This window comes from Clupea harengus, chromosome 25, assembly GCF_900700415.2.
Source record: "Clupea harengus chromosome 25, Ch_v2.0.2, whole genome shotgun sequence".
In the NCBI taxonomy this organism is placed as follows: domain Eukaryota; kingdom Metazoa; phylum Chordata; class Actinopteri; order Clupeiformes; family Clupeidae; genus Clupea; species Clupea harengus.
In genome coordinates, this window is record NC_045176.1 from 6,846,388 (window position 1) to 6,969,668 (window position 123,281).

General features: G+C 40.2%; 10 protein-coding genes across 20 annotated transcripts in view; 5 read left to right on the forward strand and 5 right to left on the reverse strand.

Moving 5' to 3' along the window:
- The window catches only part of amph (amphiphysin), a 30,430-nt gene extending 23,204 nt beyond the window's left edge, over window positions 1–7,226 (forward strand). For 7 of the 10 annotated variants that reach the window (XM_031563039.2, XM_031563040.2, XM_031563042.2 and 4 more), the window contains 9 exons: window positions 411–608; window positions 1,069–1,122; window positions 1,928–1,978; window positions 2,497–2,550; window positions 2,973–3,014; window positions 5,074–5,247; window positions 5,604–5,771; window positions 6,539–6,640; window positions 7,040–7,226. In XM_031563039.2, coding sequence (XP_031418899.1) covers window positions 411–608; window positions 1,069–1,122; window positions 1,928–1,978; window positions 2,497–2,550; window positions 2,973–3,014; window positions 5,074–5,247; window positions 5,604–5,771; window positions 6,539–6,640; window positions 7,040–7,144 — 948 coding nt within the window. In that variant the 3' untranslated portion in view covers window positions 7,145–7,226. The remainder of the gene's footprint in view (window positions 1–410; window positions 609–1,068; window positions 1,123–1,927; window positions 1,979–2,496; window positions 2,551–2,972; window positions 3,015–5,073; window positions 5,248–5,603; window positions 5,772–6,538; window positions 6,641–7,039) is intronic. The other 3 variants (XM_031563044.2, XM_031563045.2, XM_031563046.2) reach the window with 3 other exon arrangements.
- A 13,837-nt stretch (window positions 7,227–21,063) lies between these two features.
- Window positions 21,064–42,276, forward strand: LOC105907512. Its single transcript, XM_031562789.2, has 8 exons — window positions 21,064–21,088; window positions 22,223–22,375; window positions 26,224–26,469; window positions 32,227–32,547; window positions 38,968–39,000; window positions 40,644–40,826; window positions 41,118–41,222; window positions 41,412–42,276. Exons 1-8 carry the CDS (start codon window positions 21,064–21,066, stop codon window positions 41,561–41,563), a joined length of 1,218 nt encoding a protein of 405 aa, XP_031418649.1. The 3' UTR covers window positions 41,564–42,276.
- A 1,531-nt stretch (window positions 42,277–43,807) lies between these two features.
- Window positions 43,808–52,653, reverse strand: stard3nl (STARD3 N-terminal like). The gene is made up of 9 exons (XM_031563129.2): window positions 52,515–52,653; window positions 50,244–50,546; window positions 49,750–49,827; window positions 49,511–49,588; window positions 49,110–49,163; window positions 48,795–48,912; window positions 46,895–46,996; window positions 45,797–45,858; window positions 43,808–45,004 (listed from the first exon to the last, which is right to left on the reverse strand). The coding sequence occupies exons 2-8, from the start codon at window positions 50,445–50,447 to the stop codon at window positions 45,800–45,802; spliced, it is 693 nt and encodes a 230-aa protein (XP_031418989.1). The 5' UTR covers window positions 50,448–50,546; window positions 52,515–52,653; the 3' UTR covers window positions 43,808–45,004; window positions 45,797–45,799.
- A 749-nt stretch (window positions 52,654–53,402) lies between these two features.
- epdr1 (ependymin related 1) lies at window positions 53,403–55,202 on the reverse strand. The gene is given in 4 exon segments (XM_012835875.3): window positions 53,403–53,980; window positions 54,138–54,285; window positions 54,287–54,347; window positions 54,792–55,202. Coding segments are annotated over 4 exon segments (645 nt in total). The 5' UTR covers window positions 55,037–55,202; the 3' UTR covers window positions 53,403–53,789.
- A 450-nt stretch (window positions 55,203–55,652) lies between these two features.
- nol7 (nucleolar protein 7) lies at window positions 55,653–57,661 on the forward strand. Its single transcript, XM_031563077.2, has 8 exons — window positions 55,653–55,884; window positions 55,976–56,036; window positions 56,213–56,268; window positions 56,357–56,391; window positions 56,546–56,606; window positions 56,698–56,819; window positions 57,125–57,202; window positions 57,370–57,661. The coding sequence occupies exons 1-8, from the start codon at window positions 55,706–55,708 to the stop codon at window positions 57,441–57,443; spliced, it is 666 nt and encodes a 221-aa protein (XP_031418937.1). The 5' UTR covers window positions 55,653–55,705; the 3' UTR covers window positions 57,444–57,661.
- A 573-nt stretch (window positions 57,662–58,234) lies between these two features.
- On the reverse strand, window positions 58,235–68,469 carry ranbp9 (RAN binding protein 9). Of its 2 annotated transcripts, none has more exons than XM_031563076.2 (14): window positions 67,773–68,469; window positions 66,137–66,248; window positions 65,962–66,014; window positions 65,400–65,567; window positions 65,182–65,204; window positions 63,452–63,645; window positions 63,126–63,238; window positions 62,742–62,850; window positions 62,466–62,620; window positions 61,945–62,128; window positions 61,409–61,527; window positions 60,332–60,483; window positions 59,721–59,832; window positions 58,235–59,506 (listed from the first exon to the last, which is right to left on the reverse strand). In XM_031563076.2, the coding sequence occupies exons 1-14, from the start codon at window positions 67,987–67,989 to the stop codon at window positions 59,376–59,378; spliced, it is 1,842 nt and encodes a 613-aa protein (XP_031418936.1). In that variant the 5' UTR covers window positions 67,990–68,469; the 3' UTR covers window positions 58,235–59,375. The 2 variants fall into 2 exon arrangements, with proteins under 2 accessions (XP_031418936.1, XP_012691338.2); XM_012835884.3 differs by having other exon boundaries at window positions 63,452–63,636; window positions 67,773–68,468.
- Window positions 68,470–69,163: 694 nt separating this feature from the next.
- LOC116219604 (E3 ubiquitin-protein ligase RNF182-like) lies at window positions 69,164–70,898 on the reverse strand. The gene has a single exon (XM_031563156.1). It carries the CDS (start codon window positions 70,635–70,637, stop codon window positions 69,885–69,887), a length of 753 nt encoding a protein of 250 aa, XP_031419016.1. The 5' UTR covers window positions 70,638–70,898; the 3' UTR covers window positions 69,164–69,884.
- A 936-nt stretch (window positions 70,899–71,834) lies between these two features.
- On the forward strand, window positions 71,835–74,219 carry LOC116219600 (reticulophagy regulator 1-like). Its single transcript, XM_031563133.2, has 3 exons — window positions 71,835–72,212; window positions 73,113–73,219; window positions 73,798–74,219. The coding sequence occupies exons 1-3, from the start codon at window positions 72,070–72,072 to the stop codon at window positions 73,830–73,832; spliced, it is 285 nt and encodes a 94-aa protein (XP_031418993.1). The 5' UTR covers window positions 71,835–72,069; the 3' UTR covers window positions 73,833–74,219.
- A 7,188-nt stretch (window positions 74,220–81,407) lies between these two features.
- On the forward strand, window positions 81,408–85,132 carry LOC116219645. Its single transcript, XM_031563305.1, has 3 exons — window positions 81,408–82,042; window positions 83,098–83,159; window positions 83,942–85,132. Exons 1-3 carry the CDS (start codon window positions 81,959–81,961, stop codon window positions 84,453–84,455), a joined length of 660 nt encoding a protein of 219 aa, XP_031419165.1. The 5' UTR covers window positions 81,408–81,958; the 3' UTR covers window positions 84,456–85,132.
- A 1,764-nt stretch (window positions 85,133–86,896) lies between these two features.
- On the reverse strand, window positions 86,897–103,260 carry LOC105897472. Its single transcript, XM_031562790.2, has 9 exons — window positions 103,254–103,260; window positions 102,801–102,948; window positions 99,180–99,326; window positions 95,019–95,083; window positions 92,600–92,931; window positions 89,530–89,587; window positions 88,100–88,420; window positions 87,704–87,808; window positions 86,897–87,514 (listed from the first exon to the last, which is right to left on the reverse strand). The coding sequence occupies exons 1-9, from the start codon at window positions 103,258–103,260 to the stop codon at window positions 87,363–87,365; spliced, it is 1,335 nt and encodes a 444-aa protein (XP_031418650.1). The 3' UTR covers window positions 86,897–87,362.
- Between the last annotated feature and the right edge of the window lie 20,021 nt (window positions 103,261–123,281).

Sequence of the window (123,281 nt, forward strand, 5' to 3'; positions counted from 1 at the left end):
GACGCTCTGTGCGTCAGTAACTGTGTGTGGTGGGGAGGTACTGACGCTCTGTGCGTCAGTAACTGTGTGTGGTGGGGAGGTACTGACGCTCTGTGTGTCTATAACTGTGTGTGGTGGGGAGGTACTGACGCTCTGTGTGTCTATAACTGTGTGTGGTGGGGAGGTACTGACGCTCTGTGTGTCTATAACTGTGTGTGGTGGGGAGGTACTGACGCTATGTGTGTCAGTAACTGTGTGTGGTGGGGAGGTACTGACGCTATGTGTGTCAGTAACTGTGTGTGGTGGGGAGGTACTGACGCTATGTGTGTCAGTAACTGTGTGTGGTGGGGAGGTACTGACGCTATGTGTGTCAGTAACTGTTTGTGGTGGGGAGGTACTGACGCTCTGCCCCTGCCTCTGCTTGTGGAAAGCCGGAGGGTGTGGAGGGTGCTGCGGCTCCAGCAGCCGCGGAGGCCCCTGAGGCCCCTGAGGCCCCTGAGGCAGCGGCAGCGGCCGTGGGGCAGGTGACTGAGGGGGCCGAGGGCCAGGTCACGACCCCGCCTGCCCCCGCCGAGGCAGCCGAGGCCTCCGAGACCACGGCCGCGAGCCCCCCAGGAGAGAAAGCCCCAGTAAGTGAAAACACTGGAGCTTATGCGCATGAACTTCAGTACTGACACTCAGTCAGTGCTATCATCATCATCATCCCCAACACTGTCATCATATTTGTCAGTGTCGTTATCTTCATCTCCGTCGTCATCTTCTTCTTCACCGTCACCTTCATCATCATCATTTTTTTTAATGTTATTGGCTTTGCTATGTTTTTTTATTTTCATGTTCGCATTTATCTTCAGTGCTTCAACCATCATCATCATCATCATCATCATCTTCCTCATCGCCACCATCATCATCATGTCATCATGTGATTTACCATTGTTTCCGTTCATTTCATGTTTTTTCAGCATCATGTTCTTTCATTCATTTCTATGTTATTTTCACTCATTTCCGCCATGTTCACCCTTATCACTGTTAGCACACCCGCTAGCCGCTAACTTTGTTTTCCTGTGCGCTGTGTGCTGTGTGCTGGTTCAGACGCCTGCAGAGTCACCAGTGTCCGCTGACAATGTGGAGGGGGCCCAGAGTGAGGTATGTGCTCTGCTTTCCCCATTTCAATCTGCTGCGCAGTGGGCCTAGAGGGGAAGAGATGGGGCTCTGCTACTGATGAAGGTTGTGTGATGGCTTTGTACATTGAGTCATGTGGTTCTCCACTCTGTGTGGTGACTCTCTAAGCTAGTTGCCATTAAAGAAAACGGCAGAACTTTTTTATTTCATTCGTTCCGATATTAGCTGTTTGTTTATCATCTGTGTTATTATTTTTCATAACTGGTTATACTTCTTTTGATGAAGGTCATGATATTTTTTCCGTTAATTTGCAGTGTTATGTGTCTTTAAGCAGGTGAACTTTCTATCTCTGTTTTAATTTTAACACAAGGACTTCAGTTTACAGGGTGTTTTTTCTTCTCCATTTATTTTTTTTTAAATAGTTTTTGTTATTCACTTTTTAATCAGTACTTGTTTTTGTAATTGCCACTGTTGATGGACTGTTTCAGTGAGGTACTCATAATGTGTAATCATACAGCAATTGAGTATGGTCTTATTATTCTGTAGAACTGTACACAGATGTAACCTTTTCCATATGAACTGTAATTTGTTTTCCCCAGTTATGTCTGATGTATAGAGATGTATACAACCACTTGTAGTATGTTTTACAACAGGAGGATTGGGTATATGGAACAAACAGAAAGGTTAGCTGTATAGCGAAAGTGGATTCATAGTTGATTCTAGCTGAGTCAAGAAGTGACAACAACTACCTTTACTACTTCCTCTCACACTCCACTTAAATGTGAACAAACAGAACATAAAGATAAATAATTTCTGTTTGTACGTGTAGATACCTAAAGGTGATGAGTGTGAGAAAGAACAACCCACCCAGAAGGCTCCGGTAACTATGACTTATGTCCAAGCTTGGAATCAGAGATGCTTTTATGTGCATGAGCTCACGTATGAGCTTGGTCTTAATCTGGTGTTTTGGTGGTATTATATACACCTCTGTAAATGTGATAGCAAGGTTGATTTGTTTGCTCAACCCAGAAGCATTGACAGATCAAACTGATGAACCAGATGATCAAATGTGGGTTACAAAGGTTCAGCTTCCTCTAAGAGCTAAACTGATCCTGAAGTGTGAGGGACAAATGAAATGTAAAGCAAATGAAAGAATGTCAGAAGAGCAACAAATGACCTCTAGAAACATGCCCTCTAAAACATGCCCTCTAAAACATGGTGTACCCCACAGTGGCCATGAGTGACACATCTGGTTCCAGAGCAATGCCCAGCTCAGTCTGTGTCACCAGCCCAGGCAGGCTCTGCTACTGGGTCATTCCAATGGGCCGGACTGTTTGTGTGCAGGTGTACTGTATGACTGTTAGACTGTGTCAACAACACGCTCTCCTCCACATGTAGGAATCTGCTCCAGTACCAGAGGCAGCAAAAGAGTCCCCCACTGCGGAGACTCCGGTAACTATGCCTATCCCATAATTCCAGATCCCGTGGTGCTCCATCACAGTGATCTGGGCTTTTATCTGATCAGTACTGGCAGGGTTAACACCATAATGAATATTTGTGTGTTCCTTTTGCCTCTCAACCAGTACTAGGCGTGGGCACATTTTTCTATACAATCCTGGTTGTACTGTTCCATAGTGTTGTACTTTTAAGTGATAAGGATCATTTATGCCTCTTCAATGTCCAGTGCATGGACTTTTATTACTTGTTTGTCTGTTCGTTTACTTATTTTCTTTGTATGTCTTTGAAGAATCCCAATGTTTATTCATCCGTTCTTCCTCAGCGTGTCTAAGGAATGGCTCCTGTGGTGACTGTGTGTATGTATAATCTTCTGGGGGACAAGCCCTCATGTGTAATGTTCATGTTTCTTTGCATAGGCCTCTGCTGAGGACAAGGGGTCTCCCATTGAAGAGGCTCCGGTAACTACCTCACGCTGACTATTCAAATCAACTCAAAGTCAAACCTCATCCTCACTGTGCTGATGTAACCCAAACCCAAACCCAGACCCAGACCTCAGCTCGGTGGTGTTCTCCAGACAATGCTGGAGCACGATCAGCCTAAGCGGTGGTGTCTGTATACTGTCTCAAGATGAAACAACTGCCTTTTTAAGACATGGAACATTTGCTATTTTACCTTCTGGGCCTTGATTGGATTGCTGTAAAATTCTCAAACGTCTAGTCAATTTTTTAATTTATTTTTTAAAAGTAATGAACATTCTCCCAGCAGTATGGTTTCATCAAAGACAGTATACATCAGTTCCATTTATTCAACGAAAATATTATTTGGTCTTCAAACATGAATTATGTTTTTTTTTCATGTGTATGGTTGAGGTTGCTAATGATTACCATATTTACCATATAATAGGCTCGCATGATAAACCAACACAGAAAACACTCTTTTAAAGTAGAGTATGCTTTAAAAAAACATGGAGGCGTTACTTCACTATGCCTTCTGTTTTCTGTGTTAATCCACTTCATGTAAGGTCACGGACAAAGTATTAGACCTACATTGTTCATCATTCTCTCAAAAAACAGTAAACGTTTTACCCTGAGTGAGTTTCAGAAAGCCCGTGTCCAGTTGCAATGGCATGATGACACAGAATGGCAGGTGCTCTCAGCTGTACATATATTGTCAACTGAGTGTGTATGTCCATGTGCTTTAAAACACGGGGCACAAAAGGCAGACTGTCTCTGTAATTGATCAGATTATGGGGGCAGTGACCACCTCCGACTTTGCTCACCATCAATTAGCGGAGCTCTGATTAGGCCACACCACTGATGACTGTGATTACAGCCCTTCCGAGCTAACGACCTTCTGTGGTTACCATGGACACGGGCGCTCCGTGCCATAATGAGTGGTTTGTGATGTTCTGGAGAAGAAAAAAGCAGAAAGATCAGATGAGTTTGAGAGCACAGAGGCCTTGAAAAGAAGCCTTTTCAGTGAGTTAATGAGGGCGATATGAATCAGGTTTTGGAGAGTGTAGAGTCAATTGATTTCATAAGTGACTTGGTGCTGAAATGCCTGTTGTAGCTTCTAGCTTGTTTGAAGACTTACATACAGAATACAAAAAAGGAATGAAAAAGTCGTTTGAAACACAGATGGTGAGAGCTGTAAAATCCTTGTAGTTGGTGATATATAACGGGTGACAAAATGAATACAGTAAAATTGTAAACATCCATTTTAATCATCAATATATCTGACATAATAAGTTATAAGGGTTTGGTGTTTCCACCATTAATCAAGCTTGTAAGTACCAGTATGCTCTCTGTAGATATTCTGGCTGAATATGAAATACCACAGCTTTGTCCTCAAACATAGAGAAAGAAAAGCCATAAAGTTTTCCTCCAGTTTTATTTTTCATTAATGTTTGTGTTTAATACTACTACTACTACTTTTTTATTTATTTTTTATTTTACAACCAGTCACCAAGACTGGACACAAACACATGTACACACTGATATCACGCCAATCACCTTCACTGTAACTAGGCGATATCTTTACATCAGTGATGGTTGTCTTGGCTCTCAAGGTATTATGTAAAAGTATTCAACAGTATGGTAGTGCAAGCAGCTGTGAAGCCTGTCCCCTGCAATGCAACGCCTCCACCCTTCTCCCTACTCTGGTCAGCTGTCCTTCATCAGACAAACAGCAAACTGGCCATTGTCACCCCACCATCCTAGCTATGGTGAACTCAGGTTTACCTCCTGGGGGGCGCGTAAAAAACTGACCATTTTCACCCCTACTCATGGCCATCAGTTTTACCCCAGACTCAATGAAACGGATCTGCCCAGATCCTCATTGTGCTCCACTGCAAAGACTCCCCCTTGTGGTGATTTAAATGTGGTGCTCCAGTCCCCCCCCCCCCCGCCTCCTCCTCCTCATTTGGCATATTGTACGGAAAATACTGAATTGTCGTCATTAATGTTAGCATTAGCGCTAACGGCTGCGTTGGCTCACACGTTTGGACACATGTCTCAGGCTGAGGTGGCCAAGCCTGAGGGTGAGAGCAGCGGCACGGAGGCGCAGGCACAGGCAGAGCCAGGCCAGGAGGCGGGTACAGTAGAGGCCAAGGCCGAGGCCGAGGCAGAGGAGGCAGCCAGTGCTGCTGGGGCCAAACCAGTGGAGTGGGCTGCAGACAGTGTGTCTGAGGAGGTATCCAACAAACCACCATTACAGTTCCTCACATCAACACTAACCACTAACACAATCCACCATTCGGGAAAGCATTTTTTTTTTTTTTTTTTTTTTTGTGTTGAATTGAATTATCAATTGTCAAATGATTTGGTGTTGGTTGAATTCTACATTACCGGGAGCTGTGTCTTTCTGTTATTGTTGGCCCCCCTATTGTTTACGCACAAAACGGTTTATCAGAAAAAAAATGTGTTTGTTTGTTTGTTTGTTTGTTGATAAAATGGGCATGAACGGATATATTCTCTTTGACTGATCACATATCAGCAGGTGTGTATAAAGTGTGCTGAGTGCTAAAGCTGCTCTTTTGTGTCTCCCAGGAGAAGATGCCTATTCCCTCTGTGGTGATTGAGCCCGCTTCCAGCAACGAGGGAGATGACGACCGCGATGTGGACATCCTGTCTCCCGCCACCAGTGATAACGGGGTGGCCCCCATACCTGACCTCTCCTCGGGGCTGCCTGGGATGCCTCCTGGCTTCCTCTATAAGGTCACACAGTTTCTGACAATTACACACACAACACATACACACACACAGACACACACACACACACACACACACACACACACACACACACACACACACACACACACACACACACTTCTGCACACATTTGATTCATTTATTTGGAATGAACAATACTGATTACAACACCACAGCATCCAAATATTAATAAAGAGCCTATTATGTCTCAACACAAGCACACGAGTTCTTCTTATTAAGTCCAGCAATTTGCAATCCTCTAACACAGAGTCTATGAACATGTCCAAGGCTACCATAAATGAGTACAACTAGTTTTGTACTATAACCACCTACTGTCAGAGCATGAATTAATGGCTGGTATTTTAACATTTTTTCAGAGGGCCATATACACAAAGCAACAACCCACTTCCAGAATCACAATGGTTTTTAAAAGATCATCAACAACGACAATGTCAGGAGTATTTGGAGAGTCTCTAAGAACACTTTCTAAGGAGTTATCATTCAAATGTGTGAACCAGTCCAGTTGTATTTTTTTGTTTGTGTGTATTGCGCTTTGTCCATATGCTTTGCATAATTCATTCGCTGTAGTGTCAACAATGCAATCGTGACGGGCAATGTATAGTCCTTTAAATGCGGGGCATCCGTTCATTATGTGCGCTGTTGATTCCAATTGTTTATCGTTATACAACAAGCAGAATGGTTCATGGCGTTTTGGAAACCATTAACAAAAGGAATGTGCACAAATGAATGTGTGTGTGCACTCCCTTGTGCAGGTGGAGGCCATGCATGACTTTGATGCAGAAAACACAGATGAGCTCAACCTAAAGATGGGAGACCTGGTCTTTGTGATTCCCACCAAACAGACGGCGGATCAGGTACGAAATCTTCATCCTTTTCGCTGTCCTATTCATCCTCATCACCAACAGGCATACAAAAGAGACAAAGAAACTACACTACCCACTACACATCTCCAGAGACTAATACAGGAAGGAAACGGCAATATTGTTTCTTAACTGTAGAGAGCACCAGTGAGCCACCGTATGAGAGAAACACCAAGCTGTGGTGTCTGCCATTTAGAATTAGTTTGAATGTGGTCTGTATAGCAGAGGGTGTACCCAAAAGCACTTGTCTACAGAGCAAATGACTAGCCTCCATATTTTTGTGTCCATATCTATTGTGTCTTTGCGAGGTCAGGAGCAAAGGAGCAGGACTATGATTTGGTCACTGTTCACCCTTGACCCTTGACCCTGTGGTCTTTCTCTCACCTTCTCCAGGAGGCCGGTTGGCTCACGGGCATCCGAGAGGCTGACTGGCTTCAGCAGGGGGCCTCAGCTAAATCAGGACTGTTCCCTGATAACTTTACCACGCGCGTGGAGTAACAGCCCTCGCCCCGCTACTCACACACTCACTCACACACACACACACACACACACACACACACACTTACACAAACACACACACACACACTCACACACACACACACTCACACACACACAAACACACACAAACACACACACACACACACACACACACACACACACACTCACACACACACATCTACACATGAGGCCTCACTTGACCTGGGAGTTCCAGATGGGCCTGCCCACTCCCACCTCTACGGCCCGCCAGAGGAGACAACAGCAAACTAAACTCTCCAATCAGAGAGGAAAAAAATAACAAATCATATGTAAACCAACATAAACAAATGAGCCCTTGTGGATACACTCAGTAAACCTACTCAAGAGCTTAATGACAATAAACGATTTATAACAGAGCATGATGCGATAGTTATGGTCTTAACCTTCCTCTTGAAAATCAAGACCTTTCTGTTTTTGTTTGTTTACCTGTAAACAGCAGCAAATTGATGTGTGCTTTGTTGGAACTGTGGTGACCTCCACATGTAACCCCTATCTGTTTAAAGGAAAACTGAAGTGATTTTCCCTCTAACAAACAAAAAAATGACCTTATCTTCTCTGCACCAAGTGTATTGTATTGATTTTGTCGCGCTGCAGCGAATTTTATCAGACTTTGTAGTGATATGATCTATTTAACTGTTCTAAGTGTTACACAAGACAAATGTTTTCTTTCAGACATTTCAGTCATAAATGTTTCCATGCATCATCGTTTGTGTTCTCTGTAGTTTCAAGGCTGGATGTGTACGGCTGTGGTGATGATGTGTGGCGTATTATTGACATTGTCCCTTGACAAGACTTGCTGTGCTCTTGCCAAATTAATTGAAGTTCTAATTATTAATATGGATATTTGTTGATTTACCAGCATGAAAAAGTGATCTTTGAGGGGAAAAAAATCAGAAAAACCTGGACTTGGCAAATGCAGCTTTGCAAACATAAGATGTAGCTCCCCTGAGTCCTTGTGTGTCTTAAACCTTATATCCAGGATAACGTATATATAACAAGTCTTTTCAGTGGCGACGAGACAATATCCACCTGTGAATGGAATTTTATGTTCTGATGAATTGTATTTACTGAACTTTATATTTTTTAATCTGAATATCACTGGATTGTTTTTTTGGGGGGGAAAACAACATATGCAATATCTGTGGCAGGTTGAATGGGCAACCATGGCAACCATGGTCTGACTGTTTAGTTTAGCGAAGACTAAGCCACTCCTGTGCTCGTACAGTTAGCTCTCACTATAGAACATTTTCTGTGATGTACATATCTGTGTTAATTTATCTATAAGGTGAATAAAGAATAGTAAATATCGCTATATGGCATATGTGATGTATTTCAGTCACTTCCTTTTGTGTGTGTGTGTGTGTGTGCGTGTGTGTGTTTTGACAAACTGCCATGTGAGGCAGGAATACTCAGAAATGGTTAAGGGCCTTGCTCATGATGTGTGTTTCTTATTGTGCAGCAGAGTCACCACCAAAACCCGATGTAGGTCTGCACCCTGAGCCTCTGCAGTGATTGCATTAGCACCCTAGTTCATACAGGAAGGAGAACTGAAGAATCTGAACCATGAACCTAAGAATCAGGCTTTCCTGCTTCGGTCCTGGCTTCTTGTGTCTACACGTAGACAGTCCACAGCACCCCAATCCACTCCCAAATGCCTTGTATGGCAGCCCCTTTTCCTGGCAGGCTGATGGGAGGAAGCACTATATACTGTACCATCAGACCATAAATAATAGGTTGACTTGCTTATTTCTGTCAGATTCACAAGCAGAACCTTTTATTAACTAAACATACCGCATAGCGGTGCATAATATGGCCACCATATAAAGTGAGAGAATGAGCAGGAAGTAAGTGAAACAAAGAAATAAAAAATCACATATTTATGTAAATGTGTAATTTAACCCTGTAAAGACAGACACAACCAGTGTTAGCCAGAAAGTTTTACTTTTCCTTTATTTGAACTTTTGACAAAAAAAAGTAATTTACATATATGTATATTTTTTTGTATCATATTTGATACATCAAGCCTTTATTGCAGTTTATGCATCACAACCATTTTCATTTTAAAAACAAATACTGTTCATTGCTCAAGACAACAGATTTTTCAGGTAAGTATTGATCATGAGGATACAGACGTCTCAAAACAGCGATGTCATGAAGCAACTATGATACAACAGTTATAGGGTTAAGTAAAACAAACATCCCATACGTTGAACAAACAGAAGAGGGTGCATTTCTTTTTTACCATTTGTATAAATCCTTGTCTTTTATTTTTGGCACACATCTCTGTTTTTCTCTCTCTCTCTCTCTCTCTCTCTCTCTCACCCCCCCTCCCCCCCCCCCCCCCCCCCCCCCCCCCCCCCCCACACACACACACACAACCACACGCACCCACAGATCATGCACTATCTCACTGCCCATGGTTGCTTGCTTCTAGCTCCGAACTTAACTCTGACTCTAGAAAGAAGTCACTAAAAAGAGCAATGAACTTTAATGGGTTTATCAATTTTCTCTTCTACATAGGTAGGCATGCAATATAAAAAAACTTTAAGGTTACATGTTAATGAATGTAGATTCAATGTACCGGCATTTCTAAACACTGACCTTAGATTTCTTTCTTTTCAGTGGTGGGAGCCGTGGAACTGGATCAGGAGATCAGTGTAACTGTACCACTGGGGACACCGGCCTCAATTCACTGCACATATGGAACAGGGTGTGAGGACTACATCCACTGGTACCAGAAAAAGGAGGGAGAGAGCTTCAAAAGAATCCTGTACATAGAAATAAGTGATGGAACCAGGACAAATGATCCTGATTATAAGGATCATAAGAATTTCGAAACAGAAAAAAAAGGAAAAGAATTTAATTTAAAAATCCCTAATGTAAAGTCCTTCCATAGAGCAGTGTACTACTGTGCCTGTTGGGATTCAGCCTCACACAGTAAGAATTAGTGTAAACCGCCTGCACAAAAACTACAGCAGCAGGATGTGATGATATAAAGCCACATTTCCACCAGAGAGAAAACAAAAAGATTCACATATTATATGTAACCTGAAAAGAACAGAATATTGCCACGTTTTGTGTCCAGATTTGGTGAAGACTATATTTATATCACCATCCACTTCAGTGACCCCGATGTTGAGAATTCATTACAGTATTCTGCATCACAGACAAACATGATCCACACTCTCTTCTCTCTGTGTATTCAGGAGCATTGCAATACTTTCCACAAAAAATAAGACTTGTTCGTTTCTGAAATGTGTCTAAATGAGATCAGTGTTCTACCCATGTCAGTCCAGCTTTAAATATCTCAGGCAGCAAACATTATAAAACATTTATACCCAAATGGACTAAACATAAACATTTATAACAGAAAACTTTAAATCATCTAAAAACATTTCTAATCTAGTTTGCCTGCATGGTATAAAAAGGATAAGATTGTTTTGATTTGAGAGGCCAAATACACACCAGAACCCTTTTAGTGGATCATATTGGATGTTTTTGCAGGATGGCATATTAATAATAAATAATAATAATTCATTGAATTCATAACGCACTCTATATTCACATGAATCTCATATTACCTTTGCATCTGTCCACTTTAGACCCCAAATCAGTGCCTGCTAGTCACAAGAAAATGGTCACCTCATGTAGTTTAACTGAATACCAAAATGAGTTACAGGAATTTCAGCTCAACATTAATACACTTCTAATAACGTAATGTGTCCATTCTCATGCTGGGATAATCCTGGCAGTATGAACTACTGTGAACATCCTAATAGAATATCAACAAGTGTCCGTGTATTAAATGGTAAGGAATACAGAATTTACTGACATTACTGTCTGCTTCATTAAGAGAACCGAGCAAAGACAAATGGAAAGACATTTACCTCATGAATCCCTCAGATGAATTCTTGTCATTTTGTAATGTGTTATTGTTGCTCCTAGCACAGGAAGACTGACTAAGAATGTCCTCTTGCACCACCCTGATAGGCTGACAGCACATTTGAACTCCTCCTCCTGCTCTATATCATACCTGTAGAGCTAATATATCACCAACGGCTTTAACATATCTGGTGTTCTTAAGTCTATGCATTTGGAACACTGAGGAGAATCATGGGTCCCCCCCTTTTATGCATATTTTTCATTCTTATCACAGGTGAGATGGAATCTGACAAATGGAATGGAATCTGTTGTTTGGAAAATATCTCCCCATGCGCATACGCTTTTAAGAAATACAGCTTATGTTAGAGCCAAGTATTGAGTAAAGTGTGTGGTCAATATGTGAGTATGGAGTCTATGTGACCTAAGATGAGGAACTGCTGGAATTTTAGTTTAGTTGTGAAATTCATTGTTCTTTGATTGTAAAAGCAATACAAATTAAAATATCTTTGAGTTGAAATGCACAGGTATTTCTAAACACTGACCTTAGATTTCTTTCTTTTCAGTGGCGGGGGCCGTGGAACTGGATCAGGAGATCAGTGTAACTGTACCACTGGGGACAACGGCCTCAATTCACTGCACATATGGAACAGGGTGTTACGGCTACATCCACTGGTACCAGAAAAAGGAGGGCGAGAGCTTCAAAAGAATCCTGTACATAGATATGGATAATGGAGCCCAGACAAAAGATACTGATTATAAGGATAGCAAGGATTTCCAAGCTGAAAAAAAGGAAAATAAATATGATTTCAAAATTACTGAGGTAAAGTCCTTCCATAGAGCAGTGTACTACTGTGCCTGCTGGAATTACTATTCACACAGTAAGAATAAGTGTGAACCGCCTGCACAAAAACTACAGCAGCAGGATGTGCTGATATAAAACCACATTTCCACCTGAGGGGAAACCAAAAGATTCACATATTATATTCGACTTCCAAAGAACAGAATATTGCCACGTTTTGTGTCCAGAATGGTGAGGAATATATTTATATGCCATCCACTTCAGTGGTGTTGAGAATCCATTACAGTATTCTGCATCATAGACAAACATGATCTACACTCTCTCTTCTCTCTGTGTATTCAGGTGCATCGCAATACTTTCCACAAAAATATGAGACTATAAGACTTACCCATGTCAGTCCAGCTTGAAATATCTCAGGCAGCAAACACCAAAAAGCATTTATGCCCAAATGGACTTAACATTTATATGAGAAAACGAGAAAACATGACATGATCTAAAAAAGATTTTTAATCGAGTTTGCCTGCGTGGTATAAAAAAGGACAAGATTGTCCTGATTTGAGAGGCACAATACACAACAGAACCCCTTTAGTGGATCATGTTCGATGTTTTTGCAGGATGGCATATTACCTTTGCACCTGTCCTTACACAAGCAAAGCTTTAATAACACAGGGCCTTGTGGCTCAGCATCTAGCCCACTTCAAACCCCAAATCAGTGCCTGCTGGTGCCTACATGGTCACCTCATGTAGTTTGACTGAATACCAAAATGAGTTACAGGAATTTCAGCTCAACATTAATACACTTCTAATAACACAATATGTCCATTCTCATGCTGGGATGATCCTGGCAGTATGAACTACTGTGAACATCCTAATAGAATATCAACAAGTGTCTGTGTATTAATGGTAAGGATTATAGACATTACTGACATTACTGTCTGCTTCATTAAGAGAACCGAGCAAAGAAAAATGGAAAGACATTTACCTCATCATTCCCTCAGATGAATTCTTGTCATTTTGTAATGTGTTATTGTTGCTCCTAGCACAGGAAGACTGACTAAGAATGTCCTCTTGCACCACCCTGATAGGCTGACAGCACATTTGAACTCCTCCTCCTGCTCTATATCATACCTGTAGAGCTAATATATCACCAACGGCTTTAACATATCTGGTGTTCTTAAGTCTATGCATTTGGAACACTGAGGAGAATCATGGTCCCCCTTTTATGCATATTTTTCATTCTTATCACAGGTGAGATGGAATCTGACAAATGGAATGGAATCTGTTGTTTGGAAAATATCTCCCCATGCGCATACGCTTTTAAGAAATACAACTTATGTAGGGGCCAAGTACTGAGTAAAGTGTGTGGTCAATATGTCAGTATGGAGTCTATGTGACCTAAGATGTGGAACTACAAGAGTTTAAGTTTAGTTGTGAAATTCATAAAAAGCAATACAGATTAAAACATCTTTTAGTTGAAACGCACAGGTATTTCTAAACACTGACCTTAGATTTCTTTCTTTTCAGTGGTGGGAGCCGTGGAACTGGATCAGGACATCAGTGTAACTGTACCACTGGGGACACCGGCCTCAATTCACTGCACAGATGGAACAGGGTGTTACGACTACATCCACTGGTACCAGAAAAAGGAGGGAGAGAGCTTCAAAAGAATCCTGTACATACAAATAAGTGATGGAACCAGGACAAATGATCCTGATTATAAGGATCATAAGAATTTCGAAACAGAAAAAAAAGGAAAAGAATTTAATTTAAAAATCCCTAATGTAAAGTCCTTCCATAGAGCAGTGTACTACTGTGCCTGCTGGTCCTCCCACAGTGAAATAACGGTGAACATCTGTGCAAAACCCTGATAAGTTGACACGAAATTTTTAATATTAAAACTGTAACTCCTCCTCCAAAACAACCCTGCCCAAAGAGTTACAGCTTCCACACATCTGAAGAGCTATAGTCTCTGGATGGGTCCACTCCATGCGTCTTTATTTCGTCCTATCTACAGAGGTGAGCTAATGTATATTCCAAACGTACAGTTGCTGACTATTTGAATGCACTATTGGAACCTTATTTCAGAGAATAACTGTGTTGAACCAGTATTTCAGTATGACACTCACTGACCAATGACAAACTAAATGAGTCAGTCAAGTGTTGCATTTCACTGGCGGAAGGTTAAAGGCAAACACAGTGCAAAGGCTTTTCTGAAGTTAAACGAAGTGAAGCTGACCTTTGATAAATTGACCTTGATAAGATTTCTGTCTTTTCAGGGGTGACTGAAACATCACTGTGACCGCAACACTGAGGACTCTGGGCACACTGGGTTTCAGTCCAGGAGTGGATTTCATTGTTGGAAAGATGTAAAGAAAAAGAAAAATCAATCCAGAGATTTTTCAGTATGAACATACATACGTTTTATCAACACACCGACTTTAGATTTCTTTCTTTTCAGTGGTAGGGGCTGTGAAACTCCAGCAGGCGACCAGTATGACTGCATCACTGGTGCCACAGACTACACATGTACACTACATTCACTGGTACCAGACAACACATTCACTGGTACAAGATAGTATGAGGATATTAGGGAATCTTACATATTAGTATAAGGATGGAAACAATGATGGAATAAAAAAATTAAGGAGCTAAAATGATGGATGGAAATAACATGATGAAGCAAGAAATACTGAAAAAAAAACAGTTTTTTTTTATGTAATTAATGAATTGACATAGGTCTAACCATGTCTACTAACATCAAAATAAAGAAGTTTGATGTTGCAAATGTTTTCTCAAACCACCAAAATATGAACAAATTCCCCCATATCCACCAATACCTAGTAATAGTGTGTGCTATGTGTGCTGGTGACGGAGAGAAGGACCTCCATTCCCATGCACTATGATAGGGATTGTACTACATCCATCCACTTAATACTAAATAGATTGTCCTCTCATTCAGCACTACAACACTGTTCTTGCTGCAATAGACAGTTTGACAGCAAGACTTACAGTTTACAAATGGTGCCAAAGCAGGTGGGCAGGATGTGTTAATATGAAACCATAACTCCTCCGCACAAATAAGGCGCCACATCTTTCTTCACTTTCATGTCTTCGTCTTTGTGTTCCAGACAAGGACATGAAAGCAAAGCCATGGGTCCACAACTTGCACTTGTCACTGTTCTCTTACACACAGGTATGAGAAATGATGCATGTAGACATTTTTCTGAACTGAAACAGATAGACATTTTTAACACACACTAATCTCTAATCATTCGTTTCTCTCTTTCGTTTAGTGCAAGGGATTGTGCTGCTCCATCCGAGGATCTATGTGGTTGAATCTTTTGGAAAACAAGCTTCAATTGACTGCACGTACAAAACAGGGTGCTGGGGTTACATCCAGTGGTACCAGAAAAGGGAGGGAGCCGGCATTAAGAGAATCTGGGACCGGAAAAAAGCAAATGATCCCGACCATGAGTTCCAGTCAGAGAAAAATGGAAACTCTTTCACTTTAAAAATCCCTCATATTTCATCCAATCATTCAGCGGTACTACTGTGCCTGCTGGACCTCCCACAGTCAGAGTTACAGAGAAGATATTTTGCAAAAACCCTGGTGTTTGGCAAGGAAATCGTCTTGTTATCATATAGAGGGCGCCAGAGCTTAATGAGAGACAAGAAGACGCTTCAAGCTAGAACTTCGTTTTACTGCTTATTCAACCTGCAAACAAGAATGGCTTCGTTCGGTGTGAACCAAATTTGTATCATATTTCATCGTCAGGATGTGGGCAACCACCTTGAAAAGAACTTAACAGCAACTCAAAGCAAGTCATCAGGATTCATTCAATTTTCAAAACAGTTTTGTAAATAGTGCAATCAAAAGTGAGCATTGTCCCAATGAGCTTTCCAGAGACTGGAGTCTGAAGCCTGAATAAGCGTGTGTTGACAACAACAGTCTTTACATGGGGGGTGTGTGGGTGTCTGGCTGACACCTTGAGCAAAAGCCACCTCTAAAAGCAAGGTCCCCTCTGCATAAGGCTGACACAACAGAAGTAGAATTAAAGGAAAAGAAGAAATTCTCACACTGCTGGTTTACAATCAACAACAACAGTGTTTACCAGCACTGGCACAGAATGGCAGGGAATGGCACACATGTTTCTAGTTACAGTTTACAATTTAAGTATGTTACATTAGGTGAAGCAGCGTAGTATGTCTTCCCAGCCAAACAGGTCATCCACCACAACATCAAGATCAATACTGACTCTTTATCTCTTGCTCCATCCAAAACAGCAAGAAACCTCGGGGTCATTATTGATGACCAACTGACCTTCACGGCCCACATCGCCTCTGTCTCCAGGTCGTGCCGCTTTGCGCTATACAACATCCGCAAAATCAGGCCGTACCTGACCCAGTATGCCACCCAGCTGCTGGTGCAAACCTTGGTGAGCTCCCGCCTTGACTACTGCAACGCCCTCCTAACGGGCCTGCCGGCTTGCGTGGTGAAACCACTACAGATGATCCAGAACGCGGCGGCGCGTCTGGTTTTCAACCAACCGAAAAGGGCACACGTCACCCCGCTACTCATCGAGCTCCACTGGCTGCCAGTAGCTGCTCGCATTAAGTTCAAGTCACTTATGCTTGCCTACAGAGTGCTTACTGGTTCTGCTCCCACCTACCTAAATGCTCTTGTAAGGGCAAATGTTACACCCAGGACGCTGCGCTCGTCTAGTGAGCGTCGTTTGGCACTGCCGTCCGTGCAAGCACGGCAATCCAGACTATTTTCATTTGTAGTTCCACGTTGGTGGAACGAACTGCCTAGTACTACCAGAGCAGGGGCGTCCCTCTCTACCTTCAAGAAGCTTTTGAAGACCCAACTCTTCAGAGAGCACCTCCCCTCCTAACTGGCACCTTGACTAGCGCTTAACTTGCACTTCAGCAGTTACATTCCTGCACTTCTTTTTTCCTCTTTTCCAGGTTGTTGTTTTTCTAATTCTCATGTAAAGTAGTATTTATTGTTACACCATGCTTTTTTATTGCTCTTAGCTTGACTGTTCTCTCCCTTGTACGTCGCTTTGGACAAAAGCGTCTGCTAAATGACTAAATGTAAATGTAATGTAAAGTATGACAATAGCAAGGAGTCAACAAGTGGCAAGTTCAATAGTTTGAGTGCTTCAGATCAATTGCACAGACCTGTGGTTGTGAGAAGAGAGAACGTCAGCCTGAAATACGGGAGGACTTCCTCAGCCTGGGCCTGTAGCTGCATCATTGCAGAATGGTGTTTGTTGTCCAGCACATCATTATGAGAGCAGGTCTGAACTGCATCTATGGAATTACAACAGGCAAGCAGCATAAAAAAGTAACAGTTAAACAGTCCACTAAAGTTTCCACTAAATAATATCCAGTGAATACTTCTGATACCTCTGCACTCTTTTCTTTCACGGTAGGATTTGCTGAACAGGTTTAAGGAAACAGGTTTAAGGAAAACCTTCTCCATAATGTATTCAGTTCTTCTACCTAATCATTGCATGATTCAGGCAGTGTATGTCACTCTCTTGTGATGTATACAGCTGGGGTGGGCGGAACAATCATACCTCCCCTCATTTTCGTGTTCAACAGAAGCACAGATCTTTCCCCCAACTACCACCACCTCCAGCACACAGGAGAGTTAATTTGAAAAAGATGTCCGAGCTCTGGGTCATCTGGGTTCTGGTCTTTTTTGGTACCTTTTCACATTAAACATAGCATTGCACTCCTTGTCACTCTTGCATGTTCGTCTCAATAACAGTAGTCATTTTTGTGCTCCATTTTTATCAGGCTTCACATCAGGACAAGTGACGCATCCAAAGATCTGGACTTTGGTTAGAGCTGGAAGAACTGCACGGATAGACTGTGTGGTTGATGGCTCTTTCTCTCTAAGCTCTACCGCCTTGCACTGGTATAAATGGAAAGATGGTGAAGCTCCCACACGACTCCTTACTTTCCCCGCTGGCAGCAACAGTGCTCAGAAAGAGGAAGGCATGGCAGGCACAAAAATCACTGCGGACAAAAAGGGGCAAAAGTCAACTCTAACCATCTCTGCTTCAAGCGCCGCTGACAGAGCCAACTACTGCTGTGCGGTGTGGAGTGATGACACAGTGCTGAGTTTCAAAGGAAGCTCAGACAAAATCTGCCACTGTAGCATAATGTGGTGACATAAGGTGCGCGCTGCACTGGGGGGCTTAGAAAACCAATGTTTCGTTTTACCTCAAAACACCTTGGGAATTAAAGGCACAGTCCACGATGTTGTCTAAATTGATGAGCTTGATGAGTTCAACAGCCACCCCTCCTTTGCATTGTTATGTTGACTGACTGGAATATACAATGGCTGGGTTCAAACCACTTTGTTTGTTTCCCATTGACAGAGACGGGACTGTGCATGAACACCAGTTCTTTTGAGTGCACAGAGAACGGAGAGTAAGAGGACCATTAGGAGCCATTTGATGAATTTGCCAAAATAGTGTATTAAATGATCACAGACTGTACCTTTAATGCAATGCCTCAGCACTCTGATGATTGAGTGATTCAAATTATCATAAAGAGAATTCAATGTAAGCACGATTGTCTCGATTCTCAATTTATTCAATAACTATATTCAGTGAATATAAGGTTGGCCCCACCTTTGTTTTTTTTTTTACAAAACATTTCAAATTTTACACATTTCACATACTGGATATCCCTAAATGTCCCAAAAAGATTAAGTTAGTTTTATACATTTATTATTACATAAAAAATATTTGAAATTATTTTTCGGACAGGGAGTTTTTCCTTGCCCCTGTCGCCATTGTGCTGGGGTGTCAGGCCCTGGGCTATGTAAAGCATTTTATTGTTTTGGCACTATATAAATAAAATTGAATTGAATTATTTCATTATAGGTGCCAAAGTTATTGCCTTTGTTTTTTCGTCATATTTTTCTACATAGATAGATAGATAGATAGATAGATAGATAGATGGATGGATACTTTATTAATCCCGAAGGAAATTTAGGAGTGCCTGTGGTGTTTTTCATTACATTTGATTTCATTACAACCAAATTAAAAATATTTTGAAATGTGACACGGCTACTTTTGGTGGCATATGAGTATGGGCCATATTTTGATACATTTTGGCTAAAATTGCTTCCGATACGGTGGCTTTGTGTCTCAAAAGGGCAAATTTATAAAAATTTGATCAGGATTCACATGCGAGCAAGTCATCAAGCAGAAACCAGGGGCTGTGACAAGAAGAAAGAGAACTGGCTCATATAGACTGTGAGGTGGATAAGAATTATCGTTCTTTGGAATTCCATAGCTCTCTTCTCTTGTGTATGAAGGAGCATCACAGTCCTTTAAAAAAAGATATAAGACGTGTTCATTTGTGAAATGTGTCTAAATGAAATCAGATTTCTACCCATATCAGTCCAGCTTTAATATCTAAGGCAGCAAACACTATAAAGCATTTATGCCCAAATGGACTAAACGTTTATATGAGAAACTTTAAATCATCTAAAATGTTTAATCTAGTTTGCCTGCATGGTATAAAAAAGGAGAAGATTGTTCTGATTTGAGAGGCCCAATACACAACAGAACCCTTTTAGTGGATCATGTTGGATGTTTTTGCAGGATGGCATATTACCTTTGCACCTGTCCTTACACAAGCAAAGCTTTAATAACACAGGGCCTTGTGGCTCAGCATTTAGCCCACTTCAGATCCCAAATCAGTGCCTGCTGGTGCCTACATGGTCACCTATGTGGTTTAACTGAATACCAAAATGAGTTAGAGAGGAATTTCAGTCAACATTTAAAACACTTCTAACCCCCCCATAAATGTGTCCATTCTCATGCTGGGATGATCCTGCAGTATGAACTACTGTAAACATCCTAATAGAATATCAACAAGTTGCCGTGTGTTAATAGAAATATAGACATTACTGACATTACTGTCTGCTTAATTAAGAGAACCGAGCAAGAACAAATGGAAAGACATTACCTCATCAAATCCCTCAGATGAAATCTTGTCATTTTGCAATGTTATCATTGTTGCTCCTAGCACAGGAAGACTGACCAAGAATGTCCTCTGCACCACCCTGATAGGCTGACGGCACATTTGAACTCCTCCTCCTGCTCTATATCATACCTGTAGAGCTAATATATCACCAACGGCTTTAACATATCTGGTGTTCTTAAGTCTATGCATTTGGAACACTGAGGAGAATCATGGGTCCCCCCCTTTTATGCATATTTTTCATTCTTATCACAGGTGAGATGGAATCTGACAAATGGAATGTAATCTGTTGTTTGGAAAATATCTCCCCATGCGCATACGCTTTTAAAAAATACAGCTTATGTTAGAGCCAAGTATTGAGTAAAGTGTGTGGTCAATATGTGAGTATAGAGTCTATGTGACCTAAGATGTGGAACTGCAAGAGTTTAAGTTTAGTTGTGAAATTCATTGATCACTGATTCTAAAAGCAATACAGATTAAAACATCTTTAAACTGAAACGCACAGGTATTTTTAAACACTGACCTTAGATTTCTTTCTTTTCAGTGGTGGGAGCCGTGGAACTGGATCAGAAGATCAGTGTAACTGTTCCACTGGGGACACCGGCCTCAATTCACTGCACATATGGAACAGGGTGTTACAACTACATCCACTGGTACCAGAAAAAGGAGGAAGAGAGCTTCAAAAGAATCCTGTACATAAAAATAAGTGATGGAACCAGGACAAATGATCCTGATTATAAGGATCATAAGAATTTCGAAACAGAAAAAAAAGGAAATGAACTTTATTTAAAAATCCCTAATGTAAAGTCCTTCCCATAGAGCAGTGTACTACTGTGCCTGCTGGGATTCACACAGTAAGTATTAGTGTAAACCGCCTGCACAAAACTACAGCAGCAGGATGTGCTGATATAAAAGCCACATTTCCACCAGAGGGGAAACCCAAAAGATTCACATATTATATGCGACTTCCAAAGAACCAGAATATTGCCACGTTTTGTGTCCAGAATGGTGAGGAATATATTTATATACCATCCAACTTCAGTTATGTTGAGAATCCATTGGCAGTATTCTGCAATCATAGACAAACATGATCCACACTCTCTCTTCTCTCTGTGTATTCAGGGGCATCGCAATACTTCTCACCACAAAAAAAATAAGACTTGTTCGTTTCTGAAATGTTGTCTAAATGAAACTCAATGAGCTCTACCCATGTCAGTCCAGCTTTAAATATCTCAGGCAGCAAACACCATAAATCATTTATGCCCAAATGGACTTAACATTTATATGAGAAAACTTTAAATCATCTAAAAAAAATCGAATCTAGTTTGCCTGCATGGTATAAAAAAAAGATACGATTGTTCTGATTTGAGAGGCACAATACACAACAGAACCCCTTTAGTGGATCATGTTGGATGTTTTTGCAGGATGGCATATTACCTTTGCACCTGTCCTTACACAAGCAAAGCTTTAATAACACAGGGCCTTGTGGCTCAGCATCTAGCCCACTTCAGACCCCAAATCAGTGCCTGCTGGTGCCTACATGGTCACCTCATGTAGTTTAACTGAATACCAAAATGAGTTACAGGAATTTCAGCTCAACATTAAAACAATTCTAACCACATAATGTGTCCATTCTCATGCTGGGATGATCCTGGCAGTATGAACTACTGTGAACATCCTAATAGAATACAAACAAGTGTCCGTGTATTAATAGTAAGAAATATAGACATTACTGACATTACTGTCTGCTTCATTAAGAGAACCGAGCAAAGAAAAATGGAAAGACATTTACCTCATCAATCCCTCAGATGAAATCATCTTGCAATGTATTATTGTTGCTCCTAGCACAGGAAGACTGACTAAGAATGTCCTCTTGCACCACCCTGATAGGCTGACAGCACATTTGAACTCCTCCTCCTGCTCTATATCATACCTGTAGAGCTAATTTATCACCAACGGCTTTAACATATCTGGTGTTCTTAAGTCTATGCATTTGGAACACTGAGGAGAATCATGGGTCCCCCCCTTTTATGCATATTTTTCATTCTTATCACAGGTGAGATGGAATCTGACAAATGGAATGTAATCCGTTGTTTGGAAAATATCTCCCCATGCGCATATGCTTTTAAGAAACACAGCTGATGTTAGAGCCAAGTATTGAGTAAAGTGTGTGGTCAATATGTCAGTATGGAGTCTATGTGACCTAAGATGTGGAACTGCAAGAGTTTAAGTTTAGTTGTGCAATTCATTGATCACTGATTCTAAAAGTAATACAGATTAAAACATCTTTAAGTTGAAATGCACAGGTATTTTTAAACACTGACCTTAGATTTCCTTCTTTTCAGTGGTGGAAGCCGTGGAACTGGATCAGGAGATCAGTGTAACTGTACCACTGGGGACACCGGCCTCAATTCACTGCACAGATGGAACAGGGTGTTTCGACTACATCCACTGGTACCAGAAAAAGGAGGGAGAGAGCTTCAAAAGAATCCTGTACATAGATATAAGTGATGGAACCAGGACAAATGATCCTGATTATAAGGATCATAAGAATTTCGAAACAGAAAAAAAAGGAAAAGAATTTAATTTAAAAATCCCTAAAGTAAAGTCCTTCCATGCAGCAGTGTACTACTGTGCCTGCTGGCCCTCCCACAGTGAAAATAACGGTGAACATCCTGTGCAAAAACCCTGATAAGTTGACAGGAAATTTTAATATTAAAACTGTAACTCCTCCTCCACTCCATGCGTCTGAAAAGCTATAGTCTCCGGATGGGTCCACTCCGTGCGTCTTTATTGTGTCCTATCTACAGAGTTGAGCTAATGTATATTCCAAACTGTACAGTTGCTGACTATTTGAATGCACTATTTATACCGTATTTCAGAGAATAACTGTGTTGAACCAGTATTTCAGTATGCCACTCACTGAACAATGACAAACTAAATGAGTCAGTCAAGTGTTGCATTTCACTGGCGGAAGGTTAAAGGCAAACACAGTGCAAAGGCTTTTCTGAAGTTAAACGAAGTGAAGCTGACCTTTGATAAATTGACCTTGATAAGATTTCTGTCTTTTCAGGGGTGACTGAAACATCACTGTGACCGCAACACTGAGGACTCTGGGCACTCTGGGTTTCAGTCCAGGAGTGGATTTCATTGTTGGAAAGATGTAAAGAAAATAGAAAAATCAACACACCGACTTTCGGATTTCTGATATTTCTTTCTTTTCAGTGGTGGGGGCTACAGCAGACTACACATGTGTACTACATTCACTGGTACCAGACTACACATGTATACTACATTCACTGGTACCAGACTACACATGTGTACTACATTCACTGGTACCAGACTACACATGTGTACTACATTCACTGGTACCAGACTACACATGTGTACTACATTCACTGGTACCAGACTACACATGTATACTACATTCACTGGTACCAGACTACACATTTATACTACATTCAATTAATATAAGGATGGAAACAATGATGGAATAAAAAAACGAAGGAGCTAAAATGATGGATGGAAATAACATGATGGAGCAAGAAATACTGAAAAAACAGGTTTTTAAAAATCTAATTCATGAATTCACATAGGTCTAACCATGTCCATTAACATAAAAATAAAGACGTTTTATGTTGCAAATTGTTAGGTGAAAATTCACCCTAGTTACCTCAGGACTCCGGAGCTGCATATAAGTATATTTATTAGACAAACAACAATTGCAATCGGGCTCACTCACAGCACAAGGCTGAAAGTGAAGCAATGATAAACACATCGCACAAGGTTTATATAGACAGAAGTTGAGCGTTCAGCAGGGAAAACCACGTGGTGGATTTCTCACGTCCGAGGCAAGGATGGAAGTTTTGCAAGGTCGGAAGAAGCACAGTTCGTCCCTTCTTATCACTTCTGGTCTAAACATGCTCTTGTACATATGCAGACTAAGTGGCACCTAATAATCTTAGTTACACACACGCACACAGAAACACAGAAAAGCCATGTTCCTGCTTACATAAGTACATGATTTATATAAGGTAATTAATAATACAAGGCACTTGATTATTATATTCTTAAGTCATTAACAGTGTTTGGAAATGATCTCCATCACAAATGTTTTTTCAAACCACTAAAATGTGAACAAATTCCCCCATATCCACCAATACCTAGTAATAGTGTGTGCTATGTGTGCTGGTGACGGGGAGAAGGACCTCCATTCCCATGCACTATGATAGGGATTGTACTACATCCATCCACTTAATACTAAATAAATTGTCCTCTCATTCAGCACTACAGCACTGTTCTTGCTGCGAAAGACAGTTTGAATACAAGGCTTACAGTTTACAAATCGTGCCAAAGCAGGTGGGCAGGATGTGTTAATATAAAACCATAACTCCTCCGCACAAATAAGGCGCCACATATTTCTTCACTTTCATGTCTTCGTCTTTGTGTTCCAGACAAGGACATGAAAGCAAAGCCATGGGTCCACAACTTGCACTTGTCACTGTTCTCTTACAAACAGGTATGAGAAATGATGCATGTAGACATTTTTCTGAACTGAAACAGATAGACATTTTTAACACACACTAATCTCTAATCATTCGTTTCTCTCTTTCGTTTAGTGCAAGGGATTGTGCTGCTCCATCCGAGGATCTATGTGGTTGAATCTTTTGGAAAAAAAGCTTCAATTGACTGCACGTACAAAACAGGGTGCTGGGGTTACATCCAGTGGTACCAGAAAAGGGCGGGAGCTGGCATTAAGAGAATCTGGGACCGGAAAAAAGCAAATGATCCCGACCATGAGTTCCAGTCAGAGAAAAATGGAAACACTTTCACTTTAAAAATCCCTCATATTTCATCCAATCATTCAGCGGTGTACTACTGTGCCTGCTGGACCTCCCACAGTCAAAGTTACAGAGAAAATCTTTTGCAAAAACCCTGGTGTCTGGCGAGGAAATCGTCTTGTTATCATATAGAGGGCGCCAGAGCTTAATGAGAGACAAGAAGACGCTTCAAGCTAGAACTTCGTTTTACTGCTTATTCAACCTGCAAACAAGAATGGCTTCATTCGGTGTGAACCAAATTTGTATCATATTTCATCATAAGGATGTGGGCAACCACCTTGAAAAGAACTTAACAGCAACTCAAAGCAAGTCATCCGGATTCATTCAGTTTTGTAAATATTGCAATCAAAAGTGAGCATTGTCCCAATGAGCTTTCCAGAGACTGGAGTCTGAAGCCTGAATAGGCGTGTGTTGACAACAACAGTCTTTACATGGGGGGTGTGTGGGTGTCTGGCTGACACCTTGAGAAAAAGCCACCTCTTAAAGCAAGGTCCCCTCTGCATAAGGCTGACACAACAGAAGTAGAATTAAAGGAAAAGAAGAAATTCTCACACTGCTGGTTTACAATCAACAATGTTTACCAGCACTGGCACAGAATGGCAGGGAATGGCACATAATGCCACATGTTTCTAGCTACAGTTTACAGTTTAAGTATGTTACATTAGGTGAAGCAGCGTAGTATGACAATAGCAAGAAGTCAACAAGTGGCAAGTTCAATAGTTTGAGTGCTTCAGATCAATTGCACAGACCTGTGGTTGTGAGAAGAGAGAACGTCAGCCTGAAATACGGGAGGACTTCCTCAGCCTGGGCCTGTAGCTGCATCATTGCAGAATGGTGTTTGTTGTCCAGCACATCATTATGAGAGCAGGTCAGAACTGCATCAATGGAATTACAACAGGCAAGCAGCATAAAAAAGTAACAGTTAAACAGTCCACTAAAGTTTCCACTAAATAATATCCAGTGAATACTTCTGATACCTCTGCACTCTTTTCTTTCACGGTAGGATTTGCTGAACAGGTTTAAGGAAACAGGTTTAAGGAAAACCTTCTCCATAATGTATTCAGTTCTTCTACCTAATCATTGCATGATTCAGGCAGTGTATGTCACTCTCTTGTGATGTATACAGCTGGGGTGGGCGGAACAATCATACCTCCCCTCATTTTTGTGTTCAACAGAAGCACAGATCGTTCCCCCAACTACCACCACCTCCAGCACACAGGAGAGTTCATTTGAAAAAGATGTCCGAGCTCTGGGTCATCTTGGTTCTGGTCTTTTTTGGTACCTTTTCACATTAAACATAATATTGCGCTCCTTGTCATTCTTGCATGTTCATCTCAATAACAGTAGTCATTTTTGTGCTCCATTTTTATCAGGCTTCACATCAGGACAAGTGACGCATCCAAAGATCTGGACTTTGGCTAGAACTGGAAGAACTGCACGGATAGACTGTGTGGTTGATGCCTCTGATGGCTCTTTCTCTCTAAGCTCTACCGCCTTGCACTGGTATAAATGGAAAGATGGTGAAGCTCCCACACGACTCCTTCATTTCCCCGCTGGCAGCAACAGTGCTCAGAAAGAGGAAGGCATGGCAGGCACAAAAATCACTGCGGACAAAAAGGGACAAAAGTCAACTCTAACCATCTCCGCTTCAAGCGCCGCTGACAGAGCCAACTACTGCTGTGCGGTGTGGAGGAGTGATGACACAGACACAGTGCTGAGTTTCAAAGGAAGCTCAGACAAAATCTGCCACTGTAGCATAATGTGGTGACATAGGGTGTGCACTGGGGGGCTTAGAAAACCAACAATTTGTTTTACCTCAAAACACCTTGGGAATTAAAGGCACAGTCCATGATGTTGTCTAAAGTGATGAGCTTGATGAGTTCAACAGCCACCCCTCCATTCCATATTTATGTTGACTGACTGGAATATACAATAATATACAATCACAGACTGGACCTTTAATCTAATGCTTTAGCACTCTGATGATTGAGTGGTTCAAATTATTATAAAGAGAATTAAATGTAAGCATGATTGTCTCGATTCTCAATTAATTCAATAACTATATTCAGTGAATATAAGGTTGGCACCACCTTTGTTTGTTTCCAAAACATTTCAAATTTCACACATTTCACATACTGGATATCCCTAAATGTGCTGAAAAGATTAGGTTAGTTGTATGCATTTTTTTATTACATAAAAATATTTGAAAATCTTTTTCGGGCAGATGATGAACATGATTCAAGTACCATGGACAGAGAACACAAATGCCGGTCAGAATCACGCAAATGTTTACCTGGAATAGGCCAGCAGTTTATCTTACACATGCATAAAAGAAATATTGTCGAGAAACAATGCCAGCCGAATTCTATAATGAGTATTGGGGTTTTCTAAAATGTCACTGTACGTTTGTCAAACCACACCCGGGTGAGCTTGGCTGTTTCATTAGAGGTAACAGCTAAATGACACGTGAAAACTTCTTCTTCTTTGGTATGCCTCAGTTAAGTTGGAGATTTTAGTCTACTCTGTTGACTGTGCATCCGAGAACGACACCAAAACAGTTTGCAGTCTTCTTGTTCTCGGTAAACATTATTCAGTATTCAGATCTTATCATTCTGACACTCATTTCATTAATCATGTTACTTCTTTTCCTTTTTTCAATCAGGATTCACATGCGAGCAAGTCATCAAGCAGAAACCAGTGGCTGTGGCAAGAAGAAAGAGAACTGGCTCATATAGACTGTGAGGTGGATAAGAATGATCGTACTTTGGAATTACATAGCTCTCTTCTCTTGTGTATGAAGGAGCATCACAGTCTTTTTAAAAAAAGATATAAGACGTGTTCATTTGTGAAATGTGTCTAAATTAAATCAGATTTCTACCCATATCAGTCCAGCTTTAAATATCTGAGGCAGCAAACACTATAAAGCATTTATGCCCAAATGGACTAAACGTTTATATGAGAAACTTTAAATCATCTAAAAAAAATTCTAATCTAGTTTGCCTGCATGGTATAAAACAGAATAAGATTGTTGGCACAATACACAACAGAACAAAGCTTTAATAACACAGGGCCTTGTGGCTCAGCATCCAGCCCACTTCAGACCCCAAATCAGTGCCTGCTGGTGCCTACATGGTCACCTCATGTAGTTTGACTGAATACCAAAATGAGTAACAGGAATTTCAGCTCACTTCTAATAACATAATGTGTCCATTCTCATGCTGGGATGATCATGGCAGTATGAACTACTGTGAACATCCTAAGAATATCAACAAGTGTCCGTGTATTAAATGGTAAGGAATACAGACCTTACTGACATTACTGTCTGCTTCATTAAGAGAACCGAGCAAAGACAAATGGAAAGACATTTACCGCATGAATCCCTCAGATGAAATCTTGTCATTTTCCAATGTATTAGTGTTGCTCCTAGCACAGGAAGACTGACTAAGAATGTCCTCTTGCACCACCCTGATAGGCTGACAGCACATTTGAACTCCTCCTCCTGCTCTATATCATACCTGTAGAGCTAATATATCACCAACGGCTTTAACATATCTGGTGTTCTTAAGTCTATGCATTTGGAACACTGAGGAGAATCATGGGTCCCCCCCTTTTATGCATATTTTTCATTCTTATCACAGGTGAGATGGAATCTGACAAATGGAATGTAATCTGTTGTTTGGAAAATATCTCCCCATTCGCATACGCTTTTAAGAAATACAGCTCATGTTAGAGCCAAGTATTGAGTAAAGTGTGTGATCAATATGTCAGTATGGAGTCTATGTGACCTAAGATGTGGAACTGCAAGAGTTTAAGTTTATTTGTGAAATTCATTGATCACTGATTCTAAAAGCAATACAGATTAATACATCTTTAAGTTGAAACGCACAGGTATTTTTAAACACTGACCTTAGATTTCTTTCTTTTCAGTGGTGGGAGCCGTGGAACTGGATCAGGAGATCAGTGTAACTGTACCACTGGGGACACGGGCCTCAATACACTGCACATATGGAACAGGGTGTTACAACTACATCCACTGGTACCAGAAAAAGAGGAAGAGAGCTTCAAAAGAATCCTGTACATACTAATAAGTGATGGAACCAGGACAAATGATCCTGATTATAAGGATCATAAGAATTTCGAAATAGAAAAAAAAGGAAAAGAATTTAATTTAAAAATCCCTAATGTAAAGTCCTTCCATAGAGCAGTGTACTATTGTGCCTTGCTGGGATTCAGCCTCACACAGTAAGTATTACTGTAAACCGCCTGCACAAAACTACAGCAGCAGGATGTGCTGATATAAAGCCCACAGAAAACAAAAAGATTCACATATTATATGTAACCTGAAAAGAACAGAATATTGCCATGTTTTGTGTCCAGAATGGTGAAGAATATATTTATATACCATCCACTTCAGTGACCCTGATGTTGAGAATCCATTACAGTATTCTGCATCATAGACAAATATGATCCACACTCTCTCTTCTCTCTGTGTATTCAGGAGCATCACAATACTTTCCAAAAAAAATAAGACCTGTTCGTTTCTGAAATGTGTCTAAATGAAACTCAATGAGTTCTATCCATGTCAGTCCAGCTTTAAATATCTCAGGCAGCAAACACCATGAAGAATGTATGCCCAAATGGACGTAACATTTATATGAGAAAACATGACATCATCTAAAAAAATGTTTAATCTAGTTTGCCTGCATGGTATAAAAAAGGATATGATTGTTCTGATTTGAGAGGCACAATACACAACAGAACTCTTTAGTGGCTCATGTTGGATGTTTTTGAAGGATGGCATATTACCTTTGCACCTGTCCTTACACAAGCAAAGCTTTAATAACACAGGGCCTTGTGGCTCAGCATCCAGCCCACTTCAGACCCCAAATCAGTGCCTGCTGGTGCCTACATGGTCACCTCATGTAGTTTGACTGAATACCAAAATGAGTTACAGGAATTTCAGCTCAACATTAAAACACTTCTAACCACATAATGTGTCCATTCTCATGCTGGGATGATCCTGGCAGTATGAACTACTGTGAACATCCTAATAGAATATCAACAAGTGTCCGTGTATGAATGGTAAGGATTATAGACATTACTGACATTACTGTCTGCTTCATTAAGAGAACCGAGCAAAGACAAATGGAAAGACATTTACCTCATGATTCCCTCAGATGAATTCTTGTCATTTTGTAATGTGTTATTGTTGCTCCTAGCACAGGAAGACTGACTAAGAATGTCCTCTTGCACCACCCTGATAGGCTGACAGCACATTTGAACTCCTCCTCCTGCTCTATATCATACCTGTAGAGCTAATATATCACCAACGGCTTTAACATATCTGGTGTTCTTAAGTCTATGCATTTGGAACACTGAGGAGAATCATGGGTCCCCCCCTTTTATGCATATTTTTCATTCTTATCACAGGTGAGATGGAATCTGACAAATGGAATGTAATCTGTTGTTTGGAAAATATCTCCCCATGCGCATACGCTTTTAAGAAATACAGCTTATGTTAGAGCCAAGTATTGAGTAAAGTGTGTGGTCAATATGTCAGTATGGAGTCTATGTGACCTAAGATGTGGAGTTTAAGTTTAGTTGTGAAATTCATTGATCACTGATTCTAAAAGCAATACAGATTAAAACATCTTTAAGTTGAAATGCACAGGTATTTTAAACACTGACCTTAGATTTGTTTCTTTTCAGTGGCGGGAGCCGTGGAACTGGATCAGAAGATCAGTGTAACTGTAGCACTGGGGACACCGGCCTCAATACACTGCACATATGGAACAGGGTGCCGGGACTACATCCACTGGTACCAGAAAAAGGAGGAAGAGAGCTTCAAAAGAATCCTGTACATAAAAATAAGTGATGGAACCAGGACAAATGATCCTGATTATAAGGATCATAAGAATTTCGAAACAGAAAAAAAAGGAAATGAATTTAATTTAAAAATCCCTAATGTAAAGTCCTTCCATAGAGCAGTGTACTACTGTGCCTGCTGGGATTCACACAGTAAGAATTAGTGTAAACCGCCTGCACAAAAACTATAGCAGCAGGATGTGCTGATATAAAGCCACATTTCCACCTGAGAGAAAACTAAAAGATTCACATATTATATATAACCTGAAAAGAACAGAATATTGCCACGTTTCATGTCCAGAATGGTGAGGAATATATTTACATACCATCCACTTCAGTGACCCCGATGTTGAGAATTCATTACAGTATTCTGCATCATAGACAAATATGATCCACACTCTCTTCTCTCTGTGTATTCAGGGGCATCGCAATACTTTCCACAAAAAAATAAGACTTGTTCGTTTCGGAAATGTGTCTAAATGAAACTAAATTAGTTCTACCCATGTCAGTCCAGCTTTAAATATCTCAGGCAGCAAACACCAAAAAGCATTTATGCCCAAATGGACTTAACATTTATATGAGAAAACGAGAAAACATGACATGATCTAAAAAAAATGTTTAATCGAGTTTGCCTGCGTGGTATAAAAAAGGACAAGATTGTCCTGATTTGAGAGGCACAATACACAACAGAACCCCTTTAGTGGATCATGTTCGATGTTTTTGCGGGATGGCATATTACCTTTGCACCTGTCCTTACACAAGCAAAGCTTTAATAACACAGGGCCTTGTGGCTCAGCATCCAGCCCACTTCAGACCCCAAATCAGTGCCTGCTGGTGCCTACATGGTCACCTCATGTAGTTTGACTGAATACCAAAATGAGTTACAGGAATTTCAGCTCAATATTAAAACAATTCTAACCACATAATGTGTCCATTCTCATGCTGGGATGAACCTGGCAGTATGAACTACTGTGAACATCCTAATAGAATATCAACAAGTGTCCGTGTATTAATAGTAAGGATTATAGACATTACTGACATTACTGTCTGCTTCATTAAGAGAACCGAGCAAAGACAAATGGAAAGACATTTACCTCATGATTCCCTCAGATGAATTCTTGTAATTTTGTAATGTGTTATTGTTGCTCCTAGCACAGGAAGACTGACTAAGAATGTCCTCTTGCACCACCCTGATAGGCTGACAGCACATTTGAACTCCTCCTCCTGCTCTATATCATACCTGTAGAGCTAATATATCACCAACGGCTTTAACATATCTGGTGTTCTTAAGTCTATGCATTTGGAACACTGAGGAGAATCATGGGTCCCCCCCTTTTATGCATATTTTTCATTCTTATCACAGGTGAGATGGAATCTGACAAATGGAATGTAATCTGTTGTTTGGAAAATATCTCCCCATTCACATACGCTTTTAAGAAATACAGCTTATGTTAGAGCCAAGTATTGAGTAAAGTGTGTGATCAATATGTCAGTATGGAGTCTATGTGACATAAAATGAGGAGGTTTAATTTAGTTTTGTAATTCGTTGTTCACCGATTCTAAAAGTAATACAGATTAAAACATCTTTAAGTTGAAATGCACAGGTATTTCTAAACACTGACCTTAGATTTCTTTCTTTTCAGTGGTGGGAGCCGTGGAACTGGATCAGGAGATCAGTGTAACTGTACCACTGGGGACACCGGCCTCAATTCACTGCACATATGGAACAGGGTGCTGGAGCTACATCCACTGGTACCAGAAAAAGGAGGGAGAGAGCTTCAAAATAATCCTGTACATAGAAATAAGTGATGGAACCAGGACAAATGATCCTGATTATAAGGATCATAAGAATTTCGAAACAGAAAAAAAAGGAAATGAATATAATTTAAAAATCCCTAATGTAAAGTCCTTCCATGCAGCAGTGTACTACTGTGCCTGCTGGCCCTCCCACAGTGAAAATAACGGTGAACATCCTGTGCAAAAACCCTGATAAGTTGACACGAAATTTTAATATTAAAACTGTAACTCCTCCTCCAAAACAACCCTGCCCAAAGAGTTACAGTTTCCACACATCTGAAGAGCTATAGTCTCTGGATGGGTCCACTCCATGCATCTGAAGAGCTATAGTCTCTGGATGGGTCCATTCCATGCGTCTGAAAGAGCTATAGTCTCCGGATTGGTCCACTCCATGCTTCTTTATTTCGACCTATCTACAGAGGTGAGCTAATGTATATTCCAAACTGTACAGTTGCTGACTATTTGAATGCACTGTTTAAACTGTATTTCAGAGAATAACTGTGTTGAACCAGAATTTCACACCAGACTTTAGATTTCTTTCTTTTCAGTGGTAGGGGCTGTGAAACTCCAGCAGGCAACCAGTATGACTGCATCACTGGTGCCACAGACTACACATGTACACTACATTCACTGGTACCAGAATACACATGTACACTGCATCACTGGTGCCACAGGCTACACATGTACACTACATTCACTGGTACCAGACTACACATGTACACTACATTCACTGGTACCAGACTACACATGTGTACTACATTCACTGGTACCAGAATACACATGTACACTACATTCACTGGTACCAGACTACACATGTACACTACATTCACTGGTACCAGACTACACATGTGTACTACATTCACTGGTACCAGAATACACATGTACACTACATTCACTGGTACCAGACTACACATGTACACTACATTCACTGGTACCAGACTACACATGTACACTACATTCACTGGTGCCACAGACTACACATGTACACTACATTCACTGGTACCAGACTACACATGTACACTACATTCACTGGTACCAGACTACACATGTGTACTACATTCACTGGTACCAGACTACACATGTACACTACATTCACTGGTACCAGACTACACATGTATACTACATTCACTGGTACCAGACTACACATTTGTAGTACATTCACTGGTACCAGACTACACATGTACACTAGATAGATAGATAGATAGATAGATAGATAGATAGATAGATAGATGGATACTTTATTAATCCCGAAGGAAATTTAGGTACACTGGTACCAGACTACACATGTGTACTACATTCACTGGTACCAGACAACACATTCACTGGTACAAGATAATATAAGGATATTAGGGAATCTTACATATTAGTATAAGGATGGAAACAAGGAGCTAAAATGATGGATGGAAATAACATGATGAAGCAAGAAATACTGAAAAAAAACAGTTTTTTTTTATGTAATTAATGAATTGACATAGGTCTAACCATGTCTACTCACATCAAAATAAAGAAGTTTGATGTTGCAAATGTTTTCTCAAACCACCAAAATATGAACAAATTCCCCCATATCCACCAATACCTAGTAATAGTGTGTGCTATGTGTGCTGGTGACGGAGAGAAGGACCTCCATTCCCATGCACTATGATAGGGATTGTACTACATCCATCCACTTAATACTAAATAAATTGTCCTCTCATTCAGCACTACAACACTGTTCTTGCTGCGAAAGACAGTTTGAATACAAGGCTTACAGTTAACAAATCGTGCCAAAGCAGGTGGGCAGGATGTGTTAATATGAAACCATAACTCCTCCGCACAAATAAGGCGCCACATATTTCTTCACTTTCATGTCTTCGTCTTTGTGTTCCAGACAAGGACATGAAAGCAAAGCCATGGGTCCACAACTTGCACTTGTCACTGTTCTCTTACAAACAGGTATGAGAAATGATGCATGTAGACATTTTTCTGAACTGAAACAGATAGACATTTTTAACACACACTAATCCCTAATCATTCGTTTCTCTCTTTCGTTTAGTGCAAGGGATTGTGCTGCTCCATCCGAGGATCTATGTGGTTGAATCTTTTGGAAAACAAGCTTCAATTGACTGCACGTACAAAACAGGGTGCTGGGGTTACATCCAGTGGTACCAGAAAAGGGCGGGAGCTGGCATTAAGAGAATCTGGGACCGGAAAAAAGCAAATGATCCCGACCATGAGTTCCAGTCAGAGAAAAATGGAAACACTTTCACTTTAAAAATCCCTCATATTTCATCCAATCATTCAGCGGTACTACTGTGCCTGCTGGACCTCCCACAGTCAGAGTTACAGAGAAGATATTTTGCAAAAACCCTGGTGTTTGGCAAGGAAATCGTCTTGTTATCATATAGAGGGCGCCAGAGCTTAATGAGAGACAAGAAGACGCTTCAAGCTAGAACTTCGTTTTACTGCTTATTCAACCTGCAAACAAGAATGGCTTAATTCGGTGTGAACCAAATTTTTTATCATATTTCATCGTCAGGATGTGGGCAACCACCTTGAAAAGAACTTAACAGCAACTCAAAGCAAGTCATCAGGATTCATTCAATTTTCAAAACAGTTTTGTAAATAGTGCAATCAAAAGTGAGCATTGTCCCAATGAGCTTTCCAGAGACTGGAGTCTGAAGCCTGAATAAGCGTGTGTTGACAACAACAGTCTTTACATGGGGGGTGTGTGGATGTCCCGCTGACACCTTGAGCAAAAGCCACCTCTTAAAGCAAGGTCCCCTCTGCATAAGGCTGACACAACAGAAGTAGAATTAAAGGAAAAGAAGAAATTCTCACACTGCTGGTTTACAATCGACACTGTTTACCAGCACTGGCACAGAATGGCAGGGAATGGCACACATGTTTCTAGTTACAGTTTACAGTTTAAGTATGTTACATTAGGTGAAGCAGCGTAGTATGACAATAGCAAGGAGTCAACAAGTGGCAAGTTCAATAGTTTGAGTGCTTCAGATCAATTGCACAGACCTGTGGTTGTGAGAAGAGAGAACGTCAGCCTGAAATACGGGAGGACTTCCTCAGCCTGGGCCTGTAGCTGCATCATTGCAGAATGGTGTTTGTTGTCCAGCACATCATTATGAGAGCAGGTCAGAACTGCATCAATGGAATTACAACAGGCAAGCAGCATAAAAAAGTAACAGTTAAACAGTCCACTAAAGTTTCCACTAAATAATATCCAGTGAATACTTCTGATACCTCTGCACTCTTTTATTTCACGGTAGGATTTGCTGAACAGGTTTAAGGAAAACCTTCTCCAAAATGTATTCAGTTCTTCTACCTGTCAAAATCTTTTTGACCATTGCATGATTCAGGCAGTGTATGTCATTCTCTTGTGATGTATACAGCTGGGGTGGGCGGAACAATCATACCTCCCCTCATTTTTGTGTTCAACAGAAGCACAGATCGTTCCCCCAACTACCACCACCTCCAACTCACAGGAGAGTTCATTTGAAAAAGATGTCAGAGCTCTGGGTCATCTGGGTTCTGGTCTTTTTTGGTACCTTTTCACATTAAAACATAATATTGCGCTCCTTGTCATTCTTGCATGTTCGTCTCAATAACAGTAGTCATTTTTGTGCTCCATTTTGATCAGGCTTCACATCAGGACAAGTGACGCATCCAAAGATCTGGACTTTGGCTAGAACTGGAAGAACTGCACGGATAGACTGTGTGGTTGATGCCTCTGATGGCTCTTTCTCTCTAAGCTCTACCGCCTTGCACTGGTATAAATGGAAAGATGGTGAAGCTCCCACACGACTCCTTCATTTCCCCGCTGACAGCAACAGTGCTCAGAAAGAGGACAGCGCGGCAGGTCCAAAAATCACTGCGGACAAAAAGGGGCAAAAGTCAACTCTAACCATCTCCGCTTCAAGCGCCGCTGACAGAGCCAACTACTGCTGTGCGGTGTGGAGTGATGACACAGACACAGTGCTGAGTTTCAAAGGAAGCTCAGACAAAATCTGCCACTGTAGCATAATGTGGTGACATAAGGTGCGCTGCACTGGGGGGATTAGAAAACCAACGTTTTGTTTTACCTCAAAACACCTTGGGAATTAAAGGCACAGTTCACGATGTTGTCTAAATTGATGAGCTTGATGAGTTCAACAGCCACCCCTCCTTTCTATTGTTATGTTGGCTGACTGGAATATACAATGGCTGGGTTCAAACCACTTTGTTTGTTTCCTATTGACAGAGACGGGACTGTGCATGAACACCAGTTCTTTTGAGTGCACAGAGAACGGAGAGTAAGAGGACCATTAGGAGCCATTTGATGAATTTGCCAAAAAAGTGTATTAAATGATCACAGACTGTACCTTTAATGCAATGCCTCAGCACTCTGATGATTGAGTGATTCAAATTATCATAAAGAGAATTCAATGTAAGCACGATTGTCTCGATTCTCAATTTATTCAATAACTATATTCAGTGAATATAAGGTTGGCCCCACCTTTGTTTTTTTCCAAAACATTTCAAATTTCACACATTTCACATACTGGATATTCCTAAATGTGCTGAAAAGATTAAGTTAGTTGTATACATTTTTGCTTGCCCATGTCCTCATTGTGCTTGCCCTAAGGGGGTTTCAGGCTCTGGGCTATGTAAAGCACTTTGAGACCATTTTATTGTTTTGGCACTATATAAATAAAATTGAATTGAATTGAATTATTTCGTTATAGGTGCCAAAGTTACTAATTTATTTTGTTGTTGTTGTCATACATGGAGTGCCTGTGGCGTTTTTCATTACATTTGATGGTGATGGTCAAAAACAACAACCAAATAAAAAATATTTTGAAATGTGACACGGACAATATGGCCACTGTTAGTGGCATATGAGTATGGGCCATATTTTGATCCATTTTGGCTGAAATTGCTTCCGATGCGGTGGGTTTGTGTAAGGGAAAATGTATACAAAATCAGCAAACGTTGCATTGTTTTGAAAATGTATATTTTGTATATGGTTGAATGGTTCCATGACAGTTTGTAAGTGTCAGGTGAATATACCTTTTAAGCCTGGATGTTGAATGTTTTTTCAGTATTAAAATACTGATCCTAAAACAGTCAAAGTTGAAGTGGAGGGAACAGCACAAGAGAATGAAACGCAGACGTTGCAAAACATGATTCAGTACCATGGACAGAGAACACAAATGCCGTCAGAATCACGCAAAATGTTTACCTGGAATAGGCCAGCAGTTTATCTACACATGCATAAAGAAATATTGTCGAGAAACAATGCCAGCCTAAATCTATAATGAGTATAGGGTTTTCTAAAATGTCACTGGACGTTTGACAAACCACACCCGGGTGAGCTTGGCTGTTTCATTAGAGGTACAGCTAAATGGCACGTGAACTTCTTCTTCTTTGGTATGACTCAGTTGAGTTGGAGATTTTAGTCTACTCTGTTGACTGTGCATCCGAGAACGACGCCAAAACAGTTTGCAAGTCTTCTTGTTCGGTAAACATTATCAGTATTCAGATCTTATTCATTCTCACAACTCCTTTTCACTAATCATGTTACTTATTTTCCTTTTTTTAATCAGGATTCACATGCGAGCAAGTCATCAAGCAGAAACCAGTGGCTGTGGCAAGAAGAAAGAGAACTGGCTCATATAGACTGTGAGGTGGATAAGAATGATCGTACTTTGGAATTCCATAGCTCCACTGATATATGGGAAAAGGTGGGAACGGGAACAGCAAAAACGAAGTGTTTTCGATACAATTTGGCGTGTCTAATAGTTGACAGAAATCAACTGTAACCATTGCAAATAGATGCTGACAACCAGGTAAACTGCTATCGTGCGGTCTGAAGTGCGGAGACACACTCTGAAAGGAAAACCTTCGTAAAATCTGCAGATGCAATATAAGTAAAGGTTTGGAACGGAAACTGCTTTGCATTATGGCACTTCCCTGATGTTGTCTATAGTTTCACCCTCACAGTATGCTGAGGAACATGCCTCTCTGCAGCTGATGAACGCACTTTTGCCTTTGCATGGGACCCACAGTCTTGGTACAGATCTCCCAAAGCTACTGCTGTAATACACAGTAGAATCCATTTGAATCGGGTTAATGAGCAATTATCATTGTCCAGTGCAGCAAAATTACTTACATAGAAACAGTGCAAAACACCTCGAATGAGATAAGTAACTCCGGCAATTATATTCATTGGTACCAAAAGAAAGATGGAGAGCCTTTCACAAGGGTACTGTACATAGACGATAAACGACTTTCAACTGATAGAGGACTTTCAACTTTCAACTGATAGAGGACTTTCAGCCATCCACAGAGAAGTGACGTTTCAGCAGAGAAAGACATGGACTTCAATTTGAGGATTTATTCAGTGAATAAAAAACCAAGCCCAGGTTTAAAGAGCCAAGATACTCCAGAGCTGGTTGTTCCATAATATAGAGAGAAATCGCCAACGTAAATAATTGTGAAAGCCACTTCGTAACATACGACAAGAGGAGAAATGTTTTACTCAGTGCAATAGTAATGATGCAAACACGCCTCTCCAGTTATTGTGCTTAAGTTATTCAGTGTGGGAGCGATAAAAGTGTTTGGATCAGGCACCCGGCTCTATGTTACAGGTATGAAACATAAAAGTTGTGTTAATAGATAAAGTAGTCTGGACAACGTTTAGTTAGGCATTGTTAAAATTGGCTGTGGCTATATGTTTTTAAATGGGGGGAATAATGATGGTAATGGCCAAAAGTGCACTTTACTTAGTATCACACAGATTGTTTGTCTTGAGTTTGTAGCAGCTAGCCTCTCATTTGTATCATATTAAAACACACTATTGGTTGAACAAATGGCGAATAGCCACAAAACAACATTTCAGGTTTTGGCAACAACAACGATATTTAATTTGGGAAAACAATCAAATACTGAATATGCTATAAAGATGACTGAGTTATTGTGGTTGAGTGCGTTCACTGTGGGGAACGTAAAAGTCTTTGGATCAGGCACAAGACTTTATGTGTCAGGTGAGGAAACATATAGAAATCACATTGACCAAATGATACCAGGACAAATGTGACAGGAGCTTTTTATTTGTTTTATTTGAAAATTTGATCATGGATAAATATTCAAGAGACACAAGATAGTTAACCCAATGGACAGCGGTATTTGTATTTCATTTAATGACTGTGTACCTCTGGGTATATTAAACGTTTTGGGCCAGGAACCAGACTGTTTGTCACTGGTAAGATCTCAAACATGCCATTTCAGTTATTTTAACAGGTAACCAGGTATAGTCTAAATGTGCACATGTAAAAACAATTCTTCACATAATGTGAATCAGTTTTTTGATGAAGAAACTTTGGAGTTATGAAGGAAATGTTAAGAACTGGTCAGTGATGGAAAAAAAAGTATTATATAAAAATGTACAGTATACAGACAAATATACATATACATGTGAGTGTGGTAGAAGGATAAATGTTTTCATTTTAACTGTTTTTTTAGGTTGTTTATGCTGTGACACTGACTTCCTTAATATTAGTGTTAAAGTACTAAGTGACCATAAACTATTAATCCGACTACCATTTGTAGTACCCTGATATACGGTACCACAAATTAGGTCTTAAAACAAATCCAAGAAATTGGAATATATTCATGACTAGTTAGAATGATGGATGGATGATTAAAATAAGGAGTACTTTAATGCAGAGCACTATTTGTCTTGGACTCAATGACTGTGTGCTTCTGATTGGATTAAACGTTTTGGGACAGGTACCAGGTTATTTGTCAATGGTAAGAAGTCAGGCAATTTTCTACTAAGTTTGATATGGACCAATGCTGCCATGTTGTTCAGTGTAACCAAATTCTTTCCATAACAAATTCTGGGATAACAGATGAGAAAACACTAGCGCTAAAATCTTTAAAGTGTACAATTTTGATATGTGTGTGCTTGTATTTGTGTATTGTTATGTGTTCATATTGCAGTTCTCTTTACTGTCTGAACTTCAGGTACGGAAGAATACAATTAACCAGCAATTCTGTCCCTGATGTACTGTTTTCGTTTTAGATCATTTATTTGTATGTGTACTGCACTTTGCTTCCCAAAAATGAGCTGCTGTTTGTCTTACATCCTCAGATGATGCTGTGCGTCAACCTACGGTGAGCGTCTACTCCAGCACCAAATCTCAAAAAGAGAACACCTTTCTGTTGCCATGCCAGTAATATGTTCCCAGACTTGGTCAGATTCCACTGGAAAGTGTTCAAAGCTGGAAAGTGGGAAACGTGGTGAAGAATGACCGCGAGGTGCTGGAGACCAGCTTCTCAGACAAGACAAACACCAGCATCATGATTATTGACAAGCAGAAGGCCGGTGGCAACCGATACGCCTGCTCCTACACACACGAAGCCCTCAGGGAAGGAAAAGAGAGCAAGCCTCTGGAGATAGAGGGAAAGAAAGGTACCACTCTACTGTTCACTACTCTGGCCAGCATAGGAATTAATGTTATAGTTCTGCTGTTTGAAATCTTTATCAAACCTGCTGTTTCTAAATAGGATGAGTTCGAGAAAATGACATAAAAACAAACCTGCTTTTCACCTGGCTTGTCTCTATGTTTTATTCAACATTTAACATTTAATTGTATACTATTTAATTGTGTACTATTGAATTATACTGTATATTGCATTTTAATTGTATATCATTCGTATTATTGTAATGTATGTTAAATGAATTCACATACTGTGAACTCAGGAGGACAAACTGAGCCGGTGACAAAACCTCAAGCAAAAACCTCCAATGTCACAGTCTGCTCAACACCCAACGACACAGCTATCTCCACGTTACACCAACTAGATGGTAACTACTGGAAACTACTTTTATAACTTTTATAACAATTCACAACTGAAGATATACATTTATTAAATAAACATTCATAAAAATGTACTGCCATTAATATTCCCATTAGAAAATGAGAAAATAGAATGTGATCCTGTCATGATGTGTTTATTTAAGTGTTTGAAATGGCAATTTTTTCTGCTCTGACAGAGTACTTTGGAGCCGCACGCAGTCTGTATCTGGCAACATGGGTGTACACCCTTATGATTTTTAAAAGCACGGTGTACTTCTGCGCCATCTCCTACTTCATATGCACAAAGAACATGAGAAGCAAGCGCTCCCTCAACCGTAGAGCTCCCTGATACAGCGTGCTGGAGCTGAGTGATGTGCTTATTCTACATGCCATTCTTTGTGACGCTTGTGCCAGGTCAAACTTGGGCGCCGATCTTTATCTGATTCTCCCTTTTCAGCAAATACTATTTTCAAAATGTCTCAATACATATCAGTATCTATGCACATTATTTCCTCTTTATTTTCCACCTATGTTGTTTTTTTTTTGTTATGCTTGATTACTTTGTTATGTTTTAAGATGCACATAGCATGATTTTGTCCTGCTGTATTTTATTACTGTCTTATCTATAACTTAACATATACTGTGTATTTTCCATGGCAACTTCTATTTCAATTTCCCAATGATAGTTTTTTAGAAACAAATTATTCTTGTGCTATGTACTTTTATTACCATAGCAAATAATGATTAGGCAATATAAGATTACATTAAACTGGTTTACAAATTATACAAATTATTTAATCACCTGGGTATAACTAGTATGTAATTGTAATGTTAATTATAAAATGCTGAGTTATTCATTCAGACGATCATAGGTAATGTGTTTCAATAAACAGCACATTTTCAATACTTGACATTGCTAATTTCCTTTAATATAATTATGAAAGAAACATTGGTTATTAAGAACTTGATATCAGGACATTTGTTAAAAATACTGCAGGTATTTAATTATATAAAAAAAAAATGTAGACTGCAGTATTACAACTTTGACTGTTGAAATGGATTGTGGGTATATGTTTTGAATAAATAAATAAATATATATTTGTATGCGTACTTCCAAATAAATATTTCTTTAAAGACCATTTCCTTCATTTTGTTGTATTGTATACCTGCAATAAAATCAAAACACGTATTGGCTTTCATATTACTTGCCCATACATTTGGACTAGTCAAAAGCCATGAATAGCTGTTACCATACATAAAACAAGTATATTACAATTCTAAAACTATTCAGATAAAATATTTCTGGACTAAAAGTGAAAGACACACATGACCTACATTAATATTATGTTAGTGAGAATCCATTAAAACTTAATAAATAATGTACTAAATAAATCTCCTAAATCCCCTAATCAAGTAGTCAATCCAGTGCATGCATCTGAATACAGTAAGAAGCCATTTACACACAGGCAGATTTTCAAAGCACATTCAAAGCTTACCATTTTAAGTATTTGTGAGAATATTAATAGATCTGGCACTAAGTCAAACAGCTAATGTTTGCAAGATTTCATGATTATTCCCCCATATTCAGCCCTTGTATTAAAATAGGGGAGATCACTTGAGTTTCTTCATATCAAAACACCTGGATGCCTGATCTGTAGTAAAGCATAGGAAAGTATTTTCAGTGACTTTACAGTAGCTATTTGTTTTACTTCATTATGATGTAATCCTAACTGAAAGAGCATTTACAAGTACTCAACTTAATTCAACTTTTTTTATTATAATGCCTTGATTATAAAGTCAATGTTGATAAATTGTAAATAATAAATAATCAAGATTCTGCTCAATTTCAGCACTGAATTAAACAAATTAAAATGTACGACTTGTAGGCACAAGGTTCATAACTGTTTTAGCCTTATGCAATTGTACATACTGTAAGTTGCACAGTGCATTTGTCTAATCAGATTAATTCATCTACAAAAACCGTGGTACAAAAAATGAGCAGAGAGCTTTTGAAAGTGCAGCAGGTCCACAGGCGCTGTGGTAGGAACATGCGGTTAATGTGTGTATAATGATGCTAAGCCAGCACTTACTGGAAAAAGTGCAGCAGTTTAACCACAGCGTGATGGCATTCATGCTTATGAGATGGTGGAGGTTGTTTTTGTTAGGCTGCCTTGCATCTGCACTGTTATTTGTGGGTAAGGTGGTCAACGCAAGAGTGCATCACCTACAAGAACTAAACATGAACGCCTGATTTGACTTGATCTCAGCCTCTCACCCAAACTGAATAACAGACAAAAAGCGTACATTGGAAAGAAATCTATAATTTTTTTTTTATCAGCTCTTCCCCTCTCGGCCAACTACACAGCAAACACCTGTATTACCATGATTGCCTGGAGTCCAGATTACAGAATTCCGCGGGTACGGAAATGTTTAAAGACTTCTGATCTGATGTAGCAATGTGTAAAACCAATTCATTATTTGCTTTACCTGTTGCATATATCTACCATACTTCTACCATAACTGAAGTATCATTCTATGATATGCACAGTTCCTTGCATGGTGCAATAGTGCAAAAACACAACCAATAACCACATTTTTGTTAAAATAATCAACAGTATATTTATTGTGGCAAATAAAAAGACAAAATTGGTTTCATTTCGAAACGTTGTAATGCGTCACCAGTGCTTGTTTTTCCTGCACACAGTGCATGAGCCCTCATTAGCAGCTGTGGCTACCGGGAGAGCAGCCGGTTCTGGGCCAGACGAGGACCGGATGTGGGCCCAGTGTGGCCCGGCACAGAATGGTGCCGGACGTGTTCTAAAGCGAGCTCCTCTCTGCGTGGTGTCATCATCTCGGTCAGAGCACAGAGCACACAATGTCCGCTCACACATAAAAACAAACTAACTACAGATTACATGTTCATGCATACAAATACATCACTTCATACGTTAAGAGCATATTGTTGGGTGTCCAGTTAGGTTAGCCCTTCACTGTGAACAGACCTCTGTGTGAGTACATGCGAGGTCCTTCACTAGGACATGAACGCGTGCAGAAAACACAGATGACACCAGAGCACCTTTTCAAGGCCTTGGCCACATCTGCCAGCCATGCGATGATCAAACACAAAACTAGGATCACATGTTATTGGACGCTGTACTGTACATTACTGTGAATATTGCACGCTGTACTGTTCATTACTGTGAATATGACATACCTTCCTAAAGCCCATCAAGATGCAAAGTTTCAGTCACATTTTGTTTTGACACATACTCAGGGGAGTGCTGCAGTTCTTTTTTTTTTTTCAGAGTCTTTCTGCAGTGAAGACATTGGGAGCTGTGACTGTGTGTGGAGGGTACAGGGCAGAGCATAGCAGAGCATATCGTACAGGCACAAAGCGGACCCAGAATCCTTCACTCCCAATCCGTAAGGACCCTCAGCCTCCTCAACATCCAGGCTTTGTTCACGTGGGAGATGGCACAGACAAGAAAAGAAAAGTTTGAAAACGGTCTGACAAGCATTTAAGTTAAAATGTCTCTGGCAAAAGGCACTGCACTTCACCAGTTTGTTCTGTGAAATGAAATGAGTGGACCAGGGGTTGAAGAAGACAGTGGTGGTGGGCACGTGGCGGGCTCCTCTCCCATCCTCCTGCTCAGACAGGATTGGTGGGAAGAGTGGAAACCATGAGGGTTTGCTGAGCTTCGGGGGGTGGGGGTGGGGGTGGGGGGTTGTCAGACACCAGTATGGTGGCCCCAGCATGTGTTTACGCCACATGGCTGTGAGAAGAGGGTTCCTGCAACAGCACAAAGAGCTGCAGTGAGAATGTGCTATGCTGTGCTATGCTATGCTATGCTGTGCTATGCTATGCTATGCTGTGCTATGCTATGCTATGCGTCTGCACGCAACTATGAGCTATGAGGACGGCACTACAGTAAAGACAAACTGGAACATATGTCCCCAGCAACAACACAATGCAAACAATTTAAGAATATTATGTCATTATTAACTATTAATAACTATTAGGGTCGGTTTTTTAAATTAAACACATACACCAAAGACATACCCTGGATTATACAAGATTACAATTTTTGGAATGTGTTTTCAGGTTGCACACTTTTTCAAATTAAACTGATTATTTTAGAGGGTAAATAAAAACTAAGGCAACAACAAGTTTAAACAGTTGATTCTTAGGCCCCCACTCTAGTCAGGGAAAGTAACAAGAATGCAGATTCAGTGTAGTTTTTTTTTTTTTTAACTGGCCACTATGAAAGTCATAAAAATGTCTTATTTTATTTTGATGTTACACATTAATAATTAAGTCTTAATTCACAGGTGTAAACATGGTTTTTACATTTGGGGACATACAATAAACGTCTAAATCCTTCCTGGAAAGATCTGAAATATAATATTCAGTATGTCGAGTTTGCCTTAAGATAAGTTTGATTATTTTAGTAAGATTGACTCCATAGCTTACACAAAGTATATTTAGAAAACACTTAATTTCTCCAAATTCAGACTCAAAACTAAAATAATGCAATACTTTCAAACCAAATGTACATGGGGACCCTGCTATTAAGTACATTACCTGTTAGATAATGGGCTTCTCAGGGTCATGTTTATCCTCATCCAATAACTCATCATCAGAATCTGGAAATAAATAAATAAATAAATAAATACATCTTGGTTGGAAGTCAAATCCACAACAGAGAGGCCATGTTTCACTATTGTATTAATAGAGTGAGATTAATGTAATATACTATATTAATAGAGTAGTGTCATATATTTACACAGACTCATTATGAATATATGCGCCTCAATAAATAGAACATGAGAGGGGGGTTTCCAAGAAGCCGTGTGGGCTACAGGAAACCTTTCTTTTCTCTGAACTGAGCAACAGATAGATAAATATCACGAGAGATGACTGCACCTGCACACCACCTATAAAAAACATATTAACTGTACCAGAGCATCTGGCAGCAAGACAGGAAACTTGGCCAAAATAACTAATGGTAAAGAATAAACGAGATACACTAATTAAAGTGTCGAAGGAGAAGAGCCTTTCCAGGCTAATTATGGCAGCAATTGACTCAATGACAGAAGTAGTTGACGGAGTATAAGAAGTACATTGAAATGCAGCTGCAAATCACAATGCAGCCTTCCACAACAATATCTCTCATTGAATATACACAACAAATGAATTTAAGACAAGCCTTATAACTTTAGTTTGTCTTGTACACTAAACAGGTGTAACCTGATGTGGAAACCAAAGTGCTGACATGAATTGGTTATAATTCAGAAACATTAGATGCTTAGTTTTTACTCTAATCTCTAAACATGTCCAATATCTGCACTGCCTGCTTGTAATATGAATAATAATTTTACATGTAAATATATAGATAAATATAAACAAACATAAATAAAACTGTATTGAACTGAAATGTACTGATAATTTGAAAGGGAACACGGGCTAAGTTAGGCTATAATGGTCAATGCTGTTATGTTCATAGCTGATGTTTTCACAGTATGGCTTTTGTAAAAATAATAAGGGCCTATAATCTATTGCATTTCTTCTCTAAAAAGTAGTAATAGGTAAAAGTAATACTCTAAAAAGTAATAACAAGGATTAAGGCTTTCCCAGTTTCCTAACTGAGCATCTTTCTCATCCGTGCCCAATGGAGCTCACCTGCCACAGACTCCGGAGGCGAGTAGAACTGGCCGTCAGACATAGGGCCCGGGGGGCGCATGAGGGGGGCCCTCTCAGCAGCATCCAGCGCACACAGATACCCTGCAGGAGGGGGTCACCACAACATCAGAACACTTGCTACCGCGACATGTTTTCATTCTGTTAATATTAAAGGTGTAGTCTGTGATTCAGGGGAAAAACTGTTGATATTTTGCACTCAACAGTCAATCAAATAACACCCATGCCTTCAGTCCTCCAGAAGCAACGCGCTTATTTTGCTGGAACAGTGTATGGCTCAGTTCGAGTTGAATTTGACAGAAAGTGTATTGGATTCGAATCACAGACCTCACCTGGCATGGCAATTTTATTAATAATTACTTCAATTAAATTAAGTTAAATGCTGAATGACAAACATTTAACACGGTTACTATTATATGATGGGGATGTTTGTTACTTTATTTAAATTTGTAAACTAAATTATATAAATGTGTTACTATGCAAATGTGTAAACCAACTGTTTAGTAAAGGTCTGCTTACTGATGGTATTATGGGCACACACTAAGGCTAGGTCTGTGAATGTGTGGTGTGTTACTGGGCCCTGGTAGATCTGTGAATGTGTGGTGGTTTACTGGGCCCTGGTAGGTGTGTGAATGTGTGGTGTGTTAGTGGCCCTGATAGGTCTGTGAATGTGTGGTGTGTTACTGGGCCCTGGTAGATCTGTGAATGTGTGGTGGTATACTGGGCCCTGGTAGATCTGTGAATGTGCTATATTGTTATTTAGGGTAGGCAATCGGATTTTGAGACTATAAAAAAGGTTTTGGTCACTTAGATTCCATGACAATCTAACATTATTTGTATTGAGATTGATATAGCCCATCTCACGTCGATGTCCAAACATGTGTAACATATGATTGGGTACATATTCAATTTAATAATCTAAATTGGGAGCAGAAGAGGTCAGATCTATTATGTATAGAAATAAAGGTTTTCAGATGGAAACATAGGCTACTTTCACTCCTCTTTCCAATAGCATAGGCAACCTACTGTGTGGTGATGTGAAAGAATGATCTTAAGCTTCTAGGCTACTGCAACAGCAGGTTCATCTCTGGTAACTATGGCATTCAACGTTAATTGACTGTTATCCTTTACATGGCTTTTTTATTTGCAACAGGTGAGTGAAAGCTTGTTTAACTGAGCAACGGGAGTGGACATAAGGTATTGATTTGCGTAATACGAGGCTTCTGGTGACTGCATGTGTAGATATACTGACAATGTGAGATATCCCACAGACAGGGGAAAATAAGAGCAGCAGTGACCAGTAGTCTACATGGATGAGGAATGCATAAGATATGTGAGATTGTGACCTATATTTATGTTGCTGAATTTGAACAGATGGATGAACCTGAATGCGATCTCTGTCTGCATTTCGTAGTGGCCAAGAAGAGATCTTTTTGTGGAAAATGCGCTGGTACGCAGCACTTCTTCTGCTGCCTAATTAGACTACCATATGGGAATAGAAATGACCAGATACCAGACCAGATTATTGTGTATTTACGTCATAGATGACATTCTCGGACAAATTAGACTACCTCTTCCCAGAAGCTTAAGTCTTTCAAGAAGTGTAACCTTTTAAAACAAACATTTTATTCTTTTTTAAAAAGCATGCCAGGATATATTTGAACCTCGAGGATATCCGAGATAGATTAACTGCATTAACCCATAACACAGGTTTGCTAAATAACCCACCAGGGCAGTGTAAGCCGTTTCCACCAGCTGTTTTCGCTGCCTAACTACGGCCCTTCGTATGTACATGCATGTGCGTACGTGTGTGTGCAGTGCACACATCAGTGTGTGTGTGTGTGTGTGTGTGGTTGTGTCGTCTCTGAGGTTGTGAACTTACTATTCTCATCATCATTTTCCTGTGGCAGCACCTTGAAGTCCAGCAGCCAGGTCTCTATCCAAGCCAGCACAAATGACACAATGGGCAGCAGGTAACCAAAAGCACCCTGGGACAGGAGCTACAGGTTGCAAGGGGAGATAGAAAGAAAGAAAAGAGAGAAAAGAGAGAATGGGAGTGAGAGAGTGAGACAGACAGATAGACAGACAGCATAACAGCTTCCGTTGGGCTACTGAATAGCATGACCTGGTTACACTGTCGAAGACACATTATAAAAAGACAGCAATGAAATGACATAACTCATAAGAAGCCTGGTACCTTCGATAAAATGACTTTCGCAATAAGGAAAGCGCTGGTGACTGCCGTTGAAATCTGTTAGGAAATGAACACTTCATGAGGGGTTGCAATGAAATGACATTCTCTTCAATCAATGGAACATACGTAAACCATCTTATTCCACTACATACATTTATTCCACTGAAACCTGTGCCTTAGTGGATAAACAATCAATACAATCAATCAAATGGTTCCTCTAAACATGCAAAGATGGCATGCGTCTGCCTTAATGAAACTAGGGTTGAGAGCAAACTCAGTCACTACACGTTTCCTTTCTGTGGGGTTTCATCTACAGAGGTCACACTGCCCTCTACCGTCATAGTGTACACATATTTTTGTACTTCTGGGAAATTGCTCTATTGCAAGAAAACTGGCCAACCTACCGCAATCGCCCACCAGTGGCGCAGCTTACACACGGCATATGCCATGATTAGGGATGCGAAGCGGAACACAGCTAACAGCTGACGGGACACCACACACAAACACAACACAACACAACACAAAAAGTTACCAGGAGACAGTGAAGTACACAATGATCAGAATGTTTCCACTGCTGGGATATACTCTAGAACAGAAGGAGAATTGCAAGGCTGTGCAAAGGTGTTAAGTTGTTAACACTCACAAATATGTCAAAAAAGGATGCATGGTAGTCGTAGTGCAACACTTCCTTATCCAGTTGGTTTTGAATACCTCCATTCACCTGGAACAGATGGGGAAAGACAGGACAAAGGATGTTCAGGTCTTTATATGCTCAATTCATCTTCATCTGAGTCTACTTCAGTGAGGTTCTCAAGAATATTAAAAATACACTTTGTCATCAAACATTAAAACTCACAACAGTTTATAAGGCCATGTCATGGCTATAATAACCTATTTTAAGTCCAGTGACATGCAATTATTCATCTGGACTTTGATCTGAAGTGGTTGCCAACCTATTTTTATTATAGCAACAGCAATGTGATTCAAGGCTAGTTTTAGTAGTTGTAAAATCTCTAACACAAAATGCTCATTGTGTCTGGAGGTTTTTCCCTACTAGTGAATGTCTCAAGGTCAAGGCTAAGATTTCTGTGCTTCCCCTGAGCTGAAGCGATGGCGTAATGTGATTCTGTTGCTTACATTCAGCTCTATAATCCACAGTAGCGTGACAAAGAGCAGGTCAAAGGTCACGAAGAGGCAGAAGGTCCTCCTCACATCAGAGATACATTTCTTCTCCGCCAGCTCGTAAGACTCCACATGGGCTGAGAGGGGGGTGGAGCTTGCGGAGCCCATGCCCCAGGGCATGGCTCGAGAATCCATACTGCCACTGCATTGGCTGTCCATGATTGACAACACCCGCTTCCACACCTAACCCCGCCCACTGCTCGCGTTCAGTGTAGAAGAGACCCACACTGGGGTGACATCATTTGTCACAACTCTCTCCTGCAGAGATGGGAGGAAAAAGCACATGCATTCTTACACATACACAGTAAACATGGGTTGGTGAACACTGTACTGTAGCCAACCAGTGGTTTAGGACAGGACAATTGGATTTTTCTGTGAAAAATACACATGAAATTGCCATTGGTCCAGAGAGTATTAGGTCCCCCCTATACTTGCATGAACACTTTGACATCGCTTAAATCTGAAATGATACTTTGAGCTCCATCATCACAAGGTGTGGGGTAGGGTTAAGGCCGAAATATACTTCTACAACTCCGTTACTCCGTGGTCACGCAATTGCCTCGACGGACTTGTTTTCATTTATGGTTCTCCGACGGTTGTGGTGTTGCAAAGCAATTTTTAAAAAGAAGATGGTGGTGATGTGTCTGAGCCAGCTATCTAATGTTGGCATACTACTACCCACAAGGGAAACAGCGATGTATTGACTCATTGACGGAGACGGATAGTTACAAAATTTGGGAGGTGCACGTCAGGCCACGGAGAGGTGCTCGGAGAGGGTGTGCCACGACAGAGAGGGCACTCCGTGTCTCCGAGTCTCCGTAAACGGACAACCATAAATTGGGCTTTAGACATTTCAGACCCCCTACATACTCACATTTAGACCAGACCATCCCATATTTGATCCCAGACAGATATTGTGGTTATGTGTCCGGCTCTGAGACTATATAAGCCTAATGATAGTAAAACAAGAAGTATTTAATACAAAATAATCACACTTGTTCCTCTGCATGAGCACATATCCAGCAGTACTATACTTGGACAGAAAGTGCTGAGCAACTGCAGCCATGTAAGTATATTCACAGGGTAGGAAATAGACACCATGTGGTTGTTAACGTTTTGGGAATGTCAAGTCCTACATATGCATGTTTAAAATGATGCATGCTAAGGGTTTGTGCGTAACAAATATCAGTTCTTTTTTTGTCTTGAAATGTGGTCATTTCCCACTTGCCATTGTCCAGTTGAAAAGAGCAAATTCCTTTTCACATGGCCAAGCAGGCCTTCTTCTACCAATTAATGTTTTAAACTACAACCAAAACTCTATTATAGTATAAAGATACATCACACCAGTGTTTTGAAATATATATTATCCGCGAAATAAAATTGACGTGGGGTCAAATAACTTTTCGAAATACATTTTTTACAACCCTTTTTGTAGACACAATTTGAGGAAGTGAACAGTAGGTGACCTAGGTCTTGTGACAAACTTTAGGCCCAGATAGTACTGGTACTACCAGTAAAAAGGCACACACGTTGATAAGCCAATTGTGCATTCTACCTTAAGGTTCAAAACATCTTGTACTGTTCATCTAGCTTTGGATAGACCACTATACGTGAATATTGATAGAGTTGGTACAGAGAGTGCCTCAGGTTACAAATTCTGTTTACTGTTAGCGACCCGCTTAGAACCCAAATGTTCCATATGACAAGCCCGTGAGAAGTGAATCGCGATCATAACAATATTAAAGCCATATCTATGCATTTACATACAAGAAGCGCAGTGGCAGATGCAATGCACAAATCTATACCACACAGTAGCCTTCTGACGGTCATCGCCCGTGGCGGAGATCAAATCGAGTTCAACAATGTCACATATTCAAGACGAACAACACCGCACTACTGGTTGGGAAAACACGTCTAGCTAGTTAGCTAGCCTTCCTTCCACTGCTAGTGCCGTGCTTTTTAGCGGAAACAATTCCGCCCAGAATCTAACTGCATTTGCTAAGGCTAACGATATATATTAACAGGTAATATTATGCATCTTAGGTCTCTTAAATAAACGTTGTCATTCTCAAACGGCAATAGAAAACCTGTTGTAGACAACAAAACCTGCACAAAACACAAAAGCCATCTCGGCATTGAGATACTTGAGATACTCGAGATTAGCAAGCACTTGTGACGATTAAATACATCTAGCAGACTTATAAGACTGACAGTGGTTAAGCTTACCTTTTCACATATAGCTACATTAGAAGAATGCGAATGCGTTGTTTTTGTCTGAACGGTCAGCTTCCTACATGAACTGTGAGAACTAGAAAGCGATGAGTCATTTGTTCCTGTCGGACAATAATGAAAGCACCCGTTCGTCAATGATTCATGGGATATGTAGTGACCTTAACCTGATCAAGTTTTATTATTCTCCAAACGTTTGCATCGAAATTACCTATTATCAAACAACTGTTGTTATTATTATTACTAGAAGTAGCAGTGGTAATAGTAGGAAAGTATTGTTTTCAAATAATTCAATATAGTCATGTAGGCCTGATGACATTGCAAGAACTCAGCTCTAAACAGTGCGTTTATTTCTAGAAATCACAAAAATGATACTGTATTATGAAGGACTCTATTGAATTATTAAATAGTGTAACCTCATGTACAATTGGAAATGAAAATGTAAGGTAAAGAGGCAATCAAAACTTCCTTTCAGATGGCAGTGGGATTGTGGTGAATGTGGCCTTTCAAGCCCTCTACAACTTTCTCTCCACAGGAGACCCACATCCCATTTACCACCCTCCTTTCAATGCTGATACTAAAATGGAGAAAATGTTGTTTGTTTGTTTGTTTTATTATGGCATACACGCTAAAAAATAATTTTACATCATGATTGTGAATAATAATAAACACCTTAACATTTCAAAGTAATAGAGTTAAACTGGCAACAATAAACTGCTGTATGCCATGCTGTTTAGAAGTTAACTGCATTAATGGTAGGCTTACATTCTGATCACTATCAATAAGACACATATGCACTGACAAAAAAGCCTACCTCTGTGAGTCTCCTGTTACTCTCAGAGTTGAAACATTTACTTAGTGTGAATAAATGTATTAACCAAAGAGTAACATTTCCAACAGATTTATTTTGTGTGTAAACAGCACCGTTGATGGGAGGATGTGATCCTACAATTGCTGGACCGATGGAAGTTCGCAACATCTACTAACATACCTTACAACAGATTTAAATAACAGTAAGTGAAAAACAGAAAAAGTGCATATCAAAATAAATGCTTTGCACATCCTTTAGATTCCTGCAACTGTGACCACATCAACAAGCACACAATGTATGCCATTTAGGTTAATTACTGATTTGAGCAAAATTCTAATCCAAAGCTAATGGAGGTTGTTCAGCACTTCATGTTTCATACAAACATTAGCTTTCCAGTGTACTAGTATCATCTACAGACTATCGTCACCATAGTGTAAGAGAACCAGAATGGAGGAATGGACTCAGCAGTCTGATGTCATCCTCTCTGGATGGGCGGATTGACAGGTGGGTGGGGGAATAAACACGCTGGGGTCGCCGATGCCCAGTTCCAGATCAAAGAATCGTGTGGAGGTGGTCACACTGCTGTTCCTTGTGTACGTCTCCTGTACAGGGTAGCAGTCTTTCACCGTGTACACGCCCAGCCAGGCTTCATCTGAGTGCGGGCAACAGAGACAGAAAAGTCAAATACAGCATATAAAGTAATATAAAGTACACTGAACTGAAAGGTTAGTGCTTGTCATCCTGTTGATAGTGGTGATGGAATGCTGAAACTAACATGAGAGCACCTGTGATACTACATCAGTCCTTACTTTGGCGAGCTGGCTTTCTGTCAGACCACTCTTGCACTTCAATCATGTCTCCTGGGCCTCCAATGAAGTTCTGGTCTTCAAAGGTGGAGTTCGAGGGGATGTCAAAGGGGTCCCACGCCTGTGTCAGAGCCAACTTTGAGCACTGTTTTAGTGACTTGCTCAATCTGGAACATTACCCCACTCTGGAACAAGTAGATGTACTCAAAGTACCTGAGAAATAGTAGTATGCAGTAATTAAATGGAAATAAACACTCGCAAGCTGGTGAAAATAAGCAATACAGTGATCTTATTAGTCGAAGCTATTGTTGCTCAGAGCACGAGGACAATAGGCAGTCGTGGTGACAAACAACGCCTACATCGAAGTTGTAGGCCTATATAACACGAGATAGCTAGAGGTTATATTTATCATGGCTCCATGATGAAATCTCCATTGCCCATGACTCCGCTATAATAAACTGGTGACAGGACTAAACAACATCTTAACGTCATACAGCAGTAAACTGTGACGCTGTTTTATAGTAAACATTTACATACACACAGGTTATTGCATATAATTCGGTGGTCATTTCTAAAAGATAATGTCTTTACGCTGTAGCCTATGCATTACGGATGCTAAGAGAAACACCAACAAAATAATTGGTGTAGCCTACGTACTTTTTACACGGTACATGGCCTCTCTTCTGTTCGAGTACACGAATTTGCTGATTTTGTCCATCGTACGACATTGAAGCCCGTGTGTTGCGCCCTGTGCTGTGATCATACACCACAGTCCTTCCCTCCCATTGTACCGGAGCAAGGCAAGGTTGGGCCGGTGGTGCTATAGCTGGGTTTCCCAGTGTAGATATTACCAGCGACAAGCAAAGAGTAAGCCAAAGCACATATGTCTTCATAATTCCCATTTTAATTGTTTTCTCGTGGTGCAATGAAGGCAGAGTAGCGCCTACGTGCGTCCAACTGGAACAACGGATGATTGTACCGTACCGTCAGCGCTACGATATGGGTGTTTTGACGCGGGGTAGTCACAGCTGCTTTACTGAAGACAATCTTATTGGTTAGCGCTAGCTGTCGTTTATTGATCGCCGAGGAGACGGGCAGTAGAGGCCATGGGCCTACCACTATTTGATCAACACTGTTAAACTATTTTGAATAGACATATTATAATATCAATAGATCTGTTATATGAGTAGTCTATAGCCTATCATTTTAGGTAGCAACATGGCAGGTGGCTGTTATTCGTGTACGCTTATTGTTTAGTAATCATTATACTGCCTTTGTGTGTTTGCTTTACAAGTCATGGGAGTTGCCGTTTTAGCTATTTGTTAGGATACATTTTGAAGCCTGACATGGTTGCTTTTCGTAACGAATGTCATGATACAGGCTAGACTATAAACAAATGTGTATGCTACAGGCATTACAGCCGCACGAAGTTTCAGGACGCTGCATTAGCATACCCACACGTCCAGGGGGCAATGTTTCTCCCACAAACACTTGACAAGTTAAAAGGTTGTGCATTGATTGGCTGAACCAAAGTGACGAAACATTATTTTGATGCTGTAGCTTCCACCAACATGGCTGAAACCAGTGAAACGCAACGTGGGCCAGGGAACCCAAGTAGTGAAGTAATAACTGAGAACAATAATTTACGGTTTGATTCCAGCGACGATGAGGCTCCAGAAGAAGTGAATTTTGAGGATTCCAAAAGGTCTGCTTTGCAGAGCGTAAAAGACGCATTGGAGGCGAGCAGAAGGTAGCTCACTTGGCTAACGTTAGCATTGTGCCATCCAAGTGAACTTGTCTAGTATATAGGTAACCAGTCACTGCATTTTCTTTATTTACAGAGACAAAAAGACATTGAAAGAAAAGCGAAGAAGGAAGCAAGAGCTCTTTTTGGAACAAAAGGTTAGCAGAAATGTCACGCTAGTTTTTCTTGACTACGTTCCATGTGTAACTGTTGACTTCCTCGTAATTGTGTCAGCATCTAATCACTAATGATGCAAATACATCCCCATTATGTCCTGCAGATACAGCATATAAGGGTTTCACACTGTCAGTCATTTACCTATTAATGTCTTTAGAAACGAAGACTTCTTCCTGAAGACGTTTTGGAGGAAATTGATGCAACACCAATAAGGTAAAGTGACTTAATTAACATGAGGTCTTTTGTTGCATTCTGTTGAAGTTTTTCTGACCTGTTATTACCCCCTTCTATCCTATTCTAGACACGATGCCATCCCATGCATTGCAGGAAATGAGGGTATGTAGTTTTAAGCGAATAATTGACTCGCTTGCTTATGTGAGGTTTGGGAACTTATTGTTTGTGAATATGTATTGGTGTCACTTTAAATGTGTGCTTTTGGTGGGACAACACTGCTTTCGTTTAAGAAATGTTTAATTGTCCTTGCTTTTAGTGGAGAAAGAAAAAGCAATGGATTCAAGTGATATGAAACCGATTAAAGAAAAAGCACGAAGGTAAAGTTCCAACTATTGCCTTTTGCTCAATGTTTTGTCTTTTGAATATGCCCATTGTATGTGGATTTTAATGACCTCAACCACTATGTAGTTTACAGGCAAATTGTAGTGTAACAACAGTGAAGCACCAGATTACAGCCAGTACACATCAGAAAGTGGCCATGGACTTTGTTCAGTCTCGATTCTATGGACAAGGAACTCGGCGGGCAACAAGTAAGAACATGTTTGACTTATTTAACTAGTGAGTTGATCTTATCCTCCACCTGGGGTTCATTCCTTATCTTGTATTAGAATTTGCACAAATGGGCTGTGACTCACTGCTCGATGAAGATTATTTTCTTAGTTTTCAAGTCCAAATCATAATGAATGCCATACAGTATGTGTGATGATAAAACTGAATTAAATAGCAAAGTTTCAAGAAACAAACCTAGTCTCCATAGGTGCGACAGTAATATGCAGTTTAAAGATACAAACATGTCTTCCCACTCTGAATGAGGTTTCTTTTGTTTTCCTTTTAGACAACGAACTTCTTTCACTCAATAATAAGAAAGGGGCCAACAAAGGTGCTGCATTCCAGTTTGCTAATACAAAACTGAGTGAGTTTTATTTTTTTTAAACAATTAATTTTATTATAATTGACAATTGCATTTTTTTTGTCAGTATTTAAACCCTGAAACTGTGGTCCCTGCATCTAGTGTCATCTGTGCCTATTACGATGATGGAAATGTAGCATTAGCCAGGGTTTAAATCACTGTCCCTGCAGGTACTGTGGAGAGGGCAAAGGCTGAGAAGGGCAACAAGAGGTGGCTGCACAAGAACAAGCTCATCAGCACATGAATATGGCAGGAGGACAAGACCAAACCCAGAGGAGCAGGAAAAGCACCAAATTTGGGATTGGGGTCTACTCACAGACCTCTAGGGGAGGACTCAGGCCTGACATATCTTGGCTGACTTTCCAGTTGCTGGATAGAATTTTCAGCTTTTCAACTGTACATCTTTGTCTTCTTTATGAGGACTTGGTTGTGCCTCATAAATAATAGAGCTTGTTAAAATGATTGAGTCTGTTGTTGACACTTCATTTCTGAAATCACGATGAATGCAAATGCCTTTGATCCAGTCAATGACAAAACAGTTTCTGATAATAAAAAATTAAAAACTTGACACGTATGGGTTAATTTTATCTCAAGAACATGAATGTGCCACTCAGCTGTTTACCTTAGATTTGTGAGTATGCAATTTAATCTAGAACTGTAACCAATGGACATCTCAGAAGCACCTACATGAGCAGAAAGACCCGAGGAAAAGGAACCAGTCAGTCCCATTACATGTTCAACTTAAAATGCTCAAGGATATATTAGCATTGTGCTGTGATAGAATAGTCTTGTCTCTGAAAGCATAACCCTTAACTGCAGCTCTCATGCATTGTCTTACGATCAACATGTTTACAAAAGTACATCTCTATCTCTTGGAACTGTACTTATGAATGGGTATATCAAAATGTGTTGGCAAAATAAAGAAATTCCTTGACCCTTACATTATGTGCTAAAGCAATAGGGAAACACTCTTCTAAATGTATGCAGCCATGGAAACTAAATGCCTGTACGAAGAAGAGCCTTACACAACTGAAGCACGGTCCTCCTGGGTGGGGTAATTTTATTGTAAATTTTAAGACAGTGCTGTTGACAATACTGAGCCAGTCTCCAAAGTCATTACTTTTTAAAGCACAGCACTGAGAGGCATAGGGGTATGAGTAAGAAATCAAAATGGCTGACAGGGTACAGTCTCTTTCAGACCGGACATGATGTACTTCTCGTCAGATATACAGCCATACTTCGCAAAAACAAAGCAATAGGTTATCGAAGAGACTGGCTTAAAAGGAGAAAAACAAAGCGAGAAAATTGAAAAGAATAAGGGGGGGCAAACAGACAACACACAGTTTTAAAAGAATCTGCGGCCCAAACATTGCATCAAAGCTGCTGAGCTGTTGGCAAAGGGAAGTGGAGGTTTACACACAGGAATGTCCTTATAAGAGGAGCTCCTACAATCTCATAATATACCTAATCCCGCAGTATTATACTTTATGGGTTGAAACTTTTTATTTTCTTTATGTAAATTGCTAAAGTATTTCACACTTCTTATTAATGCAAGATCACTCGGGATTCACTCAGGACTCAGTGACATGTACACAGGCTGACACTTGTGAGTAGCGAGGGTTCACTGTGATGGGACCTTTATTAGTTGGTCGTGCTGATTCGGCCAGCTTTCAACCAAGAACAAATATATATTCATATGCAAGTTTAATAATAATAATAATAACATTAATTATAACCATAATTTGCATCATGCCTTGTAAACTAGGAAACAAACAATCAGCTTGCCTCCCCACCCCCCAATCCATATTTTAACATATCCTCAACCAAAAATTAAAAGGCTTTAAAATTAAAAAAGATAAGCCAAAGAAAAAAAAAAAAAAAGAAGAACCATGTAATGATCTCTAGGGATTTTTTTTTTTCTGGCTTAGGGATCTTCATCCTGATGTGCCATAAGTCTCACGTGGCCTAGGAAGAGCAGATCCAGTCTTCAGAGAGGGCCAGGGCCCTGGTGGGTGCAAGGGGGGCGGCTAAGAGAATGCACTGGGACCCTGCTCAGCACCCTGGCAGGCCCCGCTTGGGTCGTGTTGGTGGGTGGTGATAACGGGGAGGGGGAAGGGTCTCACTGCATCACCGAGAGGGATGTGGGGGGGGCAGATGAGGGTGGGTTCTCTAGAGGTTAGTGCAGGTAGTTATCCACTGAAGCGAAGGCGCAAGAGCCGATGCCCGTGCGCGCCATGAGGGACAAACACTGCGCAGCTTGGCCCACCGCCTGAGCCAAGGGGGGCTGCTTGGGCAGGTTGTGAGTTTCTGTGAACAAACACACACACATGAAGTGAAAGAGATGATTTGACTATGTGTACACTCAAATTTAAACCATTTAAAAACACACACAAAAACATACAACTGTCATACAATGACGCAATCAAAGCACGATTTAGTATTTACGACCATAAGAGAAGTGGTTAAACCTTTCAGACTCAAAACCAATGACAATTGGTCAGGAAACATATAGCTGGCTTACCTAATATTGCACTGTTGAGTGTGGAGCAGACAGGCTCTCTTTGGATAGAGTCCAGCTGATAGCCCACTGGACTGCTCCAGGGATCTGAGTATGCAAGCAGGCTAAAGGCATCCTACAGAAACAGACTCCAGTTAAAGGTCGTGGAGGAGTTCACATTACGGTTAAAAACACTGAGGAATTAGCTGCAGGCTAACAGCTATCAGGGGTTTTTCATTTCTCTATGATTAGCTATTAGCAAAGTCATAGGAGCACAGTTCCTAGCATATAGCATCACCACAGAACATTCACAGAGTAAGTGTTTTCTACGTCTAGAATAAATAAATAAATAAATAAATAAATAAATAAATAAAAACAGCAGTTGTGAGAACTCTGGCATTATCAAGCAGCGGAAACAAATCAACTGACAACTCTCGCCTTTCAGGTCTGTCCAGATGACAGTCACTTAAAAACAGCTTAATCTCGCTCAGTCGGTTTCTCTCTGGAAGAGTTTGACAAGGTACTCAAGACATCAAAAGTGCTCTGCAAATATTCTCCCCAAATTTCTAACCTTTTAAATATCACAGGTGTCAAGTGACTGCAATGAACTTCACTAATCATCATGGGCTACGCACCTTCAGCATCTTCTTGTTTGCGGCGTTCTTGCCGCGCTCTCGACGGAGGTGCTCACTCATGCTCTGCAGCTCCCGCCCAAAGTGGATCATCCTCTCGATGGCCGCCTGGCTGCCTCCGCAGAGTTGCCTCTTGAACTGAGCCAGCTCCACCTCTGTGCAGGCAGACAGAGACATAAACAAACAAACAAACAAACAAACAAACAATGCCCCTTGGCCAATTAGACATGGTTCTCTTGGCCAAGCGGCACAAGAATAGGTCACAATGTACATTTGATGTCACTAAATAAAACCATGCCAGGAGTGGAGAGCAGGGTACAGTGGCCTAACAGTGAGATAATAAGTCACAAATGACAAAAGGAACAATATGTTTTGAAAGGTTTTTTTTTTTTCAATTGGGGCTAAATGATCAATGATCATTCCACCTGTTAACATTAAATGTGCGAATAGTTTGAGAAGAGATTAGAGTATCTCAGCATTATCGAGCTACAAATCATAATTCTACAACAAACTAAAATTATATAGTTATAGATTCGATTATCGTTCAAAATGTCAGCCAAGATAAAACATGTGCTTGCCTCCAACGGCCACAGGGAATGCTAAGAAACAAAAACATCAAATAGCAAATGGGCATCAAACAGCAAATGGGCCTAAATGCTTTATACAATTAACTGGAATTCACATAATAATAATAATAATAATAATAATAATAATAATAAAAAAAAACCTCTCTAAAGGGAAGCTGTGCCACCTCTGGACTTCTATTTAAGCAGTGATTCAGAAAATAACAGTACTGTTCCCTTTAAGAGGACCATAATAGGTTTATCTTAATTCTACAGCACTGTCACTAGCTGGCTTGACTACTGGCTACCATGTGTGCTCCTGTCTATCATGTCTTCCAAGGGCAGTCAATCACAATAATGGACCCATTAAAACTCTTCACTCCTTCACGTTTGTATTACATTTGACCTATTTCATACCCAAAGAACCAGATGTGTTTCAGATATGTTATCTTTGCCATACATGAGCCTGGAAGGAAGGCCTTAAGGGATGTGCACATTGCTATATGGCTGCTCTCACCCATCTCGGCATCACAGTCCTCTGGTTCCACTCCGTGTGTTGATCCATTGAGAAAGCCATTGGAGGACGATTCAGACACGCCATTGGAGAAGTGATCCACCTCCATCTCCACTTCACTGCTGTAAATGAAATGGTTACCGTTCATCTGAATTAAAATCTCATTTGTTCAGCAACATGTGTTCTTCTGTTACCAAGGCTAATAGCCAAGGGATGGTGGTCAAAGAAGGAGTGCGTTTCTAGGAGAACATTCCTACAACCACATTCAAAAACTCTAAGAACAGTGACACGAATGGCTTTTGTGTACATCCTACCTCAATGTTATCCTAGCATTCCAAATACATTCTTGGAAAATGTGTACACTTCCAAAGCAGGATGTTGGATCCCATGTGAGCCATATACACTAACAGCAAACAAACCTCAAAGACCCACTGAATAGTAACCTCTAAACCCAAGTATAAAATCCCATGGGTACAGAGTGACCCGTGCAAGGGACAGACTCCGACTGAGGCGGTCTGCCTGAGCAGAGTGCACACTACCTGGTGCTGGGCTGCTGCGGCTGCGGCTGCGGCTGTGGCTGCTGGGGCTGCTGCGGCTGGCTGCATGTGCCATTCAAGCTGCTGAGGTCACCACTGGCCAGGGTGGAGGGGCAGGCCTTCATACAGTTGGCTGAAGAGGTGGGTTTACTGGACAACACACCATTACAGCAGTTACTGTCCAACCCTAGGGAGAGAGGAACAATGTCAGCGGGAAGGGTAGGGTCTTTGTGTTAGGTTCACTCAAGCAGTTTTTCTGACAGTACTAGAAAGCTATAAATCAGCAAATGGATGCTAAAACTACAACACGGCAATGTTGCTACTATTAGAGGGTGACAGAAGAACTTTGGCAGCAGGAATATACCATTTCAGCACTGTAAGACTGTGCGTCTTTGGTAACTAGAATAGGCCATTTAGCAATAGACCACTTCAGAACTGTAAGACTGTGCAGCTCATCTGTTACCCCATGTACTGTATGTGTAACACATATTCCTGTTTCCTCTGTGAGATTCCAGATAGAGTACCTGTCGGGTAGGCTTGGGGGACACTGGCTTTGTGGGTGGGGCTGCTGAAGGGGCGGGGCGAGCCAGGGTAGCTGTCCTGGGACTTGGGGCTCCGCCCTCCCAGGCACCGAACCTCACTGTCCGTGCCGTTCACCATCTCAATGAACTGCCTGACTCTGTAGGGGATGAACGCCATTCGGATGAGTCATGCTGCCGCTTCGGACTTGATTCAAGCAAAACATGTGTGGAAGGATGATTCACACAGATGTGCATCCTTATGTGTGAGCCAGGACTTACTTCAACATGAATAAGAGATCCGGGTTTCTCTCCAAGAGGCTGGGGTAAAGCTGCTGTGTGGTGTCTATAGCTTCTCCCATTCTTCCTGACAGGACCAACTTCTGGATTTCTGAAAGCATTGTTCCCATACAAAATCACTCAAATGTCTTCATCCAACCAACTTCAAATCCCACAGTGCAGCTGTGCGTTATACACTACAACAAATATAGGCCTACACATTTCCTCCAAATATCACTTCCACCTGACCATTTTTTTTTAAAAACTTTGTTAGGTAACTGCATTTTACACTGGCAAGAGCAAGAAAACAAACAGAGCTGAAAATCTCTTCCTTGTTTGGCTGCTAAGCAAACAAGGCCCTAGGTCAGGTGACCTGCGGAGACTCACTCTGTCTGTTTTTGATGGAAGCCAGTTCCTCATGCACGGCCTGATCAGTGGATTTGGCAAAGGCCTCAGCAGTGGCGCAGTAGCTGTGGTGAACAAGGTAGGAGGCCACCATCCTGAGAGAGATGAGGAGATGGGGAGGAGGAGGAGGAGAAGGAGGAAGTCAAACTCAAGATCTAACTCAAGAGCCAATGTGATCTCAATAGCATCAGCCCTTCAGGATGAGGGAAGTTCACAACAAACAAACAAAACTAAAAAAATCATATGGTTGATAGCAGCCCTTCTAAAACATGTCATTTTGTGTTCACACTCCTAGGCAGGAGACTCACTTCTGGAGCATGGCTTGCCATTCTCCCTCTCGCTCCCCTATGGGGAAACGGTCGATCTGGGCCTGGATCTTTGTCCTCCATTCGCGCATGTAGTCCTCAATGTCAAAGACAAACGGATGCTGCCCAAAGTTAGCATCCACCACCTCCCCCGGGGTCTGGAGGCCGACTGTAGGGTACAGGTTGGGCTGTGCCGACAGAGAACGAAATGTAGAGGAAGAGGTTAGTGTTCACATAGTTCTGATGCTGGTGATTTCTCTTAGAATGATAAGTTATTAAAAAAAAAAACACATACTGACAAAAGATTTTACTTCTGCTCAAGTGATTAACATACACTTTTCTGTGCTGACAGATATTCATGTCATGACAAAAGGACTTTTCTTTGCACTCTGAATAAAAAATATAAATGAAAATTTAAAACTGACATGCTGCCTATTTTAGACTAAACTATATTCTATTTTCTCATCAGACTGAGGTGACATTTTCAGTTTCTGTGTCACAAACCAGCTCCAAACCAGATTTCAAGGAAGGCATTTCATATTTGAGTGAAGGAAACGGTCAAGGCTGGTAAACCAACGCATTTTATTCAAAACACCCACAGAATGTTGGCCTGCTGCCAATGCTGTGTTCTGCTCAATGAATTATTGTTTTATCTCTAAACAAGCTGCCATTCAGCTACTGTCAGGGGAAATGACACGGTGCTACGTCTTAGTGAAGTTAAAAGTAGAGTAAACTAGCCAACACCACTGATACGTGAAAATAATTCACACCTCCTGTGAGGTGAAACGGTAGAGAAAATCTTTGTTTGCTATACCATGCCTCTCATCTGCCCGTTAACAACCTACACCTTCAAACATGTATATATTATATATATTATATGGAGAGGATCTAACATTGATGTGCTTTATGTATTTATTTGTACTATAATATAGTAGTAGTAGTATAGTGTGTGTATATATATATGTGTGTGTGTGTGTGTGTGTGTGTGTGTGTGTGTGTGTGTGTGTGTATATATATATATATATATATATATATATATATATATATATATATATATACATACACACACACACACACACTATACTACTACTACTATATTATAGTACAAATACATAAAGCACATCAATGTTAGATCCTCTCCATATAAGACACTTCATTGGCAAGCAAACCAATATGGGTTAGCTTTTTAGCAGGTCCTCTTTGGTTAAGCTGGTGCTAAGGTTAGCTATTCAATGGTTATAACATCCTTGGTATTAAATTAGCAGTGACTGCTGTATTTATTAAAAAATGAGAAAAGAAACCTCTACTGTTGTAGCCATGTGGCCAATGTTTACAAAAATCTTTTGTGCAATTATTTCTCCACTTTCTCAGTGAAGGTAAAAATCTAGATTTGATTAATTAACGCATAGAAAATCACCTCGCTGGTAATTTGTTTTGTTATGGAAAAATGATCAACACCTCACCAAGGATAGAAACTTGAAACTAGAGGATCAAATACTCCCAAAACAATATGCCAAACCAGATGCTGGAACCGCAACAACTTGATATTTTTCTTCAGCGTATCCACAGTACTGCTGCTCATAAAACCAAATCAGGGCTAAATTATCACAGAAGCCAATCAAACAATCTTTCAAACACATCAGCACACAGACAAAGAGGCCTGGTCAGATAGCAACAGTACAGTACAACATCTGGTCCAACTTCAATAAACTGCAAATACTTTTAAAACTCACCGGTAAATCTGTGAAAGCTATACCTATAGAGGGGGAAAAAAGACAATTTTATCTGAACACTGTTTAACCAATTTCTCACAGATTACCTGAATACACAGTCTGCCAAATGTCTATGGTATGAGCAAAATTGATCAATCAAACTTTTTTGCAAAGAGTTACTTGGAGTGGAGTTTTGTGTTTATTATGGAATGAATATTATGAATGGCAAACTTGTATACCTAGACTGTGACCATTCTTAGTGTAAAAGCAGGTGTTGTTGATGAGGTTGACGCAGCAGCCAATCACATCACCAGTGGTGAAAGTCGGGCCATAGGGCTGCCCTGTACCCGATGAGCAAAAGGAGTGGCCATCGTCTCCGTGGTAACCATATGAGTGTTTGTCCCAACCTGAACATAACAAAAGAAATAGATGTTTTTGCGTTGTTGAAAGATGAACTGCTGTGTGAAAAGCTAATGGATTCAGCTTGGGGTTTTATCTCTTCAGTACTCTGCAGCATTACTAAGGGCCCACCCAGTGTCCTGTGACTTGTTCAAAACGGACAGGGTGTCACCCAGCTCTGCCAGATATCCCTCGCTGGCTGCATGTGACCCCATCACTGCAGTGTCATCTAAGGCCAGAGTGTTCTTCTAGTCTCTAAAGACACACCCCAAAGGAAACAACATAAAACAGGCCTACTTACGGGTGTTTTGTAGCTGTATCTCAGACAGACAGACACACACACACACACAGCAAAAGAAAGTGCACCTACAGACTGGATGGAAACTTGCAGAATTGCTTTACCTGGAAGTCTGTTCATGTTGACCCCCTGTGCAGACAAGCCTATTCCCATGTAACTGAAAACCAAACAAAACATTAATACTATTTCCAATCTGACAGTGTGATATGTAATGTTATGTGAAAAATATATATTTTTAGGTTTTCACACCATATAAACATAACAGGTTTGCTCCCTTACCCATCTCTCCCTTTACTGATGATTTTCACCTCAAAGTAGTAAACACCACATGCTGCTGGGATGGGGTGGGTTGCCCGTACAGAGGCAGCGTCTTTTGGGGTCTTTCCGTGTCCTTAGTGGTTGAGGGAGACACATACATTGTCCAGTGAGAACATATGCAGGCACTAAAATGGGAGGCTGCAAGTGTAACGTATAACAAATCTCACCTAACCAAAAACTCCACCATCACTAGCGTAAATTTTCTCACCTTACTCAAAAACTCAAAACATTAACCTGTATAACTGCCCATTTAAAATACTATAGATTATATAATAAAACATTAGAATGTATAAATGTCATGTAAAAATAGAGTTGGCCAGTGTAGCTACATATCAAACTAAAGCATCTCATCTGACACGCATACAAAAATAAGCGGACGTTACAGTTAACTATCGACAAGGTGATAGATATACTAAAAGATACGGCTAGTTGTGGGAGAAAATCAAGGGGCTTCTGAGAGATAGCTGAAGATGGAGGCTTGACGTCATAACTCGGGGAAAATGTTTAGCAAGCTAACGACAGCAAGCTGATTATAGTTAGCTATAGAGCTTCAATATGGCGAGATTGCACCACGACTACTAACAGTTATGAGTGCATCCTGCGCAATCCACCTCGTATGCGTTTTCAAAGGATTCAACAATAGTCAGCTCTATTTCTGTCCGATTCGGTTAATCTTTAAGTTGACATCATGCTAGCTGTTATCTTGTTTACTCGTTAGCTCTGCACTGAAGCGATCATGTACCAAGTCAACATTTCCGGACCTGGCTGACCTGTTGGGTTTACTGAACTAAACGAAAGCTTTATTCAACTGACATGTAAATGACAGTGTCACTACCCGGGTCCCAGATTGACACAAGACGATAGATAATATTAATGATCTAATCATACTGACAAACAGCAAGAAACGCAACTGAATTATGAAATAGCTGACAATAATACACTAGCCTCAAAACTCATAGCTAGCACATAAACAACTTGATGCGTACAGGGTAGCTGTCCTCCAAACTAGCTAGAGCAGGTATGTAGGTGACATTAGATTTCACACGCTAAACCGAAATAAACTGTCGCTAAGTCAACTCAGTTAACTAACAATAAAGGCTCCACAGCTCCAAACCTCTATATTTAGACTCAGTCAAATGATCTCGCCTGTTAGCTGGCCTTTAAAGCTAAGGCATGCTAACATTTGCATTTAGCTAAATAGCCAGCGAGCTACAGTAACGTTAGCTTATGTTGATGTTACTTCATAAAGTAAGTTAGCGACCTAGCTTGACAGCTGTAACAGACTAGCTTGCTACATAGTTCAAGCAAATAGTGTCTGACATTACACCACACTAAATCGGTGGCCGGTTATTTTTAGCCAGGCAAAGTTAGCATGTTAACCAGATTGACTTTTGTGGATTCCCAAGAGAAAACAACAAACTAACCAAACTGTTTAACCTACCTATGCGATAAGTTAGCAAACTAACTAGCTAGCCACTGCAGCTAACACTGATTTGGTAATACTTTATAAATGTGACGCAAGCTAGCTACAAATAAAGTTAGCATCCCTCGTTTAAGGGAGCTAGCCTGTAAGAACGTTGGTTTATTTTCGTCGTACCTTTGTAATGTACTCGTAGATTGTTCTGTGAAAGACCAATGTAACTGAACTTGTCCTTGGGACTCCATGATCTAGGCAGTAGAGTCTCTTGTTCATTTACAGCTGGATATAGACTTCTAAGTCGCTGATTGAGCTCCTTTTCCTGCTCGTTAAGAGCAGAGTCTCCGTGAACAACAACCGACATCAGAAATCCACAGCCCGATGATGGTCCTGACATGACGATTCGTTCGGTTTCGGTTGTTTTAATAGCTAGCCAGCTTCTTTCAGCTGGGCTGCTATTCAAGAGTGACAATTTCTAGTCGTTTACTTGACCACAAATATCGTGGTCCTAGCCAGCTAGCTTCAATGCTAGCACCGAACAACTCGAGTTAGCTCCTCAGCTTGCTTGTCCAAGTAAGCAATCGTAACAGCTAGCTAACATTAGCTGACATGCACAAGGCAAATAAACTACAGCTCTAACCAACATTTGCCATCTAGAAAATGTTAGAAAAGTTCGACGCTATGCGTTAACACGATACACAATAAATCCTATATACTATATTGACACTGGACATCGACAGATAGCTCTGTAGGTAAACCCGATCTTTTGTTTGTTGTTAGTGAGGGATCCACAAATCCGATTGGCTAAGAGGAGGTCCAGTCACACTTCCTCGAGGACATCATACATGACCAGACATAACCACTTATTTTCCACTCAGGTAGCCTACTGTAACTTCAGGCTAAGTTGGCTATCCATAAATTGTCTGTATGTATGTGTTTTTAGTTAAGGTATTTAGTAGTCGCTTTTGTCCAAAGCAACTTACAACTTAGATAATATAATGTAAAAGGGTTTCATTACGTGAAATATACGAGGAAGAATGCAGCCTGTGTTATAGCAATTTCTTTCCCCAATATTTGACACAAATTGAACATTACATGTAGCCTACCTATGGATGGATATGGAAATACATAAATTGAACATTACATGTAGTCTACCTATGGATGGCTATGGCAATAAATAAATTGAACATTACATGTAGTCTACTTAGTCTACTTATGGATGGATATGGAAATAACAAGTTATTGTCTGGTGAGAGAGGGGGGGGGGAGCATGGTTTATTGCCCTGAACTGGTATTGTCAAACATGTAAAATGCCATAATGCTTTCTCAATTAAGAATGATCAGTGATCAGTTAACGTATATGAAAGGTTTTCTCATTGGTTCTCATGGTTTCAGAAAATGTTGCTTTTATCCACATTCCTTCCTCATCCCAAATTGTCACCAGGCTTGCATTTTCAACATCACAGTCTACCAGAATATTTTCTGTTGCGTTATTATGGTTGGATGTAGAGATATCCTGTATGGACATATACATACTCCGTCATCTTGCAAAAGACTACAAAAGTCAAATCTTCCAAAAGTGTTTCATCATTTAATTTCTTGTCACAAAAATGATAGCTGACAAAAAGACTGCTAAAGTCACAATGCATTGACACAACATGTTATATTCAAGACATTGATCTGTTTTTGCAAATTCCATAAATCACAGAGAAATCATATTTATGACATTTGATCATTAAGGGATAATCATAGATCAGTTACTTTGCAAAGGAGTGCATTTGGTGGCTCAGACTAACATTCCTCAACTTTTTGCATACAAACATTTGAACGTGTGAAAGACAGCCCTCAGTCATGTTTACAGTTAGGCAAACATACAACCTCCATATTCAGTTGAGTGCTCTATAAATATGCAGATAATCCTTCATTTAAAGTATTTTTAAAAGCTAATTAATTACATATTTAAAGTTCTTAATGCTGAAGAAGAGTTGTTTTTTGTCAGTGTTTGGTGGACCAGTTCTTCAAAATGACAAACATTTCAAAGCAGCTGTTAGCAAAACAGAGAGCTATTGGTAATGCTACTTTTGCTAGCTGAAAACTACTTCTACTTATGTTCTGTTGTGTCCATTGCCCCATCATATATTATTTATTTTTGTTGGTTCCAAACTATCCAAAACTGTGGTGGCAAATAATGGATATAATATTGTATCCATATAAATGGTGTCCTCTAACCACGCTGGAGCAACACGTCACAGTAAAGTCAGGCTGGTGATGTGGATGGTTGCCCTTTGGTTGTTAGGGTGGCACGCAGTCCCAAAATTCGTGGCAAAGGCACTGGCAGAGCCCATATGCCATGATCATGAGCAGGCTAGCGGGCACCAAGCTGACCAGCAGCACGCCCAAGGTGGTTTTCTGCATTATGAGCAAGTAGACGCCCAAAGGAAGAGAGCTGAAATACAGCAGACCCAGGAGCCACACCAGGGCCCGGGCTGACGTCTGACACAGCAACGCTGCACAATTCCACACTGTCCATCTCTGTGTGATAGAAGCCATGGAATCCAGGCTGGAGGAGCGGTAGTCCCTGCTACGGCCTGCCAAGGGCCCTGTCTGAGGGCCAGACTCCGGCGGAGGCTCCATAATGGTGATGACCACATAGTTGGAGCTGTGCAAGGAAGAGGGAGAGGCTGTGGCAGAGGCACCCACCAGAGAGCTCAGGTTCCTCGGACTGAGGAGGATCTCTCCAGGGCACTCGTGAAGATTTCTGTGGTTGCGCACCTGAAGGGACAGCGCCGTCACCAAGTTACAGTCATCGGGGAGGCTGCCCACTGCTTCTCCAGGCAAACCGGTGATGTATCGACAGAATGGGCACACTATTGCATTTGGCGGTGACTCCCCCAAGTCCAGGATTTTGGCCAAGCACTTGGCACACAGCCGATGGCAACACTCGAGCACCTTGGGCCGGCGGTTGGAGAGGCTGTAGGGGCAGTAGCAGATCTTGCATTCTAGCTCCTCTGTGGCGACGCCGTCCTCCAGTGTCTGTCCCATCATCTCGCCCTCTTCTCAGCTCTGGCGGATTGGGCACTCAACGGGCAGGGCCTGGGAACATAGTCGCGAGGCAGCTGCAGCTACGCCACTTCTTGGGTCCGGAGGGTGTCCCATGCAGGCTGAGTGTAGCAGGGCAGGGTAGAGCAGAGCGGAACATCCCCCTGTGCTGTGCCACACAGCTCTGGGCTGATTCGTGCAGAAGAGCCTTTCATGCACTGTGTGGAAGGGTGGGGAGAGGCCGCCACAGAAAAGATAACTGTTAACACAGCAATAGAGAACAAACACAACAGCAACAAAGCAGCCCCTGTAAAACCAGGGCTGGAATTTTCTAGCTGGGCCTTTTGTTGCCAGTGCAATTCAGTCCAATTAGTGGTGCAGCACGTCTTTCTGGTACACTGTTAATAATGACCGAGAGAGGGGTCATTCACTTGCAGAGGGGTAGGTTGTAATAAAGAATCTTCCACTGATTGCCAGCCAAAAGGAAAAGGAGTCCTCCAAAAGACACATGAAACTACATTTTCAGAATGATTTGAGTCATTAAAAAGTAGACACCACAGGATTGTTGTGATTGTAATTACTGTACAAGGTGTTACTGGGATTGTGATTTGGCTTTGGAAAAGTGCCCTTGTTTTTGAGCCAGTTCTGTAGAGTTGAGTCACTAAGAGAGCAAAATGGGTCAGGACTCTTAGCTTCATTCTTCTCTGACCCTGAGAGGCAGACATTATTCAGAACCTTCCATGTGTGATGAATGTCAGGAGAGCGGGGAAACATACTAAATGTTTTTTCCTTTTCAACCCCTGCTCAAGGACTCTGACTCTTGACTCTTTAGCTGTTGGGCTTTGAAAACTAACATATGTTTGGATGTAACTTGGATCAGTTTTATGATGAAAATTAAAACAATATTGTTTTCCTGACTTGCCCATCAATGACACACATAGGCATTGAAAAATATGTAATAAACACACATGTTTTTTTTTTACATGTCTTTTAAATATATTATTCTAATTGTGTTTAAGAAGTGAGGAGTCTGTCTATCTGTTTTCTAATGTTTTGTTACATTCTGTTTAATAATGACATTATAAATATATAAAATATATGTTGTCTTTGAAATTACTTCTCCTTTCCTTCTCATTTTTTAATCGGATAGGTAATCTATTGTAAGATATGACTAGTTGGCACACCCCCCTCCCTCCCCTGACGAAGCGAAAACGATGACGTCAGATCTCCCCAAAGCAACCCTAGCAGCCCCAGAAATTACGTCAACGACCGAACAACAACAAAATCTACAGCAGCTGTGAGCGAACCCTGACCGTGACTAGACGGTATTGTTTTTGTATGTCGTGTTAGGACAGAAACGACACTGTTGATACCAAAGAGGCGGGGCGCACGGTCATAGGCATAGGGAAGGGATTCTCTCTGGAGCTCAGGTGGGGCGATGGCGGAATCTAGGAAAGAGCTGTCAACCGGTTCCCGACATCCATCAGTTGGCTCGCCCTTATGTCGCATCTCCATCGTGATAAATTGGAAGAGACCGCTTTGGACCTCCTCAGTCTTTGTTGTCACCAATTCAGTTTTCTGGTAAGATATTCATGACGCAATGTACATCTAACAAATGTCAAGGTCTTGCAACATTGTCCTAGCTTTTTTTTTTATAAAGGTAGCCTTGGACACATGTTTGTGGAATAACATTTATATCACCCCTGAAAAGTCTAATTGACTATGGCCTTAAATGACTGAAGCTCAGCCTAGTTAGCCTAGCCTAAATAGTTAGTTCTGATATTTGGGAGAGATCATGATTTTAACTGTCAAATGCAGTGATCCTCATGTAAGCTGTGACTGCAGTTGCATTTAGAACTTTTAAAACTGGAACTTGGTACCTATCACCACATGTGGAATAATGGTAGCCTATGCTTTAACAACATTAGCTGAATAGAAGATCAGCTGGCATTCACCTGCCAGTAACTGACCATTCTGCCATACACAGTAGGCCAAGACGGTATGATTACTGAGCTCATTCGAAAAAAAATCTATGTAGGTTAACCCCTGGTTTGTTTGCAAATCAGGCATTTTTTCCCCTGCTTTGCAAATGCTCAAGCCTTTTTTCCTGTTAGATGTGGCCTCAACTTGTACAGTACAGATTGTATTGTTAAACATGCTGTTATCTATATTAAACTGGAAAAGAAAAACACTTGCATGTGCAGTGAAAACAGCATACACGCATGCAACTTCTTTTATTACTGTAGTAGCCTTGATTACTTATCTAGAAGAAGATGAACATGACTGTGGTTCCATGGCCTTGCACCAAAACTGTAAAAAGGCATGATAGACTGACCAGGTGCATGTCCATATGAAAAATATTGCTCTCCAATGTGGCAGCATCTCCTTCACCATTGAGGCTATTTGAGTAACCCCATTTGAAACCAATCATTTGATCTGGATGACAAGACTTTTTTTGGGGGTTCTTGATTTTCCCCACAGGTTTGTGACCCTTAGTCCCTGCAGAGTGTTCAGCCTCATGTGCTTGAGCTTGGCTCTGATGGTTATCATACGGTTTGTGCGGGATCTGTGCCGGACCAGATCCAAAGGTACAGTATGACGATAATGATTTGACATAGATATTTGTTTATAAGTATGGCTTACACTGTGGTCATGTCCTCAATATCAGGCCCATTGTTAACACAATGATGGGGCTATAACCCTTCCTGTAGAAGACATGTCACCCAGGTAACCATCATACTTAGCCTACTCTTTTGCTCTACCCATGGCCAATACCCTAATGCATGATGGTAATCATTTCAGACTGTTGATTTGTACCCATCTGGTACGTTAAATGTGGAGCATGTAGGGCTGCTGATAAATAATCACAAACTGTGGCTGTCACACCATGCCTCAGCTGGGGATTATCGTCTCCTAATGAGTCAGCTGTAAGCCTGGTGTAACAGCAGGACACAGGACTCTACTGCTGGGCTGAAGGCCCATCACGTTGTGGTTTGATATGCAGTGCTGAAATTATGGTTAGGGAAATGTAGCACCGTGAGCTCAAAGTGCTGTGAGGAACGCAACATTGCACAGCTTGCTTGCACTGATGACTTGACTTGATTAATATAATTCGTTGTAATCGATAAAGACAGCATTTACATTATTTTATTTTTGTCTTCCATAGGAACTCATTTATGGCACAGTATGACTGGAAGGTAAGTTCAGGATGTTTAATATTATTATAGCCTACAGCTCTCTTGGTAGACCCCATGGAACCACTGATTCAGGGAAGCTGTAAACCTTTGCTGCAATACAGTTGTTGTAAGTAATATTTCACCATCAGTATAACTATATTCAGTAATCAGGAAATTCCCAGACAGTTTTGTGTATGCAGGGTACATTTAATGAATGCCGGTACACTTATACAGTGGCTAGCACAAGACCTGCTATTAATGCTTTCATCAGGTTTAAGGCAAAGGTCACCACAAACCAGAAACAAAAGCCTATTTCCACAGGTAGAGAACAACATGAATGTTGGACACTTTAAGTTTTGTCCACTAGATGGTGCTAAATGTTTTTCTCTCTCATAAGGTCCAGGTACACTTCTGCAGATGTGGATTTGCGCAATATGGATACAGGCGTGCGCATTAGTGTATCCCCAAGTGTACTCGTTTTTGTGCTGTTGCGAACAAACTGAGCGCGTGTGCACCTCAACCTTATTGTACTGAGTGCATGCAAACTGCTGCACGCTCAGTTTCGCACATGCAAAGTCAAAACGGACATGTCAGTACAGACACAACACTTTGCTGCAGCACAGACAGTCCATGCGGGCTGTGCGGATGACACAATTTGCGTCATCCACACTGTGCAGAGACCGTACGCAGACCATGTCCGCAGAAGTATACCAAACGCTTCACAGAAGTACTTCAGACAGTCACAGTGTTTCACAACAGCTGACTGGTTTTGTGGCATCCAATGAGCCTTCCTAACTGTCAGATAGAAGCTGCTGTTGATGCAGCTGTTGAGTGTGGATAGACCTAATGCCACTTACCCTGAGGACGGCATGCCAGTCCATGGCTGTGACCTGGGCAATGGACAACTTTCACAGAAAGGGCATGTTTACTTGCTTATACATGTTGAAGTAGTTGAAACATACACAAATGCCTTTCAATAACCACACATTCATGATGCATCTGTTAGATAGTCATGTTTTATACCTGTTTTGAGCAGACCTAATGGCACCTCATTGTCACAGGGTCCTTTAGACGGGCACACATCATTTTAAAATATCAAAAATGTTTTGCTTCCCTGAAACAAGTCAGTGTGTCCTGTCTTAGCAACCCAACAGGTAGCCATAGGTGACCACACCAGGAAGGAGGAAAAGCAGGTCTTCAGTGACTGGGGAAAAATTCTGTTGTTGGTTTATAGCTGACATCAGAGGAAATGGACCACATCAGTTGTACTGTTTAGATACCTGCAAAGCACATTATGCCAATGAGGAGGATGGAAGAATGACTATCACTACATATCAGAGCATCAGAAGAATGCCAGGAGAGCTACAGGCCATGGGTCACAAATGGATATCCCACATAAAGCTTAACGTTCTTCAAACATCTTATATGCAGCTGAGAGAAAAAAATCAAATTTTTCTTCATTTTCTATTATTCTTATCACATCTGGTCGTGTTTACCTTTATCTTCTGGCATTGCCTCAGAGGCCTCCTTTGTTGTTGTTCATAAAGGCCTGTGTATTGCACAACCAGACCCAGTGGCAGCATTGTGTTGGGGAGGGTTGGATGCCACTGAAGTAATCCCCCTCTGGGTGTTTATGTGAGGTGGACCTCATTAAAGAGGCGGGCTGCTGGAGAGCCGCTGGTCAGCCTGGTCAGTTATGTAGGCCCAGGTCGATATGGGTCATGTTCCAGTGTGTGTCTTTACTCCTCAGCCCCCACTCTACTAAAGCCCCCTGCGCCATGTTCCAGTGTGTGTCTTTACCCCTTAGCCCCCACTCTACTAAGGTCATGTTGCAGTGTGTGTCTTTACCCCTCCAGCCCCCACTCTATTAAAGCCCCCCGCCCCCCCTGCGCCTAGTTCACTGGGTTCTTCAGGAAGTGGAACCTTCACTGCAAGCTTTTCTGTGTCATTCTCAGATTATTGGCTCTTGAAAGAGTGCATTGTTGAGGTGCAATACTGGAAATCCGATGCGATGGCGGGTATTTGCTTTATCTCAGCTGGTGTGATTTTGTAAACACTTGCGGTTGATACACCTACCCTGGCCCCGAAATGAAAAGCTGAGGCTAAGTTGTAGTCCACTGCATAACAGAGGCCTTTTAACGTTTTAACTCATATGATGTCTTGGACTGCTGATTTTGATGTACAGGCATTCATGAATGTAGACAGAATCATTACTGAATTATTATGCAGTTGTAGTTGTGTGACACAAAATTCTCAATGGCTGAACTTAAAAGATTAAGGTGTATCAATACAATTATCATATACAATATCAATATGAGATACTGTAATGGTTTCTGAGGCAACTGACTAATACTGCTGTACTCTAATAGAAGCTTTGTTATTTTTATTGGTACAGTATGTTACATTTTCCTGGCATGTTATCATAGGGTTAGTCCAGGCCAGATTGTGTAGGACTGGGCCTCCTTTGTAGTGATGGTTCCTGATGGACATCAACTGTATTTAACCACAAACAGGTCAGTTCAAATTAAATGTTCTGATTTTGTTTAAAATGAACAACCCAAATACTGCATATGTATGGGGCGCCATTTGTAAAATGTTGCACGTTCGAAAATCCTGCTCAGTTTTGCTACATTTAGCATTTTCATATGGAACAAAAAGCACGACAATATTCGAATGTCACTTTTTCAAGCATTTAGAGAGAAATTCATGTAAATTCATGCGATAACTTTTCCAAGGATATTTTTTGGCAGTAACACAAAGTTGTTAAATAATATAAATATTTAATCTAAATGTTAATGTTAAATGTTAAATGTAAATGTTAAATATAAATGTAAATGTTAAATGTAAATGTTAAATATAAACGTAAATGTTCAATGTTATATATAAATGTTAAATATAAGTGTTTAATGTAAATGTTAAATGTAAATACAAATATCAAATGCTAAATGTAAATGTTAAATGTAAATGTTAAATGTAAATGTAAATGTTAAATGTAAATGTTCAGTCTACATGTCAGACTTGACGACAGAACATTAGAATATTTACGGTAATTCATAGCTTTCAGTAACACTACCAGGGATACATTGCGGGCAAAATGTGTCGACCAACAGTGGACATCGTCGAGTAGTGCAACCTACTCAATTACGATCGCCATCAAACACAGATCATACCACAATAGCCAGACAGAGATATCTAGAAAAAAAATACATTTTGGGAACCTGTGATCCCTTTACTGCACCCGCTGATATTTGTATTTCTATAACGTCGTAGAAGTCCCTGCCTGAGCTCCAGTTTGGAGATATTTACATCTAATAGAAAATCCGTCCCCCTACACACCTTAAAAACTGAAAGCCTACCAAAAGCACAGATAGTAATTTAATTTTCAGAAGGGGATGGGTTAATAACGATGTCGTCTGGAAGGTGAAAACTAATAAACATCTTCATTATCAGAGCAAAGATGATTGCCATTTAATAGCTAGCTACCAGCTAGCGAGCTACATGCTGTTAGCTAGCAACCTTTAGCCTACCCAACACTGTTCTTTATCATTTTACACAATTTCCTGGTTAACACAAGTACAACCACCTGGTCTGGCGAATGACAACTGAAATTATCTTCCCAAGTATTTTCTACTGGCATTGTAGTATTACCAGTTGGATGACAAAATACAGTAGCCTAGCCTAGTTGCTTAGGTACTTGTCGCAATCTCAGAGCAGAAACCGGGTAATCCAATTTGAATCGTGTTGATGCTTTGTTTCTTGACTTTATTTCTTGATCTATTCCCGTTTTAGGTAGTTATTCTGATGAATGAGGCGACCAAAACAGGGTTAATGCTTTTATTGCAAGCTCCAAAAAGAAGGCTACTTTACTGCCCGCCTGAGAAAAGTTGACCCAGAAGACGTCTACAATCAGCTGGAAACAGCCGGGCTTGTCTCCTCGCCGATTTGAACAGCCAACCGAGCAACAACTGTCTGGCATTTTACTACCTATGTCAGACAATTTTAAAGCGGATATATTAAATAATCTTGAATGAAAGATGGTCAGTTCCAGTATAAATTCCAGTGGTAGACAGCTGTGGAGTGTATTTCTTGCCCGCAAGCTGGTAATTCTGACGTGACGTGAAAACTATGAAAGCCAATTACCGTAAATATTGTAAGGTTCAGTCTTCAAATCTGACATGTAGACTGAACATTTAACATTTACATTTAACATTTAACATTTACATTTAGCATTTACATTTAACATTTACATTTAACATTTATATATAACATTGAACATTTACGTTTATATTTAACATTTACATTTACATTTAACATTTACATTTAACATTTAACATTTACATTTAGCATTTACATTTAACATTTACATTTAACATTTATATATAACATTGAACATTTACGTTTATATTTAACATTTACATTTACATTTAACATTTACATTTATATTTAACATTTACATTTAGATGAAACATTTATATTATTCAACAACTTTGTGTTACTGCCAAACATTATTCTTACATGAATATCTCTCTAAATGTTTGAAAAAGTGACATTTGAATATTGTTGTGCTTTTTTCCCCATATGATAATGCTAAATGTACCAAAACTGAGCAGGGTTTTAGAACGTGCGACATTTTACAAACGGCGCCCCATACATATGGACTACTCTGGGAGCTCTGGTGTTTTTTAGTAGGATGCCATAAACGGAAGTTTACTATTACAAAAGCTGTGCTTTACTCTAACATCTGAGCCCAAAAAGCTGTGCTTTGCTCTAATATCTGAGCCCAAAAAGCAGATGTGTACTCAGAAAACAAGGCCTCATGCCTGCCCTACACACCTATGGAGAATAACACCTTTCCATGCAGTCACTTGAAAGGAGCAAAATGGTAGCATTTAGCTCTTCAGAGCTTTGTTTACTTTACGACACGTTTAAACATCTTGAGGTGATTGTTTAGGTTTTTAGCTCAGGCAGTCCTTTGAGAGACCTGCAGCATATGATTTTTCTTTCTGAATGTTGCTGATGTTGCCAGTGTTATTGCTAAACGTGAGGTGGAGTCAGATTGCCTGTTGGTTTACCGTGAGTGCTGTGTGCAATAGATAGGATGACACAGCTGTTTCTGGGATTCAGGAACTGCTCGCAGGTCAACTGCCGTCATCATGCCGCCACCTGATACTTGATAAAGCTCATTGGATGGAATGCTCTTAGGTCCAAGAAATAACCAATCACAAGTAGGTATGTTTAGCAGCAGAGGGTTTGCTCTAAAGGCGGGCTGTCATTGGTCAGTGGTTGGTGTGTGTTTGTTGCTCACTATGCGAACACTATCAAGTCTGTTGTGGATATCTCGTCACTGTCAAGTGATCCACCTATGTCAGTTTGGTCAGAAATAAAAGACAGGGCATTGACTCATTGGCTTCTGCTATCAGTATCTATTTGTATCTATCAGTATCTATTTGTAAGCACATAGTAATCATACCAGTATCTCAGTGTTTAGTACCATCAGAGAAGGATCCGTAATCATGGAGTTGGATTCAGTTGCAACTGTACTTTTATATAAAGTTGTGTTCCTCCTGTGTCATAACGACATACTGATTTGACTTATGGTGGCTTTGTTGTTGATATGTTCTTGTCCCAATGGCCCATGTGACTCATGGCCAAGCATTTATAGTTTGTGTTTAGTGAATGGTGTACCAAGACTGTGGGAATGCTTGCGCAATTTCTTAGAAGAAGGCCCTACACATGATATGACAGCAACATCTACTGAGGGACACAATAACACATGTTCATGAAGCCGCATGAGTGTGAACATCGTAGACCTGCTTATTACAGCTTGAAAACACAAACACCACGCAATACTTTTTCTAGTATCACAAATATTTTTTTTCCTGAGGTGAAAAGGCTTGATTTCATATGAAAGGAACATGACGTAACCCCCGAAGGAAGAGAGACAGAGACGGAGACGGAGCGAGAGAGAGAGAGAGAGAGGGAGATAGAGAGAGATGGAGATTGGCAGGCAGTCAGAGAGAGAGAGAGAAAGAGAAGGAGGTTGACAGGGTGTCAGAGAGAGAGAGAGAGAGAAAGGGGAGAGGGGTGCCCTCACCCACCCCCTTCACTCCACCCCTCCCCACCCCCCACCCCCCTGGTCTGATGCCTGCTGGTGGAATGCTGTGTGACTCTGGTATTTTTAGACCTGGCCAGTTGAAATAGTAACACTCAGGCCTCATTCAACATAAACACAACTTGCTCTCCCTCCATGTGGCTATGAACTGGTGAGCAGGATAGCACTGAAAGCTTAATTTGAGCCATAGGCTACAGTGCCGGACGATAAATCATACTTTCCACTGAGGCGTGAATTTTGGATATAGGCGTGGCGACATATTCTTCTTTGATAGAGAACATTTCAACGTGCCTATTACAAACCTTCACTGCCCAAGTCTGATTCATCTATCTGACAAGAAATATCAATGATCAATGTCGTTCCCTTTATTGAATGGATGGCTCATTATGCCTACATAGTTCTGTGTGTTAGGAAGGAAGCAGGAGCAAACCTGTGTTATGGGTTAATGCAGTTAATCTATCTCGGATATCCTCTAGGTTCAAATATATCCTGGCATGCTTTTTAAAAAAGAATAAAATGTTTGTTTTAAAAGGTTACACTTCTTGAAAGACTTAAGCTTCTGGGAAGAGGTAGTCTAATTTGTCCGAGAATGTCATCTATGACGTAAATACACAATAATCTGGTCTGGTATCTGGTCATTTCTATTCCCATATGGTAGTCTAATTAGGCAGCAGAAGAAGTGCTGCGTACCAGCGCATTTTCCACAAAAGATCTCTTCTTGGCCACTACGAAATGCAGACAGAGATCGCATTCAGGTTCATCCATCTGTTCAAATTCAGCAACATAAATATAGGTCACAATCTCACATATCTTATGCATTCCTCATCCATGTAGACTACTGGTCACTGCTGCTCTTATTTTCCCCTGTCTGTGGGATATCTCACATTGTCAGTATATCTACACATACAGTCACCAGAAGCCTCGTATTACGCAAATCAATACCTTATGTCCACTCTCGTTGCTCAGTTAAACAAGCTTTCACTCACCTGTTGCTAATAAAAAAGCCATGTAAAGGATAACAGTCAATTAACGTTGAATGCCATAGTTACCGGAGATGAACCTGCTGTTGCAGTAGTCAGTAGTCAGAAGCTTAAGATCATTCTTTCATATCACCACACAGTAGGTTGCCTATGCTATTGGGAAGAGGAGTGAAAGTACCCTGTGTTTCCATCCGAAAACCTTTATTTCCATACATAATAGATCGGACCTCTTCTGCTCCCAATTTAGATTATTAAATTGAATATGTACCCAATCATATGTTACGCATGTTTGGACATCGACGTGAGATGGCTATATCTAAGTGACCAAAACCTTTTTTATAGTCTCAAAATCCGATTGCCTACCCTAAATAACAATATAGCACATTCACAGATCTACCAGGGCCCAGTAACACACCACACATTCACAGACCTACCAGGGCCCAGTAACACACCACACATTCACAGATCTACCAGGGCCACTAACACACCACACATTCACAGACCTATCAGGGCCACTAACACACCACACATTCACACACCTACCAGGGCCCAGTAAACCACCACACATTCACAGACCTAACCTTAGTGTGTGCCCATAATGCCATCAGTAAGCAGACCTTTACTAAACAGTTGGTTTACACATTTGCATAGTAACACATTTATATAATTTAGTTTACAAATTTAAATAAAGTAACAAACATCCCCATCATATAATAGTAACCGTGTTAAATGTTTGTCATTCAGCATTTAACTTAATTTAATTGAAGTAATTATTAATAAAATTGCCATGCCAGGTGAGGTCTGTGATTCGAATCCAATACACTTTCTGTCAAATTCAACTCGAACTGAGCCATACACTGTTCCAGCAAAATAAGCGCGTTGCTTCTGGAGGACTGAAGGCATGGGTGTTATTTGATTGACTGTTGAGTGCAAATATCAACAGTTTTTCCCCTGAATCACAGACTACACCTTTAATATTAACAGAATGAAAACATGTCGCGGTAGCAAGTGTTCTGATGTTGTGGTGACCCCCTCCTGCAGGGTATCTGTGTGCGCTGGATGCTGCCGAGAGGGCCCCGCTCATGCGCCCCCCGGGCCCTATGTCTGACGGCCAGTTCTACTCGCCTCCGGAGTCTGTGGCAGGTGAGCTCCATTGGGCACGGATGAGAAAGATGCTCAGTTAGGAAACTGGGAAAGCCTTAATCCTTGTTATTACTTTTTAGAGTATTACTTTTACCTATTACTACTTTTTAGAGAAGAAATGCAACAGATTATAGGCCCTTATTATTTTTACAAAAGCCATACTTTGAAAATCCCACGTTCAGCTATGAACATAACAGCATTGACCATTATAGCCTAACTTAGCCCGTGTTCCCTTTCAAATTGTCAGTACTTTTCAGTTCAATACAGTTTTATTTATGTTTGTTTATATTTATCTATATATTTACATGTAAAATTATTATTCATATTACAAGCAGGCAGTCCAGATATTGGACATGTTGTAAAAGTTTAGAGGTTAGAGTAATAACTAAGCATCTAATGTTTCTGAATTATAACAAATTCATGTCAGCACTTTAAGTTTCCACGTCAGGTTACACCTGTTTAGTGTACAAGACAAACTAAAGTTATTTTGTTGTAAGGCTTGTCTTAAATGAATTTGTTGTGTATATTCAATGAGAGATAATATTGTTGTGGAAGGCTGCATTGTGATTTGCAGCTGCATTTCAATGTACTTCTTATACTCCGTCAACTACTTCTGTCATTGAGTCATTTGCTGCCATAATTAGCCTGGAAAGGCTCTTCTCCTTCGACACTTTAATTAGTGTATCTCGTTTATTCTTTACCATTAGTTATTTTGGCCAAGTTTCCTGTCTTGCTGCCAGATGCTCTGGTACAGTTAATATGTTTTTTATAGGTGGAGTGCAGGTGCAGTCATCTCTCGTGATATTTATCTATCTGTTGCTCAGTTCAGAGAAAAGAAAGGTTTCCTGTAGCCCACACGGCTTCTTGGAAACCCCCCTCTCATGTTCTATTTATTGAGGCGCATATATTCATAATGAGTCTGTGTAAATATATGACACTACTCTATTAATATAGTATATTACATTAATCTCACTCTATTAATACAATAGTGAAACATGGCCTCTCTGTTGTGGATTTGACTTCCAACCAAGATGTATTTATTTATTTATTTCCAGATTCTGATGATGAGTTATTGGATGAGGATAAACATGACCCTGAGAAGCCCATTATCTAACAGGTAATGTACTTAATAGCAGGGTCCCCATGTACATGTGGTTTGAAAGTATTGCATTATTTTAGTTTTGAGTCTGAATTTGGAGAAATTAAGTGTTTTCTAAATATACTTTGTGAAAGCTATGGAGTCAATCTTATTAAAATAATCAAACTTATCTTAAGGCAAACTCGACATACTGAATATTATATTTCAGATCTTTCCAGGAAGGATTGAGACGTTTATTGTATATCCCCAAATGTAAAATGCAAAAACCATGTTTACACCTGTGAATTAAGACTTAATTATTAATGTGTAACATAAAAATAAAATAAGACATTTTTATGACTTTCATAGTGGCCAGTTAAAAAATAAAAAACTACACTGAATCTGCATTCTTGTTACTTTCCCTGACTAGAGTGGGGGCCTAAGAATCAACTGTTTAAACTTGTTGTTGCCTTAGTTTTTATTTACCCTCTAAAATAATCAGTTTCATTTGAAAAAATGTGCAACCTGAAAACACATTCCAAAAATTGTAATCTTCTTTAATCCAGGGTATGTCTTTGGTGTATGTGTTTAATTAAAAAAACCGACCCTAATAGTTATTAATAATTAATAGTTTATAGTTAATAATGACATAATATTCTTAATATTTTTGCATTGTGTTGTTCCTGGGGACATATGTTCCAGTTTGTCTTTACTGCAGTGCCGTCCTCATAGCTCATAGTTGCGTGCAGACGCATAGCATAGCATAGCATAGCATAGCACAGCATAGCACATTCTCACTGCAGCTCTTTGTGCTGTTGCAGGAACCCTCTTCTCACAGCCATGTGGCGTAAACACATGCTGGGGCCACCATACTGGTGTCTGACAACCCCCCACCCCCACCCCCCGAAGCTCAGCAAACCCTCATGGTTTCCACTCTTCCCACCAATCCTGTCTGAGCAGGAGGATGGGAGAGGAGCCCGCCACGTGCCCACCACCATTGTCTTCTTCAACCCCTGGTCCACTCATTTCATTTCACAGAACAAACTGGTGAAGTGCAGTGCCTTTTGCCAGAGACATTTTAACTTAAATGCTTGTCAGACCGTTTTCAAACTTTTCTTTTCTTGTCTGTGCCATCTCCCACGTGAACAAAGCCTGGATGTTGAGGAGGCTGAGGGTCCTTACGGTTTGGGAGTGAAGGATTCTGGGTCCGCTTTGTGCCTGTACGATATGCTCTGCTATGATCTGCCCTGTACCCTCCACACACAGTCACAGCTCCCAATGTCTTCACTGCAGAAAGACTCTGGAAAAAAAAAAAGAACTGCAGCACTCCCCTGAGTATGTGTCAAAACAAAATGTGACTGAAACTTTGCATCTTGATGGGCTTTAGGAAGGTATGTCATATTCACAGTAATGAACAGTACAGCGTGCAATATTCACAGTAATGTACAGTACAGCGTCCAATAACATGTGATCCCAGTTTTGTGTTTGATCATCGCATGGCTGGCAGATGTGGCCAAGGCCTTGAAAAGGTGCTCTTGTGTCATCTGTGTTTTCTGCACGCGTTCATGTCCTAGTGAAGGACCTCGCATGTACTCACACAGAGGTCTGTTCACAGTGAAGGGCTAACCTAACTGGACACCCAACAATATGCTCTTAACGTATGAAGTGATGTATTTGTATGCATGAACATGTAATCTGTAGTTAGTTTGTTTTTATGTGTGACCGGACATTGTGTGCTCTGTGCTCTGGCCGAGATGATGACACCACACAGAGAAGAGCTCGCTTTAGAACACGTCCGGCACCATTCTGTGCCGGGCCACACTGGGCCCACATCCGGTCCTCGTCTGGCCCAGAACCGGCTGCTCTCCCGGTAGCCACAGCTGCTAATGAGGGCTCATGCACTGTGTGCAGGAAAAACAAGCACTGGTGACGCATTACCACCTTTCGAAATGAAACCAATTTTGTCTTTTTATTTGCCACAATAAATATACTGTTGATTATTTTAACAAAAATGTGGTTATTGGTTGTGTTTTTGCACCATTGCACCATGCAAGGAACTGTGCATATCATAGAATGATACTTCAGTTATGGTAGAAGTATGGTAGCTATACTGTATACAACAGGGAAAGCAAATAATGAAGTGGTTTTACACATTGCTACATCAGAAGTCTTTAAACATTTCCGTACCCGCGGAATTCTGTAATCTGGACTCCAGGCAATCCTGGGAATACAGGTGTTTGCTGTGTAGTTGGCTGAGAGGGGAATTTATAGATTTCTTTCCAACGTACGCTTTTTGTCTGTTATTCAGTTTGGGTGAGGGGCTGAGATCAAGTCAAATCAGGCGTTCATGTTTCGCTCTTGTAGGTGATGCACTCTTGCGTTGACCACCTTACCCACAAATAACAGTGCAGATGCAAGGCAGCCTAGCAAAAACAACCTCCACCATCTCATAAGCATGAATGCCATCACGCTGTGGTTAAACTGCTGCACTTTTTCCAGTAAGTGCTGGCTTAGCATCATTATACACACATTAACCGCATGTTCCTACCACAGCGCCTGTGGACCTGCTGCACTTTCAAAAGCTCTCTGCTCATTTTTTGTACCACAGTTTTTGTAGATGAATTAATCTGATTAGACAAATGCACTGTGCAACTTACAGTATGTACAATTGCATAAGGATAAAACAGTTATGAACCTTGTGCCTACAAGTCGTACATTTTAATTTGTTTAATTCAGTGCTGAAATTGAGCAGAATCTTGATTATTTATTATTTACAATTTATCAGCATTGACTTTATAATCAAGGCATTATAATAAAACAAGTTGAATTAAGTTGAGTACTTGTAAATGCTCTTTCAGTTAGGATTACATCATAATGAAGTAAAACAAATAGCTACTGTAAAGTCACTGAAAATACTTTCCTATGCTTTACTACAGATCAGGCATCCAGGTGTTTTGATATGAAGAAACACAAGTGATCTCCCCTATTTTAATACAAGGGCTGAATATGGGGGAATAATCATGAAATCTTGCAAACATTAGCTGTTTGACTTAGTGCCAGATCTATTAATACTCTCACAAATACTTAAAATGGTAAGCTTTGAATGTGCTTTGAAAATCTGCCTGTGTGTAAATGGCTTCTTACTGTATTCAGATGCATGCACTGGATTGACTACTTGATTAGGGGATTTAGGAGATTAATTTAGTACATTATTTATTAAGTTTTTATGGATTCTCACTAACATAATATTAATGTAGGTCATGTGTGTCTCACTTTCAGTCCAGAAATATTTTATCTGAATAGTTTTAGAATTGTAATATACTTGTTTTATGTATGGTAACAGCTATTCATGGCTTTTGACTAGTCCAAATGTATGGTCAAGTAATATGAAAGCCAATACATGTTTTGATTTTATTGCAGGTATACAATACAACAAAATGAAGGAAATGGTCTTTAAAGAAATATTTATTTGGAAGTACGCATACAAATATATATTTATTTATTTATTCAAAACACAGTACCCACAATCCATTTCAACAGTCAAAGTTGTAATACTGCAGTCTACATTTTTTTTTTATATAATTAAATACCTGCAGTATTTTTAACAAATGTCCTGATATCAAGTTCTTAATAACCAATGTTTCTTTCATAATTATATTAAAGGAAATTAGCAATGTCAAGTATTGAAAATGTGCTGTTTGTTGAAACACATTACCTATGATCGTCTGAATGAATAACTCAGCATTTTATAATTTACATTACAATTACATACTAGTTATACCCAGGTGATTAAATAATTTGTATAATTTGTAAACCAGTTTAATGTAATCTTATATTGCCTAATCTTTATTTGCTATGGTAATAAAAGTACATAGCACAAGAATAATTTGTTTCTAAAAAACTATGATTGGGAAATTGAAATAGAAGTTGCCATGGAAAATACACAGTATATGTTAAGTTATAGATAAGACAGTAATAAAATACAGCAGGACAAAATCATGCTATGTGCATCTTAAAACATAACAAAGTAATCAAGCATAACAAAAAAAAAAAAAAACATAGGTGGAAAATAAAGAGGAAATAATGTGCATAGATACTGATATGTATTGAGACATTTTGAAAATAGTATTTGCTGAAAAGGGAGAATCAGATAAAGATCGGCGCCCAAGTTTGACCTGGCACAAGCGTCACAAAGAATGGCATGTAGAATAAGCACATCACTCAGCTCCACAGCACGCTGTATCAGGGAGCTCTACGGTTGAGGGAGCGCTTGCTTCTCATGTTCTTTGTGCATATGAAGTAGGAGATGGCGCAGAAGTACACCGTGCTTTTAAAAATCATAAGGGTGTACACCCATGTTGCCAGATACAGACTGCGTGCGGCTCCAAAGTACTCTGTCAGAGCAGAAAAAATAGCCATTTCAAACACTTAAATAAACACATCATGACAGGATCACATTCTATTTTCTCATTTTCTAATGGGAATATTAATGGCAGTACATTTTTATGAATGTTTATTTAATAAATGTATATCTTCAGTTGTGAATTGTTATAAAAGTTATAAAAGTAGTTTCCAGTAGTTACCATCTAGTTGGTGTAACGTGGAGATAGCTGTGTCGTTGGGTGTTGAGCAGACTGTGACATTGAAGGTTTTTGCTTGAGGTTTTGTCACCGGCTCAGTTTGTCCTCCTGAGTTCACAGTATGTGAATTCATTTAACATACATTACAATAATACGAATGATATACAATTAAAATGCAATATACAGTATAATTCAATAGTACACAATTAAATAGTATACAATTAAATGTTAAATGTTGAATAAAACATAGAGACAAGCCAGGTGAAAAGCAGGTTTGTTTTTATGTCATTTTCTGGAACTCATCCTATTTAGAAACAGCAGGTTTGATAAAGATTTCAAACAGCAGAACTATAACATTAATTCCTATGCTGGCCAGAGTAGTGAACAGTAGAGTGGTACCTTTCTTTCCCTCTATCTCCAGAGGCTTGCTCTCTTTTCCTTCCCTGAGGGCTTCGTGTGTGTAGGAGCAGGCGTATCGGTTGCCACCGGCCTTCTGCTTGTCAATAATCATGATGCTGGTGTTTGTCTTGTCTGAGAAGCTGGTCTCCAGCACCTCGCGGTCATTCTTCACCACGTTTTCCCACTTTCCAGCTTTGAACACTTTCCAGTGGAATCTGACCAAGTCTGGGAACATATTACTGGCATGGCACAGAAAGGTGTTCTCTTTTTGAGATTTGGTGCTGGAGTAGACGCTCACCGTAGGTTGACGCACAGCATCATCTGAGGATGTAAGACAAACAGCAGCTCATTTTTGGGAAGCAAAGTGCAGTACACATACAAATAAATGATCTAAAACGAAAACAGTACATCAGGGACAGAATTGCTGGTTAATTGTATTCTTCCGTACCTGAAGTTCAGACAGTAAAGAGAACTGCAATATGAACACATAACAATACACAAATACACGCACACACATATCAAAATTGTACACTTTAAAGATTTTAGCGCTAGTGTTTTCTCATCTGTCGTCCCAGAATTTGTTATGGAAAGAATTTGGTTACACTGAACAACATGGCAGCATTGGTCCACATCAAACTTAGTAGAAAATTGCCTGACTTCTTACCATTGACAAATAACCTGGTACCTGTCCCAAAACGTTTAATCCAATCAGAAGCACACAGTCATTGAGTCCAAGACAAATAGTGCTCTGCATTAAAGTACTCCTTATTTTAATCATCCATCCATCATTCTAACTAGTCATGAATATATTCCAATTTCTTGGATTTGTTTTAAGACCTAATTTGTGGTACCGTATATCAGGGTACTACAAATGGTAGTCGGATTAATAGTTTATGGTCACTTAGTACTTTAACACTAATATTAAGGAAGTCAGTGTCACAGCATAAACAACCTAAAAAAACAGTTAAAATGAAAACATTTATCCTTCTACCACACTCACATGTATATGTATATTTGTCTGTATACTGTACATTTTTATATAATACTTTTTTTTCCATCACTGACCAGTTCTTAACATTTCCTTCATAACTCCAAAGTTTCTTCATCAAAAAACTGATTCACATTATGTGAAGAATTGTTTTTACATGTGCACATTTAGACTATACCTGGTTACCTGTTAAAATAACTGAAATGGCATGTTTGAGATCTTACCAGTGACAAACAGTCTGGTTCCTGGCCCAAAACGTTTAATATACCCAGAGGTACACAGTCATTAAATGAAATACAAATACCGCTGTGCATTGGGTTAACTATCTTGTGTCTCTTGAATATTTATCCATGATCAAATTTTCAAATAAAACAAATAAAAAAGCTCCTGTCACATTTGTCCTGGTATCATTTGGTCAATGTGATTTCTATATGTTTCTCACCTGACACATAAAGTCTTGTGCCTGATCCAAAGACTTTTACGTTCCCCACAGTGAAGCACTCAACCACAATAACTCAGTCATCTTTATAGCATATTCAGTATTTGATTGTTTTCCCAAATTAAATATCGTTGTTGTTGCCAAAACCTGAAATGTTGTTTTGTGGCTATTCGCCATTTGTTCAACCAATAGTGTGTTTTAATATGATACAAATGAGAGGCTAGCTGCTACAAACTCAAGACAAACAATCTGTGTGATACTAAGTAAAGTGCACTTTTGGCCATTACCATCATTATTCCCCCCATTTAAAAACATATAGCCACAGCCAATTTTAACAATGCCTAACTAAACGTTGTCCAGACTACTTTATCTATTAACACAACTTTTATGTTTCATACCTGTAACATAGAGCCGGGTGCCTGATCCAAACACCTTTATCGCTCCCACACTGAATAACTTAAGCACAATAACTGGAGAGGCGTGTTTGCATCATTACTATTGCACTGAGTAAAACATTTCTCCTCTTGTCGTATGTTACGAAGTGGCTTTCACAATTATTTACGTTGGCGATTTCTCTCTATATTATGGAACAACCAGCTCTGGAGTATCTTGGCTCTTTAAACCTGGGCTTGGTTTTTTATTCACTGAATAAATCCTCAAATTGAAGTCCATGTCTTTCTCTGCTGAAACGTCACTTCTCTGTGGATGGCTGAAAGTCCTCTATCAGTTGAAAGTTGAAAGTCCTCTATCAGTTGAAAGTTGAAAGTCCTCTATCAGTTGAAAGTCGTTTATCGTCTATGTACAGTACCCTTGTGAAAGGCTCTCCATCTTTCTTTTGGTACCAATGAATATAATTGCCGGAGTTACTTATCTCATTCGAGGTGTTTTGCACTGTTTCTATGTAAGTAATTTTGCTGCACTGGACAATGATAATTGCTCATTAACCCGATTCAAATGGATTCTACTGTGTATTACAGCAGTAGCTTTGGGAGATCTGTACCAAGACTGTGGGTCCCATGCAAAGGCAAAAGTGCGTTCATCAGCTGCAGAGAGGCATGTTCCTCAGCATACTGTGAGGGTGAAACTATAGACAACATCAGGGAAGTGCCATAATGCAAAGCAGTTTCCGTTCCAAACCTTTACTTATATTGCATCTGCAGATTTTACGAAGGTTTTCCTTTCAGAGTGTGTCTCCGCACTTCAGACCGCACGATAGCAGTTTACCTGGTTGTCAGCATCTATTTGCAATGGTTACAGTTGATTTCTGTCAACTATTAGACACGCCAAATTGTATCGAAAACACTTCGTTTTTGCTGTTTCCGTTCCCACCTTTTCCCATATATCAGTGGAGCTATGGAATTCCAAAGTACGACCATTCTTATCCACCTCACAGTCTATATGAGCCAGTTCTCTTTCTTCTTGCCACAGCCACTGGTTTCTGCTTGATGACTTGCTCGCATGTGAATCCTGATTAAAAAAAGGAAAATAAGTAACATGATTAGTGAAAAGAGTGTGAGAATGATAAGATCTGAATACTGAATAATGTTTACCGAACAAGAAGACTGCAAACTGTTTTGGCGTCGTTCTCGGATGCACAGTCAACAGAGTAGACTAAAATCTCCAACTCAACTGAGTCATACCAAAGAAGAAGAAGTTTCACGTGCCATTTAGCTGTTACCTCTAATGAAACAGCCAAGCTCACCCGGGTGTGGTTTGTCAAACGTCCAGTGACATTTTAGAAAACCCCTATACTCATTATAGATTTAGGCTGGCATTGTTTCTCGACAATATTTCTTTTATGCATGTGTAGATAAACTGCTGGCCTATTCCAGGTAAACATTTGCGTGATTCTGACGGCATTTGTGTTCTCTGTCCATGGTACTGAATCATGTTTTGCAACGTCTGCGTTTCATTCTCTTGTGCTGTTCCCTCCACTTCAACTTTGACTGTTTTAGGATCAGTATTTTAATACTGAAAAAACATCAACATCCAGGCTTAAAAGGTATAATTCACCTGACAATTACAAACTGTCATGGAACCATTCAACCATATACAAAATATACATTTTCAAACAATGCAACGTTTGCTGATTTTGTATACATTTTCCCTTACACAAACCCACCGCATCGGAAGCAATTTCAGCCAAAATGGATCAAAATATGGCCCATACTCATATGCCACTAACAGTGGCCATATTGTCCGTGTCACATTTCAAAATATTTTTTATTTGGTTGTTGTTTTTGACCATCACCATCAAATGTAATGAAAAACGCCACAGGCACTCCATGTATGACAACAACAACAAAATAAATTAGTAACTTTGGCACCTATAACGAAATAATTCAATTCAATTCAATTTTATTTATATAGTGCCAAAACAATAAAATGGTCTCAAAGTGCTTTACATAGCCCAGAGCCTGAAACCCCCTTAGGGCAAGCACAATGAGGACATGGGCAAGCAAAAATGTATACAACTAACTTAATCTTTTCAGCACATTTAGGAATATCCAATATGTGAAATGTGTGAAATTTGAAATGTTTTGGAAAAAAACAAAGGTGGGGCCAACCTTATATTCACTGAATATAGTTATTGAATAAATTGAGAATCGAGACAATCATGCTTACATTGAATTCTCTTAATAATAATTTAAACCACTCAATCAGTGCTGAGGCATTGCATTAAAGGTACAGTCAGTGATCATTTAATACACTTTTTTGGCAAATTCATCAAATGGCTCCTAATGGTCCTCTTACTCTCCGTTCTCTGTGCACTCAAAAGAACTGGTGTTCATGCACAGTCCCGTCTCTGTCAATGGGAAACAAACGAAGTGGTTTGAACCCAGCCATTGTATATTCCAGTCAGTCAACATAACAATGCAAAGGAGGGGTGGCTGTTGAACTCATCAAGCTCATCAATTTAGACAACATCGTGAACTGTGCCTTTAATTCCCAAGGTGTTTTGAGGTAAAACAAAACGTTGGTTTTCTAATCCCCCCAGTGCAGCGCACACCTTATGTCACCACATTATGCTACAGTGGCAGATTTTGTCTGAGCTTCCTTTGAAACTCAGCACTGTGTCATCACTCCTCCACACCGCACAGCAGTAGTTGGCTCTGTCAGCGGCGCTTGAAGCGGAGATGGTTAGAGTTGACTTTTGCCCCTTTTTGTCCGCAGTGATTTTTGTGCCTGCCATGCCTTCCTCTTTCTGAGCACTGTTGCTGCCAGCGGGGAAATGAAGGAGTCGTGTGGGAGCTTCACCATCTTTCCATTTATACCAGTGCAAGGCGGTAGAGCTTAGAGAGAAAGAGCCATCAGAGGCATCAACCACACAGTCTATCCGTGCAGTTCTTCCAGTTCTAGCCAAAGTCCAGATCTTTGGATGCGTCACTTGTCCTGATGTGAAGCCTGATAAAAATGGAGCACAAAAATTACTACTGTTATTGAGACGAACATGCAAGAATGACAAGGAGTGCAATATTATGTTTAATGTGAAAAGGTACCAAAAAAGACCAGAACCCAGATGACCCAGAGCTCGGACATATTTTTCAAATGAACTCTCCTGTGTGCTGGAGGTGGTGGTAGTTGGGGGAAAGATCTGTGCTTCTGTTGAACACAAAAATGAGGTGAGGTATGATTGTTCCGCCCACCCCAGCTGTATACATCACAAGAGAGTGACATACACTGCCTGAATCATGCAATGGTCAAAAGATTTTGACAGGTAGAAGAACTGAATACATTTTGGAGAAGGTTTTCCTTAAACCTGTTCAGCAAATCCTACCGTGAAATAAAAGAGTGCAGAGGTATCAGAAGTGTAGTATTCACTGGATTTTATTTAGTGGAAACTTTAGTGGACTGTTTAACTGTTACTTTTTTATGCTGCTTGCCTGTTGTTATTCCATTGATGCAGTTCTGACCTGCTCTCATAATGATGTGCTGGACAACAAACACCATTCTGCAATGATGCAGCTACAGGCCCAGGCTGAGGAAGTCCTCCCGTATTTCAGGCTGACGTTCTCTCTTCTCACAACCACAGGTCTGTGCAATTGATCTGAAGCACTCAAACTATTGAACTTGCCACTTGTTGACTCCTTGCTATTGTCATCCTACGCTGCTTCACCTAATGTAACATACTTAAACTGTAAACTGTAACTAGAAACATGTGTGCCATTCCCTGCCATTCTGTGCCAGTGCTGGTAAACAGTGTCGATTGTAAACCGGCAGTGTGAGAATTTCTTCTTTTCCTTTAATTCTACTTCTGTTGTGTCAGCCTTATGCAGAGGGGACCTTGCTTTTAGAGGTGGCTTTTGCTCAAGGTGCCAGCCAGACACCCACACACCCCCCATGTAAAGACTGTTGTTGTCAACACACGCTTATTCAGGCTTCAGACTCCAGTCTCTGGAAAGCTCATTGGGACAATGCTCACTTTTGATTGCAATATTAACAAAACTGTTTTGAAAATTGAATGAATCCTGATGACTTGCTTAGAGTTGCTGTCAAGTTCTTTTCAAGGTGGTCCTTATGATGAAATATGATACAAATGTGGTTCACATCGAATGAAGCCATTCTTGTTTGCAGGTTGAATAAGCAGTCGATCATCAAGAAGCTGCTGTAAAACGAAGTTCTAGCTTGAAGTGTCTTCTTGTCGCTCGTTGAGCTCTGGCGCCCTCTATGTGATAACAAGAGCTGCACATGTGCACCTGGTTTTGAGCTTTTCAGTTAGCATGTGACAAGAATAGAAGAAATAACTTCTTCCGTCTTTGCAAAACTTAAGAGACTGAAATATAACCTCAGTATGTCTTTCCACAGGAGGCTGAACATCGAGACAAGAGAACGTTTAAAAAGCCGGCTCTTTTATTTCCGCTTTTCATTTGACTGTGTTTCGCTTTTGTACCAGTGTACTCAAATGTGCGTGTCATTGAACCGCTGCATGCAAATGGTCTGGCATTTTCCAAAGACCTAAAGACACTGCTGGCCTCATTTACAGGATTGGGCTTGAAATCAAAAGGAGACATTTCTCTGTTCTCATTCTCAGTCACTTCAACACGTTTTCACATGACGATGTCCTCGCCAAACACCAGGGTTTTTGCACAAAATCCTCTCTGTAACTCTGACTGTGGGAGGTCCAGCAGGCACAGTAGTACACCGCTGAATGATTGGATGAAATATGAGGGATTTTTAAAGTGAAAGTGTTTCCATTTTTCTCTGACTGGAACTCATGGTCGGGATCATTTGCTTTTTTCCGGTCCCAGATTCTCTTAATGCCAGCTCCCTCCCTTTTCTGGTACCACTGGATGTAACCCCAGCACCCTGTTTTGTACGTACAGTCAATTGAAGCTTGTTTTCCAAAAGATTCAACCACATAGATCCTCGGATGGAGCAGCACAATCCCTTGCACTAAACGAAAGAGAAACGAATGATTAGAGATTAGTGTGTGTTAAAAATGTCTATCTGTTTCAGTTCAGAAAGATGTCTACATGCATCATTTCTCATACCTGTGTGTAAAAGAACAGTGACAAAAGCAAGTTGTGGACCCATGGCTCTGCTTTCATGTCCTTGTCTGGAACACAAAGACGAAGACATGAAAGTGAAGAAATATGTGGCGCCTTATTTGTGCGGAGGAGTTATGGTTTTATATCAACACATCCTGCCCACCTGCTTTGGCACGATTTGTTAACTGTAAGCCTTGTATTCAAACTGTGTATTGCAGCAAGAACAGTGTTGCTGAATAGTGCTGAATGAGAGGACAATTTATTTTGTATTAAGTGGATGGATGTAGTACAATCCCTATCATAGTGCATGGGAATGGAGGTCCTTCTCTCCGTCACCAGCACACATAGCACACACTATTACTAGGTATTGGTGGATATGGGGGAATTTGTTCATATTTTGGTGGTTTGAGAAAACATTTGCAACATCAAACTTCTTTATTTTGATGTGAGTGGACATAGTTAGACCTATGTCAATTCATTAATTAGATAAAAAAAAACAGTTTGTTTTCAGTATTTCTTGCTCCATCATGTTATTTCCATCCATCATTTTAGCTCCTTGTTTCCATCCTTATACTAATATGTAAGATTCCCTAATATCCTCATATTATCTTGTACCAGTGAATGTGTTGTCTGGTACCAGTGAATGTAGTACACATGTGTAGTCTGGTACCAGTGTACCTAAATTTTCTGTACCAGTGAATGTAGTATACATGTAGTGTACATGTGTAGTCTGGTACCAGTGAATGTAGTGTACATGTGTAGTCTGTGGCACCAGTGAATGTAGTATACATGTGTAGGCTGGTACCAGTGAATGTAGTGTACATGTGTAGTCTGGTACCAGTGAATGTAGTGTACATGTGTATTCTGGTACCAGTGAATGTAGTATACATGTGTAGTCTGGTACCAGTGAATATAGTACACATGTGTAGTCTGGTACCAGTGAATGTAGTGTACATGTGTAGTCTGTGGCACCAGTGAATGTAGTGTACATGTGTAGTCTGGTACCAGTGAATGTAGTGTACATGTGTAGTCTGTGGCACCAGTGATGCAGTCATACTGGTTGCCTGCTGGAGTTTCACAGCCCCTACCACTGAAAAGAAAGAAATCTAAAGTCGGTGTGTTGATAAAATGTATGTATGTTCATACTGAAAAATCTCTGGGTTGATTTTTCTTTTTCTTTACATCTTTCCAACAATGAAATCCACTCCTGGACTGAAACCCAGTGTGCCCAGAGTCCTCAGTGTTGCGGTCACAGTGATGTTTCAGTCACCACTGAAAAGACAGAAATCTTATCAAGGTCAACCTATCAAAGGTCAGTTTAATTTAGTTAAATTTCAGAAAAACCTTTGCACTGTGTTTGCCTTTAACCTTCCACCAGTGAAATGCAACACTTGACTGATTCATTTAGTTTGTCATTGTTCAGTGAGTGGCATACTGAAATACTGGTTCAACACAGTTATTCTCTGAAATATGGTTTAAATAGTGCATTCAAATAGTCAGCAACTGTACAGTTTGGAATATACATTAGCTCACCTCTGTAGATAGGATGAAATAAAGATGCATGGAGTGGACCGATCCAGAGACTATAGCTCTTTCAGATGCATGGAATGGACCCATCCAGAGACTATAGCTTTTCAGATGCATGGAGTGGACCCATCCAGAGACTATAGCTCTTCAGATGTGTGGAAGCTGTAACTCTTTGGGCAGGGTTGTTTTGGAGGAGGAGTTACAGTTTTAATATTAAAATTTCCTGTCAACTTATTAGGGTTTTTGCACAGGATGTTCACCGTTATTTTCACTGTGGGAGGGCCAGCAGGCACAGTAGTACACTGCTCTATGGAAGGACTTTACATTAGGGATTTTTAAATTAAATTCTTTTCCTTTTTTTTCTGTTTCGAAATTCTTATGATCCTTATAATCAGGATCATTTGTCCTTGTTCCATCACTTATTTTTATGTACAGGATTCTTTTGAAGCTCTCTTCCTCCTTTTTCTGGTACCAGTGGATGTAGTCCCAACACCCTGTTCCATATGTGCAGTGTATTGAGGCCGGTGTCCCCAGTGGTACAGTTACACTGATCTCCTGATCCAGTTCCACGGCTCCCACCACTGAAAAGAAGGAAATCTAAGGTCAGTGTTTAAAAAGTCCTGTGCATTTCAACTCAAAGATATTTTAATTTGTATTGCTTTTACAATCAAAGAACAATTAATTACACAACTAAACTTAAACTCTTGCAGTTCCACATCTTAGGTCACATAGACTCCATACTGACATATTGACCACACACTTTACTCAATACTGGTCTCTCACATAAGCTGTATTTCTTAAAAGCGTATGCGCATGGGGAGATATTTTCCAAACAACAGATTCCATTCCATTTGTCAGATTCCATCTCACCTGTGATAAGAATGAAAAATATGCATAAAAGGGGGGGACCCATGATTCTCCTCAGTGTTCCAAATGCATAGACTTAAGAACACCAGATATGTTAAAGCCGTTGGTGATATATTAGCTCTACAGGTATGATATAGAGCAGGAGGAGGAGTTCAAATGTGCTGTCAGCCTATCAGGGTGGTGCAAGAGGACATTCTTAGTCAGTCTTCCTGTGCTAGGAGCAACAATAACACATTGCAAAATGACAAGATTTCATCTGAGGGATTCATGAGGTAAATGTCTTGTGCAAAGGCAATATTGCATCCTGCAAAAACATCCAACATGATCCACTAAAAGGGTCCTGTTGTGTATTGTGCTTTTTAGATCAAAATAATATATCTTATCCTGTTTTATACCACGCAGGCAAACTAGATTAGACATTTTATTAGATGATTTAAAGTTTTCTCATATAAATGTTAAGTCCATTTGGGCATAAATGTTTTATAGTGTTTGCTGCCTGAGATATTTAAAGCTGGACTAACATGGGTAGAACTCATTGAGTTTCTGCTGTCAGCCTATCAGGGTGGTGCAAGAGGACATTCTTAGTCAGTCTACCTGTGCTAGGAGCAACAATAACTCATTACAAAATGACAAGATTCCATCTAAGGGATTCATGAGGTAAATGTCTTTCCATTTGTCTTTGCTCGGTACTCTTAATGAAGCAGACAGTAATGTCAGTAATGTCTATAATCCTTACCATTAATACACGGACACTTGTTGATATTCTATTAGGATGTTCACAGTAGTTCATACTGCCAGGATCATCCCAGCATGAGAATGGACATATTACGTTATTAGAAGTGTTTTAATGTTGAGCTGAAATTCCTGTAACTCTTTTTGGTATTCAGTCAAACTACATGAGGTGACCATTTTCTTGTGTAGCAGGCACTGATTTGGGGTCTAAAGTGGACAAGTGCAAAGGTAATATGAGATTCATGTGAATATAGAGTGCGTTATAAATTAAATGGATTATTATTATTTGTTATTAATATGCCATCCTGCAAAAACATCCACCATGATCCACTAAAAGGGTTCTGTTGTGTATTGGGCCTCTCAATTCAAAACAATCTTATCCTTTTTATACCATGCAGGCAAACTAGATTAGAAATGTTTTTAGATGATTTAAAGTTTTCTGATGTAAATGTTTATGTTTAGTCCATTTGGGTATAAATGTTTCATAATGTTTGCTGCCTGAGATATTTAAAGCTGGACTGACATGGGTAGAACACTGATCTCATTTAGACACATTTCAGAAACGAACAAGTCTTATTTTTTGTGGAAAGCATTGCAATGCTCCTGAATACACAGAGAGAAGAGAGTGTGGATCATGTTTGTCTGTGATGCAGAATACTGTAATGAATTCTCAACATCAGGGTCACTGAAGTGGATGGTGATATTAATATATTCTGCACCATTCTGGACACAAAACGTGGCAATATTCTGTTCTTTTCAGGTTACATATAATATGTGAATCTTTTTGTTTTCTCTCAGGTGGAAATGTGGCTTTATATCAGCACATCCTGCTGCTGTAGTTTTTGTGCAGGCGGTTTACAGTAATTCTTACTGTGTGAGGCTGAATCCCAGCAGGCACAGTAGTACACTGCTCTATGGAAGGACTTTACATTAGGAATTTTTAAATTAAATTCTTTTCCTTTTTTTTCTGTTTCGAAATTCTTATGATCCTTATAATCAGGATCATTTGTCCTGGTTCCATCACTTATTTCTATGTACAGGATTCTTTTGAAGCTCTCTTCCTCCTTTTTCTGGTACCAGTGGATGTAGTCCTGCACCCTGTTCCATATGTGCAGTGTATTGAGGCCGGTGTCCCCAGTGCTACAGTTACACTGATCTTCTGATCCAGTTCCACGGCTCCCGCCACTGAAAAGAAAGAAATCTAAGGTCAGTGTTTAGAAATACCTGTGCGTTTCAACTTAAAGATGTTTTAATCTGTATTGCTTTTAGAATCAGTGATCAATGAATTTCACAACTAAACTTAAACTCTTGTAGTTCCACATCTTAGGTCACATAGACTCCATACTGACATATTGACCACACACTTTACTCAATACCTGGCTCTAACATAAGCTGTATTTCTTAAAAGCGTATGCGCATGGGGAGATATTTTCCAAACAACAGAGTACATTCCATTTGTCAGATTCCATCTCACCTGTGATAAGAATGAAAAATATGCATAAAAGGGGGGGACCCATGATTCTCCTCAGTGTTCCAAATGCATAGACTTAAGAACACCAGATATGTTAAAGCCGTTGGTGATATATTAGCTCTACAGGTATGATATAGAGGAGGAGGAGTTCAAATGTGCTGTCAGCCTATCAGGGTGGTGCAAGAGGACATTCTTAGTCAGTCTTCCTGTGCTAGGAGCAACAATAATACATTGCAAAATGACAAGATTTCATCGGAGGGATTCATGAGGTAAATGTCTTTCCATTTGTCTTTGCTCGGTTCTCTTAATGAAGCAGACAGTAATGTCAGTAAGTTCTGTATTCCTTACCATTTAATACACGGACACTTGTTGATATTCTATTAGGATGTTCACAGTAGTTCATACTGCCATGATCATCCCAGCATGAGAATGGACACATTATGTTATTAGAAGTGTATTAATGTTGAGCTGAAATTCCTGTTACTCATTTTGGTATTCAGTCAAACTACATGAGGTGACCATGTAGGCACCAGCAGGCACTGATTTGGGGTCTGAAGTGGGCTAGATGCTGAGCCACAATGCCCTGTGTTATTAAAGCTTTGCTTGTGTAAGGACAAGTGCAAAGGTAATATTGCATCTGGCAAAAACATCCAATATGATCCACTAAAAGGGTTCTGTTGTGTATTGTAACTCTCAAATCAGTACAATCTTATCCTTTTTTATACCATGCAGGCAAACTAGATTAGAATTGTTTTTAGATGATTTAAAGTTTCTTATATAAACGTTTAGTCCATTTGGGCATAAATTCTTTATAGTGTTTGCTGCCTTAGATATTTAAAGCTGGACTAACTGACAAGGGTAGAAATCAGATTTCATTTAGACACATTTCACAAATGAACAAGTCATATCTTATTTTAAAAGACTGTGATGCTCCTTCATACACAAGAGAAGAGAGAGTTTGTCTATGATGCAGAATACTGTAATGAATTCTCAACATTGGGGTCACTGAAGTGGATGGTGATATAAATATATTCTTCACCATTCTGGACACAAAACGTGGCAATATTCTGTTCTTTTCAGGTTACATATAATATGTGAATCTTTTTGTTTTCTCTCAGGTGGAAATGTGGCTTTATATCAGCACATCCTGCTGCTGTAGTTTTTGTGCAGGCGGTTTACACTAATTCTTACTGTGTGAGACTGAATCCCAGCAGGCACAGTAGTACACTGCTCTATGGAAGGACTTTACATTAGGGAATTTTAAAATAAATTCATTTCCCTTTTTTTCTGCTTGGAAATCCTTATAATCACGATCTTTTGTCGTGGTTCCATCACTTATTTTTATGTACAGGATTCTTTTGAAGCTCTCTTCCTCCTTTTTCTGGTACCAGTGGATGTAGCTCCTGCACCCTGTTCCATATGTGCAGTGTATTGAGGCCCGTGTCCCCAGTGGTACAGTTACACTGATCTTCTGATCCAGTTCCACGGCTCCCGCCACTGAAAAGAAAGAAATCTAAGGTCAGTGTTTATAAATACCTGTGCGTTTCAACTTAAAGATGTTTTAATCTGTATTGTTTTTAGAATCAGTGATCAATGAATTTCACAACTAAACTTAAACTCTTGCAGTTCCACATCTTAGGTCACATAGACTCCATACTGACATATTGACCACACACTTTACTCAATACCTGGCTCTAACATAAACTGTATTTCTTAAAAGCGTATGTGCATGGGGAGATATTTCCCAAACAACAGATTACATTCCATTTGTCAGATTCCATCTCACCTGTGATAAGAATGAAAAATATGCATAAAAGGGGGGGACCCATGATTCTCCTCAGTGTTCCAAATGCATAGACTTAAGAACACCAGATATGTTAAAGCCGTTGGTGATATATTAGCTCTACAGGTATGATATAGAGCAGGAGGAGGAGTTCAAATGTGCTGTCAGCCTATCAGGGTGGTGCAAGAGGACATTCTTAGTCAGTCTTCCTGTGCTAGGAGCAACAATAACTCATTACAAAATGACAAGATTCCATCTAAGGGATTCATGAGGTAAATGTCTTTCCATTTGTCTTTGCTCGGTTCTCTTAATGAAGCAGACAGTAATGTCAGTAATGTCTATAATCCTTACCATTAATACACGGACACTTGTTGATATTCTATTAGGATGTTCACAGTAGTTCATACTGCCAGGATCATCCCAGCATGAGAATGGACACATTATGTGGTTAGAAGTGTTTTAATGTTGAGCTGAAATTCCTGTAACTCATTTTGGTATTCAGTCAAACTACATGAGGTGACCATGTAGGCACCAGCAGGCACTGATTTGGGGTCTGAAGTGGGCTGGATGCTGAGCCACAATGTCCTGTGTTATTAAAGCTTTGCTTGTGTAAGGACAGGTGCAAAGGTAATATGCCATCCCGCAAAAACATCGAACATGATCCACTAAAGGGGTTCTGTTGTGTATTGTGCCTCTCAAATCAGAACAATCTAACCCTTTTTAATACCACGCAGGCAAACTAGAGTAGAATTTTTATTTTAGGATTTAAAGTTTTCTCATATAAATGTTTAGTCCATTTGGGCATAAATGCTTCATGGTGTTTGCTGCCTGAGATATTTCAAGCTGGACTGACATGGATTGGATTGGATTCAATTTATTGTCATTGCACAGAGTTCAGGTACAGAGGCAACGAGGCAACATGGGTAAGTCTTATAGTCTTATATTTTTGTGAAAAGTATTGCGATGCTCCTGAATACACAGAGAGAAGAGAGAGTGTGGATCATGTTTGTCTGTGATGCAGAATACTGTAATGGATTCTCAACATCGGGGTCACTGAAGTGGATGGCATATAAATATATTCCTCACCATTCTGGACACAAAACGTGGCAATATTCTGTTCTTTGGAAGTCGCATATAATATGTGAATCTTTTTGTTTTCTCTCTGGTGGAAATGTGGTTTTATATCAGCACATCCTGCTGCTGTAGTTTTTGTGCAGGCGGTTTACACTAATTCTTACTGTGTGAATCGTACTCCCAGCAGGCACAGTAATACACTGCTCTATGGAAGGACTTTACATTAGGGATTTTTAAATTAAATTCTTTTCCTTTTTTTTCTGTTTCGAAATTCTTATGATCCTTATAATCAGGATCATTTGTCCTGGTTCCATCACTTATTTGTATGTACAGGATTCTTTTGAAGCTCTCTTCCTCCTTTTTCTGGTACCAGTGGATGTAGCCCCAGCACCCTGTTCCATATGTGCAGTGTATTGAGGCCTGTGTCCCCAGTGCTACAGTTACACTGATCTCCTGATCCAGTTCCACGGCCCCCGCCACTGAAAAGAAAGAAATTGAAGGTCAGTGTTTAGAAATGCCTGTGTTTCAGTTTGACCCTCATGCTGTGTCTTGGTCAAAAGTAGCTTTTTTGAAACTTCAGTCTTTTATTTCATCTTAAATTGACAATGATCCATCATCCTGCCAACTTGAGCAGATACAATAAATTAGAGCAAGCTTGATTTAACATAGTTACATCTGTTGTGTCTTCAGTCAAAAATAAAAGGTTAAGCTATCAGATGTCACATTTACTGCAATCAGTTGGGTGTTTATGTGAATAGGTGTGCATTTTCATCATAAATCTCACCGGTCATTTTTGTCGAAATACGTAACACGTGTTTGTAAAAAAACATGTTTTTACATTGTAAAATCACAGATTTCATAAATGTACATTCATTAACATGTAACTTTAAAGTTTTGTTTTATATTGCATACCTACCTATGTAGAAGAGAAAAGTGATAAACCCATTTAAGTTCATTGTTCTTTTTAGTGACTTCTTTCTCTTCTTTCTAGAGTCAGAGTTGAGTTCGGAGCTAGAAGCAAGCAACCATGGGCAGTGAGGTAATGCATGATCTGTGGGTGGGTGGGTGTGTTTGTGTTTGGGTGGGTGTGTGTGTGTGTGTGTGTGTGTGTGTGTGTGTGTGTGTGTGTGTGTGTGTGTGTGTGTGTGTGTGTGTGTGAGAGAGTGTGAGAAAGAGAGAGAAATAAACTGCGTGCCAAAAATTAAAGACATGGATTTATATTGATATCACATACTTAGACTTCACCAATCGGCATGAAACTTGGCATGATTGTAGCCCCACATGGTTGATATGGAATATAAGGTTTGTGTCCTTATATGGGCTTGTTCCTTCAGGCTAGTGCCCAATGAAGTGGAGCATGATCTGTGTGTGTGTGTGTGTGTGTGTGTGTGTGTGTGTGTGTGTGTGTGTGTGTGTGTGTGTGTGTGTGTGTTTGAGTGAGAGAAAGTGGCTAGTTCAGTGGAGCAGGCTCAAAGCACTTTTTGCACAATAGCCTCGACAACCATTTCACCAAAACTTATGACTGTTTGCTGAGCTCATTACGACTCATTTGTGGAGTAGCGCCACCTAGTGAATAATGTTGCACTGCAAAAATCTATGGCATCACTAGCCAATATCTAACAAATTTCAATATCTCAAGAATGGCACTTTTGAAATTTGGTATGTTTATACGTGGCTACATTCTTGACCAATTGTGTTACATTTTGGGTAAAGGGGGCACTGTAGCTGCCATATTTCTATATCTCATATATCTCAGCAACCACTTAAGGTCAAATCTGGATATTTGGTATGGTTATATTCAGCAGCTAATCCATGCTTGTATGAATGGCCAATCTTAATGGAGATTTGTAGGCTTATTTATTAATGACATGTAGAAGTAATTTACCCAATTTTAAACAAATCATCAACAAGACGTCGCTACAACAAGTTACACAATGTGTTCCTCTGGCATGGTTTCGTTTATTTTAAAAATTAATTTTGAACATTTACAAAATCATCAACTTTTCCCTACTTGGGGCAGTTGTTGATTGTTGCTTGTGGCTATTTTGTTATTTATGATAATATATACCTGTGTTGTGTGTGCACAGGCAGACATAAAGTGTTACTGCTGCACACCCTTTTAGTGTATAGCCAACACAATCACAAAGAATAGGTCCTTAAATGTTTGGAAACCTAGAGAACTTACAGTTTCAGAATCAGTAAATAACCTTGCTTTATTTATTCAAAAGATTAGTAGGGTCTGAAATGTATGGGAGACAAAATGTGGGAAAGGTAAGTAACTGCACATTATTTGAAAACTACTAGTCACTGTGTCTTCACAGAAATGATGACGAATGAAAAAAACAATGAAATACGGCTTAACCGTTACATCTCAAGGTTGGAGTATTTTTCAATTCTAGAGGCTGTTTGTTGTATCAGTTTTGCCAGTACTGCAGCCACTTTTGGCCTCTTTTGAAACGTAGCAGTCTATACTGGTATCAGCCTCCTCATATTGGTTTTACCAATATTAGTGTAAATGCACCCTCTTCTGTTTGTCCAACATATGGCATGTTTGTTTTACTGAACCCTATAACTGTTGTATCATAGTTGCTTCATGACATCGCTGTTTTGAGACGTCTGTATCCTCATGATCAATACTTACCTGAAAAACCTGTTGTCTGACATACTGTATGTCTTGAGCAATGAACCGTATTTGTTCTTGTTTTTAAAATGAAAATGGTTGTGATGCATAAACTGCAATAAAGGCTTGATGTATCAAATATGATACAAAAAAACCATCATGGCATGCTTTCAATTAACTTCTGGGCCACATCCTAACTGATGGCAGCCCATTTTTGCATAATCAATGCTTGGAGTTTGTCTGAATTGGTGGGTTTTCGTTTGTCTACCCACCTCTTGAGGATTGACCACAAGTTCTCAATGGGATTAAGGTCTGGGGAGTTTCCTGGCCATGGACCCAAAATATCGCTGTTTTGTTCCCCGAGCCACTTAGTTATCACGTTTGCCTTATGGCAAGGTGGTCCATCATGCTTGAAAAGGCATTGTTCATCACCAAACTTTTCCTGGATGGTTGGGAGAAGTTGCTCTCGGAGGCTCAAGAGGCGGGTGGACAAACAAAAACCCACAAATGACAAACTCCAAGCATTGATTATGCAAGAATGAGCTGCCATCAGTTAGGATGTGGCCCAGAAGTGAATTAACAGCATGCCAGGGCGGATTGCAGAGGTCTTGAAAAAGAAGGGCCAACACTGCAAATATTGACTCTTCATGTAATTGTTAATAAAAGCCTTTGACACTTGGTATTGTAATTATACTTCAGTCTTCCATTGTAACATCTGACAAAAATATCTAAAGACACTGAAGCAGCAAACTTTGTGAACATTTATATTTGTTTGTTTATATCGGGTTTGGGTGGTGACTCAGGGTGCAGACCTACATCGGGTTTTGGTTTACGAGCACAGGAGTGGCTTAGTCTTCACTAAACTAAACAGTCAGACCATGGTTGCCATGGTTGCCCATTTAACCTGCCACAGATATTGCATATGTTGTTTCCCCCCAAAAAAACAATCCAGTGATAATCAGATAAAAAAATATAAAGTTCAGTAAATACAATTCATCAGAACATAAAATTCCATTCACAGGTGGATATTGTCTCGTCGCCAATGAGAAAACTTGTTTATATATACGTTATCCTGGATATTAGGTTTAAGACTCAGGGGAGCTACATTCCTGTAACTCATTTTGGTATTCAGTCAAACTACATGAGGTGACCATGTACTGTAGGCACCAGCAGGCACTGATTTGGGGTCTGAAGTGAGCTGGATCAGTGGCGTAACGTAGTTACGACGGGCCCAAGTGCATGCTATTATAATGGGCCTTAGTCAGTGGCGTAAGGCAGTGATTCCCAAAACATTTTACAGTCTCGTACCCTTTTTCATATTTGTAACTGCCACACACCCTCCTCCCTGACATATATTCTGCCTATAACACTTAAATATGTGAAATTATCAGGGTAGATCACTAACCGCCGCCACGCCCCCTCCCCCGCGCACATATTCCGCCTATAGCACTTGTCATTGTAATTTCTTCGCTGAATATGGGTCAGTATTTTGGCAATGCGACTTGGCTATTCAGACTATTTAGATTGACATAAATATGTCTATGGGCCCCGGCTAAGGGCCCCCTAGACCCACGGGCCCAGGTGCTACCGCACCTGCTGCACCTCCTATAGTTACGCCCCTGGGCTGGATGCTGAGCCACAAGGCCCTGTGTTTTTAAAGCTTTGCTTGTGTAAGGACAGGTGCAAAGGTAATATGCCATCCTGCAAAAAACATCCACCATGATCCACTAAAGGGGTTCTGTTGTGTATTGTGCCTCTCAAATCAGAACAATCTTATCCTGTTTTATACCATGCAGGCAAACAAGATCATTTTTCATTTAGCAAACATCATCATTTTTTTTAGATGATTTCATGTTTTCTCATAGAAATGTTAAGTCCATTGGGGCATAAATGCTTTATAGTGTTTGCTGCCTGAGATATTTAAAGCTGGACTGATATGGGTAGATTTCATTTAGACACATTTCACAAATGAACAAGTCTAAAATCTTTTTTTAAAAGACTGTGATGCTCCTTCATACACAAGCGAAGAGAGAATGTGGATCATGTTTGTCTATGATGCAGAATACTGTAATGAATTATCAACATCAGGGTCACTGAAGTGGATGGTGATATAAATATATTCTTCACCATTCTGGACACAAAACGTGGCAATATTCTGTTCTTTTCAGGTTACATATAATATGTGAATCTTTTAGTTTTCTCTCAGGTGGAAATTTGGCTTTATATCAGCACATCCTGCTGCCATAGTTTTTGTGCAGGCGGTTCACACTAATTCTTACTGTGTGAGGTTGAATCCTCCCAACAGGCACAGTAGTACACTGCTGCATGGAAGGACTTTACATTAGGGATTTTTAAATTATATATATTACTGTTTTTTTCTTGTTGGAACTTCTGATAATCAGGATAATTTGTCTTGGTTCTACCATTTAAAGATATGTTAAGGATTATTTTGAATGTCTTTCCCTCCTTTTTCTGGTACCAGTGGATGTAGTCCCGGCACCCTGTTCTATGTGTGCAGTGTATTGAGGCTCGTGTCCCCAGTGGTACAGTTACACTGATCTCCTGATCCAGTTCCACGGCTCCCGCCACTGAAAAGAAGGAAATCTAAGGTCAGTGTTTAAAAATACCTGTGCGTTTCAGTTCAAAGATGTTTTATTCTGTATGGCCTTCACAATCAATGAACAATGAATTTCACAACTAAACTAAAACTCCTTAAGTTCCTCATCTTATGTCACCTAGACTCCATACTCACATATTGACCACACACTTTACTCAATACTTGGCTCTAACATAAGCTGTATTTCTTAAAAGCGTATGCGCATGGGGAGATATTTTCCAAACAACAGATTACATTCCATTTGTCAGATTCCATCTCACCTGTGATAAGAATGAAAAATATGCATAAAAGGGGGGGACCCATGATTCTCCTCAGTGTTCCAAATGCATAGACTTAAGAACACCAGATGTGTTAAAGCCGTTGGTGATATATTAGCTCTACAGGTATGATATAGAGCAGGAGGAGGAGTTCAAATGTGCTGTCAGCCTATCAGGGTGGTGCAAGAGGACATTCTTAGTCAGTCTTCCTGTGCTAGGAGCAACAATAACACATTACAAAATGACAAGAATTCATCTGAGGGATTCATGAGGTAAATGTCTTTCCATTTGTCTTTGCTCGGTTCTCTTAATGAAGCAGACAGTAATGTCAGTAATGTCTGTATTCCTTACCATTAATACACGGACACTTGTTTGTATTCTATTAGGATGTTCACAGTAGTTCATACTGCCAGGATCATCCCAGCATGAGAATGGACACATTATGTGGTTAGAAGTGTTTTAATGTTGAGCTGAAATTCCTGTAACTCATTTTGGTATTCAGTCAAACTACATGAGGTGACCATGTAGGCACCAGCAGGCACTGATTTGGAATCTGAAGTGGGCTAATTGCTGAGCAACAAGACCCTGTGTTATTAAAGCTTTGCTTGTGTAAGGACAAGTGCAAAGATAATATGCCATCCTGCAAAAACATCCAACATGATCCACTAAAAGGGTTCTGTTGTGTATTGTGCCTCTCAAATCAGAACAATCGTATCCTTTTTTATACCATGCAGGCAAACTAGATTTGATTTTTTTTAGATGATTTAAAGTTTTCTCATATAAATGTTAAGTCCATTTGGGCATAAATGATTTATGCTGTTTGCTGCCTGAGATATTTCAAGCTGGACTGACATGGGTAGAACTCATTGAGTTTCATTTATACACATTTCAGAAACAAACAAGTCTCATTTTTTTGTGGAAAGTATTGCGATGCTCCTGAATACACAGAGAGAAGAGAGAGTGTGGATCATATTTGTCTATGATGCAGAATACTGTAATGGATTCTCAACATCAGGGTCACTGAAGTGGATGGTATATAAATATATTCTTCACCATTCTGGACACAAAACATGGCAATATTCTGTTCTTTTCAGGTTACATATAATATGTGAATCTTTTTGTTTTCTGTGGCTTTATATCAGCACATCCTGCTGCTGTAGTTTTTGTGCAGGCGGTTTACAGTAATACTTACTGTGTGAGGCTGAATCCCAGCAGGCACAGTAGTACACTGCTCTATGGAAGGACTTTACATTAGGGATTTTTAAATTAAATTCTTTTCCTTTTTTTTCTGTTTCGAAATTCTTATGATCCTTATAATCAGGATCATTTGTCCTGGTTCCATCACTTATTAGTATGTACAGGATTCTTTTGAAGCTCTCTTCCTCCTTTTTCTGGTACCAGTGGATGTAGTTGTAACACCCTGTTCCATATGTGCAGTGTATTGAGGCCCGTGTCCCCAGTGGTACAGTTACACTGATCTTCTGATCCAGTTCCACGGCTCCCACCACTGAAAAGAAAGAAATCTAAGGTCAGTGTTTAAAAATACCTGTGCGTTTCAACTTAAAGATGTTTTAATCTGTATTGCTTTTAGAATCAGTGATCAATGAATTTCACAAATAAACTTAAACTCTTGCAGTTCCACATCTTAGGTCACATAGACTCCATACTGACATATTGACCACACACTTTACTCAATACTTGGCTCTAACATAAGCTGTATTTCTTAAAAGCGTATGCGCATGGGGAGATATTTTCCAAACAACAGATTACATTCCATTTGTCAGATTCCATCTCACCTGTGATAAGAATGAAAAATATGCATAAAAGGGGGGGACCCATGATTCTCCTCAGTGTTCCAAATGCATAGACTTAAGAACACCAGATATGTTAAAGCCGTTGGTGATATATTAGCTCTACAGGTATGATATAGAGCAGGAGGAGGAGTTCAAATGTGCTGTCAGCCTATCAGGGTGGTGCAAGAGGACATTCTTAGTCAGTCGTCCTGTGCTAGGAGCAACAATAATACATTGCAAGATGATTTCCTCTGAGGGATTGATGAGGTAAATGTCTTTCCATTTGTCTTTGCTCGGTTCTCTTAATGAAGCAGACAGTAATGTCAGTAATGTCTATAATCCTTACCATTAATACACGGACACTTGTTGATATTCTATTAGGATGTTCACAGTAGTTCATACTGCCAGGATCATCCCAGCATGAGAATGGACACATTATGTTATTAGAAGTGTATTAATGTTGAGCTGAAATTCCTGTAACTCATGTTGGTATTCAGTTAAACAATATGAGGTGACCATGTAGGCACCAGCAGGCACTGATTTGGGGTCTGAAGTGGGCTGGATGCTGAGCCACAAGGCCCTGTGTTATTAAAGCTTTGCTTGTGTAAGGACAAGTGCAAAGGTAATATGCCATCCTGCAAAAACATCCAACATGATCCACTAAAGGGGTTCTGTTGTGTATTGTGCCTCTCAAATCAGAACAATCTTATCCTTTTTTATACCATGCAGGCAAACTAGATTAAACATTTTTTTAGAGGATGTCATGTTTTCTCATATAAATGTTAAGTCCATTTGGGTATAAATGCTTTATGGTGTTTGCTGCCTGAGATATTTAAAGCTGGACTGACATGGGTAGAACTCATTGAGTTTCATTTAGACACATTTCAGAAACGAACAAGTCTTATTTTTTTGTGGAAAGTATTGCGATGCCCCTGAATACACAGAGAGAAGAGAGAGTGTGATTCATGTTTGTCTGTGATGCAGAATACTGTAATGGATTCTCAACATCGGGGTCACTGAAGTGGATGGCATATAAATATATTCCTCACCATTCTGGACACAAAACGTGGCAATATTCTGTTCTTTGGAAGTCGCATATAATATGTGAATCTTTTGGTTTTCTCTCAGGTGGAAATGTGGCTTTATATCAGCACATCCTGCTGCTGTAGTTTTTGTGCAGGCGGTTTACACTAATACTTACTGTGTGAATCCCAGCAAGCACAGTAGTACACTGCTCTATGGAAGGACTTTACATTAGGGATTTTTAAATTAAATTCTTTTCCTTTTTTTTCTGTTTCGAAATTCTTATGATCCTTATAATCAGGATCATTTGTCCTGGTTCCATCACTTATATCTATGTACAGGATTCTTTTGAAGCTCTCTTCCTCCTTTTTCTGGTACCAGTGGATGTAGCTCCTGCACCCTGTTCCATATGTGCAATGAATTGAGGCCCGTGTCCCCAGTGGTACAGTTACACTGATCTTCTGATCCAGTTCCACGGCCCCCGCCACTGAAAAGAAGGAAATCTAAGGTCAGTGTTTAGAAATGCCTGTGTTTCAACTTAAAGATGTTTTAATCTGTATTGCTCTTAGAATCAGTGATCAATGAATTTCACAACTCTTAAACTCTTAAACTCTTGCAGTTCCACATCTTAGGTCACATAGACTCCATACTGACATATTGACCACACACTCTACTCAATACTTGGCCCCTACATAGGCTGTATTTCTTAAAAGCGTATGCGCATGGGGAGATATTTTCCAAACAACAGATTACATTCCATTTGTCAGATTCCATCTCACCTGTGATAAGAATGAAAAATATGCATAAAAGGGGGGGACCCATGATTCTCCTCAGTGTTCCAAATGCATAGACTTAAGAACACCAGATATGTTAAAGCCGTTGGTGATATATTAGCTCTACAGGTATGATATAGAGCAGGAGGAGGAGTTCAAATGTGCTGTCAGCCTATCAGGGTGGTGCAAGAGGACATTCTTAGTCAGTCTTCCTGTGCTAGGAGGAACAATAATACATTGCAAAATGACAAGATTTCATCTGAGGGATTCATGAGGTAAATGTCTTTCCATTTTTCTTTGCTCGGTTCTCTTAATGAAGCAGACAGTAATGTCAGTAAGGTCTGTATTCCTTACCATTAATACACGGACACTTGTTGATATTCTATTAGGATGTTCACAGTAGTTCATACTGCCAGGATCATCCCAGCATGAGAATGGACACATTATGTTATTAGAATTGTATTAATGTTGAGCTGAAATTCCTCTAACTCATTTTGGTATTTAGTCAAACTACATGAGGTGACCATGTAGGCACCAGCAGGCACTGATTTGGGGTCTGAAGTGGGCTGGATGCTGCGCCACAAGGCCCTGTGTTATTAAAGCTTTGCTTGCTTAAGTACAAGTGCAAAGGTTATATACCATCCCGCAAAAACATCCAACATGATCCACTAAAAGGGTTCTGTTGTGTATTGTGCCTCTCAAATCAGAACAATCTTATCCTTTTTTTATACCACGCAGGCAAACTAGAGTAGAATTTTTATTTTAGGATTTAAAGTTTTCTCATATAAATGTTTAGTCCATTTGGGCATAAATGCTTTATGGTGTTTGCTGCCTGAGATATTTCAAGCTGGACTGACATGGATTGGATTGGATTCAATTTATTGTCATTGCACAGAGTACAGGTACAGAGGCAACGAGGCAACATGGGTAAGTCTTATAGTCTTATATTTTTGTGAAAAGTATTGCGATGCTCCTGAATACACAGAGAGAAGAGAGAGTGTGGATCATGTTTGTCTATGATGCAGAATACTGTGATGGATTCTCAACATCAGGGTCACTGAAGTGGATGGTATATAAAAATATTCCTCACCATTCTGGACACAAAATGTGGCAATATTCTGTTCTTTTCAGGTTACATATAATATGTGAATCTTTTTGTTTCCCCTCTGGTGGAAATGTGGTTTTATATCAGCACATCCTGCTGCTGTAGTTTTTGTGCAGGCGGTTTACACTAATTCTTACTGTGTGAATCGTACTCCCAGCAGGCACAGTAATACACTGCTCTATGGAAGGACTTTACATTAGGGATTTTTAAATTAAATTCTTTTCCTTTTTTTTCTGTTTCGAAATTCTTATGATCCTTATAATCAGGATCATTTGTCCTGGTTCCATCACTTATTTTTATGTACAGGATTCTTTTGAAGCTCTCTTCCTCCTTTTTCTGGTACCAGTGGATGTAGTCCTCACACCCTGTTCCATATGTGCAGTGAATTGAGGCCCGTGTCCCCAGTGGTACAGTTACACTGATCTCCTGATCCAGTTCCACGGCTCCCACCACTGAAAAGAAGGAAATCTAAGGTCAGTGTTTAAAAATACCTGTGCGTTTCAACTTAAAGATGTTTTAATCTGTATTGCTTTTAGAATCAGTGATCAATGAATTTCACAACTAAACTTAAACTCTTGCAGTTCCACATCTTAGGTCACATAGACTCCATACTGACATATTGACCACACACTTTACTCAATACTTGGCTCTAACATGAGCTGTATTTCTTAAAAGCGTAGGTGAATGGGGAGATATTTTCCAAACAACAGATTCCATTCCATTTGTCAGATTCCATCTCACCTGTGATAAGAATGAAAAATATGCATAAAAGGGGGGGACCCATGATTCTCCTCAGTGTTCCAAATGCATAGACTTAAGAACACCAGATATGTTAAAGCCGTTGGTGATAAATTAGCTCTACAGGTATGATATAGAGCAGGAGGAGGAGTTCAAATGTGCTGTCAGCCTATCAGGGTGGTGCAAGAGGACATTCTTAGTCAGTCTTCCTGTGCTAGGAGCAACAATAACACATTACAAAATGACAAGAATTCATCTGAGGGATTCATGAGGTAAATGTCTTTCCATTTGTCTTTGCTCGGTTCTCTTAATGAAGCAGACAGTAATGTCAGTAATGTCTGTATTCCTTACCATTCATACACGGACACTTGTTGATATTCTATTAGGATGTTCACAGTAGTTCATACTGCCAGGTTCATCCCAGCATGAGAATGGACACATTATGTGGTTAGAAGTTTTTTAATGTTGAGCTGAAATTCCTTTAACTCATTTTGGTATTCAGTCAAACTACATGAGGTGACCATGTAGGCACCAGCAGGCACTGATTTGGCGTCTGAAGTGGGCTGGATGCTGAGCCACAAGGTCCTGTGTTATTAAAGCTTTGTTTGTGTAAGGACAAGTGCAAAGGTAATATGCCATCCTGCAAAAACATCCAACATGATCCACTAAAGGGGTTCTGTTGTGTATTGTGCCTCTCAAATCAGAACAATCTTATCCTGTTTTATACCATGCAGGCAAACTAGATTAGACATTTTTTTAGATGATTTAAAGTTTCTCATATAAACGTTTAGTCCATTTGGGCATAAATGCTTTATAGTGTTTGCTGCCTTAGATATTTAAAGCTGGACTGATATGGGTAGAAATCTGATTTAATTTAGACACATTTCACAAATGAACACGTCTTATATCTTTTTTTAAAGGACTGTGATGCTCCTTCATACACAAGAGAAGAGAGCTATGGAATTCCAAAGTACGATAATTCTTATCCACCTCACAGTCTATATGAGCCAGTTCTCTTTCTTCTTGCCACAGCCACTGGTTTCTGCTTGATGACTTGCTCGCATGTGAATCCTGATTAAAAAAAGGAAAAGAAGTAACATGATTAGTGAAATGAGTGTCAGAATGATAAGATCTGAATACTGAATAATGTTTACCGAACAAGAAGACTGCAAACTGTTTTGGTGTCGTTCTCGGATGCACAGTCAACAAAGTAGACTAAAATCTCCAACTTAACTGAGGCATACCAAAGAAGAAGAAGTTTCACGTGTCATTTAGCTGTTACTTCTAATGAAACAGCCAAGCTCACCCGGCTGTGGTTTGACAAACGTACAGTGACATTTTAGAAAACCCCTATACTCATTATAGAATTCGGCTGGCATTGTTTCTCGACAATATTTCTTTTATGCATGTGGAGATAAACTGCTGGCCTATTCCAGGTAAACATTTGCGTGATTCTGACCGCATTTGTGTTCTCTGTCCATGGCACTGAATCATGTTTTGCAACGTCTGCGTTTCATTCTCTTTTGCTGTTCCCTCCACTTCAACTTTGACTGTTTTAGGATCAGTATTTTAATACTGAAAAAACATCAACATTTATCTTAAAATGTTTAATTCATCTGACACTTACAAACTGTCATGGAACCATTCAACCAAATACAAAATAGACATTTTCAAACAATGCAACGTTTGCCGATTTTTTATACATTTTCCCTTTGCAAAACATCAGACACACAAAGCCACCGCATCGGAAGCAATTTCAGGCAAAATGGATCCAAATATGGCCCATACTCATATGCCATCAACAGTGGCCATATTGTCCGTGTCACATTTCAAAATATTTTGAATTTGGTTGTTGTAGTCCATGTAGAAAAATTAACAAAAAAACTAAAGCAATAACTTTGGCACCTGTAATGAAATAATTCAATTATATAGTGCCAAAACAATAAAATGGTCTCAAAGTGCTTTACATAGCCCAGGGCCTGAAACCCCCTTAGGGCAAGCACAATGGCGACAGGGGCAAGGAAAAACTCCCTGTTAATCAGGATGAAACCTTCAGCAGGGGGGGCATCTGCCCAAAAAATCATTTCAAATATGTTTTATGTAATAATAAATGTAGAAAACTAACTTCAGCACATTTAGGAATATCCAGTATGTGAAATGTGTGAAATTTGAAATGTTTTGAAAAAAAACCAAAGGTGGGGCCAACCTTATATTCACTGAATATAGTTATTGAATAAATTGAGAATTGAGACAATCGTGCTTACATTGAATTCTCTTAATGATAATTTAAACCACTCAATCAATCAGTGCTGAGGCATTGCATTAAAGGTACAGTCTGTGATCATTTAATACACTTTTTTGGCAAATTCATCAAATGGCTCCTAATGGTCCTCTTACTCTCCGTTCTCTGTGCACTCAAAAGAACTGGTGTTCATGCACAGTCCCGGCTCTGTCAATGGGAAACAAACAAAGTGGTTTGAACCCAGCCATTGTATATTCCAGTCAGTCAACATAACAATGGAAAGGAGGGGTGAACTGTGTCTTTAATTCCCAAGGTGTTTTGAGGTAAAACAAAACGTTGGTTTTCTAATCCCCCCAGTGCAGCGCACCTTATGTCACCACATTATGCTACAGTGGCAGATTTTGTCTGAGCTTCCTTTGAAACTCAGCACTGTGTCTGTGTCATCACTCCACACCGCACAGCAGTAGTTGGCTCTGTCAGCGGCGCTTGACGCGGAGATGGTTAGAGTTGACTTTTGCCCCTTTTTGTCCGCAGTGATTTTTGTGCCTGCCATGCCTTCCTCTTTCTGAGCACTGTTGCTGCCAGCGGGGAAATGAAGGAGTCGTGTGGGAGCTTCACCATCTTTCCATTTATACCAGTGCAAGGCGGTAGAGCTTAGAGAGGCAGAGCCATCAGAGCCATCAACCACACAGTCTATCCGTGCAGTTCTTCCAGTTCTAGCCAAAGTCCAGATCTTTGGATGCGTCACTTGTCCTGATGTGAAGCCTGATAAAAATGGAGCACAAAAATGACTACTGTTATTGAGACGAACATGCAAGAGTGACAAGGAGTGCAATATTATGTTTAATGTGGAAAGGTACCAAAAAAGACCAGAACCCAGATGACCCAGAGCTCGGACATCTTTTTCAAATGAACTCTCCTGTGTGCTGGAGGTGGTGGTAGTTGGGGGAAAGATCTGTGCTTCTGTTGAACACAAAAATGAGGGGAGGTATGATTGTTCCGCCCACCCCAGCTGTTTACATCACAAGAGAGTGACATACACTGCCTGAATTATGCAATGGTCAAAAAGAGAAGGTTTTCCTTAGACCTGTTCAGCAAATCATATCGTAAAATAAAAGAGTGCAGAGGTATCAGAAGTATTCGCTGGATATTATTTAGTGGAAACTTTAGTGGACTGTTTAACTGTTACTTTTTTATGCTGCTTGCCTGTTGTAATTCCATAGATGCAGTTCTGACCTGCTCTCATAATGATGTGCTGGACAACAAACACCATTCTGCAATGATGCAGCTACAGGCCCAGGCTGAGGAAGTCCTCCCGTATTTCAGGCTGACGTTCTCTCTTCTCACAACCACAGGTCTGTGCAATTGATCTGAAGCACTCAAACTATTGAACTTGCCACTTGTTGACTCCTTGCTATTGTCATACTTTACATTACATTTACATTTAGTCATTTAGCAGACGCTTTTGTCCAAAGCGACGTACAAGGGAGAGAACAGTCAAGCTAAGAGCAATAAAAAAGCATGGTGTAACAATAAATACTACTTTACATGAGAATTAGAAAAACAACAACCTGGAAAAGAGGAAAAAAGAAGTGCAGGAATGTAACTGCTGAAGTGCAAGTTAAGCGCTAGTCAGGTGCCAGTTAGGAGGGGAGGTGCTCTCTGAAGAGTTGGGTCTTCAAAAGCTTCTTGAAGGTAGAGAGGGACGCCCCTGCTCTGGTAGTACTAGGCAGTTCGTTCCACCAACGTGGAACTACAAATGAAAATAGTCTGGATTGCCGTGCTTGCACGGACGGCAGTGCCAAACGACGCTCACTAGACGAGCGCAGCGTCCTGGGTGTAACATTTGCCCTTACAAGAGCATTTAGGTAGGTGGGAGCAGAACCAGTAAGCACTCTGTAGGCAAGCATAAGTGACTTGAACTTAATGCGAGCAGCTACTGGCAGCCAGTGGAGCTCGATGAGTAGCGGGGTGACGTGTGCCCTTTTCGGTTGGTTGAAAACCAGACGCGCCGCCGCGTTCTGGATCATCTGTAGTGGTTTCACCACGCAAGCCGGCAGGCCCGTTAGGAGGGCGTTGCAGTAGTCAAGGCGGGAGCTCACCAAGGTTTGCACCAGCAGCTGGGTGGCATACTGGGTCAGGTACGGCCTGATTTTGCGGATGTTGTATAGCGCAAAGCGGCACGACCTGGAGACAGAGGCGATGTGGGCCGTGAAGGTCAGTTGGTCATCAATAATGACCCCGAGGTTTCTTGCTGTTTTGGATGGAGCAAGAGATAAAGAGTCAGTATTGATCTTGATGTTGTGGTGGATGACCTGTTTGGCTGGGAAGACATACTACGCTGCTTCACCTAATGTAACATACTTAAACTGTAAACTGTAACTAGAAACATGTGTACCATTCCCTGCCATTCTGTGCCAGTGCTGGTAAACACTGTTGTTGTTGATTGTAAACCAGCAGTGTGAGAATTTCTTCTTTTCCTTTAATTCTACTTCTGTTGTGTCAGCCTTATGCAGAGGGGACCTTGCTTTTAGAGGTGGCTTTTGCTCAAGGTGTCAGCCAGACACCCACACACCCCCCATGTAAAGACTGTTGTTGTCAACACACGCTTATTCAGGCTTCAGACTCCAGTCTCTGGAAAGCTCATTGGGACAATGCTCACTTTTGATTGCACTATTTACAAAACTGTTTTGAAAATTGAATGAATCCTGATGACTTGCTTTGAGTTGCTGTTAAGTTCTTTTCAAGGTGGTTGCCCACATCCTGACGATGAAATATGATAAAAATTTGGTTCACACCGAATGAAGCCATTCTTGTTTGCAGGTTGAATAAGCAGTAAAACGAAGTTCTAGCTTGAAGCGTCTTCTTGTCTCTCATTAAGCTCTGGCGCCCTCTATATGATAACAAGACGATTTCCTCGCCAAACACCAGGGTTTTTGCAAAATATTTTCTCTGTAACTCTGACTGTGGGAGGTGCAGCAGGCACAGTAGTACACCGCTGAATGATTGGATGAAATATGAGGGATTTTTAAAGTGAAAGTGTTTCCATTTTTCTCTGACTTGAACTCATGGTCGGGATCATTCGCTTTTTTCCGGTCCCAGATTCTCTTAATGCCAGCTCCCGCCCTTTTCTGGTACCACTGGATGTAACCCCAGCACCCTGTTTTGTACGTGCAGTCAATTGAAGCTTGTTTTCCAAAAGATTCAACCACATAGATCCTCGGATGGAGCAGCACAATCCCTTGCACTAAACGAAAGAGAAACGAATGATTAGAGATTAGTGTGTGTTAAAAATGTCTATCTGTTTCAGATCAGAAAAATGTCTACATGCATCATTTCTCATACCTGTTTGTAAGAGAACAGTGACAAGTGCAAGTTGTGGACCCATGGCTTTGCTTTCATGTCCTTGTCTGGAACACAAAGACGAAGACATGAAAGTGAAGAAAGATGTGGCGCCTTATTTGTGCGGAGGAGTTATGGTTTCATATTAACACATCCTGCCCACCTGCTTTGGCACGATTGGTTAACTGTAAGCCTTGTATTCAAACTGTCTATTGCAACAAGAACAGTGTTGTAGTGCTGAATGAGAGGACAATCTATTTAGTATTAAGTGGATGGATGTAGTACAATCCCTATCATAGTGCATGGGAATGGAGGTCCTTCTCCCCGTCACCAGCACACATAGCACACACTATTACTAGGTATTGGTGGATATGGGGGAATTTGTTCATATTTTGGTGGTTTGAGAAAACATTTGTGATGGAGATAATTTCCAAACACTGTTAATGACTTAAGAATATAATAATCAAGTGCCTTGTATTATTAATTACCTTATATAAATCATGTACTTATGTAAGCAGGAACATGGCTTTTCTGTGTTTCTGTGTGCATGTGTGTAACTAAGATTATTAGGTGCCACTTAGTCTGCATATGTACAAGAGCATGTTTAGACCAGAAGTGATAAGAAGGGACGAACTGTGCTTCTTCCGACCTTGCAAAAACTTCCATCCTTGCCTCGGACGTGAGAAATCCACCACGTGGTTTTTCCTGCTGAACGCTCAACTTCTGTCTATATAAACCTTGTGCGATGTGTTTATCATTGCTTCACTTTCAGCCTTGTGCTGTGAGTGAGCCCGATTGCAATTGTTGTTTGTCTAATAAATATACTTATATGCAGCTCCGGAGTCCTGAGGTAACTAGGGTGAATTTTCACCTAACAATTTGCAACATAAAACTTCTTTATTTTGATGTTAGTGGACATGGTTAGACCTATGTGAATTCATGAATTAGATTTTTAAATACCTATTTTTTCAGTATTTCTTGCTCCATCATGTTATTTCCATCCATCATTTTAGCTCCTTCGTTTTTTTATTCCATCATTGTTTCCATCCTTATATTAATTGAATGTAGTATACATGTGTAGTCTGGTACCAGTGAATGTAGTACACATGTGTAGTCTGGTACCAGTGAATGTAGTACATATGTGTAGTCTGGTACCAGTGAATGTAGTACACATGTGTAGTCTGGTACCAGTGAATGTAGTACACATGTGTAGTCTGGTACCAGTGAATGTAGTACACATGTGTAGTCTGGTACCAGTGAATGTAGTATACATGTGTAGTCTGCTGTAGCCCCCACCACTGAAAAGAAAGAAATATCAGAAATCCGAAAGTCGGTGTGTTGATTTTTCTATTTTCTTTACATCTTTCCAACAATGAAATCCACTCCTGGACTGAAACCCAGAGTGCCCAGAGTCCTCAGTGTTGCGGTCACAGTGATGTTTCAGTCACCCCTGAAAAGACAGAAATCTTATCAAGGTCAATTTATCAAAGGTCAGCTTCACTTCGTTTAACTTCAGAAAAGCCTTTGCACTGTGTTTGCCTTTAACCTTCCGCCAGTGAAATGCAACACTTGACTGACTCATTTAGTTTGTCATTGGTCAGTGAGAGTGTCATACTGAAATACTGGTTCAACACAGTTATTCTCTGAAATAAGGTTCCAATAGTGCATTCAAATAGTCAGCAACTGTACAGTTTGGAATATACATTAGCTCACCTCTGTAGATAGGACACAATAAAGACGCACGGAGTGGACCCATCCAGAGACTATAGCTCTTTCAGACACACAGAGTGGACCCATCCAGAGACTATAGCTTATCAGACGCATGGAGTGGACCCATCCGGAGACTATAGCTTTTCAGATGCATGGAGTGGACCCATCCAGAGACTATAGCTCTTTCAGACGCATGGAGTGGACCCATCCAGAGACTATAGCTCTTTCAGACGCACGGAGTGGACCCATCCGGAGACTATAGCTTTTCAGATGTGTGAAGACGCATGTAGTGGACCCATCCAGAGACTATAGCTCTTCAGCTGTGTGGAAGCTGTAACTCTTTGGGCAGGGTTGTTTTGGAGGAGGAGTTACAGTTTTAATATTAAAATTTCGTGTCAACTTATCAGGGTTTTTGCACAGGATGTTCACCGTTATTTAACTTATCAGGGTTTTTGCACAGGATGTTCACCGATATTTTCACTGTGGGAGGGCCAGCAGGCACAGTAGTACACTGCTGCATGGAAGGACTTTACATTAGGGATTTTTAAATTAAATTCATTTCCTTTTTTTTCTGTTTCGAAATTCTTATGATCCTTATAATCAGGATCATTTGTCCTGCTTCCATCACTTATTTGTATGTACAGGATTCTTTTGAAGCTCTCTTCCTCCTTTTTCTGGTACCAGTGGATGTAGTTGACACACCCTGTTCCATGTGTGCAGTGTATTGAGGCCCGTGTCCCCAGTGCTACAGTTACACTGATCTCCTGATCCAGTTCCACGGCCCCCGCCACTGGAAAAGAAAGAAATCTAAGGTCAGTGTTTAGAAATACCTGTGCGTTTCAACTTAAAGAAGTTTTAATCTGTATTGCTTTTAGAATCAGTGATCAATGAATTTCACAACTAAACGTAAACCAAACAACAGATTACATTCCATTTGTCAGATTCCATCTCACCTGTGATAAGAATGAAAAATATGCATAAAAGGGGGGGACCCATGATTCTCCTCAGTGTTCCAAATGCATAGACTTAAGAACACCAGATATGTTAAAGCCGTTGGTGATATATTAGCTCTACAGGTATGATATAGAGCAGGAGGAGGAGTTCAAATGTGCTGTCAGCCTATCAGGGTGGTGCAAGAGGACATATTTAGTCAGTCTTCCTGTGCTAGGAGCAACAATAACACATTACAAAATTACAAGAAATCATCTAAGGGATTTATGAGGTAAATGTCTTTCCATTTGTCTTTGCTCGGTTCTCTTAATGAAGCAGACAGTAATGTCAGTAATGTCTATAATCCTTACCATTAATACACGGACACTTGTTGATATTCTTAGGATGTTCACAGTAGTTCATACTGCCAGGATCATCCCAGCATGAGAACGGACACATTATGTTATTAGAATTGTATTAATGTTGAGCTGAAATTCCTGTAACTCATTTTGGTATTCAGTTAAACTACATGAGGTGACCATTTTCTTGTGACTAGCAGGCACTGATTTGGGGTCTAAAGTGGACAGGTGCAAAGGTAATTTGAGATTCATGTGAATATAGAGTGCGTTATGAATTAAATTAATTATTATTATTTATTATTAATATGCCATCCTGCAAAAACATCCAATATGATCCACTAAAAGGGTTCTGGTGTGTATTGGGCCTCTCAAATCAAAACAATCTTATCCTTTTTATACCATGCAGGCAAACTAGATTAGAAATGTTTTTATATGATTTAAAGTTTTCTGATATAAATGTTTATGTTTAGTCCATTTGGGTATAAATGCTTTATAGTGTTTGCTGCCTGAGATATTTAAAGCTGGACTGACATGGGTTAGAACACTGATCTCATTTAGACACATTTCAGAAACAAACAAGTCTTATTTTTCTTGTGGAAAGTATTGCAATGCTCCTGAATACACAGAGAGAAGAGAGTGTGGATCATATTTGTCTATGATGCAGAATAATGTAATGGATTCTCAACATCAGGGTCCCTGGAGTGGATGGTATATAAATATATTCTTCACCATTCTGGACACAAAACGTGGCAATATTCTGTTCTTTGGAAGTCGCATATAATATGTGAATCTTTTGGTTTTCTCTCAGGTGGAAATGTGGCTTTATATCAGCACATCCTGCTGCTGTAGTTTTTGTGCAGGCGGTTTACACTAATTCTTACTCTGTGAATCGTACTCCCAGCAGGCACAGTAGTACACTGCTCTATGGAAGGACTTTACATTAGGGATTTTTAAATTAAATTCTTTTCCTTTTTTTTCTGTGTCAAAATTCTTATGATCCTTATAATCAGGATCATTTGTCCTGGTTCCATCACTTATTTCTATGTACAGGATTCTTTTGAAGCTCTCTCCTTCCTTTTTCTGGTACCAGTGGATGTAGTTGACACACCCTGTTCCATCTGTGCAGTGAATTGAGGCCGGTGTCCCCAGTGCTACAGTTACACTGATCTTCTGATCCAGTTCCACGGCTCCCACCACTGAAAAGAAGGAAATCTAAGGTCAGTGTTTAGAAATAACTGTGCGTTTCAACTTAAAGAAGTTTGAATCTGTATTGCTTTTAGAATCAGTGATCAATGAATTTCAC

Bases quoted from the DNA above. Each gene is read 5' to 3' on its own strand.
- LOC105907512 (XM_031562789.2), top strand. From the start codon at position 21,064: ATGAAACTCAATGAGCTCTACCCAT. The intron at 39,001-40,643 runs GTATGAAACATA...AAAGCTGGAAAG, and splicing joins CACCCGGCTCTATGTTACAG to TGGGAAACGTGGTGAAGAAT. The intron at 40,827-41,117 runs GTACCACTCTAC...CTGTGAACTCAG, and splicing joins GGAGATAGAGGGAAAGAAAG to GAGGACAAACTGAGCCGGTG.
- stard3nl (XM_031563129.2), bottom strand. From the start codon at position 50,447: ATGGACAGCCAATGCAGTGGCAGTATGGATTCTCGAGCCATGCCCTGG. The intron at 49,164-49,510 runs GTAGGTTGGCCA...ATTTCCTAACAG, and splicing joins GCCACTGGTGGGCGATTGCG to ATTTCAACGGCAGTCACCAG. The intron at 48,913-49,109 runs GTACCAGGCTTC...TGCAACCTGTAG, and splicing joins CGAAAGTCATTTTATCGAAG to CTCCTGTCCCAGGGTGCTTT.
- nol7 (XM_031563077.2), top strand. From the start codon at position 55,706: ATGGCTGAAACCAGTGAAACGCAACGTGGGCCAGGGAACCCAAGTAGT. The intron at 56,392-56,545 runs GTATGTAGTTTT...CCTTGCTTTTAG, and splicing joins ATGCATTGCAGGAAATGAGG to TGGAGAAAGAAAAAGCAATG. The intron at 56,820-57,124 runs GTAAGAACATGT...TTTTCCTTTTAG, and splicing joins AGGAACTCGGCGGGCAACAA to ACAACGAACTTCTTTCACTC.
- ranbp9 (XM_031563076.2), bottom strand. From the start codon at position 67,989: ATGTCAGGACCATCATCGGGCTGTGGATTTCTGATGTCGGTTGTTGTT. The intron at 66,015-66,136 runs GTAAGGGAGCAA...TTTGGTTTTCAG, and splicing joins ATCAGTAAAGGGAGAGATGG to TTACATGGGAATAGGCTTGT. The intron at 63,239-63,451 runs GTGAGTCTCCTG...CATCTCTCTCAG, and splicing joins TGGCAAGCCATGCTCCAGAA to GATGGTGGCCTCCTACCTTG.
- LOC116219604 (XM_031563156.1), bottom strand. From the start codon at position 70,637: ATGATGGGACAGACACTGGAGGACGGCGTCGCCACAGAGGAGCTAGAA.
- LOC116219600 (XM_031563133.2), top strand. From the start codon at position 72,070: ATGGCGGAATCTAGGAAAGAGCTGTCAACCGGTTCCCGACATCCATCA. The intron at 72,213-73,112 runs GTAAGATATTCA...TTTTCCCCACAG, and splicing joins GTCACCAATTCAGTTTTCTG to GTTTGTGACCCTTAGTCCCT. The intron at 73,220-73,797 runs GTACAGTATGAC...TGTCTTCCATAG, and splicing joins GTGCCGGACCAGATCCAAAG to GAACTCATTTATGGCACAGT.
- LOC116219645 (XM_031563305.1), top strand. From the start codon at position 81,959: ATGCTGCCGAGAGGGCCCCGCTCATGCGCCCCCCGGGCCCTATGTCTG. The intron at 82,043-83,097 runs GTGAGCTCCATT...ATTTATTTCCAG, and splicing joins GCCTCCGGAGTCTGTGGCAG to ATTCTGATGATGAGTTATTG. The intron at 83,160-83,941 runs GTAATGTACTTA...GTGCTGTTGCAG, and splicing joins AGAAGCCCATTATCTAACAG to GAACCCTCTTCTCACAGCCA.
- LOC105897472 (XM_031562790.2), bottom strand. The intron at 95,084-99,179 runs GTACATAGAAAT...TTTGTGTTCCAG, and splicing joins GAGAGCTTCAAAAGAATCCT to ACAAGGACATGAAAGCAGAG. The intron at 92,932-95,018 runs GTATGAGAAATG...CATTTTTATCAG, and splicing joins CACTGTTCTTTTACACACAG to GCTTCACATCAGGACAAGTG.